The sequence below is a fragment of the Sinohyriopsis cumingii genome, chromosome 3, assembly GCF_028554795.1.
Source record: "Sinohyriopsis cumingii isolate HCF-2022 chromosome 3, ASM2855479v2, whole genome shotgun sequence".
In the NCBI taxonomy this organism is placed as follows: domain Eukaryota; kingdom Metazoa; phylum Mollusca; class Bivalvia; order Unionida; family Unionidae; genus Sinohyriopsis; species Sinohyriopsis cumingii.
Window position 1 is genome coordinate 44,768,372 of NC_142963.1, and position 144,179 is coordinate 44,912,550.

Here is a 144,179-nt window from a genome sequence, read left to right on the forward strand (position 1 = left end):
GTGGTCACTGAGGCTCCCACTCTTGTCTTTGCCACTCCAATTCCGCGTCCCAAGTTTCTATTTGGGGAACCGCATGTCTTAGCGGTGGTTGTAATGGTGGATGTGGTATTTTTTGCTGGGGAGGTGACATCACCATCAATTTCATCTCACAACCTGCTCTCAGGATGAGATGAGGTAGAATTGTACTCTTTTTTCTTTCTTGTCCTTATCCTCCCCCTCTTATTCAATTCTGGCTTTCTCCTGGATTGCCTCCATGGTCAGCGCTTCCAGGAGTCTCTTGACATACTTCAGGTGCATATTGAGTTCCAACAGTTTGGTAATTCTACCAATTTTTTTCGAAGTTAATCAGTGAACGATTGGTAGCCATACTGACGAACTCTAATCTTTATATCCCTGAAGCACGAACGTGAAGGAAAACAGCCCCTTACACAACCACTAACATTATCCACACCACAACCAAAACATGGAATGTGCGGACCAAAATGAAATACTCACGTCCACTTTTCACCTGCAAACGCAATTTATTATCACTCACACATACAATCCTAAAATCAACAAACAAACTATTTTACAAGGCCAGGGAAACGAAGTGTTTATAGGCACACTTCTATTTCTTCACATAAAAATCACACTCACACAAAGACAGAAAAATATATTGGTAATAGAGTAGTATGTATTTTCTAGATTGGTGTTGCAGCCCTGAAAAGGACTATAGTTCTACTTATGGACGGCATTTGGCCATTGATGTACACTACGTTTCCTACCTAAATACAATATATATCCATAATGCTGACAAAACCATGTATATACTTTTTCATCGTTTCTAGAAGAGTCACGACAAAATAAGTCAATAAATGTTCTAAGGGATATCCAAGACTACGTTGATTAAGCAAATACACACATTATTGTCCATACAACATGGAATCGGTGCCTTGTAATTCCCCATTATTGAATTGTGTTCTCTGGGCATTTCTTCTCATATAGTCGATGATGTTGTCTTCCAACGTCGGTAATCCATACGAATCAAAACACTCCACACAGGCATCGTGGGGAAAGTAGACGGCTACCCACTGTGTTCGTGGGAGATGACTGGCGCCCGTGTTAATAAACAAGCTTGATGGTCTTTAGGTTTGTGATGAGGAAGTTCATTTTAAGTACACACGACATCATTTCTGGAAGCGATGTACGAACTGTTTTCAAACTGTAATAAAGTTCCCAGGTATTCATTTTGTTCTGTTTTTTCTTCTTTTTCAGGTAATGATAAGTCATCAATTCAATCCTGACATTTTGCTTACATATCTCTGTCAAGTAATCGTCTCTTCGCTTCGTTTCCGTACTCTGTGCCAAGAGAGATTGGATGCGACGGATCTCCAGAGCAGTTAATGGAGGAGAGGGATGGTCATGCAAGTCTTTATGCCACTGATGCAACACTGCTTCTTCTGAGACGAGACCCCGAGGGTCGTTCAAATACTCGTCCAACCTTTCTTCTTGGCTCATCATCAGACATTGTGTTGAATTTGACTTGGATGGTCGTTCGGATTTCCATAGCAATGTTTCTTGGTCAACACTGTAATTGTTTCTGCCAGGTGTTTACCGAAACAGGAGACAAAATGATGTTCTCTTTCTGGCCATCTGGCCATTACTATCACCTCTCCGTCGTTGTCTTTGGGTTTTCCTCCCATTCCATTTTCAGCGAGTCTTAACGATTAAAAGAGGGATAAGAGTCTTCCATAAGACTGGCATCGTCATCATAATGGGTAGTATGGCAAACATATCTAGTTCTGACTCGGAACATCAGCAATACTCTCGGTTCATCATTTTTCTGTTTAATAATGAAAACGTATAATTCTTTGACGGTCCTTCTTTTCTTGGTCTTTCTAGCTCTGTGTGGGTGAAGTCCTATGGAAGGGTGTCTTCGTCGTCTCTTTCTGCCGTGTCCTTGCTTTGGTGTCAGTCAACCAGGAATGCCTGACTGGGCTTCGTCCAGGTCATTAATACGAGTTTCTCGTTGGCCCAAAAGTGTCATACTAGTTTGAAGCAAGTCATTTTTGCCTGCTCGCAAGAATATTTCTTTGGGGTTTTGTTTGTCGATAAAGACATTTTAGAGAAAGTCTTAGACTTGCGTCAGAGCGGAATCTTTCAAGGCATGCAATGTTCGTGTCAGAATTGGTTTAAAAACAGGATCTTCATAACGAAAAGCCGATTTCAACTTACCTCCTAAACCATGTCGTCCCTGTCGAGCGACTCCTCAGTACAAAGAATACATGACTTACAAGTCGTTAGATATATAAAAGAAAATAGAGTTTCACTGTGACTTTCCCTCTGGAGAATGTAATATTTTTTACTCTGATCTCCTTTCATACCAATATTGACAGTATCGGAATACAACTCATAGACGGGCAAATTGTGAGGATGCACGAATTCGCGGTGAACATAATAGTTGTTTACACCTTTCTCGTCATTTTTCGTCGCAGAATTCACTTTGAAAGGAATGACTCACAGTAACGGTGTGGATATGTGTCCCACCACGTTGCACTTCATCACATCTGAGTACAACAATCAATTTCAATCCTTGGTTCAGTTCTACAATGGATCGAAAAATCTTGGCAAGATTTAAGTTGTTGTAATAGGTGGTATGAGTGGACTCTTGATCATTTTGAGTTCTCCAACCAAAATGTAAAATTATGCAGTACAAAATGTAATGCATAACGTTTTCGTCATCCGAAAATATCAGTAGGCGATTAGCCACTTTATGGTACTCGATGGTGACACTTCGTTTTTTGTCCAAGGGTTTGCCAAACAGTGTACTGAATTTTGAATCAAGATGTTGCACACTAAAAGAACAGCCTGCAGGAAATTTCAACATATAAATGTACCGTGGAGTATCGGGGGACATTGGTCGTTTCATAAAGCCATCTGCAGTTTCGTTTTAATTCAAGTATTTTTGCACCTGGTCATTTTGAACTTCGACCTCAAAAGTGTTGTGATTTTCATTGGTGTTTTTGCTTTCGTGAATCATTTCGCACAAATCTTTTTTGCAATGAGCTTCGAGATCCGATTGGATGGTATGTTGTAATTTGGACTTGAAACAGCACAAATTATTGTGGGGAAAAACCCTCCAGGGAATTGTCACTGGGTGAAGTTAAGTAAAACTAGATCTTCATACGTGCAGAGTTCTGCTGTCCGATGGGTCACTCGAGGTCAGAGGAGTGTCCAAAAGATGGTTATTATTGGTTTGGTAGTGAATGTCGGAAGGGTGACTGACGTTGAACACAAGCTTCCCGTTGTTACCGATTGAGTATTTCAGGGAATGATTGGGAATGATTGAGAAGACGGTAACCGATGCTACTGCTCAGTAAAATGATGTGTATAATCGTTCGTCTCCTTGTTGCAAATTTGCAACGGCATCACCGATGACACAATACACCACAAAGATTTATCAGACAAAGACGATGTGCATTTTAGGCACACGTTCTCCACACCACACCCACAAGGGTTGTTTTTGTAGATCCTGAAGAGAAGAAATCGGAGAAGGAGTGGTGACACGTTGTTGTCCCCCTTTGCTGGTTCTTTGATCAAGAATGTTTTCGATATTATACATCTCGTCTTAGTTTTTGGTTACGCGTTGTAACTAGGGCAAGTAAACAAAAATCATTTAACACTTCCCCGTCCATGTCTTCTAATGTATAGACAGCAGGATGACGGCCACGCACTCCTCGAGTGACAAGAAACACTTCGATGGTCCATTTGGGTATGTAACCTTCATCGAAAGTACGTTTGATTTTACCAATGCCCACCCTTTATCCCATGGTAAACAATCCACCTTTTTGGGGATATCCACAGTCGGGAACGTAATAAACAGGCGCTCAAAGATCATCAATTCGTTTTCGGGAGTCACTTCTTCTGGGACAGATCCGCAGATCCGATGATCCTATGGTAAGATTGGTGGTACGCTTTCACCATATGAGGTAAGACGTATATGTATTTGAGAGTGTACTGATGCGTAACATATTTCCGCATGAGTTATTTCAAGATACAGTGGAAACGTTCCACGATAATGGCTTCGATTTCGAGATTCTCGGTGGTGAAAAATCAATGTCTCGTTCCTTAAATTCTTGTTTGGAAAGCTTGGTTTAGAAATTCCGTGCCTTCATCGGTTTATCATGGTAGAGGGTGACAACCACTTTGTTTCAACACCAGTTTTAAGGCTCGCACTAACTCAGTGCTTGATTTGAAAATCAAAGGAACAACCGAGTCAAATTTGGAAAATACGTTGATGATATAAAACAAATATTTGAACCACGATTGGTGGTAGACAAATGAGAGACAGCGGATAAATCGGTTTGCCGTTGATGATAGGTTCCCTCTAATCGGGTGCGATTTTTTAAAGATGTACGTGGTTTATTATTGTAACCATCTTTGCACTTGTGGCAAACAGACGCTTTCCAGTTATGTTTTTGCAGCATAATACAATATATTAAACACCTCCGTATCCCGCAGTATGGGCTGGATCATGGCAAATGCTGACTAAAAAATGCTAAATCAGGACTCTCTCTCTCTCTCTCTTCAATTAGTAACCCACTCTTCACTGATGCTACTCTGGAAAGGGTGAGGTGGTGGTTTGGAAACAACTTTACGTATCTGACGTGCCAGGGGAGTAGAAGCCGAGGGTAGTGGTGGTGATGGTGGTAATGTAATGGCTTTTGTCTTGTTTTCTTTTTTCACTTCTGGTTTACTGTCTTTCTTTTTCACTTATGTCGAAGGAGTGGATATTATATTTTAACCCAAGCTTTTGGTTCCTCTCGTTGGGATGTAGGGGAAGGGGTCAACAAGGACACTGCAATCTTAATAGGAAAAGGATCCGCTGACTGTGTTTGAAAGACTTCTTGTACCTCTTCTTACTCAGGTATCCATAAGACTGCGTCGGTCTTGGTAACTGGGGTGGGGTGGGGTGGGGTGGGGGGTTATTTAGTTTTCATCAAGGTCTTAAAATCGATCTATCTGCTTCGTCTAAAGTTGTCTGGTAAAAAGAGTTGAAGTCGATGAAACACTTGACCATACCGTTGCGATTGTTCAGTTTCTGACAAATCGCTAAGATCCATCAACGTTTGCAATTCGTGTTGTGACTAGGACATCTCGGTCAGATGAGGACTTCGAGGTAAATGTGGAGTGCGTTATTCTTGCCAATGATGGAATTCCTTCCATCGTTTGAAAGGCACTGAAGTCAGTTTTCGTCCTTCCATCAGATTCCAACGTCCTGAGATCTTTTGAGCCCAGATGCCCTCTTTATCTTCTTGATTTGTTTTTTGATCTTTGACCTATACCTTGTGAAGCATCTCCAGTAATGAGTCCTGTAATCAATGTTCCCAATATTCCTTTCACCAAGGCTGCTAACACAGGTGCAAACATCTAACGCGTTCTACCAACATCCTTTTCTTTTGATGGATGTGAATGTTTTTATTATTATTATTATTTTTTTTTTTTTGGGGGGGGGGGGACTGGCGAAGGAAGTGTCGATGCATGTCTAAGCATTCTTTCTGATGTTGCGACAAAGGTATCGTTCCTTTCAATCATTCAGGCAACATTTGTACACGGCACCCACAACATCTTTAGAGGCGGTTTGAATGCGTTGATTGCGCATGTGTAGAGGGGCCCTGGACAGAATCGACAACACGTCTCAATGCTTGGTTAAACGAATAGAAAGTCATTTCCTTTTCTTTCCTGTAGAAGAGGGATGACTTTTGGGGGTGATATCTTTGTTTGTTCCGGAGCACACAGAAACGTACACTGACGATAGTGGTCGTGTGCACTTCTGTTAGTAGACATAATTGCTTGTTCCGGAGAACACACTAAAAAAAAAAAACACTGACGTCGATGACTTGGCTCACGTCCGTTTATCTTATTTTTTAAGTAGTATTTTTAGAGTAGTTGGTCGGGTGTGTAACCAGTCTGTTTGAACACCTCTTTGTCTATCGCATCATCGCATAAAGAGAAAATCCTCCCTTTTGTATGCTCCTCGTTTTCTTGTGGCAAAATAAAACAAAACTCAGAAAGGGGAAGTAATGCACTTTAATTGTCTTATCCTTTTGCCACGACCATGGCCTACGTCTGGACCTGCTCCTGTCGATAATTGGTTAGAAATCATTAGTGTTGGTATCTCAGACGTAGTGACAGTGTTGACGGGATAGGAATGTTTGGCCCGGTAAGGTCGTTTCCTCTTAAGTCGAAATAAAGAGATCGGATACATTTATTTAGACTCTTAAACTTTGTCAGAATGTCTAAGAGTACCGTTACCGTTTGACTTTCACTGTCCTTGTTCTCTCCTTGTTTCTTCGCTGCTTCTTCTACATCCAGTCGTTTTCTTATTGCCTAATCTTCTCTCTGTTGCCGTTGAATTAGAAAGGCTTCTTCTGCTTATATCTGCTATTTTCAAAAATGTCTTAAAGTCTTCTTTCTGCCTGTGTTTAAAATCCTTGACGTACGGTAAGGAAGGAGAAAGCGTCGAAGGTGAGGGTACCGGAACAAATTCTCGTGAAGATAGAACATCGGCTAAATCCCAATTAAAGTCGTTCTCTTTTGAACGTATGGCTGTGACTATTATGTAGGGAATGGGCTGTCGGATTGGAAAACTGACTTCACACTTTGGCTGAATTTTACAACTCGTGTTAGGATTGGTGACAGAACTCAAGCCGTTTCGATCCGCTCTTCCGCTATAAATAACCACAGTTCACCTCATTCCATTTACCTGTTCTCGTCACAAGATTCGGACTAACGTATAATCGTCCACCCTCCTGTCGTCGATGCCATTCAACCCGGACTATCCCATGTATGTCAAATCATCAGAGGCTATCACAAATATCACCGATATGGTCATTTGGAAACGAGGAATATAGGTGGAGAGGCAAGGCTGTCTGAAGCGAGTCTTAATCTACGGTTCAGCGGTCAGACGAAGTTTGAGGAAGAGAAGAAGATCCGTGCGATGCACTCTATGTTAACTGAATGGCGTTAAGAAAACAAAACAAATTTCCTTTTCATGGCCACTCAAGTGTCTCCAAAATACCTCTTGCCTCAATTTTGTTTAGTTGATTTTGTGTGTGATAAATTTATGTCCATACATATATGTATGTGTACGTCTTTGTCTGTGTCTCTAACCCTGTCTCTAACCACACCTATATGTCTATTTTGATATGTATATGTCCCTATTTGTCGCTAGAGTACAGCGTATTCAGGTCAGTCCCCTGCCACATTGTTCCGCCCATTGAGGCAAGCCCCTTGCAACATTGTTACCATTGCTTCCCCAGTGTCCAATACTGTAACGTCACCCGTTTTCAATTCATACTGTTCCTCGACAGTCCCTATCCCTTGTCGCTATACCTCCCTATGTTAAATTCCCCTTGTCTCGAAACAGTCCCGCTCCTGTTAAAATACATTTTGTCTCTGTAGTGCCAGGACCATTGTTCCATTGTCCCTATCATTATGGTGCCCCAATCGTCCCAGGGTATATTTTATCCCTCAATCATCTGAGGGGGTCTTGTAATTTTACTTAATAATCAGCTTGTAATGTGCTTTGTATATGTCGCAATGTATAATTTACAATATGCAATGCTCGATGACTAAAACTGGCAATTTACGGGATTCAGTATTTTAGACATAACCACGTTATTATAGCACCGTAATACATGCTACATTTTGGAACCTTTTGTCTCGAATTTTCTACACGGCTAATGGTCAGTAAAATCTAGCGCGGTATTCGAAGTAACGATATTAATTGAATGTCGAAGGTCATAAATTGATTGTTTGGACACGTGCGGATGCAGCAATTCAACGAGAGAGCCAAGAGTTGCCTCGCTTTTATTTTAGAGTGTTAACAATATTTTACTCTACGTCGGCATTTTAGAAGCTTTGCCACCATTGTAGCATCTTCAAGCTATATCTATTTAAGGTAATTTTTGAATCTATAAACCAGCATTATTTCAGAAAACACAGGCATATGCAGTATGGGCTTGATATAATTTATATTTGACAACATCTGCCTGTAAAGATGTTGTCAAATACCAATTAATAATTTAAATAAAGAAATATATTCAAATTATAACTGTAATCAGTTAAAAGACTGATTTCACTAGATAGATGCTCAAATAACAAACAAATAATTCTGATGCAAATAATCTTATTTACATCCAAAATCGACCTATGTTGCAATAACATTTTTTGAAACAAACTCATTCATCTTGATGTAAAAATAACCGAACTTAAACAAAATTTGTTTCTAGAAGCATCTAAGGTCAGATTTAAAGTTGCGTTTAGAATTCAAACCCAAGTAAACATGTGTTAAAAATGACATTAATCAGTTACGCTCAAACTCGTACCCTCAATACGCTAATGGAAATTATTGACAAAAGTCTGCTTGTACAACATTGTGGTACTGACATTGTGCCCAGAGGAAGAAAAAAATAATAATAGATGGAAAGAGATAAAGAAAACAATAGATGAGAACATGTTTACAATATTGTTATGATTGAAATAATTTGTTGGTTATTTTGCATGCACTTGGGGAGTTGTGTTGACTTTAAGATTGAAACATAAACCTGATTAAGAGCTAAAACTGTACATTAAATAATATGCATGCATTATAAGCATACATGCGTATAAATACTCATATGCGTACATATACACGCATATATTAGAGTGGCAGAGTGGTATGAAGCGCTCTCCGTTACGGATCACTGCCATCTCACCTCTGTCTGCGTGGGTTCGAGTCTCGGATTCAGCCAATGTGGGTATGTGAGAAAGCTTGCCAGTAGCTTCTCGTGGGTCGGTGGTTCTTTCCGGGGTTTTCCCGGGTTCTTCCTTCACCATTAATACTGGCGGCCATGTATAGCCTGTCGTGTGCTGAAAAATGGCGTTAAGCCCTACAACAACAACAAAAACAACATATATTAGAAGTTAACTGTAGAAGATTAAGGCATTACTCTGGAAAGAAATTATACCGTGAAGTTAAATTGCGCTATTTGAGCTAACAAATGTAAAGTGATTCATACGTTCAGTCAGAAAGAGTAATGCTACAAACTCATTTCTATAAAGAAATGAACTTAAACAATAGTGTTAAAAGTTAAATATTAAAACATTGCTAAGGTAAATATGTTTAATAGTAAAATGAATATATAAATAAAAACGGACTACATTAAAAACATGCTTCATGTGTATGAAGCGGAAAACTGCAATGGTCCTATTGTTATTATGAGGCGCAGCTGCATTGGAGTTATTGTTGTTATCTTTATCAAATAATTTTACTTATATTTTACACATCCAATATTTGGTTATTGACAACTACAAATCGAAGTTTTCTTACCATTTAAGAAATCGTCACAATCATGTTACTCAAATATTTATCATCATTAACATACGTAAGTCGAATGTGCGCTATTCATGCCGAAGCTCCAATGGAACTAACATACCGTTACCTAGAGTGAATTGTATCCCTTCATATTACTGTTACCTAGACTGAATTGTATCCTTTCATGCTACTGGTACCTAGACTGAATTTCATCCTTTCATATCAATGTTATCTAGACTGAATTGTATCCTTTCATATTACTGTTACCTAGACTGAATTGTATCCTTTCATAATACTGTTACCTAGACTTAATTGTATCCTTTCATATTACTGTTACCTAGACTGAATTGTAACCTTTTATATTACTGATACCTAGACTGAATTGTATCCTTTTTATATTACTGGTATCTAGACTAAAATATATCCTTTCATATGACTGTTACCTTGATTGAATTGTATCCTTTTATATTACTGTTACCTAGACTGAATTGTATCTTTTCATGTTACGTATCTTTGTCTTACAATTATTTTGGTATTATTTCAAGCTGCAAATAACATTCATATAAATCTCATAATAAGGTTGAACAGGAAGAAATTAGCTGAATTCAACAAAAGAGCATGCCTACTTTCCTATAATAAAGCCCGACAAGACATAACAAAGCAAAATATGAGTTAGTCAAATGTGAAAAACTGACAATATTGATACAGTTTTATACCAGTAAAACACATTCATTGTTATAAAAAATAATAGGGAGAATAAGAAAACCGAAACGCAAATACTAATAGTCACTCAAAATTATTAAACCAAACGACATGAAAACAAGTTTATATTAAAGACAGCTCCGTATTTCCTCACAATATTTCTTTGTAATTACCCTAACTAATCTTATATATCCCAGGTTGGTATACCATGTTAAGCATATTAACATTCAGAGATACGTGTTATATACATGTTTATGTTAAGTACAGTAAGTACAGTAAGTTCTGAGATAAACTGAGTATGATAGACCGATTAACATCTGATAGCATTAATTTATATATTTAAGTCTCTCTCTCTCTCTCTCTCTCTCTCTCTCTCTCTCTGGGCAAATAGCTCAGATATCATGCTTCACAGTGTACACTCACACAATTAGCTAGTACAATTGTTGTGTATAACTGTAGTGACAGCCATAGAAATCACTAAATTTTATGTTGAACATGATTTATATGTACCTGTATTGCTAGCATTAGGATTTATTTCATTTTCATATTACACATGATTGTATACACATGTAGCGTCATTCGAAATTATCACTTCTTCATGATAAACATGTTTTGTATGTGCTTGTAACGACAGCACAACATTTTCATGTTAAACATGAATTAAATATATATGTGGTGACAGCATTAGATGTTGTTACATTTTCATAGTAAACGCGCTAGTATATACTTGTGGCAATAACATTAAAAGTTATTACATTTTCGAGTAAAGTATGATTTCTACGTACTTGTAGAAAAATAATTAAAATTTATTAAATTTACATGTTAAGTTTGATTTGCATACACTGCATTTACAACATTAAAAGTTATACAGTTCTTGTGTCAAACATGATTTGTATATATCTTTCAGTGGTAGCGTTAGAAGTTAATACATTTTTATGTTAAACATATTTGTATAACGTAGAGTGACGTCATATTTAGAGATTATTATATTTTCATGCTTAACGTGATTTAAAGGAACATAAGATCACTGCTTAGTGATTGGGGTGTGTGGGTGAAAGACATGCTACCCAATATCCAGGTGTATTTAATAAAATACATAATATATATAAACGAACTGAACTAATAGTTTTCTGATTAAAACTTTTTAAAAATAAATACCAGGCTGATTATAAAAAGCTACAAAATCTGCTTAAATTCATTCCGTTCAGCAAATATCGAGTCGTTTCCATTCACTCTGTTCTCAAATCTTACAATACAAATGATGCATGGTAGACACTTTGTAAGCAATAAAGTAGTACAGTGCTCAACAGATTTATGTAATCGCGGCGTTGAGTACCGAGATTTATCGCAAAAATATTTAATCGTATCCAGACTTGTATTACATGATTCCCTCTTTATTTCAAAACAATTCACAAATATATTTCAATAATTTTGGGCAGAATGGCAAAGTTATAAAGTCTTAACTATACAGCGTTGAACATAGTGTTTAAAAAATATAATGAAAGTTATATTTGTACATTCATTAATCTAGTTTTAAACATTACTTGTTTTGCAGAAGATGACCTCGTTTCAAAATCTAGTTCTTTTAATGATTTTGAGTGATGTTTCCATTCTTATATCGGCTGAGTCTTTTATATTATACAATCCATCCGACTGCTTGCTGCGCGTACATCTGTGAGTTAAACTAGACGAAACCTAGCAACAGTAGCATGGGCAATGTTGCTCTCCTTTTAAGGTATGGGATGTCAATTCACAATCAATGTATATATTGTGCGATTTTATAAGAATAAAGATTATGTAAACAATCTTCGTGTAACACGAGAACATATGATAGATTATAATCCCCCGGTCTCTTACTATGTCATCGTGTTCCGGCAAATATTTGCATTTAGTGAAACATTGCACGAATCGTATGATATTGTCCTGTTTTCGCTGCTGAACACCTTTCCTTTATGTAAGACGGTTACAGTATGTCATGCTATATACTATAATTGATAGCTGTATACTGTTCAGTCATGATGTGTTCTTGATCAAATCTGAAATAATAATAATAATAATAATAATAATAATAATAATAATAATGATAATAATTTAAGATGGAATATTAATTTAATTGGTATCATGGTCTGAGTTACACATTTTGGAATATTGTATTATGGTATAAAACAACGCTGCAGTTATACGAGGTAGAATATTGCAAATTTTTGTAGCAAGTCTGGAATTACACAACGTGGAATATTGTGTATTATTTGCAGCGGGACCGGAGTTACACAAAGTGAAATATTGTTATTGTTTGCAGCGAAACTGGAATTACACAAAGTGGGATATTGCTAATGTTTGCAACGAGACTGGAATTAAACAAGGTTTACTAGTGTTCTTATTTGTAGCAAGACTGAAGTTACACAAGATAAAATATTGTCATTGTTTCCAGCAAGGCTACAAAATATAATATTGTTTTTTTTTTTGGTTTTTTTTGTGGCAAGACTAGAGGTACACAAGATGAAAAATTTGTATTGCATGTAACAAGACTGGAGTTGTACAATTGAAGTATGGTATATATATATATATATGGTATAGAAAACGTTTTATGCATATCAGGGTTTTACACTGAAATTGCATTCACTTAAATTTCGTCAGCAGTCACCGTCGTCATCATATCATCATTTTCTTTTTGATTTAACAACTGTACACAGTCTACACGAATAATAATAATACTGTAATATAAACAATTCTGGATTCCTTTCTTTCCTTGTTTTGGCTGATATTTCAATAACAAAAACATTTATTAAAATGTTTTGTTTAAAGTTGCAGAATGAGTACTACATGTTTAAAACCTTCATATAAATACTAGAAAAATGTCTCATGTAGCAAGGTTTGATATATAAAGATAGGCTGTAGTAAGTTCAAGTGTTATATATTTCAAACCAGATTGTACTAAGTTGAAAGTAGAATGAAGGTTTGACATTTCAAACAAGGCCGTAATTAGTCCCAGGTGTGACAGTTTTGTATTCCAAGACATGTTGTAATTAGTTACAGGTAGCACCAAGGTTTGATATTTCAAAACAACAATCCAGGAAGAGGCTCACAAAGGCATGTGCAGATATATGTTTTGAAAGCTTCTCGTATTAAAATTATCTGTAACGCCTTTCTGTGAAGATTTGTTAGAAGCTTTTATGTGAAGATTACATATATACCTCAAGATGTGGATGAATGTAGTCATAGTCTGTGTCCTGTACTTGCATATAACCTTCATCTAGCCCGTGGTCCTGGTGACGAAAGTCGCCCTGTATATAGTAATTATCATTAATTGATTTCAATGGAGTTGTGAAACTTCATTAATTATTATATAAATGTATTGGAAGAAACAGTAACAACATAAAGAATACATGCATAATTCAGATAGAGAAAAAAAGAAAGATGTGTGTGTGTGTGTGTGTGTGTGTGTGTGTGATTTGGATTTTTAACGTAGCTTTAAACAAATTTCAATCATATCGCTACGATGTCAGCAGTGAGAAAGTTTATAGTGGTGTCTAGCACTGGGTCATCATGCCGCAGACATGTAGCATGATATCCCACCTAGTAACATTATCCTGGCACCAGACCGACCAGTCCTAACACCGACCTCTTAATGCTGAGCGCCAAACGAGGCAGTTGTTAGTACCAATGTTTTTGCAAGTCTTAGGTATGATTCGGCCGGGATCGAACCCACAAACTTCCGTATCCGAGGCGGACGCTCTTACCACTAGGCCACAGGAGACGTTAAGAAACATGAAGATGGATGGATGGATGGATGGATGGATGGATAGATGGATGGATGGATGGATGGATTGATGGATTGATGGCTGAATGGATGGATGGATGGTGGGTGGTGGGTGGGTGGGTGGATAGATAGATAGAGAGATAGAATAGACAGAAAGATAGATAAAACTGACAAATAATAGAGCGGGATGGTGAATAGTTGTGGTTTTTGGTAGACAGAAGAAAATATATATAATTTAACGTAAGAATTGCGTTTGAAATTGTTCTTTTTTAATATGGCATTAGTATGTGTAACACGAAGTTAAATCAATGCCATACATTTGCAAAATACTTTTAATAATTGGCATGGCGTTGCATTTTGCATAAAGGAGACGGATGAAAATACCTCGAGAGAGACGGAAAAACGATCAGTATTTAAGTAGAAAAGTAGATATACACAAACCTGGTCTGACTTGAGATGCCCAAATATATGGAATCGCGAATCATTGTTGGTTTATATGTTTTAAAGCGTGCAATGTTAATAAATAAATAAATAAATAAATAAAAAAATAAAGAAATAAATAATCATTTTTGCTAATTATTTAATTAAAAACTAGACGGCTGCACAATCTTAACAAGCTTTACCCCCATCCCTCCACCGCATTGTGACTTACCCTTCCATCAAAGTATCCTTCTGGATGTCTTATTAAAGCTGGATTAAGGTTGATGACGTATAGTTGTTCATCCATAGCTGGGACATCATTGTCAGACCTTTTGTGCATTTCATCCAGACGCAAACTGCATTTTAGATATAGTGCATTTATACTGAGATTGTCAAAGCGATTGTTATGTAAAAAAGAACAAAAAGCATCAAGATTTTCAAACCTGTGTATTTTAGTTTCTTGCTTATCTTTTATTCTTGACTGTAGTAAAAGCTTTAAAACAGCGCAGAGTGTTATTGTCTGATGAAAAACTAATTCCTCTGTAGAAATGTCACAGTCAGTTTTTGTTATCGTTTTACAAAAATTCAGGAAATTGCCTGGAAAGAAGATCATATATAATCGAGTGTCATTTCACACCAGTAGACAAAGTACTAACTGTTCCCTACATAATTCAAAAAATTAATACTATGTGTAGATATCAAAAGATTTAAAAACACGGCCTAGATATCAGATATGTATTGACCGTATGTATGACTTAAGGGTTTCATTCTAAATTCATGCGACATTTTGACTTGCACCTGTTGTCACACATATCCGTAGGATATCAGCCCCACCTCCAAACCCCAATGAATACAAATTGGAGAAACGTTGCGTAGATTTATAGACCAACCACTCACGACCCTAATTTGAACTATGTCGGAGGAGTTGCATGATATTACACACAAGGGCGAATTTAACGGGTGCGGGTAATGATATAGTTTTTAGTTATTCCCAGTCGTACTTCCAGTCACATATGGCTCGTGATGTTTCTATACAAATAGGAGCTAACCTCCGGGTGTAGCATGATTTATAATGTACTCATGTTTGCTCGTTAGTGCTGCAAGTTCGATGGTGTCGCCATGAAACACTCATTTGTAAGCGGGATCACTATAGCATCAGGAGTAATGCTCGAAATTGATAGAATTTTCTGACAGATCGCAGAAGGTAATCATAGATGGAGGAACATCGGATGCAGCACCGGTTGTTAGTGGAGTACCTCTAGGAAGCGTTTTGGGTCCCATCCTCTTCCCTGTGCACATCAATGACCTACCTTCCAGTACCAAATCCAAATCCAGTCTGTTTGCAGACGAATGTATAATCTACCGGAAAATCAACGCCTCCAAGGATTGTGAGATCCTACAAGAAGCCCTAAACCGACTAGCTATATGGGAAATAACTTGGGGTATATCCTTCCACCCAGAAGAAATATCCGAAAATGTCTAACTAAACTACTTAGAAATGCAAGCTGGCTATTGAGCAGGAAACACATTTTATTGGGATGGAATTCTCTAAAGACCTTTCTTCTAAACGCTGCATTGACAAATTGGTGAAAAGGGGGACAGCAACTTTAGTTTATATAACAGCCACTACCAAATCACCAACGTGGAAACAAGTACAGCAGATTATTTCACGCTTCTGTGACTTGGTTTTAAGTACTGCTCAACCGCGTGGAACCTATATAACAAAATCAGATATATAAGGTCGAGACGGTTCATAGAAAGACCGCTAGATACATCACCAACATATACAGGAATGCTAGAAGCTTCAGTGCCTTGTTGGATCATCTCCAGCAGGATTCACTTGAATCCAGGAGAACTAAGTCCAAGCTAAACATCTTATACAAGACAGTGAACAACCTAGTGAACATACCAGCGGACAAATATTTGACCCTAACGTATAGGTGAACTTGGGAAAAAAGGCACGGTAAAGTTCCTACCGAGGTCAGCAGCAACAAACTGTTTCAAGTGCAGCTCCTTTTCATATGCAGTAAGAACATGGAACAAACTACCGTCATCAATTGCAGAAGCTCTTCTCTTGTTTTCTCACAAGCAGGACATTTCCAAAATTTCATTATAACGTAGAAGTCAGCTAAACGTAAGGACTAGTGATTTTTCAGGGCTGTACTTGTTCGTGTTCATGTACCTCGTCACCTCCACTGTAGCTGGATTGGCCTGAACATGAAGGGACGAAAATGTTGGCTGATACTTTTTCACTTACTCGTATCATTACTGTCATTACTTGTCTATCTGTTTTATCGCTATCTTCATCCTAATATTCTTGGTTCATATTCTAGTTTGACTACGTCAACGTATTTATCGACAGATACTTATGCACCTTTACCAAACTCATTGTTGATCTATGGTGTACTCATCATGTTTGCTGATTAGTGAAACACTGCGTTTTGCACAATCGTCAGTTGTAGAGGTGATTGTGGATGGAGGGTCGTAGAACAATTTGGTGTTTAATTTAACCCGTATGCTACTGTCCATTAAGACGTTGGCTCGGAGGAAGGAAATAGTTTTCTTGCAGGGAGGACCAAAGCTTCGGGACCAACGAGTCTGTAGGAAATTAGGAGGCTCTTAGGATATCCTTCCCCAGACCGGGAGGGACGGGCCAATGTTTTACGGATTTGGTTACAACAAAATACAAATACGCTATATCTATCGACCGGTCTACCGATCACGTCTACCTATTTACCTATCTATCTATCTATCTCTCTCTCTCTCTCTCTCTCTCTCTCTCTCTCTCTCTATATATATATATATATATATATATATATATATATATATGTCAATCTGTTTATCTATCTGCTTGTCTATCTCTAAGATCTATGTTGTTCGTATAACTCCACAATTCGATCTCTCTCTGCTTCCACAGAACGAACACTTTATAGATTATTCATCGAAACAACAGTTATGAATATAACTTGAATGTAGCCATTCACACTAGTGGCATGAGAGCTAGGAACATATTGTCCTCAGTGGTGAAACGTCTGTCTGGTTTATCCTAATAACATCAAACTCTAAACGACAGAGACATAACTACCGCTGTATCAATGTCCAGAACACAGCCTTAAGTTCATTTATGGGGTGCCATTTTGTTGCTCGGAGGCACTTCATGTGTACATTCTCAGAACAATTGACAAGTCAGCGTTATATGCACTTTTTGATGGGGTACTCCTTAAAATATCTTTCCAATACTAAATCGATATTTCGAAGGAATTTCGACCCCAAGTACTGAGCTAACTACAAATTTGGTTTAGTAAAAGATATAATCCTGATCACAACAAGCACTGTGCATTATACAATCTTTCCCACCACTGATTTAAACGTCTTTACTTTTATTTGTTAATAGGTTACTTACACGTGACTGATAGTAAGCCTTTTTTTAAGTCGATTACGCTTCCGGTTGATGACGCACACCGTTGAACTGAAAACTAGAAGAATCCCGCCTACAATTGAACATGCGATGATGAGATAAAGATTCCTCTCCTGTACTGTCACTACTCTTGTCTTTGTCTCACATCGTTGACCAGTATACACTATATTTTCCGAAAAAGCACACCTGAATGTAGAAAGCAAAATATCTTTGAATCTTTATTTTCTGAGTGGTAGTCTAAGGTATGAAGATTGTCCGATACTGGATTTAAAGGAAACTTTGAGTGCTTCGTGAACTGTGTTATTCGGAAAGCACCAGACGGTTTTTGCAGATTCATTCAGTCGACAAAGGTAATGGGATTAACATTATAACTAATTACTACTAATGTTCTGTGAATAATTGTTTGCTTAATAGTAACACATTTGAAACAAATACACAGTAAGTTCACAATAGTCTATTCTGCGTGGTGAATGGGAAATATGGATATATGCACCATCTTTTCTGTCAATAACTGAAACTTATTATTGGCACGTTCAGCTCTACATTTCTGACATTTCTTTACGCACAGGTAGATAGCATAGATGAAACATTCATAGAAGGACAGTATAAAACACTATTAATCTCAGATTCTCGTTGACGTCACACTCCCAAAAGTACGTTAAGTGATCTGTATACGTTTTTTCCAGATCCTTGCCGATTAGTTAAGGTACGTGATTAATTATCTATCGTTAGCTACTGATGTTGAAGCCACTGGAGTTACGGTCAATTATTTCTGTAGATTGATGTATGGGACACTATTGCATGAACTTTGTGGGTAGATTTGTTCTGGGTAAAAGTTAACGAGAACAACAGCCCACCATTCTTTGCTATACTCCAAATGTAAACGTAGCCTTTCTAATTTTGAAGAATCGACCCGGAATCTTCTATATTGAAGTTTTTGAAAACTTTTGCATTCATTTAGAGAAAGCAGTCAACCTTGTTTTAGGGAGGACCTTATTGCTAAAAACGTTTACTGAATCATGCGTTAGTTCAGAATTTGGGCTAGATTTAATATGCATACGAATTCTTTTTCTTCTTCTTCTTCTTCTTCTTCTCCTTCTTCGTATTATTATTATTATTAGGGGCCACGAGTGGCCGAGTGGTCTAAAGCGCTCTCTGTTACGGATCACTGCCATCTCACCTCTGTCTGCGTGGGTTGGAGTCTAGGATTCGACCAATGTGGGTATGTGAGAAAGCTTGCCAGTAGTTTCTCCTGGGTCGGTGGTTCTTCCCGGGGTTTTCCCGGGTTCTTCCTCCACCATTATTACTGGCCGCCATACATAGCCTATCGTGTGCTGAAAAATGGCGTTAAACCTCACAATAACTACAACATTATTATTATTATTATTATTATTATCAGTAGTAGCATCATAATTGCAATTACCATTCCAAGATTGTGTAAAAAATTAATAAGTTATTCTTGACAAGGAATAGTAGTATCTTTTCTACATGATATGTATACACAGCGATAGTATCTTTTCTACATGATATGTGTACACAGCGACACAAGCACACATAAATAAAATTAAATTAAAAAATTCTAATGCGCTAAATTTCAAATGTATACTATATGAGAAGCGTGTGACTGTTGGTTTCATTTGATTTCATCCAGCAACATCCATCTGATATATGCAGTGTTAAGGTCGTTTAAAAAATGTGTATAACTATGTTTCCAGTGATCAAAGAAGAGTAATGTTGCTGCATTATTAGTAACGAAAGCTTTTACTTTGGTTTTATCAGGCAATTCTAACTAACAGAGACTAATATACATACATTTATTTCCATGCAACAAGCTGCTTATCAAGTATTTTCGGATGCTATATACTCTTGTACCTGCATTGGACATCATGACTGTGATGTCCAACATAGCATTCCCCATTGTTCTTACACACAGAGGAGTTACAGCGATCTATACACAAAATAACTGAAGTAGACGCAATTGATGGCTTGCAGTAGTATCCAAACGGACACAAATTTGCTGAGGCGAGGGAACATTTGTCTTTTGTCCTCAGAGTTTCTGAAAGTTGAACGAAAGCATTGAATGCTGTACAATAGACATTCATCTGAATACCAGTATTCGAAAATAATGATTTTTGCATACAGACAGTCTAAGTATAATATGCAACATTTTGTGAGATCCTGATATAAACACAGCAGCGTTTTCACTTTGTAGCATGGCATATTATGTGACTCTGCTCTAAATATAGCTAAATATTCACTATGTCGCATGACAAGATCTAAATATAGTTAAATATTCACTACGACGCATGATATGATCTAAATATAGTTAAATATTCACTATGTAGCATGATAGGATCTAAATATAGTTAAATATTCACTATGTCGCATGACAGGGTCTAAATATAGTTAAATATTCACTATGTAGCTTGATAGGATCTAAATATAGTTAAATATTCACTATGTAGCTTGATAGGATCTAAATATAGTTAAATATTCACTATGTAACATGATAGGGTCTAAATATAGTTAAATATTCACTATGTCGCATGACAGGGTCTAAATATAGTTAAATATTCACTATGTAGCATGACATGGTCTAAATATAGTTAAATATTCACTATGTAGCATGATAGGATCTAAATATAGTTAAATATTCACTATGTAGCATGATAGGGTCTAAATATAGTTAAATATTCACTATGTCGCATGACAGGGTCTAAATATAGTTAAATATTCACTATGTAGCTTGATAGGATCTAAATATAGTTAAATATTCACTATGTAGCATGACAGTCTAAATATAGTTAAATATTCACTATGTAGAATGACAGGGTCTAAATATAGTTAAATATTCACCATGTAGCATGATAGGGTCTAAATATAGTTACATTTGTTATATACCGTGGTAAGTATATTATTCATATATGTTTCAGTTTTAACATACCCCTGGCTAGAAATAATATTTCAAATGTCAAAGGCAGAAGGATCGAGGATAGCGTATCTGAATTGGCTCAATATGACTTTGTATTATCTTGATCTTTTGCATCCCAGTGAGTCGGTCAGATGACTTAACGTATAATTTAGTAATTATTAAGTAAACAAAAGTCGACCACAATAAACTATAAATATTGGTTTTATGAACATCAAATGTTAATGATACTATTAGCTAGTAACAAATAACAATGAAAAATGATGTTTTTAGTGAGTTCCATCTAAATTTCGAATAAAGCACAGATTTAAAAAGGAAAGATTGTCTCTGTCATTTGATCTAGTCTCACACTTTGCTTTGTTTTTGTTTTTGTGTTTTTTGTTCTGTGTTTTTGTGTATTGTCATAGCGCTTCTATTTCACGTAAGTTTTGAGAATTTATTAAATTTTACCCAGCCTTTTATGCATGGACACATCGATAATGTATTAACATTTACCCAGTCTTCTTGTCATGGACTCAAGTGTATATGCTGTGTTCACAGGCACACCGGCGATACTGGTTAAATTGTAGACAATTTTAGATTTTATTTCCTCTGTAACCGTGGCAACATCAACAGTACCGAACACATTTACTGAATAATCCACTATGACTGACCCACGTCTACAAATATAAGATAATGCAGAAAAATTCAAATAATTTTTCAATTAATTTGATTGGTACACTTTGATGAATTTGACGTTTGAATTCAGTAGATAGTAATAGCTAAATTAGGTATGACGAGGTGTGTATATTTCACTAATGCATCATATACATGTATCTATAGCCTCGGTTGTATTAGTAATAACTATAATAGGTATGACGACGTATGCATATTAAACTAATGCATCAGATACATGTATCATAGCCTCGGTTGTATTAGTAATAACTATAATAGGTATGACGACGTATGTATATTTAACTAATGCATCAAATACATCCATCATAACCTCGGTTGTATTATATTTCAGTCACAAGGTTTTGAATGTGTCCTTCATATATTTTGATAGTTATAAGTCTGATATAGTTATACACATATAAACTCAATATAATAACTCAAGTTATTAACCTTCGAAACGTAGCTAACGAGAGAGAGAGAGAGAGAGAGAGAGAGAGAGAGAGAGAGGATATAATTGTGATAAAGAGATAAGTAGAAAGGGAAAATATAGATACATTAATAACTGTTAAGTGAAGACATTAGCAAAATAAGACATAATTTTAATGATTTTGTTCCTTTCAAAATATCTGATCATGTCCTATCTAAAGAAGATCTGTTTATCTTCCAAAAGAAAGAGCACTTAAACACTCCTGCAAAACGTACGCACTGTAATTTATCTTTCTTTTTTCGTAGCATAAAAGTGGTTTCAACTGAATCTCGTGAAGAGCCATAAAACACTTAAACAAGAGCTGCAACACTACAATAAAACATTATGTCCTCGTAATACTGAAACTAAAAAGTACTTACCTTAATCGTACAATGTCGATTGATTTAAAACCTTTTAGGCTTTTGAAGACTTCAGTTAGCTGAAAATAAAATTTTAAATTATTTAGTATGTCCTTACCTTAACATTTATGACGCCTATCAAAGTATTACTTTCCAACCAGATCATGTTCATATCATTTGAACCTCTCACTAAATGAGATATTGCCTTTATCAAAATTAAAATTGCACTTATGTAGAATTTTGTTTTTGTAGTTTAGGTATCAGTAAAAAAAACTTTTTTGTTAGTTTAGTACAAAATGAAGACATTAAAAAATATGGTATAGATTACATAGTCGCAAAGGCTATAACTTCTAAAACATTCCTGAAAAACGGGGTTATAATTCCACCGCAGGACTTGTTCTTACTTGTTCACCATGAAAACTCATCCAACTATGGTCTGTGTGGAGATAAACATATAGTGATCTGTCTCTTAGATTGTGTGTGTATATATATATATATATATATATATATATATATATATATATAATATTTTTATTTTTCCATCTTCATGTTTGTTTTGCTCAAAATTACAGACGGCCATATGTGCACAGAGCTTGAGCTTGATGTCTGAATGGACAAAATATACAAGTAATTAAAATGTTTGGTCCCATTGTGGGTATACAGGAATTGATATAATTGAACATAAAGTAAAACCAAATTGAAACGATTGCATGTGTAACGACCTTTTACCCAAGAAACTAGAAATCATAAATAATTGGGTTTAATTTTTGTCCTGATTTTAAATGACAATAGTTAAGGTAAAAGAAATGTTGTACATGTTATAATTACCTGAGATCTTCTTCAGTTCATGGAAACTATCCGTTGCTTAGTATACATGAAAACTCTCCGTATTTTTATATACAAGAAAACAATCCACATTTTAGTAGCCTTTAATACTAGCGTTATTTTAGTACACATAAAACTATCTGTACACATAAACATATCAGTATTTAGTCTCCATGAATACTATCAATATTTTAGTGTATATCAAGACTATCGGCATTTCAGTATCCATAAATCTGTTAGTAGTTAGTATCAGAGAAAACTATCAGTATCACTCTCCATGAAAACAGTCGGTATTTTAATAACCATGCATTTTAAACCAATTTGCAGTATATTTTTATTATTGCTATTTTTCATAATTTTTCATGAATGAATAAGGATAAACTCATATATAAGCTCAACATTTGCAAATAACCTAGACAACCGCGTGGCACCGCCAGATATTCTTTTCTTGCAGATCTTATGGCCGATGAAAACGATGATGGTCAAAATGACTACTTTAAATCAGAGAAGACATGCTCAGTATGATGTGGTAGTACGAGGCATTGCGACCATTGCTCATAGTAAAAAATACATAGGTTGCTAAATCAAATTACAATCTTCATTTCGGCCGCTCCCGTGGCCTACTGGTTAGAGCGTCAGGCTCGGATGCTGGAGGTTGCGCATTTGAACCCCTACCGAGCCATACCAAAGACTGATAACAATGGCACTAACAGATGCCTCATCATAAAAAGGTTGGTGTTAGCGATTGGTCGCCCTGGTGTTAGTATAATGTGACTGGGTCAGACATGATGCTACATGTCTACGGCATTATGTCCCAGAGCAAGACTTCACTACAAACTGCCACACTGAAGCCATCATAGCGATATGAGTTAAAGAAAGGGAACCGATATCGCCACCGCCATCAAAACTTTCTCGGTAACTCAACGTAACGCTCTCAATTAAATTATTGCAATTTGTGATCTTTTACAGAAGTAAACATACATAAGGTTCATTTATTAATATTTATGTTGGGTGCGATCCTAAATATTCATTCATGTAAAGATGAGAAATTATATCATCGAAGCGAAAACAACTGATCCACTCATTAATTGTCAGTTTAAATTCAGTGACCTTTACTTTTCTTTATAGATTGATATGTATCACCAGGTTTATAAACAGAATATATGCTTAATATTTCTGCTAATTCGAACATTTACTCAGTTATATATGTTGTATGAATTGACTTGTGGAGGAAAGCATTTCGCCTTGTGAGAAGGTCTTAGAATATTAAAAAGTGTGCGATTTAGAAACAAAAGTCTAAATTAATTTGTATTGAAATGATTTTAGCTATTTTGAGTTTATATTTGTTCACATGACTTGTTCAAGATCTCGGAAAAAAGAAGGGAAAGTTAGTCAAGATTGTGCTGATGTGTCAATAAAGCATATAAAACAAACAAACTCTTACATTCCGTTTTTTCAGTCATATCTGCTTCAAAGTGTGTGGCTTTGTTAAGTCAGGAATTTCCTCCCTACTTAAAAGTATTCTTATTTAATAATAATAATAATAATAATAATAATAAAGGATAATATATGACTTTCTACGCATTTCGATCTTTCAAAAACAAAATCAGTTCAATTTTTAGTTAGATCCCTTGCTTGACATTTAACCCTTATATTTAGTAACAGCAGCTGAAACATCTTGTCCAAGCGAAATCCGAAGAATTATTTGTAAAGACTGTCATATGCATTCTTCGGCAAAACAGGTGAATGTTGGTGTGCAGGAAGGTCAGTGCATTTACATTGTTTTAATTTCTAATGGTAGAGGTTACTCTTGGGTTTGTAAATTTTAATCTGAAGTCATTGTAGCGAGTGGGTGGTGCCTTGTTGTTATTATTATTAGGATGTACCTAGTTGATATAGATAAAACTTCACATAAAATGACACGGAAACAGGGAACCAAATATAGTCCGCAGAAGGTATCGATGTGATAAAAATTCCAGATCAGTATCACGTAACCGTTTACATCCAATAAAATTGTAGACAACGCTGTCAGAAAAAACTGGACTTATATTTATTATTATTATTATTATTATTATTATTATTATTATAGCAAAACTGACCATATTATCTGATCATCATAAAGATCATAGTATAAATGACCATTACAAAACCTACTTTTGTAAACATGGTAAAACGGAACATTGTAAAACTGATTGTTGTAGAAGTGATCGGTGTAAAGTTATCTTTACGAATCAGGCCATTGTTGTAAAACTTGTCGTTGTGGAAGTGTTTGCTGTAAACATTGAAGAAGCGATCGTTGTAAACTTATCTTTGTGAAACTGACCATTTTAACGCTGTTCTTTGTAGAAGTGCTCCATTGCAAAACTGATCGCTGCTGTTGTGATTATTGTGAAACTAACCACTGGAAAACTGATTATTGGAAAACTTAACAGTGTACAACTGATTATTCTAAAGTGAGAATTTTAAAACCTATCATTGTAAAGCTTATCATTTTAAACCTGAACATGTAGAAATGATCAATGTAAAACTTATCATTGTAAACCTAATTATTGTAGAAGTGACCATTTTAAAACTGACCATTATCAAACTGATCCTTGTAAAGCTGATCATTGTACAAATTGTAAATTGTATCATTGCTAGCTTACTTTTGTACAATTTACCATTTTAAACTAATTATTGTACAAGTGATCATTGTGAAACTGAACCATGACAAACTGACCATTGCAAAGTTCATCCTTGTAGAAGTGATTACTGTAAAGCTGACCATTATGAAAATGATATATGTAAAACTGATCATAATAAAACTTAAAGCTGTAATCTGTCTATTATACAATTTACAGTTTAAACTGATTATTATACAAGTGATCATTGTAAAACTGAACAGGTCAAAATGACAATTGTATATCTGGTCATTGAAGACGTGATCACTGAAAAGCTGATCATTGTAAACTGACTATTGCAAAACGAATCATTGTAAAACTACTTACTATAACACTGATCATTGCAAAACTGAATATTTTAAACTTGCAATTTTAAACCTGATCATTGTAGAAGTGATCATGCTAAAACTGACCAAGATTAAACTAATTATTACAATCCCGGCTTTTCCTGCATAATATTTGTCTAAATTGTCAATTGTGTTAGACATTATTGAAAGCTCAAATGCACCAATACACACAGCAGTATGAATATGATAGAAACCTCGTACCACATTTTATCGATACCCTTGTTTGTTTCCTTTAAAAAGCGAAATTTTCTTTTTCAATGTAGATACAAATAAAGGAGGGGTGGGGGAAATGTATATGGTCATGGTCAGTCTAATAATTACTGATTCCTGTGGTCAGTATATATCGCTGAAATGAAGCAACTAAATTTGACGAAACAGATTCTCGGTTGATTTAGCTCCTAAACCTTCAGTGTCTGATTAAGGTCTATGGTACATGTATATTACATGATTATATTTGAATATGGACGAACTCATGATTAATACTGCATAAATACCAATATAAGGTCATTTTATAAATCTGTGTTGTAGTTAACTATATGCAGTTTTATAGTGCAGTTGTACTTTCAGAATACATTCTCACATGATGTACCAATTTAATTTATGACGTCAGTAACATTTACACCGAGCGGTCCAGTTGTTCTCGCCGGATTCTCGAAAACAAGCAAGGCACTGATGATCATTCTTTTTGTATTTGTTACTATAGTTTCCAGTATTTGAAATATGGCTATGATAAAAACGTAAAAGCCTTACAAAATGACGATTACGATCATGACGACGAAAATGATGATAACGATGGTGATGATGGCTTTTACATCATAGTTGAACAGAAGCTGAAAAGACTATTTGAGATATGTTCAATCATGCTAATCTGGTAATTTACTGTTGTTTGACGATGTTTACTCTCGTGTAGTGCCGTGAAATCCTTTTTTTTGTTTGCGTGTTGTGTGTTTCATTTATTGTTGCGTCACGGAAATGTTTTTTGAAAGGCACTTCAGTTTGTGATTATCATGAATGATATTTGCTTTGAAAACAGTTCCTCTACTCAAAGAAATTGAAGTTGCACCTGCAATTATTTCTCATGCTAGTCGGAAACTAATAAAGAAATGGTATCGATTTTAAATGTATGCTACCAACTTAGAACATATATTGCCTCCATCTTTAGGATCAACTCGGATAACATGAATTATGTCTTGATTGGTAATGTAATGTAATGCTACTTCAAAATCTTTCCTTACAAAAACAAACCGAAATGTGATGTTATTTAGGGTAGGTTGAAGACCCACAATAGTCCTGGAATCTGAATCTAAATCCATCCAAATTTTTAATGGTAGGGAAGAGGTAAATAACGTACGTTTCAAATTTATATAAACGTACTCAGTACATGCATGTTGTGTATATTTGATTTAATTTATATTTGATTTAATTATAATTGTTTGTAAATTTAACTTTTTTTTTGGTATCTTTATATGTCAAAGTAATGTAAGTTTGTTTACTAGGAATTTGATATTTTCCAGAAAATTAGTTTCAGTTGACTGTTATTCGTAGACACAGAACTTTGTATCTTTTGCTGACCTAGTTCCTGGCATTGATTGAGAATCAAGTAACATTAATTTGTTTAAAATTCATTTTTAATGTGTGAATGATAATATTGAAATCGATGTTGTACAGGAATACGTGATCTTAGACATGTGAGTACCTTCTAAACTTCTGGAATATGATCACGTGACGCTCATTCTGGTATCTATTTTGCGCATTATTTTTCTGTATAACCTTTATCGATAGAGAAATAATCTCAGTTGCGCTTTTACCTTGGACACTAGAAAAGTGTTTGTGTGTGACCAGTTTGGACCTACATTGTAATTTTTCTTTAAATTGTTGGGATTCAAAAAGATTAATTCTTTTTCCTCGATATTCTGAGTGCTCATGTAGAATCATTGAACAAATACATTTCTTTAAATTGTATTCGAAAATTCAAGCATCGGAATATCGTTTGTAAATTAGCAAAGAACTGAAGACACATATGTACTATAAAGGCTATAGTATGCGCCATCGCATTTAATTTTGGATTCGAACTTGAATTCATAAGAAAATTTCATTGCTAGGTCTTCATAAAATGTATTTTAGGATTATTCTTGGATTATGTTTGGATTTGATTCTTAAAACCCTGAGTTCTTATTTTTTCATTTTTTACATTGTTTTTCCACGGAAATAAATTATTTGTTAAATGTTTCAAAGCTTGTTGTTTTCACTCTTTCTTTTCTTACTGTTTATTTGACCACAACAGGTAACGTAAGATGCCTACATCACAAGAGTTTTGAACATGTTATTTTTTTCGAGATAATTCATTCTGTAATCTGCTTAATATACCTACATGTGTAAAATTGACAATTACTTTGCTTACAATACTAAATGTAATTATATATATATATATATATATATATATCAGTACGTCTCTTATTCTAGTAATTATTATTCGACTTCCTTAGAAATTATATATTGCCTTTCGCTCTCACATCAATTTACATTTTATTCACTATTTCTCTCTCTCTCTTTCTCCCTCTCTCATTTGCTCACAAACACGCAAAATATACAACAAAATAAATAATACTATCCCCCAAGAATATATCTAGTCAAGAAAGTACAGAAGCACACGAAAGAGTCGAAAAATTGTAATTCTCATTTAGAGTTCCTTATTCTCGAAGAAACTTGGCCTGCATAAAGAATTTAACAGTTTCATCATTCCAAACTTTTTAAAAATAACTATTATTATAATAAAGTTTATAATGTTTGAATATTATTTCAAATTTTGTGTTGTTCTGCAACTATGGGTCTAGGTCTTGAAACTCTGGCAGTGAGATAGTACTGCATTACATTACACAACGTTTTCTTTTTAAATGACTTTATCTCTGAGTTGACCACTCATATCCCAACAATCATTTTGAAGATCATACATTGTTTCATAAATTAGCCCCCAAGAAGAGCCGGATGGAAGATGAGCATTAAATAAATCTGAGCGAAGCTATTTAGCACTTAGACGTCCTATTCCTTTATTTTCCATTTGGATTAAATATACACCGGTCCTTTGAATTATTTTCAGGTTAGATTAAATACACGCTGGTGCTTTGAATTATTTTCCTTTTGGATTAAATGCACACTGGTCCCTTGAATTCAGTTTGGCATATTTTTGATAGCTCAACTAAAGCTGGTCTACATCTAAATATATTGAACTAACACTTACAGAAACAATGAACTTTGTGGCCAAGCTCTGGAACTCAGGCGAAGTTTTGTCCGCATACGTTTCGTTGTATCCTATTTCTACCTTCAGATCAAACTCCAACTGTAGCTCATATTCACCTATATATATATATATATATATATATATATATATATATATATATATATATATATATATATATATATATATATATATATATATATATATATAGTACGAAACTAGTATTTAACTAGTCTGATCACTTTTATACCATAGTAGTCTTTTTCAAAGGCAAATACAAAACATAGACAAAAGAAACAAATAAAACAGGAAAAACGGTTATGTTTGCGAAACTTTACATGGCTGTTTCTGTAGGAATTAAACCTTTTAACATTTTTTTGTTTCATTTAGTTTGTTTCAATTTGTTGCTGATACAACACTTACTGCAATTGCTCACAACCCAAACTGGAGTTCCCAAACCAGGAATGAAAAGGAATCTTACTGGATACGCCACCTTAGAACATTGAAACCAAGAGGTTTAAACCAAGAAGACTAGAAAAAGACAACCATGCACAAGCGAAATAATCTTTTGCAGCAGACATATTTTCTTTTAAATAATTCTCTAAATTTGGTTAATAGGCTATGACTATATTGACAATGAAATACCCGGGATATAATTTGCGCTTACATAAATTTACATACAATAACAGATGTCGTCATGGCTCATTGATTTCTAGGTAAATACAAATAATTTCCAGTATCAGCAACAAGTTGAAACAAGCTAGTTGCAACATAATACGTTAAAAGGTTTAATTCGTGTAGAAACAGCAATGTAAAGTTTCGCAAACATAACACTTTTTCTGTTTTATTTGTTTGCCTAATCTATGTTTTGTATTTGCCTTTGAAAAATACTCATTAAAGAGTCGAAAGCGCTCATGCTGGTTAAATACTAGTTTCGTACTATTCGTTGCCAGCTTATTGCATTTAATCAATCACTGTTACACGTGATCCATTGTTGGAACCAGTGCACTTGAATGGGTTGTATTCGCCATATGATTTGTATTCTTTATTCCTGTTATTTATTAACACGTTTGAATAAGTGTTTTACTTCATTCAATACAAATCTTTATAAAGCTTCCTTTAACAAAAATCATTCTTTGTAGATAAAAAATGTAATAATTGTGAAAATTTATAAGTTTCTTTTTAACTATTGTTATATTATATGTTTGTACTCTCCATTGTATAGGCGTTGCAGGGGGTAATGTGACATCGCTTGCTAAATAAATCAACAACTTCAAAATGGGTAACATGCCATAGAAATAAATATTCGTTAATGTTGAAAAGTTTTTGAGATTTGCATATATATTACTAATGAAAAGGTTGAAAAAGCAAATATTATTTTCAAAACAGTATCAATGTTTTTTCTTCTATTTTTATGTTGCTGTGCTTTCTTTTGTTTTAGATTGTTTAGGCGAAATAAACTTATGTTAATGATTTCCTAATAAACTAATAACGGTATTTCCTACATTTCTTGCATATCGTTATAATTCATTAATCGAAGTTTCCCATCTTTATCCTTATTGATTGAGCTGTCTATAATCAAATCATGAAATCACTTCATTATTGATCTTCTAATCGATCAATAATTTATCTATTTCTTTGTTCCAATCGATCTCTTATCCACCCATCCATTATAATCCCATCGTTTTTTCATTGATCCATTCATTATGTAATCAGTTCATCTCTTATATTCCTATCGAGCTATATAGCTTATTCAATTCTTTATAAAGGGTACGAAGATAATAATGATATGAAGATTGATGATGGTACATTTTATGAAATTCAAAAGAAATTTAATGATTAAAGAGAGTTTCGAACTACTAATTATTGAAAAGTATGATTTTATCGTCGTAACAACTGCAACATGGTAGTTAGAATCAATTTCCATGCTACAAATATAAACAATCAAAGATATGACAGTTGCCACTTACCAGGATCCGGCACGTACGAAGGAGGTAGTTTAGTAGTAGGAACCATCGAGGTGGATGCTGTTGAACTAGTTGAACTACTGCTTGTAGCAATTGTTGTACTTGCTGGATTCGTTGTATTTGGTGCTGTTGCATCTATATATATATATATATATATATATATATATATATATATATATATATATATATATATATATATATATATATATATATATATATAAATTCATGCTTGAAATTTGATCAGAGTCAATACCGGAATAGTGTCATTTTGGGTATATTTTGGTCCTTACCAGGAACCCAAATCGAAAGTAGTTTGATATTTTTGTAGTAATTTTTAGCAATTGATATTTGTTTTTTATGTAATGAGTTCCCTTCATTTAGCAAAATAGGCTTATGTTCTTTTACTATCCTTTTCCTCAAAATGTTAACAAAAAATATTATATTCAAAATTCAAAAATATTGCATCCTTGACAGAAGTCATCATTTGTAAGTATTTAGTATCCTTCAGATATAGTCAAGACAACGGAGGTGCTACAGCATCCTTCAGCATACATTGACAATATGCCTTCCTTTGAAGTGTGCCTGTCTCATGGAGATGCGTGCATATTCCGTTTTATTTTGTTTCTCTAAACACTAATTTCTTCTGCTTTAAGACTTCATCATATTATATTTTAATAATATAAGCAGACTCAGTGTGTAAATAGAATGTTTTTATATATTGTACGGTCTACAATATCCCATATAAAAATAGTCTGATCGTTTTAATAGTGATGCACACATTTGGTCCGTGTAAGGAGTTCCGTTCATTGAAGGAAATAGTTTTAGCTTCTTTTCCTATGTTTTTGCACAAAATGTTACCAAACGATATTGCATTTAAAATTCAAATGTAATGCAACATTGACATTAATCGTCATTTTTATATGTATAGTGTCTGTCACATACAGTTCTCACAACATAATTACTAGAGCATCTTACTACATACACTGAAAATGTGGCTTATTTTTATGTTTTATAGTCTCATCGTGATGCGTGTAAATTCCGTTATAGTTTCATTTTACTAGTAGAACATTATTCTGCTTTAAGATTATATCAGATGTTGTTTTATCAATTATTTAACTATATTCACGTACCACCAAAAGTGGTCTCGTAGGCTTATGGTCGCATATTCAAATGGAATTGGACCAGCCTCTCTCGACACATTTCCCTTTCGTATGTGCTCAGTGTATTAATGCTGATGAATGTTTGAAACCTATTTTGTTCTGATTAAATATTCCTTTATACAGGAGTTAAGTCAATTAAGAAAGCAAACATTTAGGACCCTAATCGTAATTAATAATATTAGAAAGTTTAATGAAAACACACTGGTAAAACAAATGTGTATCGAGATATTCCACCCGTACATTTTGATAATCAAGCTATTCCTGTAACGTTTGTAAGCTAACGTATTGCAGAAACGAAGAACGCAGGATGAAGTCTGAATAGATGTAATCGCACTGTATTCTTCTAACTACTAATACTCTTTTGTTTCATATCGATGGTTAGTGATTACGGAAAGCAAATATTACCGTGAAAACGTATCCGCAGAAAGTGATGTCTTCAAAAATTTATTAACATTAATGGTATCAAATTTACAATGAATTCTTCTTTCCACTTTTTATTTAAGATAGTTGCTTATTGCAATAAACAATGTTGAAAAATGACGGAACCATTTGCAACACAATTCTTTCAAATCGGTTAAAACAGGACAAAGATGGTGGAAAGAAATTTGAAATAGAAATCGTATTTCTAGGTTGAAATAACACTCTCAACAGCCATCGCTTAGCACTGCAGATGTATGCTGAAATATGACAGAGATAAAGGTCGGCCTGCAACTAGATGAAATTCTCTCTCTTGTTGCAATCACATTAGTCGTTACCAACAAACTGATGCTCTGATCTCATGATCACATCTGTCTTGAGGATCACATCTGCTTATGATAATAGGGTATGTTGTATCAAAATATTCATAACATTCATGCTAAGCTGTTGATAATTTCATTTTTAATGACTATCACATTTACACAGCATAACGTGTTGAGATACATGCATTCTTTATAAGCATGATATCTTTAACCAAAAGCCTTATATTCTGCCCCGGAATATATATGGATACACAAATTTTAGTTTACCTATATGTTTGCAGCATTATTTAATATAGACATATTTATACTTTTCTATTAATAAATTATACAAAGGTGTGTAAATGTATAACGTCGGAGAGATAAGATTTCAATATACAATCGTGCAATTTCTTTGAAGAAAATCGGTACATTCGTTATGTGATACACAGAATCGTGCATCTTTGTTAATTTTGTAAGAAGTATATGGGCTTATTTTAATCTTTTCCACTAAGGTCTGCTCAACAAAGGCCTTGTTCAACTCATTTGAACATAGAGCTATTTCCGCATGTGGCCATGGCAGATTCACAAGCCTGCTATTCCCGACCGTAAGCCAGAATAATTAGGCAGATATATATTAACTCAATTGGCAGAACGTTGGATTCACCCTGCAAGGGTTAAGGGTTAGGCACTAAGCTTACATGATATCGTCAGTTTGATATAGTCAAGACGATGATTCAAATGCACTTAATATTAACCAACAACTCCCAAAAGACCCAACACAAAACAAATAACCAAATATAAGGGTTAGGGTTAGAGTTATATAAAGTTTTCTCCAACAACCATTGCGTATACAAAGTTTGATCAAGCTCAAACATTTTCAACAAAGTCAACCTATTGAACAAATTGTTGCATCTTTTCTATATCGTTTGTATCCTCCATGGACCCAGCGTAGAAGCTAAACTATACATATCTCGCAGATGGTCACCGGATATGCAACATATGTTTCAAACACCTTTCGGGTGGCCTAAATGTTACGCCACTCTAGCAAAATTGTCATCACATATAAAACCTAGGTAACACGCGTGATTGATTTTGTCCCATCAGCTTATTAGTGGCAATGGTTATGACTAGACGGACGAACAAACAGAGGACATGTATTTCAATATCCCCACACTAATGGAGAATATAAACACTGGTGTAAAATTTCTAAATATCTTTAAAGTCAATTTGATTATCACGAACGACTTTGACTTTCCCATGATTTTTCACGATCTATGAAACCTGATTTTAAACTTATTCACGACGAAAAATGTTGACATCGGGATACAACATTACATATTAATAATGAAAACTCAGATGTAAAGCCTATTTTTAATCTCTGCAAAAACGATAAACTTCGCATTAGCTAATTTGTTTAGATTTTCCTTTTGAATAATAGACCGACCTGCTGGTGGGCTATTTGTATACTTGTAAAGCAGCGTACATACCATACTTAAAATAGAGGGTACATACCACATATGTAAAAAAGGAGTACACATTATATTTGTAATACAGGCTATATACAACATTTGTAATAATGGGTAAATCAGATATTTGCAACATAAGATATTTGTAAGATAAGGTATATAAGCTATTTCTAATACAGGGTACAAAATATACTTATAATAAAGGGTACGTAAGATCTTCGTAATATGATCTGCATAATATATTTTAATAGAGGTAAATAAGTTATTTCTTATCATACCTTAGACTTCATTTAACAACTGTTTCCTCATTTAATTCTGGAAGATATCATTTAAAATATCTTTTGGCATCTGACATCTCTTTTGTCTTGTTACCAGTTTCACTCAAAGATGTATACTCTCGCAACAAAAACCGTAAACTTAACTAATCATAGGACATTGTTTGTGACTGTTACAATTAGGAAGAATGAAAAAATAACCACAAGCATAAAAGGGTAAACCCGTATAGCATTGCGGAAGAAATACTCTATAAATAAGCTTGAATGATTTCCGCAAAACATTATCTGTACATGTACAGCTAGCTTAATACATCGTAAACGAATCATAGAAAAAGCTTGCATGGCAAATGGATCAGTATAAAGCAGACCTATAATCATCTCGAACTTTGCAATGTAAAATATAGAATACGTGTTCTCAGTATCCCTACGTTCGTATCATACGAATTGCCATGGATTAATAACACGTTCCAAGTGAAACAAAAAGATAGAAGACCCTTAGAAACCATGACATTCATGGGAAAGTGGGTCCAGTCATCGAAGCTCTGAATGACTGGGTGAAATCAGTCCTACTTGTAGTTTGTAATACAGTGGCTTCCATCAAATTAAACAAACAGGACTAGCCGATTTAGGTGGATTTCGTTGTTGAAAAATAGTTATGAGCTTAAAAGTACTATTCGTAATGTTTAATTTTTTTTGGGGGGGGGCTGCACTTTTAATTTTGTATTCTTCTTCCTCTAAGGCGTCAGCGCACACATCAACAATTCGCAAAGTATTGGAATATCATGTCCTACTTAATGGGACTTCACAGCCTGGCTATGTGCTTAATTCAAACTTCAGTTAGCTTACAAAATGTTTGCGGAGTCTACATCATCATCTCATTACTCAGCTCCAACGTAGACAGTGTGTCTCAAAAGCCCATGTATAATGCAGTTATCATGTCGTAGTTTGCAAACAATCAACATGCAAACATCTGAGTCGAGGTTTTACTCAACGCTTATATATTTAAAAAAAAATGCACCAGGTCTTATTCCTGTATCCGATAAATAACTATTCGATCGTTTTGAAATCTGAAAAGAAATGTAGATTAAGCGAAAATAGTACAAAAATCAAATTTACCCTTTATAAGCCCTCAGTTCATAAAGCTACACTTGCAGTTTGCTATGATATGCATAGTATATTTCACTCCCAACTCAAAGAAATGAATTGATAATGTTTTCAAAAATCGTTTCTGGATAAAAGGCAAATAACTTTCTTGTATAAGATATATTTGTGACGCACTTTGTTGCCTACAGGCTAATTGTCATCCAATGTGTAATGTATCTCTTAGCTTCTTTGTGGTCTACATTCTCCAGGAACACAATATATTACCAGCAAATTGCATACCTACTTATATTAAAAAAAATATATATCCACTAAATGGCCAATTTATTGAAGGTTATTTACTAGCTGTGTCCGATCACCTAAAGGACATGGGAACTGACGATCATTTCCTCTTCTTTCCATCGTTATCGAAAAGATGTAAAATGAGAATTTGTTTACTCTGTTCCTAATATGTTTTACCGTTGTTTGATTTGTTTACTCCAACTTTATTAAATACATTTAATCACATGAGGATTATATATATATATATATATATATATATATATATATATATATATATATATATATATATATATATATATATATATATACTTGTGTGTGTGTGTGAGATCCATATTTATGAGAATGACAGAAGAGATAAAGAATAAAATCCTTACGTACCTGTGCCTCGGACAGAAAAAAAGATGAATTTATAAATAGAAGGTCTAGCATCAAACGTGAGATCAATACTAAACATGTGAGCATTTCTGTCCCTCTGAATTTGATTCCATGTAAAAGTCAATATAGCTTCTGATGGGTTGCATGTAACATTGTAACCAGCAGGTTTAATTCCAGATATTTCTTGGTTGGTGCAGTTATTCTCTATATAGAATCCATGTATGTGGGTATACCGATTTATATACTCGCTCGACCAGATGTAATTCCAAACTCTGGTAACATTAATTTTGACAGCGATCACTAATGTCTCGTTCTCCTTGACTCTTGCAATTGGAAAAGGACAGATTTCTGCATCGTAATTTTTAAAACCTGAAACAAAGAGAAATATATACATGATAATTTTTTCTCCTAAGGTCATAACAGATACATTTTATCGTATGGTGCCATAAACTTGATAGTCTAATGAGCGGCGAGGCGAAGAGTTAAAATATATAGTGTTAGGTACCACATCATAAAATACATCTGATACTAAGGCAGGAAATCAAAGTGTATTTCTATTAAATACCACACTTGTTCCAGAATCGAAATTTACAAGATTAAGCTCGCTCTTCAGCAAAACGCTATCTCCCCACCCTTTTTCGTAAATTCACCGCTATTATAGTCTGACCATATAGATATACATGATTTAAGAAAGTGGTAGGATTTAGTTTGCCTAACTGTCGCAGTAAATGACATTTTTTCCATTTATAAACTATTTGACCCTATTTTTGTCCCAAATTTATCATGAAATGAACTAAAATCATCCACGTGAAAGTGGGACAAGTACAGCTTAAAGATTCCCTATGTTATTTGGCCATTTGAATGCCGAAAATGTTTGGAATGACATAAATCCCAGAAGGGCATTTTGCTAATTTGTAATACCTATGCCAATCAACGCACTGTATTACTGCATTTATCTGATGTTTACTATTACCACCTCGATCATATCCGCACCGAACAAGGAAAAGCTTTCTACGCTTGTTACCATTATTACAGTTCTAAACCCTTTAACTTCCGGCAAAAATGTTAAAATATTGGTTTCCGATATGGACATTTTACGCCGTTCCTGTGGAAAATTTCGATATTTATTTATGGAGCACGGAGGAATTAACCTTTTGACGGAAGCTACAATGACCAACGAGTGCTCTTTAGTGTACCACAGCACATTAATACCCCAAAACACAGATTATCAGTCATTGTTAATCTACCAAATTTCTGCGTTGGTTACAGTATTTGTTCGTAAAGGAAGACAATGGGATTCAGCATGCCAGAAAAGGGGGCAAAAAGAAAATTGAAAATCTATCGGTGGATGTTTGGGAATTAGAAAACACCTATATCGACCACGAATTTCATGCATGCTTATGTCAAAGATGACCTACCTGAGACACTCAACGATGCATGTAAAGTCAATTCTCGGAGTAAACGATGACCGAATTGTGCGAGAAAATCTACAGCGACGCCTGAAGTTAGAACGACAAGGAAACTGAGCGGTGGAAATGTGTGATCCCGAGTTTTGGTGCATTATCGAATGTTACTTCATGGAGGACGGGGAAACTCTGAGCACGTGCGGCAGTTTGACTGGAGGATGAAATAATGACGCAAGCTTACTGTGCGCCGTGGGCAAATCTCAAGCATAAGAAATCACATACATTGATGTGTGTTCGTTGTATTCTTGGGTATGCAGATATGGCCGATTTCATACAAGACGTATCCAAATGTCCACAGAACACATCGGCGTGGAATACATTCGTCATTATGAAGGCTTGATCGAATGAAAAGTTTACCTCCCAATAACTAGTACATTCACATCGTATCACGCCACTGCGGCTATCCTTCAGGGTTGCAGACTACAGAAGACCAAGAACAATTAAAAAATTTGTACTGTTCCATCGAATTCATCACTATAGGCCACTTTTAAAAGAAAGAAGGACAACACTCTTTTGCCAGAGTTATGCTCAATTGCTTGTAGAGTAAAGTAGCACAACGACCGAATTTACCCAATACGGAGTGCATGGCAGATCCATACTCCTGTTTTGACCTGGTAGACTACAAAGGAAAATTAACAAAACACGTGAATATCTATTATATAAATTGAATTACGAAGAAGAGCCAGTGATTTTACTTCCTGACGAGTTTGGAAATGTCATTATTGCAGACTAGCTGACAACCATTGCTCGTTTAAAATTGTGCAAAGGCTTTTCACCTTTACTATATCGAGCCCTGTTATATGACATGGACATTTTATTCCACATTCATAGTCATAATATCCCTGAGCAAGACATCAAGGTGGATTATTTTACTAGCGGCAATCCTAAAATTTGACGGATACCAATACTGAGACAGAAGGAAAGAAATGCGTACCAAAATGCAATTTCAAAGGATTGACACTGAATTATTATAAGTGGTGAACTAAGACATGCAGAGAGAAACTCTGCAATCAAGAGAGAATCAACATATTCACGTGACCACCCATTGGAGCCTCACACAATTGTACGGTTACAAAAGCACCAAATTGTTGTAACAACTATATCAAATCGTGTGCAAGAAACGAATGAGGTTTCCAGAACACAATACTTTACCGTACGGACGCGTTGAGCTCTAGTCTAAAAGAAGGAAGACTTCCAAGATCGACACTTCACTGTGATTTCAAAAGCAGGTATAAAAAGATGAATCATTTCACACAGACACAAAATGAGTTAAGGGTTCAAGTTGAGTGACACGCTTGAGTACGATGATGTGTCTTGCGATGCCATCTATGCAGCACTGATCGGGCGATTATCTACTGTTACCACTATAGAAATTGATGATGTGAGTGTACGTTGCCATTCCATTTAGAACCGCCCACCTTGCTTCTTTACTATTGAAAGAGATGCCACACGACTATTGACTGGTTTGCATAGTCAGCGTCATACTTTGTGTGCACCACCTAACCGATCTTATCCATGCCTGTGAAAATTACACCTGATCGAAATGAACCAGTCAAAGAATACACGTTGCCTGGGGCTTTGCCTGGCTATTGTGACTTTGAAATTTATTCCAAACGTTCACATTGAAGCAGCCTAAATATCTAACTAGACCTATACTCAAACAGTTGGCCTGAGCCGGATTCGTCAATTTGGGAGAAGGGGATAAAATCAAGTGTTTCAGTTTATGTGTTTCAATCACGAATGAGAGCAGAATGACTCGGCTTATCTATCTGGAGCACTATAAATGGTCTCATCGCTGGCACTCTCTTCCTTTGATTGTACCCGACAACTAATTTCATTCTGATAGACACTCTGCAATGAAACGTTCGTGCTTTGCCTTTGGAGGTAAGATAACGCATTTATAAATGGTTTCTAAAGATAAGTCAAACGCAAAGAACAATTGAAAATTTTACAACATATATGTTTCAAACACTTATACCTAATTGTTATACGAGATTTAGTTCTTTTGAAAATATTCAAAATGATCAGACATTGATCGTGTACCACAGGAGCAGAATACTTTCGACCAAAATACTTCTACTTACAGGGTCAAAGAGGGAGAGATAATTCCATAGGACACACAAAACTGGAAGGATTAGAAAAACAAACGCTTGAAAGATGTAGTGTCGCTTTAAGAAGAGACTTCTTAATGACCTGTGGAGAGTGCTTTAGTGACTGATCTGGTTTACTTCAAATTGCCATTCAAGACCAGTGCTAAATGTACACCTATCAGAGCCAAACCAAAGACATATATAAGATCGTGCCACAACCTTTATCAGTTATGTTGCAACAGATTCAGTGGAAAGAAATCAGTAACTGTATTCAGACCTTAGAATATCACCATATCCTTATTTAATATTTGTTGACATTGAAGTTGGGGACGTCATAGTGACTAAGTTTCTCGGATTTCGTTTATATCAAATTCATCGTCGACTACTTGCGAAAAGTATTTGTTAAGACACCATGGCCACTTCCGATGGCCTAGTGGTTCAAGCTTCTGTCAGAATTGGAAAAGAAAGCAAGAAAAGCGTGACTCCTTTACCGCCATGACCTTCTGTTCTCAGCCCTGTGGCTCGTCTAGGCATACCAAACAGTCTCCACACCACACAAAACCACGTGCATCATCGGTCAACACTGTGTGGCAGTTTGAAGAGTGTTTATGGATAACATTTTATCGGGCATTTACAACAATCCTGCCAATTTTAAAAATTGTATCGTGCTGCCCAACCCAAACGTAAAAGTGTACATATACCCCAGGTGCGGCATTACACAAACTCTTTCGTCGAAACGTTTTCAGATGTCAAACCAAGTTGTGTGTATCGATCATCAATGACAACTTAATTGAAACTATGCCTCTCAGTTGGCAACGAACACTCGTTGTTACAAATATTTGTTTCGACATCTTTTCCAAATTTCCTTGGGTCATTCCTTTAGCTTCTAAAACACGCACCGATTTAGTACGAGCGTTGAAATTGGTGTTGAAACAAAGCGATCGTCATCCTCTCCGAAGGTAAACAGATAAAGGAACCGACGTCTTGAACGACAAGAAAAGAGACATCCCCTATTGCCCCCAAGAATTTTGGAATGTTAACGACGTGCGATTAGATGCGCATTAGAATAACGAACGTTATTTACCTAACAAGACAACGGAATCACTTCGTGTCACTGGACGAATGCGTAGCCGCTATCCTCGAGTTTATAAATTAGAAGACACAAATGGTGAAGTGTCGAAATGAATTTTTCTCATGCCCGAGCTGGACGAATGACCAAAAATAGGAAGACGTGTACTATATCGAAACTACCCTCGATAGAAGAAGATATAAAGTAGGCAAATGCCTAATATAAGAATTGAAAGTAGCATGGAAAGGATATCCACGTAGTTTTGATTCTTGAATTGCCGCTTTGCAAATCAGCGTGTATAAAAAGAAGTAACCATGTGGGTAAGGTGAGGAAAACGTGTGCCTAAAACGCAAATCGTCTTCCTCTGTCAAATCTTTGTTTTGTGTTGTGTCAATGGAACAGCCATTGTCAGCTTGAGTTCGTACCAAGGAAACAAACAGTCGTGGACCATTTGACAAAGCAGTTGCAATGGCTTCATTCTTCTCAATCCTTCCTTGAACTATTCATCGAGTGGTAAGAATGGAAGCTTTGCGACCAAGGTCAGTCATCACCAGAACAAACACCAACAATCCTCTTTTGAAACGTTTGGAAACTCTATCTCCTTTGGAAAGCATAGCCATAGAATTATGAATAACCAGTTTTACTTTACTTTCCCCAGAGACGGTAGCGTGGATGTGTTTATCAACAACAACGTATGTAGTTTCATGGCCATATTACCTTAAGCACTTCAGTTAGCTCAAGAAGGCAATTAAAAAGTCGCTTTGGAAGAAATCATTTATTCCTCGCAAGTCTAGATTGTCCGTGAAAATCAATGACATTTTCTGTCGAAATCATCACCAAATGTGCAAGAACTCTTAAATGCAAACGACCCTCTGTTTATACGAATCCAAATGACTATCGCCAGCCAAACCTCAACGGAGCATCTATAACAAGAAATTTCCTACAGGCTTTTATTTTAGTGCTCAACTTCGTGTGGAAACGATTGCCACTATTTTCAAAGATCAGTTGGCTAAGCCATGGTTAAAACTTAACAATGCTTACTTATCGAGTTGTCTATCACTGGCTCTCCCAGTATATTTAATATTGTGGGTGGACACGCCAAAATATCCCCAAACGTCGAAATATATCAACCACAACAAGCTACTTTACAACTGTGGCATTCCTTTCAAAGTAGCATCTATTATTTCTGATTACGAGGAAGGCGGACATACGTGTCAGGTTCCTTGAATCTGTACATCCTCACTATCTGCCAGTGTCAACATTGGTATAAAAGTAGATCTTTGACAAAATATTCCATTCTCGAAATGAAAAGTCACGGTGAAACTACATTGCCGAAACGCCTGTCCATTGACTTGTAACTCATGTATCCTGTGTTCCAAGGAATCGCTCGACACAAGGACATGTTATAAGATATATTCTCAATTCCACTTTTCGTGCGGTGGCTCTATATTTAAACTGATATGACTTGAGGATTGCGCGCTTTAAAATATGTCGCTTTTTTGACGCAGATTTTCTCCAAAATATCATAATTGAAAATAAAACAAAAGATTCCTTCGTGAGAGCAGGCAAAATGTGTTGTTTCAAACTGGACAAAACATTTTGGCTTGCCGATAAACCCTAGTAAATGCCATGCACGTTGCTGGATAAAGCGTATATTCCTCTTACAGGGCACAGCAATGTTAATGCAGAAAGAGAAGTCGACAAGCCTTCAGAACCCTTAAGTATGTTCAGAGAAAGAATAATAAAAGGGGAACATCTAAACCAACAAAATGTTGTTACAAAGAAAATGATGTACCGATATTCTTGCGAATATTCCATGTCAAACGTTGATCTGTTTGCTATGCCACCTACCTCCAAAAAGGTAGAATTTTATCCCGTCTAGTTAAAAGAAAGACCCAAGATTACAACGATTTGAATAGCTGGTACGTTTACGTGAATGTGTAAATTCCTATAATAGACAGCACCCCTTCAGGTGCCAATAATTGAGTAGGTACCGTCAACAATTTTATGTATTTGTTAGTCAGCTAAGTGGATTTGTATTTGAATAACAAACTGGTCAGTAGCAGCATGGATACGTACATTTACCGAGCGTACCTTGAAATCGTCGTGACCTACGGAAAAGAAGCCAAGAAGGCACATCTTGATGCTCATTGAAAGAGGATGATATTCATCACAAATTTGGATTTCAAGCCCATCAGAACAGAATCTAGCTAGGGTTAGTTCATAATTGATCGATTATTTCATTTGGACGTGTGGTTGCAAGACAAGATTTTTTTGAAGGAAGTGGATGTATACCGTTTTCCATTTGATTACTATTGCTAACGAGTACAAAACCTTCATCGAAGAAGCCCGACTTTCATGTTGTTCAAAACAAAAGCCACTTTTATGTCCGGTTTATTTTGGTTGGTTTTAAGTGGGGTTTCTATTGAATTTTGGTTATGTGTTTTTTTTAAATTAAACCTTAAGAGCCATTACTGGGAATATTTTTAACAGCCGTATCTAACATTAATTATGACTATATATTTCTTCACAACATGGGGACGAATAATACAGAGATCAGTAATTTCTAAGAGATAGTTGAGAGAACTCGTACTATCGACAATATCATTTACGAAGATTGGAACAAGAGATGTCCCAATGCTCATTCTTGTGGCACACCATCATTTCTAATTGTTTTTGGAAATATGTAAGATGTACAATGACCACTCGGTTTCTTGCATAATTTTCAACCCATTTCATCCGGTTACATGAAACACCCTATTGATTCAGTTTAAATGATAAACATATGTGCCTGACCGGATCAGAATTAAGTGATGGATGGCATAAAACAACACAGTAATGATGAGGCTGTTCCAGTGACTAACATATACTAACATACAGTTCAATAAGCACATTGATCGGAAAGGAATCCTCATAAAAACTTGTAAAATGAGACTGTTTTTCTTGACTGTAATTATGTACGTTGAAAATAAAAATCAAATTTTTACAATATACGCAACACAGCTACTTAGATAAACTGGTTAATGATTGGAGGCTTCGTATGAATTACCTTTGTTCGGACTTTGGAGAAAATACAAAAGTTTCCATTCATCTGGATTAAAAAGAACTTTTAGTATTTCTCCTGTCATTTCACTGACTCGTTTAAATATTATGTGACTTAAGCCATCATGCCCCTTGACGGAAATGGATTTAATAACATATATCATTATTTTTCAGAGACTGTAATTTCGTTCATGATATCAAGGCTTCTTTTTGGAAAAGAAAGGAAGAAACAATACAATAATCAGCTGTTGAAACTGAAGCAAAATTTTCAGTTCCTTTAAAGATTATCTTTCACCAAAAGTTAAAGATCAATAGTTAGTTTTTTGAGAGATTTTGTCCTTGATTGAAACGTGTCATAGTGTGTCCTAATATTAGAGAGAAAAAACTAGAAGTAGTTTACTACAACTAGAAACTTTAATACCGACAGGAAAAATGTTCTGTGAATGTAGAATAATCAATATTTTAAAAGAAATCAACGCAATCCCTGACATTCTCATTCTCACTACCTTATTATAGCTGTTTACACACACACACACACACAGATGCACATATGCAGGCACAGACCACACACACAGATACAGACACAGAACACACACACACACATATACACATACACATACATACATACATACATACATACATAGTTAATAATGAACATAGTGTAGAATATGTCAAATCAAAGTCAACAATGACTTTACGAATCAATCTCACATATCATTACCACTCTCCAACCAGTCCACCCCTAATCATGGTGCCTCGGAAAGTTAAAGCCAATACAGTCCCGTATTTGGTCTTTTGTTCAAGTTTTGTAGTAATTACACAGCTATGGAATATAATGCCAATATGCTTAAAATCTGCCATTAAACGTCAGTAATGCAGATGTCCGCTTCGTATCAATACGATACTCGTGGGCCAGTTATCATGACTTTGAAACATAATTATTTTATGTTGTAGGGGCAGAGAGGTTTTTGTTGTTATTCTCTGTTTTAACTGCACATTAACACAAAGCTATGGTATTAAACTTATATTTCAAGCTGTGCATGGATTATTTCACATTTTCTTTTGTATATGCTGTTAAGCAAAACATGTTTGTCTGGAAACCTCGACTGCTTCTACACTTTATTTCAGCAAGTGCCAAATCCGCATAAAGAGCGGGCGTCTTTGAAGATTCATCAGTGATGTGAATACATAGTCTTTCTTAATATTACTACACTCAGCCCCGTTGTGTTTCTCTGTCTCACACACAAACACACAAGCACACGCACATACACGCACACACATGCATAGTCTAAGAAATCATCCTCAACCGTTTTCTTTACGACTCTGCTGTTGGTTTGAGAGCGGATTTGTTGGACTATCACACACATACGCACAAGGAAGCAGTCATACACATTATTTAAAAACATTAGTATCGGTGAAATTGTATTCCTTAGTCTTTTTAAATTCATCACATTTTAGTAAATATGAGCAAAACAAATTTCCCCCTAGAATACAAAGGGAAAAATAAAAAGGAACATACAGTATTGAAAACTAAATCCCATATACTCCTAAAAGTCATAAAAGATGTCCAACGGTATAGTGTTCCTCATGAATTCCATTGGTTTTCCAAATTAATTGCAATATTGACAATGCTGATGTATCAATATTATTGAATGTGCTGATATACCAATAGTCTTCACGTGTTACAATGACATAATCTAGAATGTCTTTCAACGAATTTATAATAATCCCAAAATATTGTTTACTTCATTATGTTAAGAACACCTTTAAGTTCCAATAAATAATTTAAACAAAATTATGTTTGAAAAAAACTAAAATTGATTTCACAAAGACTGATATTATATTATGAAGGAATAAGTTTGGTTACCAGAACCTTATATGCAGACTGTCACCTGATTTACAACACAACTGAATGCCCTGGACTCTAGTCAGTTCTAATAAAACTTTCCATCAAATTCTAAGCAAGATTAGGTCTGTGTACTTATATTTTAACAAGGAATCTGACTAAAGACAGTTAGTTAATATAATTTCCAAGAGGAAAACCAACGTCATGAACTCAAATGCAAGTAAACATATGATTTCCAAATGATCATTATCTTAAAGTATAATCGTGGACAAAGGTTAACTATGCAATATATTGTTTACATACGATTCTTACAATCTACAATCATCAACAAAAATTAAACACACACTATATGCATCACATGACACAAGGTATATGAACAAAAGAAATGTACAAATACATATGTACTATCGCTGTTCGGATGCAACTTGTAATAACATTAGAGGCGTATAAATACTTATTATATTCTTCATAAGCAAACCCATTATTTTAACCTGCCGCTACAGGTCAACATGCAGCGCTATTGATAGTAGTAAAGTAACATTAATCTTCTTAAAACGGTAAACACGTGAACGCGTTCATCGAAATACCTATGACTGCGGCTAAATAAAAATGGCGACAGTAATCTCGAACGCTGACCACATGATAAACATGATGGCCTCCAGAAAATGACAATGACTCTAACTCTTTTTATCTGACCTCAATGCTGGTCTGTCCGTACATCTAGCTCTCATCCAAAGAACACTATTTATCATCCAAAATAATGTTAGGTAATCTGAATACATCAACCTGAGAGAGAGAGAGAGAGAGAGAGAGAGAGAGTGTGTGTGTGTGTGTGTTTGTGCCTGCCGGTCAGAATGAACTCTCATACATTGTATTAGTCAGAATCATCGTTTTCACGTACACATTACACTTTTATAGACCACAATTCCCTGTCAACAATCATGACGCACACTGTACTTTCAAATTTACCCTCCACCATGACAGCAACATTTAGAATGTCAATAAAGGAATTTGTGTGGTTCATCTGTTCATAATGGTGTATTTCATTTCCATTAAAGTATTGCATAATTGTTACTAATATCGTTATTTCGTTGCTTCGTTGTTTCGTTGTCTACAGGACATTTCATCCTCTTTAACAACTGCATTGTTATTTTTTATACGAATCAAAGACATCCCGTTTTTATTCTTTATTTCGCTTCTTTCAATGTAATGTTAATGTTGGTTTTTATTTGTTTAATTAGTGCTTGAACTTCTTCATTGATTCTATCTGTACGCTGGCACGATCGCTATTTATAGAGCGAAACTAGTTTTATTTTTTCATACGTTCAATATGATGTCTATGGAGAAACGAATTAGTGGCGTGAACCATATCAGTCTATTTAATAATTCTCCCTGTTTTCGTACCAGTAACAGCTTTTTAATATTTAATATGTAGCTATTAATTCATTGATCAAACACGTGCATTTTTAACTTGGTGGTGCAAGCAAAATAAAGTGTAAATTAAATGCTTTTTATAGTCCAGCCCCTCAAAACAAAAAAACAGGATAACCAACAACAAGAACTTCACAATGAGTTCGTCTTTGAAGGTACTTTATAATAAGATATACTTTATTATCATTTGGACAAAATGCCAGCGTTGAGAAACAACTATAGAGAATAAATATTAAAATTAATTTGATCTGATTGCCTTCTGGCGTACACAATAATAAACTAATTTTCTCATCTGAACCAATTGTTAAATCATACTTTTATCTTTCAAAGCATTTTAAAGAAAAATTTATATATCTGTAGGCAAATATAAGTTCCACATGGTTATTAAAAATAAAAATATTTTTAAAAAAACGTGAGTTCTGGACAAAACATACTTACACGAAGTTTCGGTACGATTCTCTGAAACATAATTATTACATAAAGTTATCAATTGAAAAACATTTAATTGGAATTAGAAAACCTCATAAATATGTTCTTGCTCGTTGATGGAAATGTATCGATCTATCTATATGTATGTATTTCTATCTCTCTATCTGCATGTAAAGATGAAGAGTAGTCGCCAACGTAATTTACAAGCAAAGAAGTAATAATTTGCTTCGAGCACGAAATAAATATTTCTCCTTCCAGAAATTTACTTTAGAATAGCGTAATCATAAAAATAAATTTATATACAAATATATTGGTTTTTGAAATTAAGGTTCAAACTAGTTGTTGTGATAAAACGATGAAGAATATTTGGTACGATGATGCATGAAAGACTCAGTAAGTTCAAAATGAAATAAATTAAATTGAAAAAATAGAGGTAGTACTCTTTCTTCGTCTCCCGCTCTTGTCGTATTTCTTTCTACATATGTATGTAGGTATGCATCTTTAATGTATAAAGAAACCTTTACGAATAGTTACCTCTTACATTTAGCATAGTCCAGTTGCTGTACATGTACGTGTTATCGGAGAGCAGTAATTCACATTCCCAGACTTCTCCATTTCTCTCTCTATGGGCATTTATTATTGTCATCTGAAATTTACCGATGGATTCGTTGCACGTGAAGGTTTTATTCTGGCTTGACATTCCATAAGAGGGAATACAACTCGCATTGAGGCGAATGGATTCTGCGTTATATGAATACCACAGTATTTCTAGGGGGACTAAAGTACCGTTGTACTCGCATGTCAATGTCAGATTTGAATTTTCTTCAAAAACAGCCAATGGTGAAGGACTTATCTGCAGTGGATATCCGCATGCATCTGTAACATTCAACTATAATATATATAACCACAATGCTCGTCTATTCTAGTGTCATTTAAAGAATCATAAAATTCGATACTTTTATGCTGTTATTAAACCTTCCAAAAATTAACTAGATCTGCTGCAATCCTGTACAGATTAGCTTTGAATTCAAGCAATATTATATGCAAGATTATTTTAGAAGAGTTACATTGGAGTGTTATTTTAAACATTATACTCGTCAGAAACAGTTGTTTATCACTACTTTCTAGTTTTTAACAATTAATTCATCGGGTACACCCTACGTTTCCTGTCTCTCTCGCTAACGCTTGCAAGACTATTTAAAGTTTCGATTAAATCAAAACAATTATTATACAGGAATTGTTATATATCCAATTCTGCTTTGGAAGGGTTACTTTAAGTTTAGTACTTATGTATCTGTTCAACTCTAACTGTTATGTACTTTTGGAGATATTTTATACTTACGTCATATGTAATGAATTTTTGGACATTGTAATTCATATGCGCAAATTATATATAAGTGCGTGTGCGTGCATGTGTCTATGTGTGTATGTATGTATGTATGGTTATGTATATTTAACATGCTTTATTTGTTGGTTTTTTATTTCGTTATATGCTATGAAAATGTAACATTGGAGAGTGGGCAGGCGTGACATGTAGCGACTCACTGAGAAAGACGGGAAATCGAGAGGAATGGAGGAAGCTGGATGTTTCGTCTTGTGCGGTGCCCCAACGGTCTATCAGACTACGGGACTGATGATGATGATGATGATGATGATTATGAATGAAACATTGTATGCTGGACTTAATTTTGTCCAAAACCAAGATCACTTTCTACATGACAGTAATTACTGCTTTTTTATTATTCTTAAACAACTAACACATATTTAAACCTTTTCTATGTATATGGGTTTAATATTATGATCATAATTAATAGAAGTAAACATGTGTATTTGGGCCCGGGTCTAGGTTACTGGAATTCCTTTACAATTTAGTTGGCGTACATGATATATTCCAGGTTCTATATTATAATTTTAGTAACAGTCCATCTAAATATAACTAACATTTTATCTTGTAAACATTCAGAACCTTACATATTGAAATTTTCCATTCGTTAACATATTTTTATGAGAAAATGCTAACTGTGACCTGATGTCAAGTAGGGACTATAATCTTGTTACTGGAAAAATTATTAATTCGTGCTATAAGGTCTTAAGGCAAATCAGTTGTATTATGTCGCGTCCAGTATTTCATTTGGGCAGGAATTTGTTTATTCAAATAATTAAATTCCTGTTATTCTTCTCTCGAAATACAAAGTGCTATACAAATTTGAAAATTTTGGAAATAAAGACTTGAATTGGTACTGAAATTCTAAATAAGGATATATTCTTTTTTTAAATATTTTTTAAATATGTTTTTTCATTTCATGGCGTTTTTCTTTGTTGTTGTAATAATATCGTTATATATGTTTTTTATGTTGTAGGTTTTGTCTAATGTAAAGCGTTTAGAGCTTCCAAAGATTAGGCGCTATACAAAGTCATTATTATTATTATCATTATTATTATTATTATTAGCAGTAGTATTATGATCCAACAAAATATTGTTGGCACATTACCGCAGGCATATCAACACCTTCTCCTAATAGTGTGTGTGTGTGTGTGTGTGTGTGTGTGTGTGTGTGTGTGTGTGTGTTACCTAATCTGATAAGTTATAAAGTTATCAGATATTTAGTGTTAAAGTCTGATTTTTGTATTAAATATCCCACTATTCATACTGTTTGGATATCAACGGCATATTTAACGGCACAATCTATTTGTGAGAGTAAACTCGCTGTTACTGGATAGAAATAAGAAGATACTTTTAAAATCAGCATAAATTGTATTAAAGGTGAACAGTTTATGTTATTTCATTGTTTCGAAGAATTAACAGTATTCTTTTCCACATTTGTATATGCATTGAATCCACATTTGTATATGCATTGAATCCACATTTGTATATGCATTGAATCCACATTTGTATATGCATTGAATCCGTACTGTCCCTATTGTCCTGCTAGTCGGAACACCCTTGATGTCATTTACCACAAATTCGTGTGACTCTTTATCAGACTCAAACACATTATACAACAAATATTTGGATCATCTACATTATCCGCTGCAACAGTTTTTAAAGAAATTATATTTTCAATGATTCTGTTTGGAATTCTTATATAGAGTTCGAGATACTTTTTCACCCGTATTCTCCACCTATAGAGTACATAGACTTGTTTCGAATTATTGTTGTACATTCCGTCATATATTTAACCAAGTTTTTATCTTTGCAGTTATATATTTATTTTTCGATCATATTTTCGTGTTACACAATTTTGAAATTACCTACTCCAAACAAACGAACACAAATGTTTGTCCCAAAATTGTACCTATTACAGAAACGTGTTGTACATATTTGTTTCTCTGATGGATATGTCTATAAAATATGATATTCTACGTAAGATGTCTCTTAAAACAATATGACAGTCTATGTAAGATGTGTCTATACAATATGATTATGTGCATGATGTGTCCATACAATATTTCAGTAATTGTATGATGTATCTATACAATACGATACCGTATGTAAAATATGTCTATATAATATGGCATTATGTGCATGATGTGTCCATACAATTTGTCAGTAATTGCAGGATGTGTCTATATACACTATGACAGTAACAGCATATGGAAGAAAATCACCAAAATCACAATAAACTACCCGCTTCTTATATTGGCGTGTTATTATTGAAGCTTTTGCCTTGTCTCACCATATTATAATTTATACATTTAATGTTTGCTGTAAAGAAAACAAAATGAAATAATCAGTATATGTAATTTACTTATTTTTCACAATGAATAATTTTAAGGACGTGTATATAATTTGATAAAGATAACAATAAAGGTATATAAGACTGCGGTGAGGCAGTTTTCGAGAGTAAAATTGGCAAACGTCTTTCCAAAAAGTCTAATGATAAAGCAAATTTCAAAATGAAAACCTTTGCAGTAAACTTTTTTGTTCTTAAAACCGTACTACGATGTTGTATTTCTGCTACAATGTGGATATATATATATATATATATATATATATATATATATATATATATAGAGAGAGAGAGAGACAGAGAGAGAGAGAGAGACAGAGAGAGAGAGAGAGAGAGAGAGAGAGACAGAGAGACAGAGAGAGACAGAGACAGAGAGAGATATCACTTCAAATGAAAATTAATTAAAATTATCCTAGGCGTTCTTTTGTATATATAAGGTTTAGGTATAGGCATATATGACTTAATACTGAAAGACTTTAAGTAAAATAAAGTAGTCGTAGTATTCTAGTAGGGATCAACGGTACGTCAGCACAATACTGCTTGTACTATGTTGATTAAAAGCAAATCTCTAAAATGCAAAAAATTGTAGCAAGCAAATATACACGTAGATAAAGTCGTAGATAAACAAACATAAACATTAAATATTACAAGATAATTTTTAAATGGTGAAGAATCTTACAATTCTGTAAAGATACATCCAACATCAGATTGTGGTTGGGAAAAATATACTTACATGATACAGTCAAGACAAGGATTATCCACATCTTGTTTTTCTAATTTGTTTCAAAGAACATACCATATCTTCTGATGGCTTTAACCCACAAATTTGTCAATATCACATATATTCGAGAAGCATTATTCGAAACATGGAATAAACTTATGCTAACAAGTAAACCAGTTTATTGCAAAACTATGATCGGTACTAGGAGTTTGCTCCAGCTTGACTGATAGTATTTACAATGTTCAAGTTTTTTTCAGTCGTATTTCAAAGTAGAATTATTATCCTCTTATAATTTATACTGTGTTGTTAATAAAATGAGGGCTAGTTTTACTGCTAATATAGTTTTTCCAAGTTTTATCAGTTGTATTTCAAAACATGTGTCAGGGTTTTTACCCACTTGTACCGTATAAGATGGTAATAAACATGACGGACTGTTTTATGCCACTAAATGTCATAATGATATGTCAACAGTTCCTATGTCACAGAGAAAATCCTATGCAGTCTTTTGTTTGTAGTGTCAACATACATTGTTTAAATGAAAACAAAATGAAGTATAAGCCTTATATCGTACATATATCTTTAGCAACTTTATATTATTTTTGTCGTCGAATGTGTATTCCTTGTCTGGGTTTTATATTTACAGCAGTTCCATCAACACTATGTAGAAGGTCAAAACACCAAGCTCCCTAAATTCCTTTTCGAGCTCGGTTTCTAAGTTAGGTGTACTAGCATTTAAAATTCACAACCTTCTGATTCAAACCTGTGTTGTTGAAACTGTGACGCAATAATCCTTTACAACTCTAGTTTATATCTTTATAAATGCTATTAATTCATTGCGGGTTGTGTTTGGCCGCAATTTTCTTTGTATGAACAAGATTATATGAATTATTTATGAGCCTTGTGTCCAGCGCATCTTGGTATTCAATTTTGGATATTTACTCTCAGTGAAGCAACTCATTCAATCGTACACGATTGTAAGCATTTTTCTATTTAGGTAATTAGCCAGTTATTTCTGATTTAAAATTGTAAGTGTTCTTAAGCTCGGCAATTACCTTGCCATATAAGCAATGACCCATCTATCTCATGGAAAATATGTAGTTCTCTTGAGCTCGGCAATAACCTTGCCAAACTGTTCACAGTCAACCACAATATCCACAGTTCACTTTCAGCATGGCTTTGTTTTGTACCCGTGTATGATCAGTGCCGCATAAACAGCACGGTACACATCTATGCGCATTTTATAGCAATTATTCGAGCTCCTTATTTTCAGCAAAGCGCATTTGTTTTCAGGAGCTTAAAATTGTACAACCCGTCGTTAAGTAGCATATCTAATTCCTGTAAAATAGTGACAGAGCATTTATTTAATTGGAGTAATGCATGCACTATCGGCCGGCCTTAAGGAGGGTGACTCGCTCAATATGGGGGGAGGCATTTCTTTCCGATAAGGATTTATCATCACTCTTTGTGGTTTAGACGTACGTCACTCCCACCCCTCACAAGTCTGACAGTCGTTCCGAAGGTGTCCCTGACATACGTCCCTCCCACCCCTCACAAGTCTGACAGTCGTTCCGAAGGGGTCCCTGACTGTCTACCCACCTAGCCTCAATTGTTGTGGAACCAGACACAGTACCCACCACGGCTCGTCGGGGTTGGTTCGAACGTCCCAGCCAGACCGCTCCGGTGGCCTAGTGGTTAGAGCGTCCGCGGTGGATTCGGAAGTTCATACCAAAGACGTACAAAAATGGTACTAACATCTGCATCGCTTGGCGCTCAGCATTAAGAGGTTAGTGTTAGGACTGTTCGGTCCGGTGTCAGGATAATGTGACTGGGTGGGACATCATGCCACATGTCTGCAACATGATGCCCCAGTACTAGGCATCACTATAAACTGCCTCACTGCAGACATCATAACGATATGACTGAACAATAGTTAAAACTACGCTAAAAATCCAAATCACACACACATACACACACACACGAACCGACCAGCCAGCCACTACTTGAGAGACAGACCTGCAGACAGAGAGGCAAAACAAATAAAGTTCATCGAATTCCACTTGATTTACATTCCTACACATTTCAGTAAGAGTTGTGTCCTCAGTTAATAAGTATAGTGAACATTTCGAATATCCATTTAGCAATGACCAGGTTTAGCCAAAGCGACAACTCGATTACGATTGCTTTAAACGTTGCTTTAAACGGCAAAACCAAAAACTTATCGCTGAAGTCCGAAATCCCCTCAGATTCTAAACTTATCCGCACATTTAAGGTTACAACGTTTATATTTTTATAAACATTCAATTTACAACTCGGTTTACAACAAAGTTATGTTGCAATGACTGCTTTATATGTCAAGTCGACAGCACTTCTTTGTACCGTGGACTTACAAGCTTGAGAGGAGGCGAACCCTTGAACAATTTAGATTGCTTACAAACGTTTGAGTTACTGTGTGATAAATGATGCACAAAAGAGAGTGGTTATTAGTCTACTGGTGTGTGTGGGTGTGTGTATGTGTGTGAGTGTGTATGTGTGTGTGGGTTAAATGTGCAAAATCGTTATGCAATATGTTCGAAAATAAAAAACGTTCACCTATTAGATGTCATCAAATGGCTTTGTGAAGTCATAAGATCATGGAACCATCAGGGGTCTTCAGAATCTCTGATTGAAATATCCCTATGATTTTACAAATAGGGTGAGTATTTGGAACAATTTAGGGTTTGATTACCTTACTTAGTCAGGCTGAACATGCTATGCGCAATCGTTTATGTCCTGGTATTAAAACGTTGATAAATGTATACGTGCATGTATAAAATTAATACTTGCTACTTTAGTTCACATACATACATGCATACATACGAATATATATATATATATATATATATATATATATATATATATATATATATATATATATATATATATATATATATATATATATATATATATATATATATTCATATGCATCCTAACAGCTATTTGATAAAAGAAACTATAAAGTATCAAACACAAAATGCAATTGTTATCAAGATCATGTGAACGATGTGCATCTAGAAGAGAAGTAAGAGAATACATTTTTGGCGCATAGGCAAATATGGATAGGTGATGCATTATTCTACACACTGAGAATGCAAAATGAGCTAGAAAATTGAAATTCAGAAGCTGGCTTCATGTGATATCGTTAAACATACATTTTTGAATACGTAATAGGGTTATTGTATACACTGGATATCATGATGGTACCCTGTCAAACGTTGTCCTGAATAATTGGACATATAATTAGCATTGATCAATATAAAATAGCATTGAATCATTGGAGATAGGATTAGCATTGGTCACCATCAACTTACCCTATATGTATGACTAGCATTGATCAACATAAACGTAAGCTGAAAACTTTGTTAAAGGAGTAACACAAATCAATATCAACGTACCCAGAGTAATTAGTTATGGGACAACCATTGATTACTATCACTTCGCCCTGAATAATAGGTCATGAATAACAACTGTTACGTGTTTAGGCTCGAATAAACAGTAACACAAGAAAGAGTGAAAGCAACAAGCTTTGAAAAATTTAACAAATAATTTTTTTCACTGGAAAAATACTGTAAAAATGAAAAATTCAGAATTTACGATTTCAAGAATCAAATCCAAAAATAATCCGAGAATAATCCATGAATACAATTTTAGAAGTCCTAATAATGAAATGTTCTACTGAATTTAAGTTCGATTCCCCACGAAGAATCCATTATGGAAGGCGATGACGTATGCTGTATCCTATGCTGTATCCTGTATTGTGTTGTGGTCTACAGTTCCATGTAGAAAGATAAGCAACACTCCGTGTTAGAAATTCGAATACAATTTTTACGAAATGTCTTTGTTCAAGAATTCTGTGTGAGCTCTCAAAAATATTTCCAGAAAAACGAATTAATACTTTTGATTCAAAATAATTTGAATAAACATTAAACTGTAATTCCCAAAATGACACAACAAAATAAATACCTTTACGTCTCAGTGTTTAGGTGCCCAACTGAGATTACTTCTCTAAAACGATGGTTTAAAACTTGAATTTTACTCAAAACAGATGCCCAGATAAGGGTCATGTAATCATGTTTACATAACAAATTACGTAGCCCCAGCATGTCCTTCATGAGAACCAATCATTTTACTCAGAGAATAAAATTTGTTTACTAAAAAACTATTTACAAGTTGAGGGTCACGTATCCAACACAGCCTCGATTTCAACCTTATTATTCCCACAATAAAAACAAAGTAAAAATAAATTGTTCATGTGGCTGTTACTAATTTTGAATTAAGGTCGGGAACCAGATCAGGATTAAATTTACAAAAATGAACGGTTAAGGTCAAACTATTTTCTAGAAGCGGTATGAGATCCTAGTAAACAGAACTAAATTATTTTGGCATATAGTGAAATTTAAAAAAATAAAAAGATTTTAAAACTTACAAACAATTAAATCAGATATAAATTAAATGAAACACAACTTGCTCTAAATACTTGACTATCCGGTTTGTATTGATCAATACAAACTTGCACTGAATTCTTGCTTACGGACTTCGAATTCTTCAATAGCAGCTAACCCAGAAGACAAGCGTTTAAGATTATTATGGTTATTAGCATTGATGAATAATGACTAATTGGTTAAATGGTCAGCATTCGTCACCATGAACCCTAGGTTACCTTTGAATACTTCGGTTTAGGATTAGCATTAAGGAATAAGAATCTACCGTGGACACTTAGTTATAGATTACCTTTGAATACTTCCGTATAGGACTAGCATTCAGGAATAAGAATTTACCGTGAACACTTGGCTATAGATTACCTTTGGATACTTCCGTATAGGATAAGCATTTAGAAATATTAACCCACCATGAACCCATAACCTCTGGCATCCGAGACTGACGCTCTGACCACTTTGGCCACCGGAGCGGTCCATCAATATCAGACTACCATGTATATTTAGGTAAGGCTTAGCAATGATCAACACCAACCTGCCTGGAGTACTTGCTTGTAGGTTGGCGTTCTTAAGTGCAAACTTACCCTTAGTATATGCGTATCGTTTTGCATTCATCCTGATCATCTTACCCTGAATACTTGGTTATATGATTATTTTCATCAATATCAACCAGGCCTGAAACTTGTTTATATAATTAGCATGCAGCAATGTCAACCTGCCTGAACACAGGCTTATGGGATTAGCATTGATCAATATCAACGTACCGTGTATATGTAGATAAAGGAATATCATTGATCGATATCAATGTACTGTATATATGGAGAAAAAAGGAATAGCTTGATCGATATCAACGTACCGTGTTTATGTAGATAAAAGAATATCATTGATCGATATTAACGTATTGTGTATATGTAGATAAAGGAATATTATTGATCGATATCAACGTACTGTGTATATGTAGATAAAGGAATATCATTGATCGATATCAACGTACTGTGTATATGTAGATAAAGGAATAGCTTGATCGATATCAACGTACCGTGTATATCTAGATAAAGGAATATCATTGATCGATATCAACGTACTGTATATATGTAGATAAAGGAATAGCTTGATCGATATCAACGTACCGTGTATATGTAGATAAAGGAATATCACTGATCGATATCAACGTACTGTATATATGTAGATAAAGGAATAGCTTGATCGATATCAACGTACCGTGTATATGTAGATAAAGGCATATCATTGATCGATATTAACGTACTGTGTGAATGTAGATAAAGGAATATCATTGATCATTGATCGATATTAATGTACTGTGTACATGTAGATAAAGGACCAGGATTGATTGATATCAATTCACCTTGAATACATGGTCATAGGATTAAAATTTATCAAAATCAAGTAAACCTGAAGACTAAAATATTGGATTAGCACTGTTACGACACTAAAGTATGCTCTTTAAATATGTCTCAAAATGGAATTGGAACAAACAATTTAAGTAAAATTCAACAAATAATTTATTTCCGTATTAAACAAGTTTAATTTCAAGACATTTACAGTATTGTGAATGTTCATCATGAACTCCAACAGTCGTGAATATGCTGATGTACCATTAGACTGGTATTGTGTACGGCAATGATAAAATCCAGTACGTCTTTGAAAATGAGTCCTCAATAATGCCAAATTAGAGTTTCAGTCCAAAAAGTCAACGAACACTTTGTAATTACAATGAAAACGTTAAATTAATGGTTCCTCTCAAATTGTACCTGAACACAACTAAAATGATTCCAAATATTGATATTTATATGGGAACGAATAGTTGTTTACCCAAAATCATTTATATTCATCCCCGTCTGACCCATAGCGTTATAGCATTTTCTGAAAAACGAATAGAAAATTCCATCAAATTGTTATCAACTTCGCTTCAACAACATACCAAACTCGTGAGCAAAGTTATGCCTTTAACTCAATTTTAATAAATATCTTAGAAAGCTCGATAAAAGTTAAATATACATAACAACTAACTAATATCAACTTACGCTGATTGATTGGTCACATGATTAACATTAATCTATACGAACTGAACCTCCATACTTGCTTCTGGGATTAGTAATAGTCAATATCAACTTACCCTGAATACTTTTCGCAAGATTAGCAGTCGTCCAAATCTACTCGCCATGAATAATTGGTTGTAGGATTAGCAATCACCAATATAAACTTACCATGAATGTTTTGTTATAGGTTCAGCGATTGCTAAAATCAACATACCGTGAATTCTTGAATATATCATTAGCACTGATGAATACGAACCTATCCTATGTAATTGGGTGTAGGGTTCGCATTAGCGAATATCGAGTAACACACTGAGTAATTTGTGACAGGATTAACATGGTATATGATTAGCATAGATTAATTAAACTTACTCTGAATACTAGGTTATAGGTTATGCATTCATCAATATAATCTGGCCCTGAATGTCTGGATATAGGATTAGCATGGGTCTAAGGTTAGCTTTGATCGATAACAACCTTATATGAACACATAGTGACCGCCTTGGCATGCATCAATACCAGCTTTCCCTTAATACATTGCTATAGACTTTGAATTGATCAAAACCAAATCCCTTTGAAAACTTGGTCATAGACATTGCATTTATCATGACATCTTACCTGAATATTCGTTGGTAGGATTAGATTTCCTGAAGATGAACATATCCTCAATATTTCATAATAGGATTAGTCATTGTAAATATTAATCTATTCTAAATACTTGGTTATATGATTAGAATGATCTTATGATTAACATTGATCAATATTAACTAGCACTGAACAATTGGTTAAAGGATTAGCATTCATCACTACCAACTTCCACTGCAAAATTTATTTGCATTAATAAATACCAACTTATCCTAAATACTTGATTATCGGTTTAACATTCTCCAATATCACCTTACCCTGTATAATTGGTTACAAGATAAATAATACTGATTATCAACTTACCCTGAATACGTTTTATGGATTAGCATTGTAATATAATAAGTACAGTATTGATTAATACAAGCTGACCCTGAATACATGATGATAGGCCTTGCATTCCTCAAAAGCAAAATGGCCTGCTCATCTGGTCAGAGGATTAGCATTCACTAATGCTAATTTCCCTGAATATTTTTTTGATTAATTATAAAATTACCTTGAATTCTTAGTTATAGGTATAACACTGATAAATATCTTCTTGCCTTAAATAATATTGTATAGCATCACTGACTATGAATGTCAATCTACCCTAAACTCCTGGCTAAAGGTGCAGCATTGATTAATATCACCTTACAGTGAATCTTGATATCAACATTTCCTCTAATAATATTCCTCTCAAATTATATCTGAACACAACTTTAAACTCTGATTATAGATTCTTAAAGACTGATATTGAACAGAACTGAATAATCGCTTACCAGATCACATATATATTATAATTGCACTTGACCTAAGGCGCAGTCGAATTTCTTAGGAAAAGACACCGGTCTTGAACTCAAATTCAATTAAACGTCTTCATTGCATCTTTGAACTATGATACAAGTCAGGTAGGTATGACCCTCAATCCCAGGCAAATCTTGAGAAGTCATCTTAAACGCTGAGTTGTTCAGTGATTAGTTGTACAGAATTCAGCACAGGTGATAGATAGATAGATAGATATATACAATTCTGCTTGGGATACCTGATGATGGTGTAATGTCTATATGAATCAACGTAAATTATGATTTGTTTGTCCTTACATTGATTTGTTCATGTCCTGTTAGGTGGTATCTTCTGCATTAATACTCAGATTTACGTTTACAATGCGCTTAGGATAGACCTTGTGATGCGCGAGTATCACAAACAAAATTTTAAAACATGGACCGATATTCCAGGACTTACTATTTACTAGATTGTTTTTCTAAGTCAGATATCATATTATCTATTGCCGCAAACCCTTCATATAGCAGTCGTCTTGCGGTTAATGTATTACACATAAACTTCGTCACTGTGACCTTCCTTGTTGAATAAATTTGAATGGTTATTGTAACCACCATTAATCTTTAAATTTACAATCGGAGCTAAGATCGTGACTAAGTTTTAAGCTACCCCATCTTCTCTCCCGCCCAATAATGTTTATCTGTGATCTGTTATCCTTGTTATTTCAAATGGTACTCACTTACTCACTTACTCCAACAACATTTCATAAATCGACGCCAAATTTGCAATGAGCTGTATCTGGGAATTAAACTACATTGCATCCTAAAAACTTATGTAACTGTTCCATGCTTTCTATTGTTCATTGACCGTTTCTTAAACTTGGGAATCTGATTGTTTTTCAATACCTCTTCATTTACTGTCACCAATTTCATGCCGAGATTTAATCCATGGATGAAACTTTTGGTATGCAACACAAATGAGTGTGAATCTTAGTTAGGAACATTTACATTAAGATTATGTCTCCTGTCACCCAAGGTGGGCATTGTGAGACCCTGATCCCTTTAATACTGTCACCGAAGCTGGGTGTTGTGAGATCCTGATCACTTTAATAATGTCTTCATCATTATTGATAATATTATTCTGAAAAAGTTTTCATGCACATTTTTAAAAATGTCATCACTCTCTAAATCAGCATCCTCATTAATGGTGTACTTGTATGTCATATTTCGCTGTTTAATATGTCGGACAATACAATGCATTCATTTGGCTCCCTAGGTCCCACAATACACTGCACGTGACAGTATACTCATTAATGTAGTATGCACACAATGATGACTAACATCTTTGTTGTATTTCACTCGATTCTAAATAAATACAACTATGTAAACATACACACATCCTCATATACAGTCATATATATATATATATATATATATATATATATATATATATATATATGACTGGGAATATTAGGATTAACCATTTATAGAATACTTATTTGTTTATATTACTGTAAACGTTCTGCAGGTAATAAATTGTATTATCTAATATGAGTTCTGATTGAATATTCAACAATCTTCAATATTATATAGAGGTATGATATATTGAAACTGAAACATATTACATTTTACATAATAAAAAATCTTAATAAAAATAATATATATATATATATATATATATATATATATATATATATATATATATATATATATATATATATATATATATATATATATATATATATATATGCATACGCATCAAATATGTATATACATATTCTACATATTCGCATAACCTACACACACACTCATACACATGCACACAACATATATACATAGGCATGATAGTAAAATTTCTATATATCCCCAAGGTGCCATCCTATTATTAAATTCCCTTCATTCCAGAATGTCATTCAGTGTCAATCCAGCATTAAACTCACCCTAATCCAGGCAGGTCATGTTTTCAAAGAGGTCCATATAGTGTGAACATGTGTTTCTTGGTAATTCAGAACGACTGAGTTATAAAATATTCCTAATTTGACAACTATTGTTGTGAATGCTCATTTGTTTTGTTTTTGTTTTCATTTGTACAAACTGAAATATCATTAGTATACATCTTTTTTCCCTTCGAGGAATAATTGGTGTTTTAATTTACTTGTAATGGGTATGTAAAAATTTGAATATTTGGATTTTATGCATTATATTTTGATTTAACAATATATTTGATATCAAAAAACAATATTTGATATATTTAAGATCATACTAAATTTATTGCCGATATGTAAAATCAATGTTTTTTATAAAGACATATTTGGAGAAATATGATAAAGAAGGTGGTCAAGGAATTTGCTTCGGATGAACAAGAATAGCGTTCTCATTTGAAGACCACGGTCACGGTCGTTGTGCGACCTGCGTGTTAGGGAAGTAACACTATACAAACATTAAAGATTACATCTCCTTCTTCCACAATGCGCCAATTTCACCTCAGGTATCAGATTTACCGACTTAGATGTACATTTACCTCTGTTTTATTTATAATGACGTATGCAACAAAATACCCATTACTGACTGACATTACAGATTCAAAATTGCAGTTCTGTTTCAGCGTACTTCAAACGACTGCACCAGACTTGTGAACATGACGATCTTTACTGTATTTGGTAAAAAATATATCCTGGTATCCTCAGGATTGACCCACTCAAACATTTAATATGACCTTCTCAGACGAACACGCCATTTTCTGATGATACATCATTTAATTTGAAACATTAGCTATATTAGAAAATAATGCATATAAAAAATTGACATATTTCCTGCAATTCATGTTCTCAACCTGACATCCCTTTATTTATCAGATGGAAAATCTTAATATTTCGATTTAAATAAGCACAAAGGTAGATAATGCTGATTTATTTATGAAATTTATCATACAAGTATGTGTTTCGAATAAATGTGCACGAATTACAATAACAAAGAACCTCCTCTGAACAATAGTAACAGATCAAACAATCTTCCATACGTCTGCACATTATTCCAAATAGTTTTGCTGTTGCAGTCATCAGCTGTGAGTCACATTTCTTGATGTTAAGTAGCAAACTGGATGCCTATTATGGCAGTAAGTTGGTTTGCCCCATCATAATAGTAAAGAATTTTATTTGGTGAGGCCTCACTGACTAAAAACGGTAGAACTTGTGGAATGGAGTTTTCTACATGGTATGTATCTTTGTTTCATTTCACAAGTGACAAATAGGATTTGCGGCAAATTTTAGTTTTGTGACTGTTGATCAGTGTCCAGTGCTCGTGGTAGTCCTTCTAACTCCTACTTTCCTTTCTAAACCTAACCTTAGCCCTTTACCCTAAAGTCTAAATCCTAATATTAACCCTAAACCCTAATCCTAGAGATGGATACACAAACGTCTCAGAGGAATTTTACAAACATTTCGGTCAAAAACTGGTATCGGCTTACCTCTAAAAAACTAGACTTTGAGCGATATTTTAGTTAGATATTAGAAAAGTAAAGAAAGGGAATACAATATCCCTAGACCAGTGCATCAAATCTCTACCATATTTTCAAAACATAACCCTAACCATAAACGCCTAAACTCTGAACTGAAATTGCCAAGTCCGAAAATAGCTCTTTTTTCATATCTTGGTAACGCTTGGGAATTTTTCGTGCAGTTTACTTTGCTAGATCGGCATTAGCAGCCCTATGAATACGAAAATCGATCGAGCCAATTTCAGTAACAGTTGATTTTTATTACAATCTTAGCCTTAAATTTAAAACTCCGAAAATCACTTCTTTCTCGATATCTCGGTAGCACATGAAAGGTATTTAATGCGGTTTGCTTTGCTAGACCAGCCTTAACAAGCCCTATCCAGCAATACCAAATGGATTTCACTCCTCATCTGCCATCTGTGGAGTGAAATGTGTTGGGGTTTTTTACTATAGCGAGCTACCGAATAGCCAAATTTTCAAATCCAATACATCGACAGAATTAGATCGACAACCCCAATAGAGACACTGGTTTATGAATTTGCGAGTGGAGGATCCGATTGTCATGTGTGATAACTGCAAGATGTGAATGAACAAGACAAATCCAACGATATCTCGATCCTGAAAATCGATTGAATCGTTTAGGAGAAAAGTGGATTTTGGAAAATTCAGTAATCATTGGTACATAAGTAATAAGTCACAAAACGAATCACAGCACAGACCTGAAATGCAATAAAAAAAACTTTTTAAAATAAATGAAGCTGACAACATAAGAAGGTTCAAAATTTATGAGTAGAACGTTCAATTGCGAACGGTACATTAAAATCTTTTGTAACAATGTTCACTTAGCGAATTAAATTCCTTAAATATTTTCTTAATATTTTTATATATCTCGTGAACAGGGAAGAAAAAAGGTAGCAGAATCATATTCACAATTCCTTGCGAATCCTTATAGTTTAACTCGTCGGACATAGCCCAAATGTACAGCGTTTCTATTTTCATGTTGACACTTTGTATCTCCAATGAATATTGATTATCCTTTAATAACCATAGAGAGGAGGGATAGTGAAAGGGTCAAAAGTTCAATTAGTGGAGGTTGAGTAGTATTGACAGAATTTTTACAAGGAAAAACATATCAGTTTGCAATACCTCTGTCAGTTGTTAAAGCTCTCCCATGACACAAAGCAGTTAATTTAGTGATTCATTTGTAAATTTAACATAGATTCCTTTATCATTATATGTAACCCACACTCACTGTAATACATAATAGGTCTTCATTGCACATAAACATGAATAATTTACATTTTCTATTTTTATTCAATTTGTTGAAAACTTTAAAGTGATATAAATCTTTGGTTACAATGTACTCAAAATCGTATACTGTTTTACTAGAGAGGTCGAGCAATTTCCACAACAAGACAAGAAGTTAAAATTTTTTCAATGGTTGAAGCCAAGTTAAGTGGTTCTTTACTATCTAGATGGGTGCTTTGTTGTAGAATCTGTAATCAATCGCGTTTCCACGTGTATTTTTGAGAATTAGTGGCGGTAAATGGGTTATAGGCCCATCGGTAAAGTGTGTAAACCCATAGGACTGCTTTGATCCAGGACGAAGACAAGGAATCACTGAGCTCATCTAACTCATGCATGCATACAGTCTTGCTTAGATTGCATTAGTATAAATGGGGTAAAGTGGAACAAGTGGTATCCCCTCGTGACCAGAGGGGTCTACGCTATTTCTGTGTCCAGAGGGGATATTGCCAACCTAAAATATCCTCAAGAAAGAGTAACCGCAGAGGTATGTGGCATGAGGTATTAAGTTGCAGAGCCAGGATTTGTCCGAACCGTGAGAACTATGCAAGGCTGGTCAGCTTCGTCACCAAAAGGGACGCTGGTATAATCGATTACCTTAGAATAAACATGACAGTGCGTCTCAAGGATCTGAGATATTCAACTATTGGATTTCCTTGGACCTCGGCCGAATTAACCAACTAATTGGGTTGATGTTCTTATTTCAGAAATAGTGCGAGGAGAAGGCTTGAAAAAGGTATGCTGTTAGTAGCAATTATTAGATTAATGGTAATTTAATTTCATACAGCTTATAGAAGGAAAATATTGTTCGCTTGGTTTATAACAACTTGCATATTGTGAATTCATGATATATAGGACTAAACTCAATGTAAAATATACAATATAAACCTCAGCAGTATCCCCCTTTTATTTGTAATTGTCTTGCTGATTCACACCACGTTTCCAGTGATAAAAATCATGCGAAAACCTTCAATGAAATTGCTCCCTCTACCCCACCATAACAGTATAAGTTACAATTTCGATTCTTCAGTGAAACATTGTTTCTATTTATTAATTTCAGCCAACTGTCATCCATGTACGAACCGGAGAGGGGAGTTTTAAACTGCAGAATGTTACGATGCAGTCTTGGCTAGTGAGGAAATAGTGTACATCCATGAACATACATTTCCAGATGTTTTGCGCGTTAAAAACCAATTTGTCATAAACCTGCTTTAGCTGATTGTAATTTGATACAAATGGATACATTTAGAATTTATATTCAATATTAGAACTTTTCAAATTGATTACTTGCTGGACTTTACAGTTAGAATAATTAGCGGAATGAGTATGCATTGATTTAATTCCAAACTTCATTATTAGATACTTCCTAGCGGCTCTGTGGACCACCATGATATAGGATACAACCCCACTGGATCGGTTTGACCAAGCAGACGACTCTTAATCAATGAAATCAACTGACTAGTCCATGCTTACAACCTTATATAGTGTGCATTAGGTAGCCTACAAGTTCACGCGACGCGAAAAGCAATCGAGGAGGCTGCTGTTTTGGCGGATTGGGTTATCAACTGCAAAGGCTATATCTGATCCTCTCCGACAAGTGGAGCATAGGCAGACTGGTCACCATTTACACGAACGAAAAGCTGACATGCCACATTTTCCTTAGTTTAGGCATGTCATTTCGTCTTCTATGATACACGTTATTAAACTATTTGGTTGTCGCAAGCTATAGACAAGATTATCCCACTATTTGCGTTTGTGTTTCTATTTCAGAACCAATGATAGTAACATGTCTATACTTAGTCTGATGCAGATACATATATAACTTCGTATAATTATTACTCAAGGGTCCCCCTAGATACTGTCATAAAGAAAACTTCTATATTTCTCTTCGTAAACACAGTTATCTTATACGCATGAATTAGTTTTTAACTGTAGTATCATAAACTATAGATTTGGGGAACAAATTGTACCGTGACATCATATCTCAATATTTCAGCCAACATATGATTTAATTAATGTAACAAACATTGTAGTTTTATCACTCGTATTAACATTATCGTGTATCCAAAAAGTCAAGCGATTCAAATCAGAACGAGTAATAATAGTGCGACTCGTCTCTATAAAAAGTATGAACTGAAACAATGTTGTTGAAAATAAAATATTTCACATTGATAATGTAAAATCTGTTTAATATTATAAGGAATATATAAATAAAACTGGAATACATTAATTAAAAGGCATTTTATATATGCAGCAGCAAACCGCAATGGTCCCATTGTTATCAGGAGGTGCAACTGCATTGGATTTTTTTGTTATCTTTATCAAATAATTTTTCTTACATTTTACTTATCCTCTACAATGTTATTGGAATCTACAAATCGAAAATTGGTTTTATTTAGCAAATTGTCACGATCATACAATTTAAATATTTACTACCATTGGCATACATGAAGTTGAATGTGCGTTATATTCATACCGTAGCTCCACTGAAAGTTAATGTTAACATGCATCCTATCATGATACTATTACGTACGCTAAATTGCAACCTATCATAATATTGTTACGTAGACTGAAGTGTACCCTTTCATATTACAGTTAGCTAGACTTAATTGTGGCATTTTATAATAATGTTACCTAGACTGAATTGTGTCCCTTCATATTGATGTTACCTAGACTGAATTGAATCCCATCATATTGATGTTACCTAGACTGAATTGCATGATTTCATAATAATGGTACGTAGACAAGTTACGTAGACTGAATTGTATCCTTTCATATTAATGTTAGCTAAACCGAATTGTATCCTTTCCTAATACTTATACCTAGACTGAATTGTATCCTTACATAATACTGTTATCTAGACTGAATTGTATGCTTTCACAACAACGTTATCTAGACGGAACTGTATCCTTTAATAAAAATGTTGTGCTTGTCTTACAATTATTTTGGAACAGCTTGAGGATTTCATTCACGTACATCTAATAATAAGGTAGATCGGCATTAAATTATCTGAATACACAATGAAGCTTGAATACTATATTGTAATGAACCTCTCCAAAACATAACGAGGCTGAAATATGATTTAGACGAATGTGAATGAACCAAACACGTACATTATATATAAGTTCAATGTTATAAGTATTAAATGCTGGAATAGAAAAAACGCAAATACTAAAACCTACTCAAAATTACAAAAACAATCGCATGAAAAAACAATATTAAATGGCAGCCTGCGGTATGCGTTTTCAGCACATGGAAATATTCTTTAAATATAACAGTTTAGAGCGATAGCTTTGAAGAAACATAAGTTTATATTTGATTTTGTTTGTAATTCAAAAAATGTTTCTTTCGATACTATGAGTATCATTACTGAAACTAGATTGGCAAAAGCTTGTTGAGAGAGAGAGAGAGAGAGAGAGAGATATGCTTTACTAACCTGGTATATTATATGTAGCATATTAAAATTCAAACTTTTGTGAGACATATGTGTATTTTCATATTTATGCTGAGTACATTAAAGTTCTGAGATATATTGAGCAAGGTAGACAAATTATCATCTGATAGCTTTAATTTTACATAAAAAGTGTAAGAATATTTTAATTGCATCTCCCTCTCTCTCCCTCCCTCTCTCCCCCTCTCCCTCTCTCTTTATATATATATATATATATATATATATATATATATATATATATATATATATATATATATATATATATATATATATATATATATATATATATATATATATATATATAAATCATATGGCAATTGACAGTCCTTTTAAGTGCACTGGATCCAGTAAGGGAACACGTATGTCAGGGATTGATTAAGATAAATGTAATAAACTGACTACGAACATATATCTTATTGAATGACAAAGAAGCTGTACAGAAGCCCAGTCGCAGAACACTTCTCCTCCACTGGCCACAATTTCAGTGATATAACACTTATAGCAATTGCACACAACCCCAAATGGAGTTCAGAAACCAGGAAAGAAAAGTAATCTTTTTAGATAGGCCGCCTTAGAACATTGAAACCATGTGGTTTAAACCAAGACGACTAGAAAAAGACAGTCATTCACAAATACAATTATCGTTTAGCAGCCTACATGTTTTCTTTTCAAACATTCACTAAATTTGCTTACTAGTCACATAATAGCCTATAATTGCAACTATAACAATGAAATATCTGGGATATAATTTGCGCGTATATAAATTAACATAAAATAACAGATGTTGCTAGGGCTCGTCGATTTCTAGGACAATATAAAATATCTTCCAGCATACGCAACAAGTTAGAGTCATGTAAAGTTTTGCAAAGACAATGGTTTTTCTGTTGTATTTGTTTGTCTTGTCTATGTTTAGTATTTGCCTTTGAAAAAGACTCATTAAGAGTCGAAAGCGCTTAGGCTAGTTCGATACTAGTTTTCTCTGAGCGTAGCATATATATATATATATATATATATATATATATATATATATATATATATATATATATATATATATACACTTTGAAGTCTGAAATAAAAGAATTCTTACCTTACCTTATACGATTAGGGTTATTCTCTCTCTCCCTCTCCTTAGAAATTGTTACATTTTTATATTGAACATAATTGATATATACTTGTAGTGACAGTATTAGATGTTATTATATTTTCACATTAAACCTGCTTGCATAAACATGTGGCAACAACATTAGAAGTTATTACATTTCCATCTAAATATGATTTGCATAAACTCGTGGCAACAACATTAGAAGTTATTACATTTCCATCTAAATATGATTTGCATAAACTCGTGGCAACAACATTAGAAGTTATTACATTTCCATCTAAATATGATTTGTATAAACTCGTGGCAACAACATTAGAAGTTATTACATTTCCATCTAAATATGATTTGTATAAACTCGTGGCAACAACATTAGAAGTTATTACATTTCCATCTAAATATGATTTGTATAAACTCGTGGCAACAACATTAGAAGTTATTACATTTCCATCTAAATATGATTTGCATAAACTCGTGGCAACAACATTAGAAGTTGTTACATTTTCATCTAAATATGATTTGCATAAACTCGTGGCAACAACATTAGAAGTTATTACATTTTCATCTAAATATGATTTGTATAAACTTGTAGCGACATCATTAGAAGATATTATATTTACATGTTAACAACGATTTGAATATATGCAGTGACAACATGAAAAATTATAACATTTTTATGTCAAACATGAAATTATGTACCTCTAGTGACAAAATAAGAAGTTAATACATTTTCATGTTAAACATATTTTATAATTGTATGCTATAACACTTTTAGATGTTATTATATTTTCATGTTTAACGTGATTTTAAGGAACCTAAACAATACCAAAAATCAAAATACATAGTACATATAAAGCAAAGGAACTAACAAGTTTCTGATTAAAAGTTTTCTACAAAAATAAAAAGCTGTTAATAAAAAGCTACAATTCATTTTATTCAACAAGTTTCGCGTCATTTTCCTTCGCCTGATTCACAAGTATTTCAACAAAAATGATGACACAGTGCACATCCGATTTATGTAATCGTTGTGGCTACTACTGAGATTTATCGCCACGAGAGTCAATCGCATCCAGACTTACCATACCATATTCGCCTTATGTCGCGCGAAAATTTAAAAACCCTTTCGCTCAAATATTCAATAATTTCTGGAAAATAGAAAATATTATAAACTTAACGATACTGCATTGAATATAGTGCTTACCATAAACAATGGGTATATTTGTGCATTCATTAATGTACGCACATATTAAAGAAAGAAGAAAAAAGTATGTGTTTTGCAGAAGACGATATCGTGTCATAATCGTATTTTAATGATTTAGAGTGATGATTCAATGCTATATCTGCTACGTCTTTTTGCTTACACAATTAAACCGATTCATCGACGCGCGTTCATCTGTGAGCTAAACTTTAAGAAGACAGAGCAACAGTAGCACAAGCTATTTTGCTATTTTTAAAGTATGGAATATCAAGATATAATTAATGTATATGTTGAGCAATTTTAGAAGAATAAAGATTATATACACAATCTTCCTGCAACATGAAGACACAGAAAAGATTATGATCCCTCAGTTTCTTACTCTCTCATTGTGTTCGGGCAAACATTTGCACATAGCATAACATTGCAAAATTCGTATGACATTGTCCTCTTTTGCTGATAAAATCGTTTATACACATTTCTTTTACATCAGACAGTTACAGTTTATTACGGTATAATTGCTAGCTGTATACTGTTCAATAACGATGTGCTCTTGATCCAGTCTGAAATAATAATAATAATAATAATAATAATAATGATGATGATAAAAATAATAATAATAATATAATAATAATAATAATACTGCAAGATGGAATAATATTTTGGTTTGTATCATGGTTTGAGTTACAGTTTGTGGGAATTTATTATGGTATGTAACAAGACTGCAGTTACAAAAGGTGGAATTTTGCTATTGTTTACAAGACTGGAGTTGCACAAGGTGGACTATTGTTCTTGTTTGTAGCAAGATTGGAGTTACACAAGGTGAAATATTGTTATTGTTTCTAGTAAGACTGGAGTTACACAAGGTAGAATATTGTCATTGTTTGCAGCGAGACTGGAGTCATACAACGTTTAATATTGCTATTGTTTGTAGCAAGACTAGAGTTACGAAAGGTGAAATGTTGTTAATCGTTTGTAGCAAGACTTTAGTTACACAAGGTGCAATATTGTCATTGTTTGTTGCAAGAATAAAGTTACACAAGAATAAATATTAGTATCTCATGTAACAAGACTGGAATTGTACAATTGGAGTATGGTATAGCAAACGCCTTATGCACATCAGGGTTTTACTCTACTCTAAGACTGTAAACTTAAATTTCGTCAGCAGTCATCGTCGTCATCATCATGATCATTATCGTTTTTGTTTAACAACTGTATAACGCAATCAGCACGTGTAATTATACTGTAATGCAAACAATTTTAAATTCCTTTCTTTCCTTATGTAAGCTGATGATTGAATAATAAAAACATTTATTAAAATATCTTGTTTAAAGATTCAGAGTGAGTGCTGCATTTTCATAACCTTCATATAAATAATAGATAGAGGTTTTTACATCAAATTCGGACGTTTAGAAATTTCCAAGGAACATGAAGGTTTACCATTTCAAACCAGGTCGTAATAAGCTGAAGGTTTGACATATCAGACCAGGCTGTAATAAATTCCAGGTAGCATTAGGTTTACTATTCCAAGACATGTCATAATAAGTTTCGGGCGGCATCTGATCTTTCAAGACAGTTTGTAATAAGTTCCAGGTAGCACCTAGGTTTGATATTTCAAAACAACAATCCAGGAAAAGGCTCACAAATGCATGTGCAAAAATATTTTTGAAAGCTACTCGTATCAAGATTACTTGTGACGCCTTTCTGTGCAGATTTTTTAGAAGCTTGTATGCGAAGATTACAAATATACCTCAAGATGCGGACTAATGTAATCGTAGTCTGCGTCACTGTTGCGCCTACCACTGTCCTGTACTTGCATATAACCGCCATCTAGCCCCTGGTCTTGGTGACGAAAGGCGCCCTGTATATCGTAATTATAATTAATTGATTTCAATGAAGCTGTAGGAATCTTCATTAATTATTACATGAATTCATTGGAACAAACATTAACAACATAAAACATAGATGTATAAGTCAGATATACAGAATACGTAACATGAAGACTGATAGACGGATGGGCGGGCAGGCGCACGGACGGACAGATAAATAGATATGAACAGATAAGAAGACTGGCTGAAAATAATAGAGTGGGATCGTGACTAGGTATGGTTTCTGGTAGACTAAATAATACACATATAGCAAATTAAATTAAGAATAGTTGTTTACATTGTACTTTGTAATATGGCATTATCATGTGAAGCAAGAAGTTAAACTGATGTCATACATTCTGAAAAGAATTGACAAAATATCATGGCATTTCATTTGGGTGCACCTGTCTGTATCATAATGAAGGAGACAGAGAAATATAATTAGAGACAGACGAGCAGGTAGAAAATTAGATAAACACAATCCTGTTCTGCCTTGAGATACACCAACTATTTGGAGCCGTGCATCTTAACCAGTTCAAGAAAGCTTTAAAAGAGTGCATAGTGTTCCCAAATAAATAAATAAATAATCTTCACTTTTGCTATCTATTAAATTAAAAACTAATGCCTTTAGTACTTAAAATACTACACTGAGCGAATATTATTCGGCCTCTAACCCCATCCCTCCACTGCGTCGTGACTTACCCTTCCATCACTGTATCCTTCTGGATATCTTCTTAAAGCTGGATTAAGGCTGATGACGTATCTTTCATCCATGGCTGGGACACCATTGTCAGACATTTTGTGCATTTCATCCAGATGCAAACTGCATTTCAGATATAGTGCATTTATACTGAGATTGTCAAAGCGATTATTATGTTAAAAAAAGAACAGCAAGCATCACAATGTTTAAAACAAATGACAATCGGTATATTTTTGTTTCTTTCTAATCTTTTATTTCTAGTTGTATCGATTTTTTATTGTCTGATGATGACTAGTTCCTCGGTAGACATTTCACAATCAGTTTTTGTTATCTTTTTACTGCAATTGAGGAAATTACTTGGAGATAAGAGAATATATGATCGACGAACACCAACAAACCAGTGGAATAAATAGAAACTATTCCCAATATAAAACGATTAATTAATGACAGACGTAGAACTCAAAATATTCAAAAGCACAGTCAATGGATGATATATTACCCGTGGGTATGACTTACGGGTTGCATTTTAAATTCATGAGATATTTTGACTTGAGTCTGTTATGACATATATCCCTATGATATCAGCCCCAAATACAAACTCCAGGTAGTAAATCAAATTTGGAAAACCGTTGTGTACATTTATAGACCAACCACTCACCTCAATCACAGTACAAAGTTTCAAGTCCCTATTTTGAACAATGTCGGAGGAGTTTCACGACATTACACGCAAGGGCGAATTTGACGGGTGTGGGTTACGGCTTTTTATTAGCTATACCCAGCTGTACCTCAAGTCACATATGACCCGTAATGTTCCTATACACGCAGGAGCTAACCTCCTGTTGTAGCTGGATTCCTAATATACTCTTGTTTGCTCAATAGTGATACAATTTCGATTGTGGCCCCAATAAACACTCCTTTATAAGTTGGACCACGACGGCATCAGGAGGTAATGCTCTAAAATTGATCAGAGATTTTCTGACAGATCGCAGATGGTGTTCGTAAATGGAGGAACATCAGCACCGGTTGTTGACGCAGTATCTCAAGGACGCGCTTTGGGTCCCATCGTCTTCCATGTGTTCATCAAAAACCTATCTTCCAGCGAAAAATCCAGCACAAGGCTGTTTACACACGACTGTATAGTCTACCAGGAAATCAACGACTGCAAGGATTGTAATCCACTACATACACCACAAACTGATACAGAAATACTAGAAAGTGTAAGTGCCATGTTGGATCATCTCCAGTGGGAATCACTTTAATCCAGACGATCTAAGGTCAAGTTAACCATCTTATACAAGATAATGAACAACCTAGTGTACATAACAGATGACAAATATTTGACCCTAGCGTATAGTCAAACTGGGGCAAAACACAAGAGGAGTTCCAACTGAAATCAGCAGCAACAATCTGTTTCAAGTTCAGCTCCTTTCAACGCGCAATAGGGACTTAACAGCAAATTACAATCAACAATTGCAGAAGTTCTTGTCTTGTTATCTCACAAGCAGGACATTTCCAACATCTCATTATATTGTAGCAGTCAGCTAAAACACGACCTAGCTATTTTTCAGGGCTTTGCTTGTTGATGTTCATCTCGTCGCAGCCACGGCAGTTGGTTAAGTCTGAGCATGAAGGGACGAAAACGTAGACTGACACTGTTTCGCTTACTTACACCTTTATTATTATTACTCTTCGATATATGTTGTATCGCTACCATTTTCAATTATGCATGAATACACACCAACCGTTACTTAATAGTCGAGTTTGAATGTGCCAACGTATATATATATATATATATATATATATATATATATATATATATATATATATATATATATATATATATATATACTTTCTTATGCACTCTTCATCAAATATATTGTTGTAACTTAACGTCTGGCGTACCCATTATGTTTGCTCATTAGTGGAGCACTGGTTTTAGCATCCTCCATCTAACAACAAAATGTAGCTTTGTGACTGGTGTACTAGCTATGTTTGCTTTTAAGTGACTACTATCTTATGTACCCTCCATCTAACCCCAGGTTGTAGCGTGATGCATGGTATGCTCTTTTGATCATTAGTGACACACGAAGTTTTAGGTATAATAATTACACAAGTAGTCTGCATATGTCTAAAAACAACGTTTCCTGTGACGTATCGGGTGAACACCATATTGTATGATGGCGTAAATTGCATAACCTGTTATTTAACGAAGTCAGTCGGTAGCGAATAGTTTATATAACAAATAATACAATTTATCTTAAATAATTCATATATATTCTTAAACGTTCATGTTTTCAGTCGTTTTCTTTCTATCTGCATGCAGATTTATCTTTATTCTAAAAGCAATAAGATTTATTTAGTGATTGAGTAAAGTTATTTTTGTAGAGATTAAGTACAGATAAATTTATGGAATAAAAATCTAATTGCATCATATAACAATGATTCTACCCTTTGACTTGAAATGTGATAGAAGCGGTGAGTGGATGGATGGCAGGATCAAGTTGTCATGGAAGTATGTATACTATATAATTATGCATCATATTTGAGGGAAAATTTACTCGGGTTTCATTTATCACGTATAGCGTTAGCCAACTGCGGTTTATTTTCTTCTTTAGCTACATCATTTTACTGAGTTACGTTCAAGGGCACACTCGTCAGCTGTAGATATGATTTTGGATGGAGAGTCGTAGAACTATGTGGGGTTTAATGTAACCAGTATGCTGCTGGCCATTAGGACGTTGGCTTGAAGGACGGTTTTCTCGCAGTGAGGACCAAAGCTTCGGGACCAACGAGTCTGCAGAGAATTGGAAGGCTCTTGAGGGATCCTTCAGCAGACTGGGAGAGGCGACCAATGTTTTAGGGGTTTTGTAACAAACGAATGCAAATACATCGATCGATCTACCGATCACGTCTATGTATCTGTCTCAAGGATCTCTATCTTTCGGATTTCTCCACAGATTTCTCTCTCTCTCTCTCTCTCCTTCCACAGAACCTAAAATGTATAGATTATTCATGGAAAAAACAGCTTTGAATATACCTTGAATGTAGCCATTCAAGTTAGTTGCATGCTAGCTAGAACAATAGTCTTAGCGATGAGACGTCTGTCTGGTTTTATCCTAATAACATCAAAATCTAAACAACAGAGACCGCAATACCACCGAATCAGTTCCAGAACTCAGACCAAAGTTCACAGAACAATTGACAAGAGAGCGTTATATACACATTATGAACGGATATAGTTCTTTCTAATAATAAATCGATCTTTCAAAGGAATTACGATCCGGTGTACTCATGTAACTATACCCTTAGTTTAGTATTCAAAGCATCATTATAAAAGATTGGCCAAGTATAGCCCTGATCTCAATCCACATCAATAAGACATGGATGAGATATATTAAAGAAATAGGACAAGATAATATTGAAACAGTATGACCCATGATTTCATACATAATCATACATAATTGCTTTGACTGTACGAAGCGTATCAACTTGTGTGTTGAGTTCTAAAGGGGACTAAGTAAATATTGACTTATTACTCTTATGTCACACGAGGTACTAAAGTGACAAATAATAGTATCAGTAGGTTCCAGGTATAAAGTAAGTTAACGATCCATGTACTGGAGTCTCAGATACTGACTGAATCATTAGCCCGGACTGATGACAGAGTTGGCGTAAAAACATTTTGCTGAAAATGAAGTAGCTCCATAAGGTGAACTTTGGCAAACAAAAATAAGCAGGATTTCACTTTTTTAATAGTGCTGTTTGTTTTACTTGGGAATAAGGGTCATAAATTGTCAGTGTATGTTCCGATCCTAAAGCAACTTGTTTTCTTAGAACAGACACATAACTCATTTCCTTTGCATGATAAAGCAAATACAAGTCTTGAAACTGCAGTTCAAATGAAAATAAAACAATGCAAAGTCACACTTGCTACAACCACAAACCCGCCAGGCCGTTGAACCTCTGGATCTTCTCTGGCACATTTCATGAAGCTTCTGCACCTTCTGCTTACTAATTAGCATATGCATAAAGGTTTATTTGCTCTCCATCCATCCCCAGAGACTGCATCTAAACCTTAAATCGCTGCACACGTTCACACAGCATAGTCAATTATACCACAAGGGTACAGTTTACGTCGTGAAAAGCGTTTGACGGATTTTGCGACAATTATGAAAATCACTAAATTACTACGCATTTTATATACCAAGCCAGGAGGCATGAGTAAAAATACTAGAACCCTTTCGTTTCCTCATCATTGAATCTCCCCATTTAAATACCGCTTAAATAAGAAAGGAGGCATGGGTAAAAATGATAGAACCCTTTCGCTTCCTCATCATTGAATCTCCCTAATTAAATACCGTCATTTGAAGGCTCGTCTTTTGAACACTCAAATTATAATTTTGTAGGAAATATTGATATTTTGCATCGTTTCCTATTTCAGTTGAAAAATAATACTTTGCTTTGTATTTGTGTATTCATTTGCGTTACTAGTTGTATAGTAAGATGGCGCATATTACCGTTATCTGTGTGGAAGTCACGATACAATGTATTCTTTGGATTTGTTGCGTTTAATACCTGAGAGTAAACATTATATTTCTCCCATGAAATGCTTAAATTATACACAAGCACTGTGCATTATGCAATCGTTCCCACTGAATTAAACGTTTTTATTTGTATTTGTTAATATGTTACTTACACGTGACTAACGGTAAGTCTTTTTTTAAGTCGATTACGTTTCCGGTTGATGACGCACACCGTTGAGATGAAAACTAGAAGAATCACGCCGACAATTGAACATGCGATGATGAGATAAAGATTCCTCTCCTGTTCTGTCACTACTTTTGTCTTTGTCTCACATCGTTCACCAGAATACGCAACATTTTCCGAAATAGCACACCTGAATGTATAAAGCAAAAGATCTTTAAATGTTTCCTCTGAGAAGAAATGTAAGGTGTGAAGATTATCTGATACTGGATTTAAATGAAACTTTGCGTGCTTCTTGAATTTTGTTATTCTTAGAATACAGACATTCGGTAAGCATCACACTTTTGTTTGCAGTTGCATTCAGTCGACAAAGGTTATGAGAGATGAGATTAACATCATAACTTAATAACTAACTACGACTATTGTGCAGTGAATCATTGTTTGCTTAATAGTAACTCTTTTGAAACAAATACTCAGAAAGTTCACAATAGTCTCTTATGCGTGGTGAATGGGAAAATGGATATAAACACCATCTTTTCTGTCAGCGTTGTTATCAATGACTTAAGCGTTTTAATTGTGCGTTTAGCTCTTCCTTTCTGACATTTCTCTAAGTACAGCTAGATAGCATGGATGAAATATTCAAAGAATGTCAGTATAAAACACTGTTAGCCTCACTGTTAGTCTCAGAATCTCGTAAACGCAACTCTCCCTAAGGTACGTTAAGTGACTTGTATACGTCTTTTCAGATCCTTGCATTTTGGTTAGGGTACGTAATAACTATTTTTCCTCAGCTATTGATGTTGAAGCTACTGGAGTTACGGTCGGTTATTTATGTAGATTGATCCATGGGACACTATTGCACGAACTTTGTAGGCAGATATGTTCTGGGTGAACGTTAACGAGAACAACAACCCACCATTATTTGCTATATTCTAAATTTAAATCTAGTCTTTTTTTATTTTAAAAACTTAACCGTGCATCTTCTTTATTGAAGTTTCTAAAATCTTTCGCATTCCTTTGTAGAAAACAATTAAACTTGTTTTAGGGAAGACTTAATATACAAAGAAATTTCTCTTCTACTTCTTCTTCTTCTTCTTATTATTATTATCATTAATTTTATTATTATTATTATTATTATTATTAGCAGTAGTAGCATCCTAAATGCAATCTATCATTCCGAGATTGTGTAAAATAATACATATTTTACTCTTGATCAAGAATATAAGTATCTTTTCTACAAGATATGTGTACACACACACAGGCACAAACACGCATAAATGAAATGAAAATTTCCAATGTGTTAAATTTCAAATGTATACTTTGTGAGAATTGAGACTGTTTGTTTCATTTGATTGCACCAAGCAATATTCATCAGATGTATACAGGGTTAATATCGTTAAAAAATGTATGTAACGACGTTCCAATGACTCGTAAAGAGATATTTTGCTGCATTATTTGTAACGAACGTTTTTACTTTGGTTTTGTCAGACATTTCTAACCAGTAGAGACTTCTATACATACATTAATTTCCATGCAACAAGCTGATTATCAAGTATTGTTGGATGCTATATACTCTTGTACCTGCATTGGACATCATGACTGTGATGTCCAACATAGCATTCCCCATTGTTCTGACACACTGAGGAGTTACAGCGATCTATACACAAAATAACTGAAGTAGACGCAATTGATGGCTTGCAGTAGTATCCAAACGGACACAAATTTGCTGAGGCGAGGGAACATTTGTCTCTTGTCCTCAGAGTATCTGAAAGTTGAACGAAAGCACTGAATGCTGTACAATAGACATTCATCTGAATACTAGGATTCGAAACAAATGATTTTTGCATATAGACCATCGAAATATAATATGCAACATCTTGTGAGATCCTGATATAAATACAGCAGCGTTTTCACTTTGCAGCATCGCATATTATGTGACTCTGATCTAAACATAGCTAAATATTCACTATGTCGCATGATATGATCTAAATAGAGTTAAATATTCACTATGTCGCATGATAATGTCTAAATATGGTTAAATATTCACTATGTAGGATGATAGAATCTAAATATAGTTAAATATTCACAATGTATCATGATAGGGTCTAAATGTAGTTAAATATCCACTATGTAGCATACTATCTTGACTGACCGAAATGTAAATGTTTAAGAGAATCATGTTTTCTCCAAGTTTGACGTGGTATAAACTGTCCGATGCCGACTCACGCAACAAACAATGACCAACAGTTATGGAGACTGTGTGAGTCGGCAACAAACATTTTATAACACGAAAAAATGAAATAAAACAGCATTAACTCTTATTAGTAGAACTCTTTTTAATGGTATTAATTATGTTATTTCTATTTTGCTTTTTTAAAGATATTTGCTAGAAGAATTAGAGCTTTTTTAAACGTACTAATACTTGTTGAGGGCTTCTGCTATGAACCTATGTATAAAACAGGGAATTTATTTTCCAATAAAGCAAAGACTACGTCAACATTAAATAAGTGACTCGAGCATTATAAGATCTGAAGTTTCAAAGGAATGGTCTTAATATTTTATCTAAAGTGTCAAGTGTGTTTTTGTTAGTAGAAATGCAGTATTCAAATAAAATGATGTGTTGGATTTGATTGACATACAAATGACTTTTGGATTTAATGCTTTCATGAGCTCTTTGTCACTTGGCTGATTCATTACTGACCTTTCGCGTGAGTAACCAATTTTCGTTTCTTCAAATATATTTTCATGTTCACGAACAGGTTACGCTACCTACTTACAACTGAAATTAAGAGTATCTGTAAATGGTTATAGTAAAGTCCGTCCAATATTCAAACACTGCATGAAATCGTCTCGACAGATACGATGAGGGAGGAGTGGGGTCTATCTCCCATCCCCGCATCGTAACTATCATGGTCGGCGTCTTACGTTGTACGACTATAGGTCGAATTTTTATAGTGTTAGTGACTGCAGCACCGTCCTTCCAATCCCTATATCAATAGCACCTATAGTTTAAATTCATTTGTAACGAGCAGCACTGAACTTGTTGTAGCCCCAACATTCTTCTTGGTAGACTTCTCATGCTTTGTTTTAAATCTAGAAGAAGGGTTTTTTATTTTGAGAATAAAAGCTAAGACCTGTTATTTTATTTTGTCAAAATCAATTTATTCAATGTCCAAAAATTAAATATAAGCCCAAAATTGTTTATTTCGTTTTAATGACACAGTGTATATGCATTCTGTTTTAATGTTTACATTAGTCAGTTTCACCACTGAAAGCAATTAAAATTATATGCAAATATTCGTTATGTAGCATGATATCTTGTGTGACCCTGATCTAAATACAGTTACATTTACACTGTGTGACATTTGCTATATGCCGTGGTAAGTATATTATACATTATATGTTACAATTGTAGCATACAACCGGCTAAGAGTAATATTTCAAACGGCAAAGACATGAGGTTCGATGACAGGATGTCTGATTTTGTTCAACATGTCCTCATGTTGTTCAATATGTCTTGATTTTGTTCAATATGTTCAATATATCTTTCTATCACCTTGAACTTGTGCATCCCAGTGAGTCTGTCAGATGACTCAATAGTTATCAATAAGTAATAAAGCTTGAATATACTATAAGACAAATCCCAGTTTATAGATGCACTAGAGGTCAAACTTACTATGAATCAGTCCCAGATTATATATGTATTAGGGGTCAAACGTGCTACGAGCCAAACCCCAGATAATGCACTTAATACCGGAACAGTTTGATTTGAGACAAATTACAGATTATATATGTATTAGGGGTCAAACGTGCTATGAAATAAACACCAGATTCTGCACGGATTACAGGAATTTATGAAAATTTAGCCAGTCTTTTATGCATAGACTCGTTGATAAGTTATTAACATTTACCCAATCTTCTTGTCATGGACTCATTTGTATATGCTGTGTTAACAAGCACGCCGGCGATGCTGGTTAAATTTCTGACTATTTTTGATCCGATTTCCTCTGTAACCATTTGAACATCAACCGTACCGAACACGTTTACTGAGTAATCCACTATGACTGACCCACGTCTACAAATGCAAGATAATACAAGATAATGAAGAAAGATAATGCAGACAAAATTCAAATGTTTTCTCAATTAATTTCATTTATACGCTATGTACACTTGATGGTGAGGTTGACGTTTGAATGCAATACACAGTAATAAAGAAAATATGTATGTTGAGGTATTTATATTTAACTAATTCATCAGATATGTGTATCTCATTCTCTGTTGTATTATATTTCAATCACATGGTTTTGGATGTAGCTATCATATATTTGGATCATAAAAAGCCTAATATAGAAATACACAAATTAAACTCACAATGTTATAAACATTTTTGCAAATTAATCAGAACGCAAGTTATTATCTTCGAACGAAACTTTAAGGCAACGAGGGATAGAGAGAGAAATTGAAGAGAAAATATGTATATATTAACTATAATTGTTAAATAAAGACTTGAGCAAAAATGAAATACTTTTAATGAATTTTTAATTTTCTTTTTTAAAATATCTTTATTGGGTCTCTCCTATCGAAAGGAGATCTGTTTATTCTTCCAAACGAAAGAGCATTTTAAAACCCTTGACAAACCTACGTGCTATAATTTTATCTTTCTTTTTTCATACCGTAATAGTAATTTCCACTGAATCTCGTGCAGAGCCATAAAACACTTAAGGAAGAGCTTGTACACTACAATAAAATATTATGACCATGTAATATAGATGTTCATAAAAATACAAAGTATTTACCTGAATAGTAAAATGTCGATTGATTTGAAACCTTTTAGGCTTTTGAAGACTTCAGTTAGCTGAAAATAAAATTTTAAATTATTTAGCACGTCCTAACCTTAACATTTATGAAGTCTAAGAATTTATTACTTTCCAACCAGATCATGTTCATATAAGTTGAAATGAGGTATTGCCTTTATCAAAATTAAAATTGCACTTATGTAGAATTTTCTATGTAGATTTTTTAATCAATAAAAATGTAGGTTTTTTTTCTTCTAAGTTTAATACATAATGACGACATTAAAGAATGTGGTATAGAATACATAGTCACAAGAGGCTATAACTTTTAAAATAGTCCTGAAAAAGCGCAGGACTTGTTCTTATTTGTTTACATTGAAAATCATCCAACTATATATATATATATATATATATATATATATATATATATATATATATATATATATATAAAATTACAGATTGTTGAATATACCCATGGCTTGAGCTTGATGTATGAATGTACAGAATATAAAAGTAATTAAAACTTTTGGTCACATTGTGGGTATACAGGAGAAGACATAACTGAACAAAAAGTTTAAACGAAACGGTAACGACTGCATGTCTACCTTTACCTAAAAAGTAGAAATCATAAATAATTGGGTTTAATTTTTGTCCTGGTTTTAAATGAAAATAGTTAGGGTAAAAGGCATGTTGTACATGTTCTTATTAACTGATATCTGGTTCAGTTCATGAAAACTATCCGTATTTTAGTATACATGAAAACTATCCGTATTTTAGTACACTTCAAGACTAGAGTTATTTTAGTACACAACACTATCTGTACATGTAAAAAAATAGCATTTTAGTCTCCATGAATACTATTAGTATTTCAGTGTACATCAAGACTATCGGCATTTTAAAATCCATAAATCCATTAGTAGTTAGCATCAGAGAAAACTATCAGTATTTAGTATCCATGAAAACCGTCGGTATTTTAATAACCATGCATTTAAAACCAAGTCGAAATATTTTTTATTATTGCTATTTTTCATTATTTTTCAAGAATAAATATGGATAAACTCAATATTTGCAAGTAACCTAGACAACCATGTGGCACCGCCAGTCATTTTTTCTTGCAGACATTATAACCTCTGAAAACGCTGAAGTCACATGTATTCGAGAAATGACTGCACTTTAAATTAGAGATGAAATGTTCAATACGAGGGGGTTGTACCAGGATTTACGGCCATTACTCATGTTAAAAAGGACAGCTGTTAAATCGAATTCTAATCTCCATTTCGACCGCTCCGTCGGCCAATAGTTTAGACCGTCAGTCTCGGATGCGGTAGCTTACGGATTCGAACCCCGGCCGAGCCATACCAAAGACATATAACAATGGTACTAACAGCTGCGACTAGTCGTCCCAGTGTTGGTATAATGTGATTGGGTGTGGCATCATACTACATGTCTGCGGCATGATGCCCCAATGCTAGACATCTCTATAAACTGCCACACTGCAGCCATCTTAGCGATATGACTGAAAATTTGTTAAAGCTACGTTGAAAATCCAAATCACACATACAGATACACAGTCTCCATATCAATTTCTCAGACAAGGAAATGGAATAACAAATATCCATAGAACTCCTGCTTGAAATGTAGAGACACAAGAAAAAAATTTGTACGGAAACTATAACATACATTCGGAAATTGAGAGCAAAATACTACTTAGATACATGTATACACTTCATCAAATAGGAGATAGAGCTGCTGTTGTCTACGCCATCAAAACTTTGTCGGTAATTCAAAGTTACAATCTCAATTAAGTTATCGCCATTTGTGAATTTTTACAGAAGTAAACATACTTAAGGTTCATTTTTTGCGATTATTTATGACAGGTGCTATCCAAAATATTTGTTCCTGTAAAGATGACAAATTAAACTTCGAAGCATAACATTATGTTTTTCTTTATATTTAAACAATGTATTGCATAAAAAAACATTAATGTTGAGTAAGAGAAATTAATATGACCATAAAGTTATTGAACAATTTATCCACTCATTAATTGTCAATTTAAATTCAATCACCTTTACTTATCTTTATAGATTGATATGTATCACCAAGTTTACAAACAGAACCATTATCACTGTATATTTCCTTGATAATATTTTATAAGAATAATTTTTCTGTATATTTAAACATTTTGTGATTGATTGAGATTATAACAGATGCACCATTCTGTGTGTTGTATGAGCTGACTTATCAAGGAAAACATTTCGACTTGTGAAAAGGCCTCAGAATATTGAAATGTGTGCTATTTAGAAGAAATCTAAATTACCCTGTATTGAAATGATTTTAGCTATTTTGAGTTTATCTTTGTTCATATGCCTTGTTCAAGATCTCGTAATCTAGAAGAGAGAATTTGGTCAGGATTATGCTGATGTGTCACTAAAGCATATAAAATAAAAACAAACTATAACATTCAGATTTTTCAGTCATGTCTATTTCAATGTGTGTGGCTTTATTAACTCAGGAATTTCCTCTCTACTTTAAATTGTTTTTATTTAATAATAATAATAATAATAATAATAAAGGTTACTATAGGACTTTCTACGGATTTCTATCTTTCAAAAGCAAAATCGTGTCCATTTTTAGTGAGATTCCTTGCTTGACATATGACCCTGATCTTTAATAACAGTTGGTGGAACATAGTGTCCACGTAACAATCGACAATCTCTGAAGATTTAATTGTAAAGGCTGCCGCATGCATTCTTAGCAAAAGGGGAGGCTGTTGGAGTGCAGGTAGGTCTGTGTATTTACATTGTTTTAACTTCTAATGGTATGTTTTAATCTGGGGTTTGTAAATTTTGATCGGGAGTCACAGGAGTGGGTGGGTGGGGCTTGTTATTATTAGGGTGTAACTAGTTAATATAGATAAAACTTTGCATACAAAGACTTGAAAACAGGGAACTAAAAGTAGTCCGCAGAAGTTACTGATATGTAAAGATTCCAGATCAGTATCACGTGACCATTTACATCCAATCAAATTGTAGAAGACGCTGTTATAAAAATTGGAATTATTATTATTGTTATTATTATTATTATTATTATAGCAAAACTGAACATATTTTCTGATCATCACAATACAGAGCATAGTATAACTGACCATTACTAAATTTACTTTTGTAAACATGGTAAAACGGACCATTGTAAAACTGATTGTTGTAGAAGTGATCGGTGTAAAGTTATCTTTGCGAATCTGGCCATTGTTGTAAAAGTTGTCGTTGTGGAAGTGTTTATTGTAAACATTGTAGAAGTGACCGTTGGTAGAAGGGTTCGTTGCAAATTTATACTTGTGAAACGTACCATGTTAAAACTGGTTATTTAAAACTGACAATTGTAAACATGGTAAAACTGACCGATGTCAAAACTGATCGTTGTAAAATTCATGCTTGTAAAATGGATTATTGTGCAACTAATCATTTTAAAACTGATAATTGTAAACGTGATCATTGGAAAATTGACCATTGGAAAATTTCTCCTTGTAGAAATGATCCTTATAAAAACTAATGATTGTAAACAAGATCCATCCTTGTAAACTGATTAATGTTAACCGAATAATCTTAACCTCTTTGGCAAAGTGATCACTGTAAAATCGACCTTTTGTTAAACTGACTCTTATAAAACACATTATTGAACGAATGATCATTAGCAAATTGATCATTGTAAAACTGACCATTGCAAAACTGACTTTGGTAAGCATGGTAAACCGTCCATTGCAAAACTGGTTGCTGTTTGTGTGATCATCGTAAAACTAACCATTGGAAAACTGATCATTGGAAAATTTAGTGTAAAACGGATCATTCTAAACTGATAATTTTAAAACTTATCATTGTAAAGCTGATCATTATAAACCTGAACATGTAGAAATGATCAATGTAAAACTCGTCATTGTAGACCTAATCATTGTAGATATGATCATTTTAAAACTGACCATTATCAAACTGATCTTTGTAAAGCTGATCATTGTAAAAAGTTTAAAATTTATAATTGTCAACTGACTTTTGTACAATTTACCATTTTAAACGGATCATTGTACAAGTGATCATTATAAAACTGAACCAAGTCAAACTGACCATTCCAAAGCTGGTCATTGTAGAAGTGATTCCTGTAAAGCTGACCATTATAAACGGACCATTGTGAAAGTAATCATTGTAAAAATGATCATTGTAAAACTGACCATAATGAAACTTATCTTTGTAAAACTGACCATATCATTGTAAAGGGACTATTGTAAAATTTGCCATTTTAAACTAACTAGTTTTCAAGTGATCATTGTAAAACTGAACCAAGTCAAACTGGCCATTGCAAAGCTGGTCATTGTAGAAGTGATTACTGTAGTGCTGACAATTATAAACGGACCATTGTAAAATTAATCATTGTAAAAGCGATCATTGTAAAACTGACCATTTTGAAACTGATCATTGTAAAACTGACCATATCATTGTAAACTGACTATTGTTCAATTTACCATTTTAAACTGATTATTGTGATCATTGTAAAACTGAACCATGTCCAACTGACCATTGTAAATCTGATCATTGTAGAAGTGATTACTGTGAAGCTCATCATTGTAAACTGACAATTGTAAAACGAATCATTGTAACACTAATTACTATTCTACTCATCATTGCAAAACTAAACATTTTAAACTGGTTATTTTAAACTTCATCATTATAAAAGTAATCAAAATAAAACTGACCAAGGTCAATCTAATCATTGAAATCCCTGCTTCTCCTGCTTAATATTTGTCCGAACTGTCAATTGTGTTAGACATTACTGTAAGCTCAAGGACACCAATACACACAGCAGTATGAATATGATGGAAACTTCGACTTTTATCACCTTCTTTCGATACTCGTGGTTATTTCCCTTAAAAAGCGAAATTTTATTCTCAAATGTAAATTTAAAAAAATAATGGGGTGGTGGTAGCAAAATCTATATTGGTCAGTCTAATAATTACTGATTCATGTGCACAGTAGATATCACTGAAATGAAGCAAATAAATTTGAGGCAAGAGATTCTCGGGTGACTTAACTCCTGAACCTTCAGTTTCTGATTAAGGTATATTTTACTTGTATATTACATTATTATATTTTGATATTGACGCACTTATGACTGATACTATATAATATACCAATATAATGTTACTTTATTAATCTGGTTTGATGTTAACAATGTGCAATTTTATAGTGCATTTGTACTTTCAGAATACATTATCACATGTTGTACCAATTTAAGGTTGTGCGAAGCATACTCCAGCCTCTAATGTCAATTGCTCTCGATATTCGAATCAGCACGGAACATTTTACACAGACTGGGTCTGCTATTGTCAGCAGCTTCTCAGGAAAACAAGCAGAGCACTGGTTATTATTCTTTTGCATTTCGTATATTTGTAATAACGTTCTGATAAAGATGTTAAAACCTTATAAATTTGATGATGACCATCAAGAAGACGAAAATGATTAAGATGACCTGTCCATCCTAGCTGAACAGAAGTTTTAAGTACCACCTAAGATATTATCGACAATGCTAATATGGCAATTGTTTTGTTGTTTAACTGTTTTTACTTGTGTGAAGTACAGTAAAATCGTTTATTTTTAGTGGGTTTCAGTTTTTGTTGTTTCAGGGAAATGTTGTTTGAAAGGTACTTAAATTTAGGATTATGATTAATGATATTAGTTTTGAAAACATTTGCACTACTCGAAAACAATCAAAAGTGCCCTTGCCATTATTGCTCGTAGCAGTCGTAAACTAATACAAAATATAGTATGGATTTTAATTGCATGCCATCAGTGTAATACATATATTGCCTCAAAGACATTAAGACCAACCCGGAAACCTGCATTCTGTCTTCAATGGTAATGTAATCAATATTATTCCTAAACCGTTCCATACAAAAAGAACGCGAAATGTGATGTTATTTAGGATAGCTTGAATACCTACATAATAGTCATGGAATCTCAGTCTATCTCCGTTCACATTTTTATAGGTAGCGGAGTGGTTAACACCGTATTTTTGAAATGTATAGTTCACCTTAAAACACCCCTCGTACATGCGTACATTGGAATAATTTAGAATATGTATTTTCGAGATAATTCATAATGTAATCTGTTTGGTTTACCTATAACAGTAACATATACAAGTACTTTCTTTACAATAATGAATGTGATATATATATATATATATATATATATATATATATATATATATATATATATATATATATATATATATATATTAATGAATACAACTTGTTCCCTTAGTCAAGAAATTGCAGAATCACACAAGATTTAAAGTCGAAATATTTTAACTCTTACTTAGAATTCCTTAGTATCGGGTAAACTTGGCATGCATACAAACTTTTAACAATTGAATCATTCCAAACTTATTTTGATTCTAACCCCTTTTAGATTAAAGTTCGTAATGTTTGAACCTGAGTTAAAATATGTCCTGGTTTTTTTCTTGTGATTATGGCTTAGTGATATTGTTGCATTACATTGCAAAATTTCGGCTTTTTACATGACTTTATCTTTTTGCTTTTTAACGCTCATATCCCAGCAACAATTACGAAGACCATGAATTGCTTTCATAAAGTAGAAAAGAAAGATGAAAGACGAGCAATAAATAGATCTGAGTCTCTTAGACATCATGTTCCTTCTGGTCCATTGAATTCAGTTTCGCACATTTTTTGTTATTTCAACTAAAATTGATATACATCTAAAACACTTACAGAAACACTGAACTTTGTGGCCAAGCTCTGGTACTCAGGCGAAGTTTTGTCCGCATATGTTTCGTTGTATTCCATTTCTACTTTCAGATCAAACTCCAGCTGTAGCTCATATTCACCTATATATATATATATATATATATATATATATATATATATATATATATATATATATATATATATATATATATATATATATATATATATATATATATATATATATATATATATATATATATATATATGTATGTATGTATGTATGTATGTATGTATGTATATATATATATATATATATATATATATATATATATATATATATATATGTATGTATGTATGTATGTATGTATGTATATATATATATATATATATATATATATATATATATATATATATATATATATATATATGCCTCCACATAACAAATATTAAGTTAACAACTATATAGATCAATTCTGTATTTTTTCTTAGCGTATTATAAGTTCTTGATAATGTTGCAATAAATAAATAACCTTATAAGGTACAAAGAAATAGATCAATAAATGATCATATACTTACCGCTCTGGTGGCCTAAAGTTAGGGGAATCCGCCTCGAAAGCAGTTGGTTGTGGGTTAGAACCCCGGTCGAGTTATACCAAAATGGCACTAGCAGTTGCCATGCTTGGCACTTAGCATTAAGAGGTTAGAGTTAGGGCTTGTCTGCCTTGTGTCAGCATAATGTGACAGGGTGGGACTCGTTGCTACCATGATAGACATCACTACAAACTGCCACACTACAGACATCGTAATGATACGACTAAAACTTTAAACCTACGTTAAAAAGCCAAAGAACGCAATTCACTTAACGCTGCCACGTGACTGGTCAGTTAGATGTATTTTTGAAGGGTAGATGCAAAGGAAAACACGGATAGATATTTAGAGATAATTATATGTTACTGCATTTGTATGGGAAAATATGAAAGAGGTTTCGGATGGATTACTGCACGAACTTGGGAGTGCATTATATCCATCCAACAAAACGATTCTTTTTCTCCCATACAAATGCAGTAACCTTTTTTAATATATGCTCATTTTCTTATTCTACCTATTGCTTAATTATATAAACAAAAATACACTACAAGAAACAAAGTAACTGAACCTATGCCGTATTCCGAACTAAATACACAAGTGCAGATTCATCAGTAGACAACAACACTGTTAATGAGCACATAACTCCGCCCAGATAAATTTTAAATAAGTATCGAGCTCGATATCACTTTCGAAAGAAAATGGCGTTTTGTTCTACATAAAATTGAAATATATATATATATATATATATATATATATATATATATATATATATATATATATATATATATATATATATATATATATATATATATATATATATATATATATAGAGAGAGAGAGAGAGAGAGAGAGAGAGAGAGAGAGAGAGAGATATCACATTCATTATTATAAAGAAAGTACGCAAGGGAGTTTCGTGTTGACATCTGCAAGTGTGCTTACATTTTGTCATTGAATGTTTGGAATCAAAATGTGGGAAACAGACGAAGTCTTTCAGTTGTAATTATCAATAATACGCTATGGATTATAATGTTTATTTCATTTTGAGTGCAGTAAGGAAGGTGTAATTGCACTTGGAATATTACGGTACAATATCGAAATGGGTTATCAACCTTCAGAACCCATGAAATGGCTCATGTAATTCGGATTTTCAGAACCAAAAAAGTAAAATTTGGAGAAAATTAAGGATGTAAAACTATAAGTAGAGTCTTGCCATTCTTATTACTAGCTAAAGAAGACAGGTTTATGCCTTGTCACTTGCCTGTTATTTGTAAGGACCCAACAATTGTATGACCTATCTGGCGTCTATCGCTAGCCTAAATCCGAAATATTGTTTCAAAACAGTTAACGCGGAATATTCAAAGCTACTGGTATGTGGCAGTACACGAAACAGCTATTTTAATTCATTCAGAAACAAATTTAATAAACCACACCGTAAGGCGTCTACTACATGAGTGTCCATGATTTGTTTACAAACTAGTCACTAATACACTATTGAACACACGTGACGTGCACGTGAGTGCAATATGAATGTTTGCAATTTCGTAAAATATTACACTACTCTAACACTGTGGAGTTAACGGAAACAAGAATGAGCATATAATAAGTCCTGTTATTTGTCAAGATGTTTAAATAAGTGTCGTACTTCATGCAATGCAAACTTGAAAATGGGTAACAGGCACTAAAAAGAAATCGTCATTAATGTTCAAAATTCATTGAGAATATATTACCTAATACTCATGAAAAGGTTGAAAAAGTAAGACCATTCTCTAAACAGTATCAATGTTTTTTCTTACAATTTTTGTTGCTTTGCTTTCGTTTGCTTTTGTTTTTATAAGCGAACTACACTTCTTAATGATTTCCTAATAGACTTATAATGATATTTGTTATATTTCTTGCAGATCGTTTTAATTCATCAATCGATGTTGGCCATGTTTCTTCTTTTTTTTTTGATTGCTAGAGATTCGTCATCAAATCAATTCATTATTGATGTTCTTATCGATCAATAATTCATCCATTCCTGTGTTCCAATCTTTTTATCGTCCACCCATCCCTTACAATCTCATCGGTCTTTCATCCGTCCATTCCTCATGTCATCAGTTCATCCCTTATATTCATATCGAGCTATCCATATTCATATCGAGCTATCCATTTCTTAATACATGAAAATAAAAGAATGGTACGATTGATGAAAATGAAAAGAAGATTCATTATTAAAGTCATCATCATCATCATCATCATCATCATCATCATCATCATCTTTATTTCCTTCATGGAAGATTACATGATATAAGAATAAATCATCTGAATACAATCAATAAATATTTTAAAAAAATTAAAAAAAATTCTATATTAGAATACAAATTCTTGCACAATATCAATCAACAAAGTGTTCGTCAACTCATAAGTTGCAAGTTTCAGTACCTTATTTACAGAAGATAGCTGCACACTGCATGACAAAGTATGCTGCATACATGACGAATAGCTTGGAGTTTTCTTTGTCGATTATTCCTGATGGTAACCTTTTACCTAAAAGATACTGTAGTTGCAGCTCATCTTCTGCATTAAATAACGTAATGTGCAGGCTCAGGGGAAATTTATCAGTAAGGAAATCCCAGAAAGAATTTCGAAAGTTCGACATATAAGGACAACTAACACAACAATGAAGTATCAAGTCTGTATAAACATTCCCACATCTAATACACACATCAAGCTGTGTTTGTGGAACAGCAGCCCATAGTTTAGCTACATATGTAAATACCTTAGTGTGTTGTCTGGTTTTAGCCGACTGCCACACTGAGGCAGGTCGTAAGTATTCGTGTATCGAAGAGAATCTATCAAAATCTGCTTGATTAGACATGCGAACTCTCCAGAGGCTATTTTCAAGACCAACAATTTTTGACCTTACAATTTCTTTCCAATTATGTTTATCTGGAATTTCAGAATGATGTAAATAATCAGTTAGATACCCGAGCAAGTCAAACTTCTTTGAGGTATAATATAAATTTGAATTAACCCGCAACTTGATGTGCATCCGCTCAAAATGAAGTGAAATAACGCAACGTTAAACACACGTTTAGTATATACATTGTTAGGCATCAAACACAATCTGTGTAAAAACATCAATTTTCTTCTATCAATTTCGGACTGCGCTGATGTCCATCCTAGCATTCCCAGGGCAATGTCTGATCTTGTATGTATTGGAAAACCTTGTAAATGTTTGGCAAAATACCTCAGAGTTTTATCCAATAAAGCGAGGTCACTTTTTGAAATGTTACACCATAATTCACTTCCATAAAACATTGAAGGGAAAATTAACTTTTTAATTTCATTTGCAGCAACCAAAGGATTTAAACCATTCGGTTTAATGCCAATACCAAACAGACCGTGAAAAGACTTTTTCCCTTTCTTGCATGCATCGAGTATTGCGTCATGCGACGTCAGCTTTGAGTTAATCCGGTGACCCAGGTGTGTTGCCGAATCGGTAACCGGCAAACATGACGGGCCAAGATACCATTTCATATTGATATAATTCTTGTATTGGGGTCCGAAAATGATAACGTATTACTTTGTGACACTAAGCTCGAATCGCCACTTATTACTGTAGTCGTATGCTATATCTAACAGCTTTTGTAGATTGCTAGGATATATAGCCAAAAGTGAAATATCATCAGCTAGGGTTGGATTTCCCACAGCTAAGGATCCAATCTTTGCTCCAAATGCACTATTTTCTAACTGTAGCAGCAAGTCATTTATAAATATTGTGTACATCAAGGTTGACAAAACACCCCCTTGTCTCACTCCTTGGCCAATTGAGAACCAATCTGAAAATTGCCCATTTACAAGAACTTTACTCTGTAAATTTGTATACATGTTAAAAAAATATCAAAAGGGATTTACCCGTAATTACCAACGTGAATAATTTAAAAAGCAGTCCTTCGTGCCACACGGTATCAAATGCCATTTTTGTATCAAGAAAAGCAGCAAAAACCCGTGAACCCATGTTTACATTATATTGTACTGATTGCAACAGCACAAAACTAGCTGTTGTGCAGCCTAAAACTTTTTGGTAACCATGTTGTTGTGAACTGGGTATACTAGAATTAGTATCTTTGAGCCAAGTTACCAAACGTTCATGAATAATTTTCTCAAAGGTTTTGTAGATAACAGGCAGTAAAGTAACAGGCCTGTAACTTTCGAGGGAGTTCTTTGATTTTCTGTTACCTTTGTACAGTGGTATTACTAACCCTTTTTTTGCAATCTACAGGTATGTAACATTGATCAATCATCTGAGTAAATAAAATTGTCATTACACTCGATGAGGTAATGTTCATTGCAAATTTGATCATGGCCCGATGCTTTTGATTTCTTTAGACCTTTAATGATTTCTCTTACTTCGTTTAAACTGATACTGGTCTGTAAGGCCTCGATATGGCTTACTTCGTCCTGTAGACCCCGATTTAATTCTCTCTCTATAAATTCATAAAAGTTTCCGTCAAAACTATGGTTTAAATTCGGCGTGTGAATGTCCTCATAGTATCTGGCAAAGCCATTTGCGATGGAATCATCATCACGGACACAAACTCCATCAGTTGATAGTTCCTGGCAAAAATTTATATTGTTCCCTCTCTTAATGTTGATCATTTTCCAAAAGTGTCTTACATCGCATTCATGTGCTTTTTCAATTTCTTCATACACCTCCCCCATATATTTTTCCACAGCCAGTTTTTGAACGTTTCTAAAGTCTCTCTTCTTATCTTTATATTCTCTGTAAGAATTAAATTGACTACCCCTCGGTCTTCCCTCATTTATCCAAGTATACCTAGCTTGTCTTTGAAGTTTATGTGCTTCTTTGAGTTCATTTGACCAGTATGGTTTGGCGTGATAATTGAATTTAGACTTTGGAAGCGCGATGTCGCTTGACTGCTGTATTGCATTAACAATGTGCCGGTAAAAGCTATCAACATTGTCCGAAATAGTATCTATATCTAAAGTTTTCAGGCGAAGGTCCAGCTCAGATTGATAGTTTTTCAAGATATCAGCGTTTAATTTATTCCAGGCTATGTTGTTTCTCTTCATAGACGTCTGAAGTCTCTCCCACAGGTCACTGTACGAAGGAAAGTAAGGATAAGGAGGTGGTCAGATATCACGTGCTCTTCGTGATCTGAAACAATGTGCACACTTCGTAATCTACCTATGCATTGATCCGACAGTACAAAATGATCAATCATCGTTCTTTCTGGGGTGAACGTATAACGGGAACCAGTGCATATTATTAAATGTCCAGCACTCACTAGATTATTATATCGCAAGAACTCATGAAATACTCTATCTTTGTAATCTCTGAAAGTGTCTGGTTCAGCTACTGCATTGAAATCACCAGTAAAATACACGTCCCCCAGCTGTGAGTACTGATCATAGAGATTTTGAATCAACTCAATTTGCGCTTTGTAACAATCTATGCCATATAATAGGGTCGGCATATATACACAAAAAATATATACATTTTGCATATCGGGAAATTTGGATTCTATGCCAACAACTCTGTCACTTTTAACTTCATCTATAACGTTAGCATATCTCATGAGAGAAGTTTTGCAGAAGATTGCAACTCCTCCTTTACCACATTTTATTAACGTGCTATTAGAGGAAATATCCTCTGCCTTAGCAGTGCATTTATAATCAGAACGAATAGTATCGCAAAATGGAAGTATGTGCTGTAATAGTTTATGTTCAGTTACGCAAGCTACGTCAACATTATATTTATCCAGCATTGCACTAAAGCTAAGAGCAGAGGACATAATTCCTCTAACATTCCAGGTCAGTATATTAAGATTCATATTAACTTGCAATATAGGCATATTAATACTTATACATCGTGAAAGCAGGACTAAAATGACAAAGATGACAAAACACATTAACTTACGACAGAACATAATGGCAAATTTATGAACAATTAACTGTCACCCTAGTCACGGAATATCGCATCCTGCACCTTCATTTGCCTCCTGATCGCGATTTCTAAACGTGTCTCGCCAAGATTGATTCCCATACCACCTTCTTACATAAACACCTTTTGGCCATGTTACATCATTTTCAACAGTGTTGCAGTCTGAATTATATACAGTCAGCTTGGCCGATAGACAATTACGTCTACTGTGGATAAACTTTATGGATAAAGGATCTATATCGTATTCTTTCAAGAATTTACCGAGACCTTCAGCAGTAGATTTGACGCCAATGCCACCCACATAAACGCGCCTTGTTCTACGTCTAACTACACCTTCAAATACAACATTCTTATTATTGTCATCAACATCCTCATGTCCAACAATACTCTCTGAACCTTTTTCTAAACCTGATTTACCAAATGATCTAGGTCTTTCTACCTGACCACCCAATAACGGTAGGTATCTTGCTAGGAGGGGTTTTCAAGTCAATACCTTTCACATTACTGTTGCTAGTAATCGGATGCCTAACATTCTCTATCCTGGTCGAAGTTGAAGTTTCCTGTTCAGAAAGCCGTTCGGTGTGGGTTAACAGTTTATTTTGATTCCGAATGGGTGTGCGTACAACATTTGTCACATCGATTTATTGTCCACCCATCCTTTACAATCTCATCGATCTTTCATCCGTCCATTCTTCATGTCATCAGTTCATCCCTTATATTCATATCGAGCTATCCATATTCATATCGAGCTATCCATTTCTTAATACATGAAAATAAAAGAATGGTACGATTGATGAAAATGAAAATAAGATTCATTATTAAAGTCAAATTCAAACGATTATTTATAATAAAGTATGATATTGTGTATGCAACAACTGAAGCATGATAGTTAAAATCAATTTCCTTGCTACAAACATGAAAGTTAAGGATATGACATTTGTCACTTACCAGGATCTGGCGCGTAAGAAGGAGGTGGCTTAGTGGTAGAGACCATCGATGTAGATGCTGTTGAACTACTGCTTGGAGAAATTGTTGTCCTTCTTTGATTTGTTGTATTTGGACCTGTATATAATAATAAATAACTTTTTCTTAGTTTGCAGAGATACTAGTATTTTTTTTTTTGGACGCATTAGTTCATCTAGATAATGTATAAATAAAAAGATAGCTATATAAATTAAAATTAAATGAATGAATTAATAAATACAAACGTAATATAATCGTGGAATAATCGAGAACTGCTTAATGATGCCATGTGACTGCTATTTGCATTGGTAAGTGGAGAGTAGAAGCAAACGAAACAATGGTTAGATGTTAAATATACTTCTTCTTATTTGTCAAGATGTTTGAGTAAGTGTCATATTTCATGCAATACAAATGTTTCTAAATATTTGCTTTAAAATATCAAGGGAATATAAGTAAAATCTTTTGTTAACTGTGAAATTTGCGTGGATTCCTTTTAATTGTTGTTATATTTTCTGTTTGTGCTCTTCATATGCCAGCACGATAAAGAAGTAAATAAAAAACTAGAAAATGGGTAACAGGTATTAGAAAGAAAACTTCACTGATATTTAAAACTCGTTGTGCTTCTAGAAGCTGGTTTTGTATATATTTACAATCTGTTTATCGTACAGTGCGTATTGATAGCCTACCAAGTGCACATCAAAAAGGATGAAATGTAAAAATCGTTTTCAAAACAGCGTCAATGTTGTTTGGGTGGTGGGGATGGGGTGTTGCTTTGTTTTCTTTTGGTTGTGTTTTGGTCAGTAAAGTAGCTTATGTTGATCATTTCTTAATAGATTTATAATGGTATTTGCTAATTTTCGAACATGTCCATTCGATCCTTCAATCGATGTTTACCATCCTTCTTCTATCTATTGATTAATCTATTTATCATCATCATATCCATTTATTACGGATGTTCTTATCGATCTACCATCCATCTACTCCATATTTTTAAATTTCCATCGGTCTGTCATCTATTAATTCTTGATGATTTTCGTCGATCGATCATCCATCCATTCCATATATTTATATTTCCATCGGTCTGTCATCTATTAATTCTTGATGATTTTCCTCGATCAATCATCCATCCATTCCAGATATTTATATTTCCATCGGTCTATCATCTATTACTTCCTGATGTTTCTATCAATCTAACATCCATCAATTTCTTATGCAACTCTCTATGATCCGTAAATTCCTTCTGTTCATACAGGTCTGTTACCCATCCATTCCTAATGCTCCAAATGATCTATCACCCTTCCATTACATTTATTCCTATCGAGCTATCACCCATGCAGTCCTTAATACACAACAAATAGATAAGAATGATGATTGCTGATGGTTATGAAATTCAAAAGAAGATTCATTATTAAAGACAAATTAGAAATATTATTTATTATTAACAATAATAAAAGATTATTTTGTATATGTGACATCTGCATCATAGTAGTTACAATAAATTTCCTTGCTTCAAACTGAAAAGTAAAAGATTAAAGTTGCCTCTTCCCGGAATCTGGCAGGAAAGTAGGAGGCGGTTTAGTGGTGGTAACCATCCGGGGTGAATGCTGTTGAACTACTGCCTGGAGAGATTGTTAAGATTGTCTTGCTGGCTGGATACGTTGCATTCGGCGCTATCGCTGTTATATATATAACGATTTAGGCTCTCGTAAGGACATTTATGGGAAGTGTGATTGGGTCTACAACTTCCCGCCAAATTTGCCGTGTAACGCGCTGTCAAGGGCCAATATATTTAAAGTTTTTAATCACGTGTTCTGCCTAGCCAATTGCAATGTTTCGGCACTGGTTGTGCGTGGAGGGGTTCTCTCTGATAGGGACTTTGGTATCATTGGAGTTTTCTTTTATGGTATAAATTATTCTCCGTTGTTATGTATTAACGGTGTTAGACCTTCCGCGTTTCCCGGAATTTTGACCCAGATTAATCATCCTGAAAGTTGAGTATTAACTTATATTAACTTGTTTCCATTGCAACAAATTCTGCTAACCTTTCTTTTGTTATACATTACATCACACTCATACTGGGTCATTCCATCTGTAACAGATTGCTGCGTCATTTGAAATCAGAAATAGGCGATCGATTGCGATTGTAATATTCGGTGCTATTCTAGAATTTATATCGGCGGGGTTGGGGGCAGAACAGTGGCACAATTATCAGGCTCAATCTCTCTGTCGTACACAAAATTAAACCAGAGAACCATACAGCTATATGTAGATATACTTCCCATCGTCTGTTACATAAATTCATTTCATCAACATATGTGCGTAAGAGTGCTTTGTCCGTCTCTTGTCCTTGTTACTGTTAACATGCTTTCGAACAGGATTTGCAAACGATTCCATCTTTGTTTTCTTAGAACTGGTTCCGTACCACTTGCTTGTGCTTTCCAGCAGGTTCTGTACCACTGGACTGTGTGTTAGCCAGCTGGTTACGTACCACTGGCTTTATGTTAGCCTTCTGTTTCCCATTTGGTTCCGTACCACTGGAATGTATGATTACCAGTTGATTACGTATCACTAGCCTGTTTGTTTACCAGCTGGTTCCGCACCACTGGGTTTTATGGTTACCAGTTGATTCCATATCAGTGGCCTGTGTGTTTACCAGTTGGTTCCTTACGTTTTACGTTTGCTACGAGTTTCATGATTGGCGTACTTGGGTCTCGCACCTCACTGCTTGACACTTGATTAGTCATTTTTGCTTTCTGCTTCCACCACTTCGCTCAATGTTAATGGGCTATGTGTTGCACAGCTCGGTTAGGCCCACTAACCTGTGATTGTTCTGCACCTCAAAACAATGACCCATAATTTCCATAATGATCAACTTTTGTTCCTTTTTTCATTTTCTTTCTTACTACTACCAAGTTTGTGTCTGATCTCACTACAGTGAACAGTGATGTTCATAAAATTACAATAAGGATTATACATTTGCAACGTCGGCAACGTAGTAATACAATGAATTGTATGTCATTAACTTTTTGTCGCATTCCTTACAGAATGCCCCTCTACCAAGAAAGCTGCGGCGGCGTAGCAGATGACAGTAAAGAGAGCTAGACCATGAAGGTCCAAAATACAGGAGGCGGTGAAGAAGCTTAGAAAGAAGACACCATTGTCAACACCAACGGCCGTCAACCCTCAAACTTGAACATCCAGCGAAGGGGCTTGGATGGACCGCCATCTTCTTAACGGTATAACCCAAGAGGTCTCTGACAGACTCACCACCCAAGTGACACAGGAGATCGATAACATATTTGATCAGCTGGTAGTTATGCTCAAGCCGTCCACGGAAAATAGTCCACAAACTGGGTTTCAACTTGGACCCTACAACACACCAGCTGCATCCATACTCTCCCATGCCATTGTGGAAACCAAAGCTTCACTTACAGGTACAGCTGTGGATACAGGTAATGTTTTCCAAATCGTTTGTGTTTCCGGGGGGTTTTCACAAACACAATTTGTAAGCTTGTCGGTCACACCATCCAGTCTAATCCCTGATAAAGTTAAGGCAAACATATGAGCGGGCTCGTACATTGATTTTCTACCCTTCTGAATAACTGGCAGGATGCGGGATTCAATGTTCAGTTAGATACGCGCACTACTGGTCCTGAACATAGCATTGTGCCAAAAATTAGGAACGTCCAACTCACAATAGGACAGTGGATTCTCGCTTGGGACAGGTTCACTAGTATCCTGTGAAAAATATCCCCTGTTTAGTACCTCTCTTCCCCACCACATTGAAACTGTCTATAAACTTGAGGAGAGAGGCACTGATTGGAGGTACTATGATGAAAACTTTAGACAGTTGGTTGCAAAGGGGGAAGCTAAATGGAGTACCACGCATTTAGAACTCTACATGAAGGCTGTGCTAGAGTCGGGTCATAAGAATTACACAAAAAACAATCCCTCACAAATTACAAACATAAAATATCCGAATAGAATTTGTTTTAGTTGCCACAAAAGCGGTCGCTGTTTATATGGATGTTCATGTAATGTTCAGCACAAGTGCTTCAATTGTTTAGGGGGACACTCACTCATTCGCTCTCCCAAACCAATTTCTCACCCGTTTAAGGTAGTTCCACAATAGAACCAGCAACCGCAGCGACCTAACAAGCAGCCTTTTCGTTTCCAACGATCCATACAACCTCAAACCACTAACCCGAACAAAAAGAAACCTGTCGGCAAAAAATGCTTATCCTTTGCCAACCCCGGTCAGAATTGATCGCTTGCAATATTGGCTCCACGATTTCGATCCTGCCAGAAAGGAATACCTGCTTTTAGGTTTCAAAAGGTTGTGGGGTTTAAGAGGACATTGCAGACACATGTATGTAAAAATCTGAAATCAGCTCAAACTAATGCCCACATTACTGAAGAAATTATACATAAAGAATTGTCAGCTGGTCGCTAGGGCCTTTTCGTACAAAACCATTTCCCAATTTACAAAATTCGCCCCTGCGTCTAGTCGAAAATAAATTTCTCGGGTCTTCCAGACTAATTTATAACCTTTCCTTCCCACCGGGCGATTCGTTTAACGATGGAATTCAAACTCAACACTCAACAGTACATTAGGAAGGCATTGATAATGCCATCACATGTATAAAACAGCTGCGTAGGTTTTTGGTGGCAAAACAGACATATTAAATGCTTTCCGCATTCTTCCTATCTCTCGCATGCAACAAAGTTGTTTTGGCTTTTGGTGGCGGAACATGTAATATTTTGACAAATGCTTACCAATGAGTTGTAGTTCCAGTTGCCAGATATTTGAGACCTTTAGTAATTCTCTTTAAACTTATCAATAACAACATGACATAGTTTTGACGATTATTTTTATGCTAGATGTAACACGTGTCCAATGCCAGCATAAGATCGATCGCGTCCTGCCTGTATGTGCCAACATCGGCGTTCCTATGGCTGTGGGTAAAACCTTTGATTAAAAACTTTAAATATATTGGCCCTTGACAGCGCGTTACATGACAAATCTGGCGGGAAATTGTAGACCCAATCACACCTCCGATAAATCTCCTTACGCGAGCGTAAATCGTTATTCCTATCGAGCTATCATCCATGCACTCCTTAATACACAACAAATAGATAAGAATGATGATTGCTGATGGTTATGAAATTCAAAAGAGGATTCATTATTAAAGACAAATTAGAAATATTATTTATTATAAACAATAATAAAAGATGATTTTTGTCATACCGGAATCTGGCAGGAAAGTAGGAGGCGGTTTAGTAGTGGTAACCATCGAGGTTAAAGCTGTTGAACTACTGTCTGGAGAGATTGTTGAGATTGACGTGCTGACTGGATTCGTTGCATTTGGCGCTGTTGCGTCTATATATATATATATATATATATATATATATATATATATATATATATATATATATATATATATATATATATATATATATATATATATATATTACATTATTTTGAAAATTAAATAACCGTATAACATGTCTTTTACGGCTGCTCTGATAGTGTCTATCTGTACTTTATTTTTCTTCAGATCCTAATTTCTGATAACATTTGTATATAATATTTAGGGTTGTATATACTATAGAATGCAAATTTAATCATAGTCATTACCGGAATAATGTAACCTTGGGGTTTATTTTAAGGTCTAGAAAGAGAACCATTAAACGTAGTTTGATGGTCTTTATAGCAACGGACACATTTAAATTGTGCAAGGAGTTCCGTTCATTTAACAAAATAGGCTTCGATTCCTTAACTATCCTTTGAGCAAAATGTTAACGAAAAATATTAAAGGTATGGGATCCTTGACAGCATTTGTCATTTGTAAGTAGTTTGAGTCCCGTCACATACAGTTCAGACAAAGGGAATTGCTGCAGCATATTCCTACATGCAATGAAATTATTCCTTCTTCTAATATTTCCCTGTCTGATCGAGATGCGCTCATATTTCATTATATTTTCTTTTTGCTAGCACTAAAGTCTTCTACTTTAACACATACATTTGTTTTATCAATAAGCAGTCTCAGTATGACAATAGATTGTTGGTTGTTATATATATATTGTATTGTCTACAATATCCCAAATGAAAACGTTGAATAGTTTTAATAGCGATGCACACGTTTTATCTGCGTAAGGAGTTCCGTTCATTGAACGAAATAGGTTTAGGTTCTTTTTCCATATTTTGCATAAAATGTCACCAACGATTAGTGATTTAAAATTGAAATGTAATGAGTCATCGACATCGGTCGCACACAGTTCTGACAACGTAATTGCAACCTTGTCCCAATACATACACTGAAAATATGCCTTCTGTTGATGTTTTACTGTCTGATCGTGATCCACGCATATTCCTTTATATTTCTTGTTACGAACATTGAATACTTCTGCTTCACGACTAAATCATATTAAGTTGTATCAGTCATCTCACTATATTCGCGTACCATCAAGAGATTCTCGTAGGTTTGTGGTCGCACATTCACATGTAATGGGATCCGTCTCTCTGAATACATTTCCTTTCCATCTGTGCTCAGTGTGTTAATGGTGATGAACGTTTGAGACTTGTTCTTGTCATGATCAAATATTCCGCCATACTTGGGTTAGGCCAGTTATGAAAGCAAACATTTAGGACCTTATCCTGGAGTTAAGTCAAGCATATAGGACCCTAATGACATTTAAAATATTGTGACATAAACATGTAAACGCAAAACACACTAGTTAAACAAATGTGCATTTAGATATTTCACTAATACATTTTGATAATTCCTTATTCCTCTAAGTTTTGTATGTTAACGTATTGCAGAAATAAGGAATGGAGGAAGAAGTCTGAATGGATTTAATAGCACTGTATTCTTGAAACTACTAATTCTCTTTTGTTTCTTATCGATAGCTGATGATTACGGAATGAAAATATTGCCGATGGAAACGTATCAGCAAAAGTGATGCCTTTACAAATTTTATTAATATAAATGATACTTAATTCACAATCATTTATTTTCTTCCACTTTTCTTTTATGATAATTGCTTATTGCAATATTGACCTCTCCGGTGGCCTAGCAGTTAGAGCGGATGCCAGAGGTCATTGGTTCGATCGCCGGCCGAGTCAAGACTTATAAAAATGGTACTAACAGCTCCCTCGCGTGGGAGCTCAGCATTAAAAGGTTAGTGTTAGGACTGGTCGGCCTTGTGTCAGAATAATGTGACTGGGTGGGACATCATGCTACATGTCTGCGACATGATGCCTCAATGCTAGGCATCACCATAAACTACAACACTGTAGACATGAAAAATTGTTAAAGCTACGTTAAAATTCCAAATCACACACACACAGACACTTATTGCAATAAACAATATCGAAAAATGAAACAGACCTATGCAACACAATTCTTTCAATTCTGTTAAAAATAGAACGATGGTGGCGGAAAGAAAATCGGAAAGGGAAATCGTTTTTCAAGATAGAAAGAACAATATCAATAGCTAAGGTTTTGCTCTGTAGATTTATGCCAAAATATGATAAAGATAAAGTTCGGCCTGCAATCTAGATCGAATCGTCTCTCTTGTTACAATCACATTAGTCGTTACCAACAAACAGATGCTCTGATCGTATGATCACATCTGTCTTGAGGACCACATCTGATTGTGATAATATGTTGTACCAAACTGTTCTAGGCTGTTGATAATTTCATTTTGACACAGCATAACTTGTTGGGATACTTGTATTCTTTATAAGAATGATATATTTAGTCAACATCCTTATGTTCTGTCCCTAGCATCGATATGGGTACACAAAGTTTACATATTACCTATATTATGACCACATTTGCAATCTTGTTATTTAATATGCTCATATTTATACTTTTCTATTGAGAAATTGTATAGAGGTGTGTAAAGGTATAACGTCCGAGAGATTAGATTTCAATAGATAATTCTGCGATTTCGTTGAAGGATCAGCTTTTTTCCTTATTTAATTCTTGAACACATTATTTAAATTATCTTCCGGTATCTGACCTCTCCTTGGTCTTAATACTATTTTCACTCAAAAATGACATAATCCCGAGACAAAACCGTAAACACACCTAATGATATGACATTATTTATGGCCATGACAATTAGGAAGAATGAAGACTTAAACACGGGCATAACAGGGTCAACCCTTCAAGTAATTCGGATGAATCAGCATGTATATTAGCTTGAATGCTTTCCACTATACATTAGCTGTACATGTACAGCTCGATCAATAGGACGTTAACAAATCGTCGAACAAGATTGCATGGCACAGGAATCAGTACAAAGCACACCCATTATTAACTCGACGTTTGAAAAGTAGAATAGAGAGTACGTGTTCTCAGTATCTTCTTGTTTGTATCATACAAGCTGCCATGGATTTACATGTTCCAACTAAATTAAAAAGATACAAGACGCTCACAAACCATGTAATTCATGGCAAAGCGGGTCTAGTCAAACGAAATGTACGGACTTAGTTTTCAAGGATCGTTTTCCTGGATACGGGCAAATGAGTTTCTTGTACAGGATATGCTTGTGAAGCACTTTAGTGTTACCTACAAGCAGGATGTCATTTTAATTGAAATGTATCTCTTTGCTTCTTTGCCGCCTGCATTCTCCAAGAACACAATATGTAACCAACCATTGCATAACTACTTCTATAAAAAATGGTCATAGTATTGACCATATATATTAGCTGTGTCCGCGACTCATAAGGAGATGAGAAACTGATGATCTTTTCCTCTTCTTTCCATCCTATATAAAAAAGATGTAAATTGGTTACTTTTTGTTTTCCCGCTTCTTTTATCATTGTTAAATTTGTTTAATCCAATTTTATGAAACGTTTAATCATTTAAACACAAATCATATGGCAAAGTGCACTGGATCTAGCAAGGGATCACGTTTGTCAGGGATTGATTAAGATAAATGTAATAAACTGACTACGAACAGTGCAAGAAGAGCTAGATACTAGGTTAGCTACATACTAGTTTTGTACTGTTCGTATATATATATATATATATATATATATATATATATATATATATATATATATATATTACATTATTTTGAAAATTAAATGTGTGTGTGTGTGTGTGTGTGTGTGTGTTATCGGGAGGTGATCCAAAGATATGAAAATGACAGATCAGATAAAGAATGAAGTCCTTTGAGTAAAGAGTACCTGTGCTTAGGACTGAAATAAAGATGCCTCGATAAATATTAGGTCTAGCATCAAACCCTAGATAAATATGAAAGAAGTGACCATTGCTGTCCCTCTGAACTCGATCCCATGTAAAAGTCATTATTGCCTCTGATGGGTTACATGTAAAGTTGTAACCAGCGGGTCTTATTCCAAAACTTCCTAGTATGGTGCAGTTCTTGTCTACATGGGATCCATGTATGTGAGTATACCAATTTTTATACTCCTCCCACCAGATATATCTCCAAACGCTGGAAACATTCACTTTGACAGCGATCACTAATGTTTCGTTTTCTCTGACTCTTGCTAATGGATAAGGACAGATTTCTGCATCATGATTTTCAAAGCCTGTAAAAAAGAGAAATATATAGAGGATATTTTCTTTTCCTACTTTAATACCGGATATATTTCATCGTGTGGTTCCCCAAAAGCTTGATATTTTAACGAGTGGTGAAGCCATGAGTTAAACTATAGAGCTTTTCTTACCACGTGATGAAATATATCCGGTATTAACGTAGAAAATGAAAGTTTCTGTTTATTGAATACTAAAATTGCTAGAGAAACGAAGTTTAAGCTAACACTTCAGCAAAATACCCTCTTCCCACCCCCGTCTCGTAAATTCACCGCTTTCATAACCTGATCATATATAAGTAAGAGACTTAAAAAAGCGGTAGGATTTGGTTTACCTAATCTGTCGCAGCAAATTACATTTTAGCCATTTTGTAAACTATTTTACCCTATCTGGAAACAATGAAAGTCCGATTCAGCAATGCGTCGCATTGGGTTTGCCGTTGTTATCACTGAAGTAACAGGAAATAACTTAGAGAGACGAGAAGATTAATTTCCATGTCTGAAATGTAAGGAGGTTTCTAATTATTTGTTCAAGATCACAAAGTACTAGATTTCTGTCTATGCAGGTACAAATTTTGCAGACACTCACTTTAAACTGTGGTATGATATGATGGAAAATCTTATTTTTTCACATTTGAAAACAAGGATATATATATATATATATATGTGTGGCTAGTGTATTGCTATAAGAATATTAGTTCAGCTCTCAAGCAGACAAGATGGAAGCGTGAAAAAGGTCTTACCCTTCTGGTCAGAGATTTGAGGAACGTCATACGAAAGCATTTATTTTAGAAAAGACGGTGGACTACTCTTCATCTCGTGATAAAAGTCCATATACTTGCTATATCTGTTAGGAGAAAGGACATTGGGTTCCAGAATACCCACAGCGTCAGTACAAAGAAAAGACAGGAGAAATGAAAGACAAAGTTCAAGATACTTGTTATCATTGTCATGGTCTTGATTGTGTCTAAAGAAAACACAGAACAACAAAAGAAGCAAAAGAAGAAAGAGAAGTGGGCCTCCGAAAATGAAGAATAATTAATAACCGTCAAGAAATGCAAGAAAAGTTGACGAAAAGAAAGTGAAAACGAGAAAGTACTTGTGACGATGAAGAAATTCAAAAGGAGAGGCAGGGAGTAAAAGAATATAAAAGGATTTTTGTGATGTGTTTTGAAATTTTGATTGTGATTTAAAATAGAAAAATGTACCCCAAATAATGCATGTCTGTCTTTGGTGGTTTTTTATAGATAAACACACACACACACACACATACAATTTAATCATGGGGAAAAGGAATTTAAGTTTAACTTGATTTGGAATCTTTGAGTAGTATCTATTTTCTAGAGAGTGTGCGTAGCCCTTGAGAGGAGGTTTGAGTGTTTAATTTTGACAAACTCGTGGACATAAGATGACGAGCTTTAACTGTGTCAAGCCCTTACCACGAAAACATCCTACTTCTCCCGCCACAGCATATGTTTTGGTAGTCACTGTTGTTACTGGCATCTCAGTGGTAGTGACCGCAGATGTAGTGATGGCTGGGCTGGTTTGTAGTGCTTGGCCAGCCTCGTTCTCTTGAATCGAATAAAGGAAGTCTGATACATTTCTCCCAGATACTTTAACTCTACCAAAAGGTATTGTATCACACACAACGTTTGGCTTTCATTGTGATTCTTCTGTCCTGCTCCTGCCCACTTTCTCTTCTCTTCTTGCTCTTCTCGTTTACTTCTTTCTTCTTCTTGCTGTTTTTGAATCACAACGGCTTTATTTTTGTGCTTTTTCTGCCGTTATAAAACAACCTCTCCATTTCTTGTACAGTATTTGTTTCCATTGAATTTGGAACGTCATGTCGTGTGAGTTAGTGACTCCGTTTCTCGGATTTCGTTTACAGGCAGATTGATTGTGGACTATTTACGAACATTATTTGCAAAGACACCATGGCTACGTCACCTTTGAATGTGCACGAGAGATGCATTCTGTTAGGAGAGTTGCGTTTTCTGGTCAGTATTTCTCTACCTCGGTATGAAGGATAAATTTGAGACGCTTTTCCAACTTTTCATACATACAAAGAAGTGTGTGCAGCTTGTTAGTTCCATTAACATTGATAGATGTTCGTGTCTGAAAACGTTTGGATTCGATTCCTGGTCGCAAGAAGAGCCTGACTATGCCAAAGATTAGTGAAATTGATTTACAAAGTGTACTCAAAACGAAAAGTGATCATGGCAGTCAAGAACATGTTAATAATAAACAAAATGGTAGAATAAGAACCCGACACAGAGTAAAACCATGTCCAGGACATTACCGTCATCCACATCGACACGAATGAGAGGCAATTCTTTAACAAAATCTTAGAGACTTTTGATGGTGTAAAAACTAAAAGAATATCCGACCGTCTATAGAAATCCCAGGACACACTTTTATCAAAAATATTTTACATTGTCTTCTTTGTATTCCGCTTTGGTCATTTTGATTTGCATTGGATTTGTATTGGATCGATGTACTTATCCACTTGCCTCTTATTTGTTGGGTTTTTTTTCGATCAATGGAAGCCAATTTGCCTCTCTGTTGGTAACGTACAATCGCGGTTACAAATATTTGTTTTGTGTCATCGGCGCCCTTTCTAAATTAGCTTGTATTATTCCCTTGACAAAGCCATCGTCACCTTCTCCGATGGCTAACAGGCAAAGGCACTTACTTCTTGAAAGAAGAAGAAAAGAGGCATCCCCTAATGCCCCCATGAAACGCAGAATCTTTACGACGGAAGAATGGGCGCGCAATGGTAAAACGAAATGCACCTTCCACAAAGATTATTTACCTAACTGGACCAACAAATTGTTTCTTGTCACTGGAATAAAGTGGCCGCCATCCTCCCGTCTATAAATTGGAGTACATGAATGGTTAATTGTTAAAAAGAACTTTTATCTTGACCGAGCTAGAACGATTGACCGGAAAAGAAGACAACGTGTACGATATCGAAATCATTCTCGATAGAAAAACATGTAAAGTAGGCAAACGCAAAATCGAAGAAGTGAAAGTGACTTGGAAAGGAAATCCACCTAGTTTTGATTCTTGTCACTGCCTCTCTGCAAGGCATCGACTATAAAAGGAAGTAACCATCATACTGTACAAACGCAACGACAGCTCCTTCTCAGATTTCCTCTCTTCGAAGATCTACAAAAGTTTCATGTGGACAACGTGTGCATAAAGAGAGCAAATCGTTCTTTTCTGTCCAAATTGTGAGATGTGTTGTGTCATCGAAGCAGACATTGCTAATCTGATATTGCAAAAAGGAGACAAAGAATTGTGAACAATTTTACACAGCAGTAAGATCAGTTACCTTCTTCCCAATCATTCCTTGAAATATTCATCGAGTGGAAGCAACTGGAGCCAATCACCACCAGGGCATCAACATTCCTCTTTTGGAACTTTTCGAAACTCATTCTCCTTTGATATCAAGTGTCTCCTCGGAAAGCCAGACCACTGAATTATGAACAATCAGTTTTATTTAATTTTAACAATAAACAACAGATCCATAGAGGTGTTTCCCAACAAAGCGTGAGAAAGCATTCATCCCACGCAAGTTCTGATTGTCAGTGGAAAGCAAATAACGTGTACTGTTGACATCTTCAATGAACAAGTGCAAGAACTCTTGAATACAAACGATCCTCTGTCATAGGAATCAAAAGAAGAGCATCAGCCAATCCTCAGTTCATCATCTATGACATGAAACTTCCTACAGGTTATTAATTTAGTGCTCAACATCTGGTCAAAACGAATGAAACTATTTTCAAAGCTCAGTTTGACAAAGCCATGGGCAAAACTAATCTAGATGTGTGCCACTTCGCGAATCTAAACAGAAAGACTCTGTTTACCTGGAGCATTCCATATAGTCTGCACACTGTCACAACCTTCCTCAAGTGGGACCGAAGAAGTAATTTAATCTTCATGGACACTCTGCAAGGGAACATTCGTGGTTTGTCTTTGAAGGTAAGTGAAAGCATTTATGAAAAGTTTCTCAAGATGCAAGATGCTCGACAAAGAAGCTAGATTGCCTCAAACCTCGACTTAATTAAAAAACTGCTTACGGGAGCGTGACTCGAATTCCATCCTGTACCATCAATTAAATATCCCAAAATGTTGCGATTAACCCGCCGCGCTTGCACGAATGTGCGAAAGCGACATTAGTCTGGTCGGCTGGTCTGCTTAGCATCTTCAATACGCAAACAATGAGTAAGATGGATATTAGTATAGAGCTTCAGGTGCATATTTTGTATGCTAGTCGCCTCCTGGACAAACTTGCCATGGAAGACTTAAAGGAAGAAGCAGAAAAAGAACCAAAAAGAAGAGGACGGAAACTGAAAAGGACCTCGATTAATTATGCGGCCAAGCAGCAATTTGAAGCCTGTGATGAGGGCACCACTATGTGGATAACCACCACCATTGCAAATGGCTGATTTACGTCAGACACAGGACTGGACTCTGGAGCTACTACAACAAAATCAGCGGTAGTAGCGGTAGTAGCAGCAAAAACCATACCCAGAGCTACCACATCCACGGCGTTGACTACCAACAAGAACAACATTAAAAGTCACTGAAACAGAGGATTGAGGCCCTGAAGTGAGTCAAGCCCCCACAGCGTTTGCCATCTCCGCCAATCGTTGGGGTGGGGAAAGCGAGCCAACAGTGTGTTGTGCTCTGCCTGGGAGGCGCGTTCATTAACAAGGTGCACTGAAGAAATAAAAAGGTCATTTTTAGAGCCAACTAGAGACTAATCATTTTGAAAAACATGTTTGTGCCTGCATGCATTTTTTTGTGTATATCTTTATATTTCACCACGAAAAATCCCTTCTACTTCTCCAAGGTGTGTTTATATGTAGGATTTAGTGCGTTGTCTTTAAAGATTTACTCTATTGCTTGTGTGTTCTTTTATGTGATCCTTTAGGTTTGCTTTATTTATGTGTTTGTCTTTGTATTTTCCTAAACAAAATGCTTTTCTCTTATCAAGCTGTATGTGATAGCATGTGGATTGCAGGCTAGGTGTATGTATGTATGTGTAGTGTATGTGTGTGTGTATGACCTTATCTTGTCCAATGTGTGTTTTTCTGGAATATATTGTGCTTGTATGTCATAAAATTGAGAGATTCTTTTAGTTCCGCCCGATAATATTTCATTTGGATGTTTTAGCCTTGGCGCGTTCATCAGTTTTACCACATTAATACTAGGGCCATAGCTTCCTCAGTAAAATTAGGTGATATAAGATGGTTAAACCCCAGCTATCAGGCCCAGCCACACAACGTGGTACTGATTGATATAAACAATAACTAAAGATACGCAGATTAAAGGTGCATTAGATACGGAGCACGATCCAATGCCAAGTAGTATCATCTAACGCCAATAAGCACACATTCTAATCTTTAAAATTACGCACAAGGCGAAAACTTAAGAACACAACATTCCTGGAGGAAGTGACCCATCCTGTCAACGCAGCCTGTGCCAATACTTGCCCTCCAGCGCCTCGACCAGATCTGAAAATGACGAAAGCATGGAACGATTCCCACTCGTCGGGAACTCTAATATCCCCGTGCTTGCACGGAACCGGGGTGTCGTTGGATAGTGGCTCCGTTCCAATTCGACCATCAATTATCTAGTACGCTATGTGTGCACTAACGTGTACAGCATTCGTGCGCGTATCACCTGACAAAGACTTAAAGGTACGTGATTTTATCTCCTTTTTATTATTTTTCTTCATGGATGCAAATTGTACAGAATATCTTTAGTTAGATTTTGCTTATGTGATCTGAGTCTATTAAAACTAAAATTGCATAGGATCTACAAATAGATGTTTTCGTATGTGTTGACAATAATTAATAATAATTAGAATAATAAGTCCTAATGGCGTCTTTGGATTAATTTCTCATTAGCTGATGGTTTTAGTACATTTATATAAGAATTCAGTAACTTCTCTTTGGTTGGGCTGGGTCACATGAATAAGCAAATTAAAAAGAGAATGAGTAGTAAGATCCCTCACGTGGGGTATATTGTGAAATTTAGTCGAAATAGAAGGTGTATACCAGGAAAGAACTGAGCAATCAGATTGATTCTGATTTTGGAGTTTCTTGTGTTGCTCTTGTAAGTCTATAAATGTGTTTTATGTCATGCTGAATTTAATCAGGAGGAAAAACGGTTGTTTGGACTCTAGTGGAAATTGAAAGTGTTCATTGTTTGCACCATAATATCATTATGGAACTGTTGTGATTTATTAGAAAGAGTCCTGAACGACGCCATCTTGACAAAGTCACGATTCTTGGCGAACCAGTATATATCCGGTTTTGATAATCATACAGATCTTTTTATTCATTTAGGACTTTAATACAACTTTATCAGGATTATTCTGGATTCACATCATAATACTGTAGGTTCCACTTACATTTCCATTTCTAAATTTGATAATTTCATTCTTTGTAAGGTTTTGCACAATTTGTTGGTTTTGCTTCTTTCTGTTACTTAGTTTGTGACCATATAGTCGTAAGACATCATTCGCTATGCTATTAAAATTATTTTGTATCAGTTATATATTTGCATACATGTTGTAAAATTCTATATTTTATTTATATCGCACTTTTCTTCAAAACAATAAATCAAAGCTAACATCCGGACATGACACTAAGAGTAATTTTATCATCAGCATGGTTCGTTGCTGAATATACTTCGTACGTTACATGAAAAAATGCAGGGTGGATTCTAGCTCACCGCAATAATAGTTAGGGCGTCAACAAGTTGGAAAGATCAGATTTGAAAGAGCTTACGCTATATCCCATTCTAGCATGTCTACTATCTAGGGCTCGATAATTACAGGTGTGGATTTTACTGTATTGAGTATTTTGGACATAAATACGTTTTCAAAGCACGGCAAGACATACTTCGATGGTCATCCTGTTTTTGGTAGTTCAACACGTCACTGGATCAGAATGTAGCCTGCAGTAGAAAGTACCATTATTATTTGAATGTTGGATGTTATTAGTTGTTAGTTTTGACACAAGAAGAGAGGGTCATTCAGTGAGATAGTCCGACACTGACTTCTTAATGCTGAGCGCCAAGCGAGACAGCTGCTAGCACCATTTGTCTACGTCTTTGGCATGACTCGGCTAGTGCTCGAACCCGCGACCTTCCGCATCCGAGGAGGACGTTCCAACCACTTAAGCCACCGTAAAGGCCAAATCCGTCTGATATTTGTTAAAATTACAAATCCAAAATGACGATGAGTTACGATCAGTCTTTTTAAAACAAGTCCTGCAAAATTTATTTTTCTTGTTTGTTTTTTTTTTATTTTTGTTTTGTCTGTTTGGTTTATTTTATTTGTTGTTTTTGTGGAAGTGGGGTTGTTTTGTTTTGTTTATGTGTTTGTTTCTGGATTAAACCTTACGAATCATTGCTTCGAATTTATGCAGCTTTGCTAGACAATTATTTATGACTGGACATATTTCTTCACTATACGGGGACGAATAAAGTAGAGATGAGTCATGTCCAAAGAGATGGTTGGGAGAACTCGTGCTATCAACAGTATCATTTACTTAGATTAGAAACAATAGATGCCGAAGTACGGATTCTTGTGTCACACCTTTATTTATAAAAAAATGGGGGGGGGGGATAATTATCATGCAAAATGATCGCTTGTTTTCTGTTACTTTCATTATTCTCGAACCATTTCACCAGATTATCTGAAACATCGTCGTTTGTTCAGTTTTAATAATAAGCCTCTGTGCTAGCATATTTTGATAGAGAGCATGATACATTACAATAATGATGAGATTGTTTTAGTGACTAACATATACTATGATACAGTTCAATTAGTAGAATGATCGTGAAGGAATCCTCATAGAAACGTACACAATTTAGACTATTTTTAACAAATGTTTAACAAATTCATCTTTCAACAATTTTCGCATCACAGCTGCATGTAGAGATTGATTTGCGATTGTAGACTTCGTGTAAAAAAAAAATGTCTTAGGACTGGGAAGATTATACGAAAATTTTTATTTATCTTAATTAAAATGAATTCTTAATAATTCCCCTGTCATTTCACTTACGATTTTGCATTTTGTGACTTGCACCATCAGGCCCAGTGGCTTTATTGACAAAAATGGATTAAATAATATGTATCATTTCGTTTTCAGAGACAGTAATTTCGTTCAGGATATCAAAGCTTTTTTTACAAAATAGAAAAGGAAACATTATAATAATCAGCTGCTGAAATCGAAGTACAATTTTCATTCAATACGTTTGCCGCTTGTTTATGATACATTCAAAATGAAATATTATTTCTTCCAGCTTTCAGTGGTGGGATATAATTTAAGGATTTGTCTCTTTGAAACGTTATTTATTTTAATTTTTTTTTTAAAAAAGTAAGATCTTCATTTTTAGGATCTGAAATATATTAATCAATAATATATGTATATATTGCTCCTTAGCATACATTTTAATGGTGTTTACTTTATTCCTGACAATCGATTGGCCTCCTATGATTTGTTATAAATATGCCAGCACTGGCCATTATCATTATCACTATTTTTACCTGGGAATCAAATCACGGTTTTTCTGTCGGACGAATTGTTATATTTGAAGAATGAAAGCACAATGTTGAGAATTCTAATAATGTGGTAGTAAATATACCAGTGGCAGCATCAATATGTATTTGGGGTTAGCAATAGATCTGACCAATTAGTTCGTGATATTAGAGCGTTGAATTTCTTTAAATCGGATTTGCTCTGAATCCAGATACGGCATTTATAGGCCACTTGGAATGTCTCTGATTGCTATATCAGGAATATCACAGTTATGAACTTCACTATCATATTAAATTTTAAACGTCAATGTGAAGTATAGGTATATGACTGTTCTGTGGCCTTAAACAAAACAACAGAAAAACGCAAAACAAACAAGTGACGTACAATGCAACAAATAATTTGTTTCCCAAGAGTTGAAAGTGAAAATTTAACGGAACACATTATTGTAAACTAAATCACAGTCTTTAAAGTTATTCCACAAGTCCAAATGTATCGATTCTTCCCAATGAATTCCAGGTTTGTTTGTAATGAATTCCAATCTTGAATGTGCTGCTGTGCCACTAGTCTTAAATGTGCGGATCTCCTAATAATCTTAATGCATAACAGTAATATAATCTATTAATGTTGTTGAAGGAATTCACAATAATCCTAAAGCAATCATTTAGTCCAAAATATCACTGAGCACTTTGCAATTCCAATGAATAATTTAAATACATAAATCATCTCACATTATAACTGAATACAACAAACAAGGTCCATTCCAATAGACAGATAGGACATTATCAATAAATAATTCGGATGTAAATAACCTTATATATATCCCCTGTTAACTTATGTCGCTAAAACATTTTGTGATAAAACAAACTCATCTTTATGGAAAATTACTCCAAACTGTAAAACAAAAAATCATTTATATAATCTTCTACAGTCAAAAGCATGGCTGTGTTTAGTACTCAAACGAAAGTAAACATGTTTGAAAAAATGACATTCTTCAGGTAGGCCCAAACTCCTACTCCCAATTATGGATAAAGATCATTCAGAATAAACAAATGAAACGTGTATATATATATATATATATATATATATATATATATATATATATATATATATATATATATATATATATATATATACATACATACATACATACATACATACAATACCTCCCGTCATAACGAAAAAGAAAGATTTCTGCAAAAATATCTTTCCTTTGCATATTAGTCAAATATACATATGATATTATAATTATAATAATTAAAATTACATGAATGGCAGTCTCATGGATTACATATAAATATTGATAAAGCAATATAACCTTGAATACACCTGAAAATGCATCTGCAATCATATTATCTTTTTCCTTGTTTTCCCAGATGTCAGTGTTGTATGCCTGCAACGCCAAACCTAATCTTAACAATTTCTGCTTTTGTGCTTAGTTACAAATCTTTGCACACAAACTAAGTAACATAAAAAGCGAAACCATCAAATTTTTTAAAACTTAACAAACAATTTATTTGTCGAAGTTATAAACGAAAATATGAGAGGAATTTACAGTATTATGAAGTGAAAGTCCTAAATGAAGGAAACGTTCCTTATAAATTTCAAAACCGGAAATGTACTGGTCAAAACGAAGTCTAGAATTCCCTCAAATAATTTATAACAGTACCAGAATATTATAATCCAAATAATGAGCACTTTCTATTTCTACTAATCAGTCCAAACAAATGTTTTTCCTCTCGAATGATATATACGTTCAACACAAAACACGTCTGCAGACTTACAACAGGAACACAAGAAATGAGAATTACAATAAAATTGGAATGAAACCGCTTACTCAGTTTTCTCCTTATAAGCATTGTCTATTGCGACTATATTTCTCAATAGACCCCCAGTAACAGAATCCACTACTCATTTTGCGTCAAACTTGCCTATTCATGTGACCTAGTCTAACCAATGGGAAGTTACTGAACTCTTCCAAAAGTGTCGAAACCTCATAGGCCAACGAGACATTGAGCCAAATGCGCTATTTGATATTATTATTATTATTATTATTATTATTATTATTATTATTATTATTGTTTTTGTTGTATTTGTCACGTTCTGGTGGCTTAAATGGTTAGATCGTCCTTCTGGGATGCAGGAGCTCGCGGGTTCGAACAAAGGCCAAGTCTTTCCAAAGACTTCCAAAAATGGTACTCGCAGCTGTCTCTCTTGGCGTTCAGCATTAACATGTTAATGCTAGGACTACGCGGCCTCGTGTCAGCAGAGTGTGACTGGGTGGGATATGATGCTACATGTCTGCGGCAGGATGCCCCAGTGGTAGGCATCACTATAAACTGTCACACCACAGACATTGTAGTGATATGATTGAAAAATTGTTAATGCTAAGTTAAAAATCAAATCACACACACATACACACATTATTATTATTTATTGTCAACACATACTTAAGCATCTATTTATAGATTCTATGTAAGACTAAATTATTAAGATACTCAGGTCACATATGCAACATTTAACTAAAGATATTAAGTATAAGTTACAGTCATGATTAAAAATGGTAAAAATAAGATAAAATTATATACCAGGAGTAAGTAAAAATACAGATATACATAACATTTTTCATTTCGCTAACTAAAGTAAGGGATGTGGGGTCACTAAATTTAATAATCGGAGAAGTAGCTGAACTAATATACACTTCAATCTGTTGCAAAGAAAATTAAAGTCAAATATTCCTTTTCTTTTGTGGAATAATTTATATGGTGTCTAATTATTTTTTAAATAGCACACTGGATGCTCAACACGTTATTGTCCTTTTGAGTCAATAACCCACAAACCCCAATAACACCTGCATCAACAGACATTTAAAAAGATTTGCTGAAATTTTGAGTTGAAAGAACTGGTGCACCTTGAAGTATGGCCTTTAATTTATCGAAAGCCTCCTGACATTTGACAGGGCAATGAATCTTGTATTTCTTATTCAAAAGTTTGATTACAGGTTCAGCAATTGTAGAAAAATGTGAGCAAAGTTTCCGATAATATCCATCCGTCCCACAAATCATATCAGCTGCCTGTTACTGATAGGCACTGGGAATTCAGAGATAGCCGTGATCTTAATTTCTACAGGTTCAACTAGACCGTATCCGTCTTCAGCAGTAAAGAAACGTTTACGTTTGCACTCAACTTGAAGATTAACAAGGAAGGTAACACCTACATTAATTTTAAGTTTCGTCTGAATCCTATTTTGTTAAATCAAGACCCCGTACAATGAAAATTAACAAAATATAGATGACATAGATTACAGCTTGGCTGCGTATGGTGGTCCAAAGTAGACAAAGTAGACAAATAAAAGTGTCATATTAACACTTTAGGCAAATTAGACTTGCAGAAGATAGCACTCTGCACAATACAGCTTGGCAAGCGAATCTTGTGAACTGGATAAACATCCTAGAGCTTTCGGGCTTTAGCATCAACCATTCCATGTCTCGTTTGGGGGGAGTGACCATTTAGTATTTGGGGAGGGAGACCAATGTATATTCTTTAAATCTCGCAAAATTGGCATAACTGTTTAGTGGAGACATTAGCCTACTTAATCTTGACTAGCCCTCCCTAAGTCATAATGTACATCTGTATCTTTCTACAGAGATTGTATTGAAACTTCTATGACTTTAACCCAGAACAAATAATTATAATGCCAACTAAAAGTTAAAATATCCTTGATCTGCTCTTTGCAACTAATCAGCCACTAATCAACAAGAGCACAACAATCCCGATAATAGGTGACTGTGATGTTATCATATGCGTCGACGATAACGTCAATGCCAAAACAGTAAATCAGCTCCCACCCAAATACAGATATATAATACATCTAATTGGATCCAGCTAAAACAAATCATGACAGACTATTAACACGAGCTGCTGTCCGATAATGCTGAAACACGTTGTAAAACTTTACAATATTGCAAACAAGGGAATACATTTGTGTATCTCATATATAACCAGCAGGTACCAACAATGATCGCCACTAAATCACCTGCAAGCTATATAGGCTGTCATAGAAAATGAAAGCTAAAATTTGGATGATGAAAGATTTGGACATATGTATAAAACTAAAAACGACATTATAAAACATTAATGGCAAAGTTCCTATAGAAATAGGGGTCGAACATTGAACGAAATCATTTTCCAGACAAAATTATCATAGACAAAACCCACAGGAGTACGCCAATAACATCCGGTCCCCAAGTTTATGTTCTGTGACATATACTATTTCTTGCTCATATTAATTTAAATGCCCGAACACGTAGAAACAAGTGTACGTTTTATTGGCATATTGCATATGACGCCTCCGTGTATGTGACAACAACTAAAAAATAAAAATAGTTTTCAATAATCTGGCAGAACTAGCATATTCGGAGAAAACATGCGGTGTGGAAATCAACCATTCCGAATGTCAGGGTTTATATATTAACAGATCTCAGAAACCTATTATGATATCGTACTTTCTTTGCGGCATTAAATTGAAAATTATGAGAAAAAACTGTGTGTATTCACCTGAAACTATTCAATCGCGTGCTGCCTGATGGGTTCAACAAGATTATGGTCGCACATTCAATGCTTCATATCTCCAGCAATAACTAAATTGGAGGCGACTTGAGCAACGAAAAAGTATACTGCTTGTGTAGCAAATTGTAGTCCACCCATGACGTTTGAATACGTATATATAAATATGGTCTTAACAGTAGGCTATTGCTTCGATTGATCACTGGATCATTGACGAATTTACACTATTAATCATTATTGACATGAGTAGATAACGTGAAAAAAATAAAACTTGTATTCTAAATGAATTAAACTTGGCACATAATTTCCATCCCATCCATTTTGTGGCGATGTCACTGCACGTATGAATGATGGCAAAATGTACAATGGAAGAGTGCGATAGAGGATACAAACAATCATGTGGTTGGTATATTAAGTTAAGTACAATAATAACTTAGATCAACTGTAATTAAATTTAAATGTTTTGAATTACCACTTGCTGGTTCGTCATTTAACTTCGTCTATATTTCGCCTTGTTTTAATATAATCGCCGGTGACTGAATGACTGCGCGTTCAGTGTTCAAGACGCTAACCATACAGTGTTTTTATTACTCTGCTTTCTTCATTTAAAACAACTTTCATGTTTAAATCATAAGTGTCTTTTGTTTCATTAAACGATAAGAATGAAAATATGAACTCAAAAATGAAACGAACTGCTTAAACAGATATTTATAATCCAACGGTATGGAATGTTTAATACCCAAAATGACATTGTTCAACTTTATATTCATTCCAAAATCTTGTATTCAAGACTAATCTTTGGTTTCAGTGCTTCCTAAGTAATCAAAAATATTGCAGGCTGAAAGATGACAACGGACAATTAATTGTAAGCATCTTGAATGTTATTGAACGTCCTGCATAAATCTTCATAGAAATTTAAGAAAAGTTTGTTAACCGTCTTCAATAAATGACAACAAAAGTACTGATTTTTTAATGCAATTGTGTGTGCTCGGTGTATTGTTTGTTGGTGGGTTATATTATTTTAAATCTCAAATGAGACTATATAGAATCTAACAGAAGCGTGTTGCTTCTACGACTTTATTACAACATGTGCCAAATCCGCATACGGAGTGGGAATCCCAGAGTATGCATATCAAGGTATACAGTACATGAATATTCATAGATGTGAACGCATAGTCTATGTCAATATTAGTACATGTCCCTTTTTTTGAGAAAGTGATAAATTATCTTATCATCTCGATTTATCCTGAAAATATTATTTGAAGTCAACATAATAACAGTATGATCGAATATGTTATATTATGATTATCAATCAATCCAACAACTGTCATTGGTTTGTATTTCCTTCAAAAAAGGGTTAAAAAATACTGTGAATGATGATCCAGACTATGCTATGCACATCTTAAGAAACTAATTGTTCACAAATGTTAATGGTCTTGTATGCACATTCATAAATTTAATGCAGTTCTTAAATGTCTTATTATTCAATCACCGTTATATTTACACCATCACTTGCTTATTCGTTGATCGTCAGGATAGCGTATGCAAGCTTTGATCTCTCCTCCGGATTTTACTAAACTGAACTCTGATACTCTCATTTACACGAATGGGTTTTAATTATTTTTTATGACTTATAGAAAAATTACATGGTTTTTAAATGCTGCATTTTTGTTGCATTATATATGGGTCTGCGTTCATGGGTTTGAAAAGTGTGTCCGTTACAAGCAACACAGAGCTGGTCCTCATACGCAATAACACCTGATTTGGGGAGAAACAGAAATCAAGGGAAGAATTCCTATATTAAAGAATAGCAAGAAAAGGGACTTGCTTGCTGTTCTTTGCTTTACGAAACAGTCTTTTAACAAAAGAAACGTCTTTTCTGCTATAACATTTGATATAGGATCTAATGGGTTTGATGTCGTGTGCTCGAATCCCCATTTGTTCACAAAATTAGTGAATTATATGGATGAGTAACTTGTACCATTATCACTTATGCAAATGTGCATATGCCATTAAAAGACATGTGCACTTCCAATTTTCGAATAACTGTGAAACTAAGAGTTCCTGGAAAAAGTTCATGTCAAAGAAAAGACTATATTGGTCAACAGTCAAAATGTTATTTTTACCAAAAAAGTGAAAATGTCAGTACCAATTTTCTGATATGGCCTTTGTAAAAATTGATGTGGGATTAAGGGTTCCTTAGCGTTAGAGTCCCTGTGTGTAAAACATATTAAACAATGCAGCACGTGTTCTGTATTTTCTTTAGACATTCTCGACCAAACGATAGGATCTTTTGCACGCTCTGATGTCTTATTTACACCGAGGTGTCCTATGTGAACTGTTCGTAACATTTCATGTTTGAGTGAACTCGGCACAGTTAACTTTTAGCCTGTACAAATTAAGTCATCTATATAGAGTTCTTCTGTATGATTAGCTGGATTACAATCAGTGCAAAACTTCGGCCATCTCTGAACTATAGTCTGTATCAAAGTTTGCATTTTTTTATCGTTTCTAATAGCATTTGGTAACAATTTCAGTTACAAACAATTGTTGTTTTATGATATTTACATGTAAGCCAAGACCTTCAGTCAAATTAAGTTATGTGTCTGGTAAAGACTGTCTTAAATATTCGTTTGTAGGCAAATCTGTGCGGCTAGGCTTGACATTGTGCACTTCAATGTCATTTTAGCAGCTGTAACATCGATGTCTGAAAGCGTGGAGGCGTTGCAGAAAGTGACTTTGTATTATGGACTCTATGGGTCTATGGTCTGAATATGCCAGTATGCGTCTAGGTAACACTACTTGGCTAAAACGTTTGCAGCCAAAAGGTATATCCAAAAGTTCTTTTTCATTTTGGGCGTAAAGTATTTCTGTTTTGTCAAACTCTCAGATGCAAAGCTATAAGTCGGCCATGTTCCATTCTACAGGCACCATGGCGTTACTTGTCTGCGTCGAGCTCTGATCTCAATGGTTTGCATGGATAGCAGTACGTAAGCACCTGAGTTTACCTAATATCTGTCACCTTTTGGAATGCCTTTGCATGTGGTTCTTCCCAGAAAAAGATAAAGTATTTTTTCCAGCGCAATCGTAAATGGCTTGTGACCTCAGCTAAACGTAGCGCGAATTTAGTTAGATAGTCCCAGCCCTAACAGTTTTTCTAATTTGGCGCGATTATAAGGAACCTCTAGTTTAATAGTGATCTCGACCGTGCTTGTGTCGGATTTCAGGCCCGAAGCGCTAATGATATCACTGAAAAATGGTACTTCGATTAGGCCTATTATACATTTGTCATGGTTGAAATGCTCATCGTTAGAATGTGCACGTACGTTCAAGCACTTTGGTCAAAATATCATCATGGTCGTGTCGAGAGCGTCCACATACTGACAACCCGTCCAATATGTCACCAATTTTCATTTACAGACTGTTCTGCGAGCATTTAATACTAAATGGCAACTTTAGATGGCGGTCTGAATGGAATACCGAAGGTCTTGATGAATAACGACTCGTCATTCAATTTGATGCTCCAGTGTCCGTCTGTACAGTCATATGTACTGAAATATTGTGCATTAGTTTTGCTGTAACGTCATCAGTTGCAACAAATGGTAATGTGGCAAAAGAATTACATCAAAATGCTTAAGTTTAACTGCTTTGGGTTTTTGCGTGAGCACAAAGGAGTTTACCCTTTCTGTTGATTATGTAACCCGTTTTATAATATTGAACTCTTCATCAGCAAAATCTCATATTTAAGCTTCATTTTAAAGCTTCTGGAACCCTTCGTGGAGGGTTTATGACTGGTATTTGCGTTTTGATTAAGTGTAACTTGCACTCACCTGGGACCGATCCGGTGGCCTAAGTAGTTAGAATATCCGCCTCAGATGCGCGAGGTTGCGGGTTTGAACCCTGGCCGAGCCATACCAAAGACTTATAAAAGTGGTACTAACAGCTGCCTCACTTGGCGCTCAGCATTAAGAGGTTATTCTACGGCACAACGCCCCAGGGCTAAGTCCATTTCCCGGGCACTGAGTTTTATGTTTGCCACAATTCCCACATGATTTGGATCACGAGATCAGTTACTTTAGTATCAACTTCCGTCTTAATGCCGGATAACGATGTTGACTTTATCTGCTGCTGCCAATATTCGATATTTTGCACTATTAGAATCGCCTTGTCCAATATCAACATGTCCCCTTCATTAAAAGTATTTTCCCCAGCTCTCTGAATATTCGTTCCGATAACAATATAGCCGGCGTCGCTGAAATTGTAGTCGCTGACTTGCTCACAAGGGCGCGTGACGTACGAGTCAATTGATTCCACGCCTTGAACCTCGTTGTATAAACGTATCGGATTCATTTTAGGCTGAACATGAGCTTTACGCCTGTTAAAATGTCATCAATTTCTTAGAATCTTCGTCGGAAATTCCAGTCCATTTCTTAGAGACATCGCTTCCCATTACACCTACCCACAGCAAAAGATACATTTTCTCTGGCTCTTGCTTATTCTTCGTAGGTCTACTGAATATCAAGTCCAGGTGCAGTTGGAATTTTCCCATTGCTCGGGTAGATTTGAAGCTTTCCAGTCCATGACGGACAGTGCGATACCACTTAAATACATGTTCGCAATCATAATATTATATTATAAATGTAGTTTCCAATTATTAAAATGATAAACTTTGACACCATATATTGTTTCTTGTTGAGTTATCTTATTTTGAATCTCAAATGATAATAGATATAATCTAACACAGCGTGTAGCTTCTGCGACTTTATTACATCAAGAGCGAAATCCGCATACAGAGCGGGAACCGTTGAGCATGCGAATCAAGGTATACAGTACATGAATATTCATAGAAAATGTGAATACATTGTCTATTTCAATATTACTACAACTCAACCCCTTTGTGGTTATCTCTCACACACAAATACACAAGCACACGCACATACTAGCGCATCCACTAGCCCTTTATGGCGATTCTGCTGTTGGTTTGGGAGCTGGTTTGCTGGACCATCCGTACGAGGAAGCAATCATACAGATTAGTTAAAAATGCTAATAATTGGTGAAATTGTATTCCATGGTGGTTTTAATTTCATCACATTTTAGACGTACGAAACATCGATACTGCATTTGACCATATACATGTTATCGTAACACCACAGACGTATAATTATATATTTGTCTCTGATGACTGTTACGACTGTTATGGCCTTAAGCTAAGTAACGGAAAAAGTCAAACCAAGTTTATTAAAATTGAACAAATAATGTATTACCATAGAATACAATATGAAAATTTAAAAGGAAGTTACAGTGTTGTAAGTTAAATCCCAAATACTCATACAAGTTCTATTAGATGGCCACAAGTATAGTGTTCCTAATACATTCCAGTAGTTTTACAAATGAATTTCAATATTGAAAGTGCTGATGTACCAATAGTCTTGAATGTGCTGATATACCAATAGTCTCGATGTGTAACAATGATATAATCCAGACATTCTTTACATAAATTCATAATAAGCCCAAAATAGTGTTTTAGTCCTGGATGTTAATGAGCACATTGTTGTTCCAACGAATAATTTAAATGAAAAAATCCTCTCAAATTGTCTTTGAACACAGCTAAACGTGATTTCACAATGACTTTTGTTAAAATAGCAATAAATAATTTTGATTATCAGAACCTTATAACCTGACTTATTGCACACAAAAAATGCCCTGGACTATCAGAAGTTCCAGTAGAAATTTCCATAAAATTCGCAAACAAGGTTAGGTCTGTTTACTTAAATAAGTTAGATCATGTAATTTCCAAGTGGAAAACCATGGTCTTGAACTCAAATCAAAGTAAATGTTGTTAATAAATGATCATTATCTTAAAGTATAATCTACAATAATGGACAAAAACAAGCTAGGCAATGTATTGTTTACAAATGATCCTTACAATCTACAATCACGGTCAAAAGTTAAACACAAAATATATGTATACATCACATGACACACAAGGTATAACAACAAAAGAGCTGTATAAATATATATTTATTCTCTCTGATCAGATACATATTGTAATAACATTATAGACATATAAATACTTATTACATACTTCATAGACAGACATATTATTTTAACGTGCCGATACAGGTCAATATCCAGCGGTGTTGATAGTAGTTAAATAAAAATATTCCCCCATTTCTTAATATGGAAACACGTGCCCGCGTTCAACAAAATGCCTCTGACTACGGCAAGAAAAGAATGGTGACAGAAACGTCGAACACTGACCACATCATAAACATGATGGACACAGAAGCAAACAATGATTCTAACTCTTTCTACCAGATATCAGTACTGGTCAATCAGTATATCTAGCCCTCATCCAAAGAAAAACATATATCATTCAAAATATTTTTAGGCATTCTGAATACATCCATAAACTTAAACTGCATGGAGAAAAAGTAAATATGATTTATAACAATATTGAAAATGGGAGGCCAGTAAGATATAGTTGATGCTGTTAGCACGAGACACACAGACGGAGTGAGAGAGACTCTAATACGTTGTATTGGTCAGAAGCATCTTTTCCGGGTAAACATTGCACATTGCACTTTAATAGACTTTAAAATGAATATGTATCCTTTTTTAAGGTATTATCCAGGACAAATAGACCACAATGTCCTGGTAAAATCATGACGCACACTGCATCGCACTTTTTATACGGTTCAATGACATCTCGTTTTTTGTCTTTAAGAGGCTTCCTTATATGTAATAATACGGTTGTTTTTTATTTAATTAGTCTTTGAACTTCTACATTGATTCTGTTTGAACGCCGAAACGATCTTGATTTGATTCGAGCAGGCCAAAATTATCCTATTCCGGTCTGGTGCGAGACTGTTAATAACATTTGCTTTCTTGCTTTAGTGAAATTTGTCTATACAAAGCCATTGTTTACAACGGTTGTCGTAACTTCAGTCAAGATTTACATGTGCTGTGTAGAGGGTAATCTACATCAAGTATAGTTTTAATTTCTTAAAATGTTATGATGGTGTCTACTGAAAAACGGATATTTGTAGTGGTCTGAACCAAATCAGTCTATTTACTAATTATTGTTGCTTCCGTATGAATAACAGCTTTTGAATATTTAGCCTGCAGTAGCTCCAGATCCATTGGTCAGATACGTGCATAATTTTATCTTTGGTTTGCAAACCACAGATGAAGATATATAATTTACAAAACGGTACCCGGGTCTACATTTATCGGGCATCAATTCAGAAAGTTGTTTTATTTGGTTATTATTCCTCGGAGGCGCAATTGGTACAAGCCTTGGACATCCCAAAGCTTGGCCATGTTGCAACTAATGACGAACACAACAATAAACTTATTTTCCCATACTAAACTATAAAAGGCCCATTCACAGTACTAATTTTTGAAACATACTTTTATCTTTCAAAGAATTAGAATGGAAAATTTAAATACCTGCAGGCACATTCAGGTTCAAAAAGGTGAGTAGAAAGCAAAGGTATTTAAATTTATGAAAACAAAAGAACAAAATAAGTGAGTTCATGACAAATATACTTACATGAAGTTTCAGTAAGATTCCCTGAAATATAAACAGCACATAAAGTTATTCTTTGGGAAAACAAATAGTTAGATTTATAAAACCTCATAAATATATTCGTGTTTTGAGGCAGGTGCATGTTTCTATCTATATGTAGAAAACCTCATAAATACGTTCTTGCTTTTTTATGCAGATGTATGTATGTATGTATGTATGTATGTATGTATGCATGCATGCATGCATGTATGCATGTATGTATGTATGTATGTATGTGTGTGTGTGTGTGTGTGTGTGTGTATGTATGTATGTATCTCTCTATCCATCTCTCTATATATCCATATATCTATTTATCTATCTATGTGTTTGTCTGTCTGTCTGTCTATCGATCTGCATATACAGAAGAAGAGTGGTCACCAACGTAATGTAACAAGTTTAAAAGTAATAATTTTCTTCAAGCACGAGAGAAATATTTTATTTCTCCTTCTGAAAATTAACATTATAATAGTATAATGATGAAAATAAATTTTTATATAAATATAATAGTTGTAGAAAATGAGGTTCAAACTAGTTGTTGTAACAAGAAACAACGAAGAATATTTGTCATTCTGACACAGGAGAGACCAAATAAGTTCCAAATGAAAAAAGAGCAAATTGAGTAGAAAATAGTTGTAGTACTCTTTCTTCATCTCCCACCCTTGTCATATTTCCTTCTACATATGTATGTAGGTATGCATCTTGAATTTTAAAGAAAGGTTACGAATACTTACTTCTTATATTTAGCATAGTCCAATTACTGTACATGTACGTGCTATTGGATAGACGTAATTCACATCTCCATATTTGTCCATCTCTGTCTCTGTGGGCATTTATTATTGTCATCTGAAATTTACCGATGGATTCGTTGCAAGTGAAGGTTTTATTCTGGCTTGGCGTTCCATATAAAGGAATACAACTCATGTTGAGGTCAGTGTATTCTGAGTAATCAAAATAATATAAATACCACGTTATTTCGAGGGGGACTAAAGTACCGTTGTAATCGCATGTCAATATCAGATTTGAATTTTCGTCAACAACAGCAAGTGGAGCAGGACTTATCTGCAGTTGATCTCCGCATGCATCTGTAACATTCAAACAGGATATGTGTAACGACATTGTTAGTCTATTCTAGTGCCATTTTCCTTTTAAATTTTACAATTCCGTAATTTTATATTGTTGATTAAACAGTCCAAAAAATAACTAGGTCTGCTGTAAACTGCGACGATTAGCTTTGTATTCAAACAATATTCTATGCAAGATTAGTTTAGAAAAGTAACATTGGAGTGTTATTTTAAACATTATACTCTTCGGAAACAGTTTGTTTTAATTACTTTCTAGACTTCAACAATTGACCTATCGCCAGTTATCAATCATTCTGCTCGATTGACCAATCAGCGAGCGCTATTATACACACCTCCAGACACTGTTTACGTCCGCCATTTTCCTCCGACAAGCTGCTTCTGTCGGTATCGACTCGGCTATTGTATATATCTACTAATTTCACAACGGTTCGGAGAAGTCACCCCACTTTGCCTGGAGAAGTCGCCCCAAGGATCATATATAGTAATTCTGACATATAGCCACATGGTTAAGGCTTTATTTATTGTTGTTTTTCTTCAACTTAATAACTTATTAAATTTATAAAATTTGCAATTTTTCAACTTTCCATTTGATCAACTCCGCTTCTGTACTTAACGAAAAATAAGTTATCTGTCCCTTTTGCTCTGCTCTTAAAATCATTAGATGCATTTTAATAATATTTGTAGAGATGGTGTTATCAATATTTGTTATTACATTTACATCCAAAAATGAAACATGCGTACTAGATGCAGTGTAAGTAAATTTAATCGTTGGGTGAAAATGATTTAGGCGATCAATAATTTTTTTCAGTTCTTCAGTTGAATGCTTCCAGATCATAAATATGTCATCTAAAAATCGTAATTCGTATTATTAAATTGAAAATAATTATTTTCCAAGATAAGTTTTTATTATTTTACAAATATCTTTGCTAGATAGTGTGTTATTATTATGATCGTTATCAACAAAATATTTGCACGCTTCAATACCATCTGCATGCGGAATGTTGGTATATAGTGATGTTATATCTAATGATACCAGGATTGAAATTATCAGATAGATGTGGAATAGACTTCGACTTTTTAATGAAAGTAGTTTTATCTTTAATGTATGAAGGAAGTGATTTCATTAAAGGTTGTAAAACACTATCAATAAATTTGGATAGGTTTTCAGTATATGAATTACAACCTGATATAATGGGTCGTCCTGGAAATTTTAAAGGTAAATTATGGTCAGGATTTTTAGGAGTTTTGGGTAATATGTAGAATTGAGGTGTATGTATGTTAAGAGGGAAAGTATCAAATTCCTCACTTACGGAATTATTACTTTTGGCGATCTCATTAACGCATGTTGAAATTTTATATTTAATTTCTAATTGACGTTCAACTTCTTTAACATCATCATCTTGATTTACAATAATAATAGTGTTTGACTTATCATCCTTTTTAATCACTATACTGTCTTCATTCATTAGATTATATACAGACTTAATTTCGTCCTTATAAATATTACTATGATATTGCTTTAATTTAGTTAATATCTCTTTTGCGATCGTGTATACATACATACATACATATATATATATATATATATATATATATATATATATATATATATATATATATATATATATATATATATATATATATGAATCACGTAAAAGATGACTTAATTGTGTTATTAAAAGGTTATTTGGGTGGCAAGTTTTGGGATGACTTCTCCAACCAATTGGGGCGACTTCTCCAACCACTCTGGGTCGACTTCTCCAAATATGTGGGGGCGAGTTCTCCGCATACCGACGTAACTTGAGAAGTGCAAAAGATGGATAAATGCTCTCGCTTTCTGTCTCTGTCTCAATGTTGTTTCATATGGCAAATATTGCTCACCAATATCGTCTGGTATATCTTTCGATGTTATCATGCACGCCATTTTCACGGAATGTTTGTCGGAGGTTAAGACGTTGTCAAGTCACGTGTTCGGTAGGCGGAGCGATCTACCTTCTGGCGTAAGGTTAATTAACGTCTCGGGCAGGTACTGCTCTGTCTCTATCTCTCTCGATAACGCATGCAAGACCATTTACTGTTTTGATTAAATCAAAACAATTATCAGAGAGGATTAGTTATATATTCAGTTCTTATTTCAAAGGGTTACTTTAATATTTAGAATTATGTGCCTGTTAAACTCAATATGTTACGTACTTTTGGAAATATCATCTACTTATTTAATATATAACTAATATTTGGATATAGTAATTCATACGTACAAGATATATGTATGTATGTATGTTTGTATGTATGTATGGATTTTTGGCCTCCTCTTGTAAGTCACAAAGCTATGACATTTATTATTAAAATCTGATTATTGAATTTCACACTAATAAACCTGCTTGGATATCAACGGTATATTTAACGATGAAGCTAGTTCTGAAACTTGTTGTTGTTGTTGTTGTAGGGTTTAACGCCATTTTTCAGCACACGATAGGCTATACATGGCGGCCAGTATTAATGGTGGAGGAAGAACCCGGGAAAACCCCGGAGAAACCACCGACCCACGAGAAGCTACCGGCAAGCTTTCTCACATACCCACATTAGCCGAATCCGAGACTCGAACCCACGCAGACAGAGGCGAGATGGCAGTGATCCGTAACGGAAAGCGCTTTAGACCACTCGGCCACTCCGGGCCCCCAGTTCTGAAACTAAACCTGATGTTCCTATATAGAAGTAAAAATGTACTTTTAAAATCAGCATACATTTTCTTAAAGATGAACAATTTGAGTTTTTTTCATAGTTTCGAAGAGGTTTCGGTATTCTTTTCAACATCATCTATATTTTAAATTGTGTTCCAATTGCCTTTGGAATCTGACCCCACCCCCCTTGATGTTTTTACGACATAGTTTTGTGACTCCCTATCAGACTCAAGAACATTTGGCAATAAATTATATGTATCATCTACATTTTACACTGCAATACTTTTTGGAAAAAAAATAATTTTTCAATGATTCTTTTTGAAATTCGTGTGTAGGGTTCGAGCTAAGTTTTCCCTCGTATTCGCCATTTATAGAGGACATGGATTTGTTTCGAATTATAGTTGTACATTCTGACATATATTTAACCAAGTTCTTATATGTTCAATTATATGTTTAAGTGCCTTTCTACAATATGACAGTGACTACATATTGCAGAAAATCACCAAAACCATAGGAAACTAGCCCGTTCTTTATTTGCGTTTTAGTATTGAATTTTTTCTGTTGTCTCACCATATTATATTTTACCCAAATATTTTTGTTGTGAAGGAAACAAGAAATAATAACCAGCATATACAATGATTAATTATAATTCACAATGAATAATTGCAAAGGATTTTAACTATTTTGATAAAGCTAACAAGAAATGTATGTTCAGACTACATATGACTCAATTGTAAGCGTTTGAAAGACATTGGGAATATAAAGTAGTCGTTGTAGGGATCAACGGTACGTCAGCGCAATACTGGCTGTACTGTGCTGATTAAAAGCAAAGCTCCAAAATACAAAGAATCGTAACAAAGAAATGTGTAGGAAAATAAAGTCGTAGATAAACAACAAGCATAAATATTAAATATTACAAAATAATGGTTAAAAGGTGAAGAATCTTACAATTCTGTAAAAGGTACATAAAACAACAGATAATGGTTGGGGAAAATATACTTACATGACACAGTAAAGACAAAGATTATCCACATCATGTTTTTCTGCTTTGTGTTTAGGAACATACCATGTCTTCTGGCGGCTTTAACCCATAAATGTGTAAACATTAGATGTATTAACGAAGCGTTACTCGAAACATGGATCAATCTTGGCTTCAATACGTTTCATTCTATTTTAATGCAAGATTTTTATCGGTACCAGGGATTGGCTCCATCAAGACAGATAATATATACTTTTGTTCAAATATTATTTGCAGTCGTAAAGTATGTGGCAGTTAGATTTATTATCCTCTTATACTTGGTCCAGTGTGGTTAATAAAATGAGGGTTGGTTTTACTTGCTATATATATATTGTTTTCAAGTTTGATCAATCATATTTCAAAGTATATGGTAGGGTATTTTCCTCTTGCACTGTGTAATAGATGGTTATAAACATGGCGGCGTAGCCTTGTCAGTGCCTTAATTCTGTACTATGAATTGTATGGTCGATAACAAGACAAGGTAAACTTGGTGTCATACAGATATGCAAACAATTCTAATGTCACCTTGAGAATCCTAAGCAATGTTTTATTTTAATGTCAGCGAAACAAATGAAATATAAACCTGATACCATGCCTTTGACTTTAACAATTATTAAATCAGATTGGTGGTCAAATGCGTTTGGCTCGTCTAGTACATGTTTTTTTCAGCAGTGCCATTAACACTAGGTCGAACTTCAACACAACAAGCTCCCTATATTTCCTTAACGATTTGTAATAGCATCTAGAGATACAGCAGCGTCTGATTGAAACCTGTACATTTTGGGAACGGTGATGTGATAATCTTTTACAATAACCGTTATGACAACTAGCTTTATAACTTTTTAAAGCATGGTAATTTTTTGCGGTTTTTTTTTTTTTTTTTTTTGGATCACTTTTCTTTGTACGAAATAGCTTATAAGACCTCATCAGTCCTATGTCCAGCTCATCATCGTATTCAATTCAGGATATTTTCCCTTGGTGAAGCAACTCATTCAAACGTGTAAATGTAGACATTTTTGTATTTAGCTAATTATCCAGCTATTTCTGATTTAAAATTGTAAGTGTTCTTAAGCTCGGCAATGACATTGCCATGTAAACAATGATCCAGATAAAGGCAAATATGTAGTAGTCTTCAACTCGTCAATAAAATTTCCAACCTGTCCACCACCAGCTCGAACACCCACAATGCACTTGCAGCATGGCTTTATCAGGCACCCTTACATGCTCTCTGTCGCATGAATACCATGGCACATATTTATAAGCATTTTATACATACATGCGCATACATACATACATACATACATACATACATACATACATGAGATTGACTACTTACAGAGCCAAGCATATCTTACTATACTGCCAAGCCCTAAACGACGAACGTAATACTATGTTGAAAAAAAATAATAGATGAAATAGACACTCTAGACTCGCACTGGCTTTTATGTCAGGACAATGACTCATTACTTCATATGCTTTTGGGCAAGAGAGTGGACATCTTTGATTCTATAGATCATCAATCGTGGCAGGCATTCATGTGTGTGGTGGTTGAAGGAATGGGTATAATGTACAGAAGAACAAATGAACTTGAAAACGATATATGATACTATGCTTGTTCAGTAAATTAGGGAAATGGACCCGTTTCATTTCTATCTTATAAATTATTGACAGGTGTTCTAAGCGAGAGAGAACATGGTAATCCATTTAAATCGTTCCAGTCGAATGTAAATAATTCCAATTCCTTTATTTTCTTATCTTAATCTATGTTGCATATATATCTCGTTTGCAATGGGTTCTCTAACTCATGTGTTTAGATATTGCGTTTTCTTAACTTTCGTATATATATATATATATATATATATATATATATATATATATATATATATATATATATATATATTACATGTTTAGTGTACAGTGGGTCCATTAATGTCAAGTTATGTTCCCATCCTTTTTGTACTAACGAAAAATTAATTGAATGAAATCACTTCTGAAGAGGGAATAATAACGAAAGTCAGTCAGTCAGACATACATACATACATACATACATACATACATACATTACATTACATACATACATACATACATACATGCATGCATGCATTACATATATGCATGCATTCATAAATACATACATGCATTCATTCATACATACATACATACATATAAGCTGATATAAAAGCATGAAGCTCATTTCCAAGGATTTGCTTTTGTCTTCTTTTCTATTTATTCGCAATGAATCCTTCCTTTTATAACGCTTTATCATTTTGTCTGATACTTCACTGGATTAAAGATAATTGTATACTTGTTGCTTAGATGTGGAATGAACTGGAAATTCACTGGTGTTTAATGCATTTTATGTCTTACAATTATTGTATCGTACATAATCAATCAAGAAAGATAAATCGATCAATATTTCGATTTAAGATTTAAAACTGCTACCATATCTTGCCTTTTTTATTATTGCCGTCAAATGCACAAGGATAATTAATGTTGGCAACGTGAAAGCTGTTTGTATAACTGACAATTAAGATTATTTGTGGCAAACAATGAGCTCATATTTCACGGAAAAGTCAATGCCTGTGAGATAACAAACGAATCTCACTGGAAATTCACGATTAGCTGTGCCTGTTCCAATCCTTTGACTTTTGAATCAGCCGAAAATCAAAGCTAGGCTTGTCGGAACGACATCCTAATACCTACTGCGCAGCAACAATATTGATGGCACGACTTTGGCGCTTGTGCGTAAAATATGAAATAGTGTTCAGAGGGCTCATAAACCATGTGATTTATCTACTATATCATGAATACGGAAGCAAATATACAGGTTGTTTATATGGCTCAATTTACAGCTTCCTTAATACTGAGTAGGCTTCTCGCGCACAGGTGAGCAAACATCCAACCGATGCCAGTCATTTCATCACGTGTGCGGCTAATGCATTTGCCCCCCCCCCCCAATGTATTTTAAAAATGTATCACGCTAATGCTAATGCAATGTAATAGTTCAAACACATTCTGCGTTGTATATTATATTGTGTATTCTTACAATTACCGTGACAGTTGTTTGCGTTAGTAACCAAATGTTTCTAGCATTGTAGAAAGATTAAAAAGTGACAAAACGATCGAAACATGACCAAAAGAACCTAACGTGACTAAACATCACTGTCAGAACTGTAGGAGATAAGTATGATACATGGATTCTTTTCATTTAAAGCCTAAATGCCGCTGTAATGAAATAAATCGACCCCCATACACTAGTGAAACCCACGTCGAAATTTTATTTAGAAAAATGACACTACACGTTTCCCCCACCCAATTCGTGCTATACAAAATTGATTTATTCATTAAAATCTATAATAATATTGCCTCTCGCAGATATTTCGAAATTTCATATATGAAAACGACCCCTCTCCAGGTTGTAATTCGTGCTATAGAAGATTGACTTTATCATAAAAGCCTATAATACTATGACCCCTCACAGAGAGAAAACAAAAGACCTTTGTAAAATCTGGCCGATTTGGTGTTCGAGTTGTAATGTCTGAAATTTGAATACGATATGGCAGCGTCTGTGCAGGGGTGGCGGTGGTAGGGTCGTTGTTTGTCTTGATGTCGTTTGCATGACTGGCACCTCTGTTTGTACTTCTGAGGTCTGGAAAAACCTGGCTTAATTTAAGTGAACGTGATTCAGAGAAATCACGTCAGAACTAATTCTTAAAGTTGATATCGAAATGTATTACAACTACTGGGCTCCAGAATCAATATCTCCACAACCAATGAAGATAATTAAACTAAACGTAAAGAGCTAGCAGTGTGGAGTGGAATGTGAGGTCCAATGATAGAGTTTCTGACTCCAGATCGAGAAATTATGGGTTCGATCATCACCGCGGCAATGTTTTTTATCCTTTAGCAAGATAATTCATGCACATTGCTTAATATTGGTTCTACCCAGGAAGCCAGCGAGATTAAAAATTGAAATCGTAAGAACTTGTTTTGCAATTTATGTTCAATAAATATGTTTAAACTAAGTATTTCAAACGACGTGCTTTAACCAATAATAACAACACATGAAAATAATAAGCAATTTTTTTTCCCAGCTACCGTCATATTTATGGGAGTTTTTTTTGGATACGCTTGGCAAAATGTGCAGAGTCGATTATTCCTCGGATGTACGAGGGTACTTTTCATCATACAGATCAAACTCTTAAAAGTCATCACCTACTGGGTAGATAGGCATATATGGTGATCAGATCAGCATCCTGTTGGTTCCAATTTTGTAACATATTATTGTGTAACGTTATCCACTCGGTCACCACCTCTCTGTTATTTTCATTCGCAATCAATAAATATAATACAACGGGTTGCATTATTTGATGGCTCGTGTCATCTGTCTCTTTGTCCGTATTTCTCAAATTCGTTTCCGGGCTCTTATTATTACATTCGAAAATCAATTGGTACAAATTTTATATATATAGAGACGAGGTGTCGGACGCAACTTCCTGTGTCCAGTGTTACTGTCACAATGTGGGTCAAAGGTCAAACCGTATACTTGCGTTAACTCTTTAACCGACTGGTGTATTTCAATAATAATTAGTACAAATGTTACTGATGTGATGCAGATATTAGGACAAAACTTTTAAGTAAAAGTATTAGGATTTAAATTTTCTCTAAATTGTATTAAAAGTAATTTTTCATTAAATTATATTGAAAGTAATTTTACGCTAAAATATATTGAGATTAATTTTATCTATTTGTGTAATACAAATGTCTGCTATTTTATAAAGATCGCGCTTGAGGAACAGGTGCAGAAAATCATAAAATACATTTCGCTCGTATCTAAATGTCAGCAATTGTCATCATAAAATACATTTCGCTTGTATCTAAATGTCAGCAGTTTAGATTTGGGGGGAAGCTGCTGAACACATAAATTATTAAATCAATAATGGATGAGTTACGCAAATGATTCACGCGATTTCCCTGAGAAAGGTCAAGAGTTTAGTTCTGACTGGACTAAGCGAAAGCAAAAACTGTATAAATAGAGATCAGACGTACGCAGAATTAGTTCGTTCCTCGAGTCAGTAAAGCTCTGTCGTTTCCTTACAAGTAAGAATCATCTGTGTTCGCAAAATTCTTTTAAAAATGGGCACATTTTAATATTTGAGATTTTAACGGAAACGTTCATATTTTTCCGGGCCCCCGAGTAGCCGAGTGGTTGAAAGAGCTCTCCGTTACTGATCACTGTCATATCACCTCTGTCTGCGCTGGTTCGAGTCTCGGATTCAACCAATGTGGGTATGTGAGAATGCTTGCCATTAGCTGCTCGTGGATCGGTGGTTCTTTCTGGGGTTTTCCCGGGTTCTTCCTCCACAATTAATACTGACCGCCATGTATAGCCTATCGTGTGCTGAAAAATAGCGTTAAAAACCCTACAATAACAATAACAATCAAATTTTTCCATTTTATGTGAGTTCTTTCTATTTTATAGTATAATATAATGGAATGTTTAATTGCTTTTGTGGTATGTATTATTGTAAAAGATGATTTTGCTACCAACTTCATGTTTAGATTTAATTTGGAAATAAAAGATTCTTTAAGTAATAAGCTCAGAACAGCTCTATATTTTCCTTACAGCGATTCCGATCCTGAACTCCTTCTACTCTCTCTCTCTTTCTCTCTTTCTCTCTCTTGTCATAGCAAAAGATGAGAAGAAGGTTATGATACTAACTTTATCATAACACAGACGGACATATACTCTCGTACAAGGTTTTGCTCTTGTTTCTCATTATTTCATCTAAGCAGCTGCTGAACTGGTGAGGTGAGTTGCTCAGAATGGTCTGTTGTCCATGGCTGTAAATTGTAGCAATTTCTCCATATCATTAGTTATATTTTCTCTACGTGAATAGTGTCTAGGTTATAAATATTAAGAGCGTAAAATTATATAGGATCTATAAATAGATGCTTACGGATATGTTACTAATATTATTCATCATGACGACTTTGGGTTAATTTCTCATTGGCTGATGCGGTTTGAACGATTCTCGAAGGTTTAAGCAATTTCCTATTGGGTAGGCTAGATTACATAAATATGAAATTTTGAAATAAATTGAATAGTATGATGTGTCACGTGTTGGTATGATGTGAAAAATGGACATAATAGAAAGTGTACGCTAGAAGAGAACTGTGCAGATTTGTTTCAATTTTGGAGTCATTCTTTATTCATCTGTTCCTGTTTTAAGTCCGCATGCGTGTTTTATCTTGTGCTTAGCTATTATTCGAGAGAAGAAAAAAAAACATTTTTAAACATTAATATTATACTGGAACTATTGTGAATTGTTCAGAAGCGTTCTGGACAACAACATTTTGACAACGTTACGATTCTTGACAGACCAGTACATTTCCGGTTTCGAAATATATATGGGTCATTTAATTCTTTTGGACTTTTATATAATTTTGTCATGATTATTTTTTATTCGCTTCGTAGTATTGTTCAATCATAATATTAATAGTTAAATTATTTGTTAACTTTTACATAACTTGTTGGTTGTGCTACTTTCAGTTACTTAGTTTGTGACCATAGAGTCGTAACAGAATTTTGGCGATCGTCCAGGCCACGAATTTCAGAATCTTTCAGAGAAATATAAATTCTTTTAGCAAAATTTAAATTCATTTTCTTTCGCAATATTCTTAGTCGCTTGGTTTTATTTACATAATGATACCAACAAGATTTCACAATTTCATTTTAGGTGGAAATGGTGAGAGTCCTTAAAAAAGTGAATGTCTTTAACTTGCCAGATAATATTCTTATGTTACGTGTTTTGGCTCGAATAAACAGCAGCACAAGAAAGAGTGAAAACAACAAGCTATGAAAAATTTAACAAATAATTTATTTACCTGGAAAAGTACTGCAAAGTGAAGAACAAAAAATACGAACTTAACGATTTTAACAATCAAATCCAAAATTAATCCAAGAATAATCCACGAATAAAATTATTTAAGTCCTAATAATGAAATGTTCTAATGATTTCAAGTACGAGTCCCAACTAAGAATCCAAGATGAAAGGCGATGACGTATGCTGTATCAAGTAAAGTGTGGTTGTCTACAGTTCTTGTAAAACATAATAAATAATCCTCCGGTTTTGGAAATCCATATAAATTTTTTAAGAAAAGTCTTTGTTCAAGAATTCTGTATGAGCACACGTATATTTCCAGGTAAAAAGAATTAATACTTTTGAATCGAAATAATCTGAAGAAAAATTAACATATAACTCTAAAACTTGCTTCAACAGAAGGAAACGACAGCGAACGTTTGTAAATTCTCTCTAAACATCACTTATTAACACTAACTAATGCGCAATTTCGGAAATGCCTCAATTACGAAATAGAGGATTACGTGATCAGGTTTACATATATATAAAATCACGTAGTCCCAGTATGACCTTGATAAAAAACCAATCATTTTCCTCTAAGAATAAACTTTTTTTTAAAAAGTTGTATACTTCACTAAAACCTATGTACAAACCTGGGGTCACGTATTGAGGCTAAAATACCATCATAAATTACACACACTGTACATGAAATAATACATTGCTATACACGGGAAAGTGCGTCTGCTATTTAAATTTCTTTTCCCTTGATGAGCCTTATGTCAGTATTATATTTCTGTAACAACAACCTCCACCTTAGTAGTCTTTGATTTTTATTTTTCATCTTGCCGATGAAAGTATGAGGGTTGTGATCGCCAAACACAATAATCGAAGAAGGAATGAACTAAGGTAAACTTCAAAATGTTGAATGCCAATATCAAAGCAAAACATTCCTTCTCGATTGTTGACTAATTTATTTGATGCTTATTTAATTTCTTAGAAAAAAAGCATACTGGATGATCAATATCATTTTCACCTTCTTGAATCAAAACTGCTCCAACCCCAACATCACTTGCATCAACAGCCAGTTTAAATGATTGGCTGAAATTTGGAGCTGTAAGAACTGGTGCGCTTTTAGTATGGCTTTTAACTTGTCAAAAGCCTCCTGACATTTTTCAATCCAAAGGAACTTGTTTTTCTTACTCAATACAACTGTCAGGGGTTCAGCAATTATTGAAAAATTGGAAGAAAAATTTCGATAGTATCCTGCCATGCCTAAAAATCGCATCAGTTGTTTTTTATTGACAGGCACGGGAAAATCAGAGATAGCCTTGACCATAGCATCTATTACTTTAACTTGTCCATCTCCCACGATATGTCCTAGAAAAGTTACACTAGCATGGCAAAACTCACTTTTAGATACATTAATTGTCAAACATGCATATGTGAGTCTGTCAAAGAATTTCCGAATTGTTGCTAGATGTTCTTTCCAGGTGTCGTTATAGATGATGACATCATCAATGTAAGCATCACAATTGTCTAGACCAGAGGCAATCATATTCATGAAACGTTGAAATAACTTGGCAACCCTTTCATCCCAATCGGCATTACTTTATATTGATAAAGTCCAGCTGGAGTCACGAATGCCGAAATTTCATTTGCTCTTTCCGATAATGGAATTCAGAAGGTCAAATTTGGTGACATACTTGGCATTCCCGATCTTATCAATACAGTCATCGATTCTTGGTAATCGGAATGAATCTGTTTTTGTCACACTATTCACCTTCATTTAATCAGTACACATACGGAAAGTTTTATCAGGTTTAGGAACAAGTGTGCATGGTGAACTGCAGTCACATTTATTGAGCACTATAAAATCATTCTCCAGCAAATATTGAATTACTTTTTCCAAGTATTCCTGATCGATAGGGTTCATCCTGTACGGGAGTTTCACAGCTTTGGAATTTACAATTTCAACGTCATGGAAAATTGTGTTTGTTCTTGTAGGTACATCTGGAAATAAGTGCTCATATTCAAATAATAACTGTATAAGTTCATTGCTTTCTTGCTCTTGCAAATGTGAAGTTTCTAGTCCAGATCTTTCATAATTTCTGAACTCCAAAGATTTGTCACTCCAGTATCAGTATAATCAGATGATATTCCTTCACTTAAATTTTCACTGAGTGGGAAAGGTACAACTAAATTAATTGTATGTTTAACCTGGCTATCTTTTCAATATACTCTTTTAGCATATTTATGTGACCAAGTTAGCTTGTACTCCTCCCAGGAGTACCTATGATGTAATTTAAATCATTTATTTTCCTGTCAACTTTGTAGGGACCATAATACTTGGCCTGAAGAGGATTTTGTGACATGGGCAAGAGAGCCAGAACTCTATCACCAGGCTTAAGGCTCCTTTCCTTCGAGTTTATATCATATCTTGACTTCATTTTGGATCGAGTATAGTACAGATTTGCTCTTGCGACCTCAAAATCCTTTGACAACTTAAACTTAAAGCTGGAAACATAATCAAGAAGACTATTTTCAGAATCTTCATCAGGAACAAGTTTCAATAACCTCAATGGTCCAGGTACAATGTGTCCAAAAACCAGTTCAAAGGAACTGAAACCTAAATATTCTTGGACTGATTCCCAAACAGCAAACAATAGTAAGTGAAAACCTTCATCCCAATCTTACCCGTATCAAAGCAGTGTAATCGAATAATATTTTTCAAAGTCTGATATAATCTTTCTAATGTCCCTTGGCTCACGGGGTGATAGTCAGAAGATTTGAATTGCTGGATGCCCACTTCATACATAGCTTGCTTAAAAATTCCAGAAATACAATTTGAGCCTTCATCAGACTGGACAGATTTTGGAAGGCCTAATTGAGTAAAACAACGTTCTCAAAGCTTTTACTATTGTTTTCGGTCATATATTTCTCAAGGGAATTGTCTTTAGAAAACTTGTTGACAGACACATAATGGTCAACAGGTATTGGTTACCTGACGTGGTCTTAGGTAAGGGACCAACACATTCAACCATAATTTTACTAAATGTTTCGTCAAAGGCAGGAATAGGTTGTAGATGATCATTATGTATCTTCTGATTGGGTTTTCCTACCATTTGACGGGTATGACAAGATCTACAGTATTTACGAGCATCACTTTTGATTTTTAGCCAATATAAGTGAGTAAAGATTTTGTGATAAGTTTTATCAATCCCTTCATGACCAGCCAATGGAGTTTCATGGGCCAGACTAAGTATTTACTGACTGTAAGATTTTTGAACTACAATTTGATAGTTCCCTGACCACTCATTACCATAAGGTACCTCGGGAGGACTCAATTTTCTCATACAAATTCCATTTTTAATGAAATAACAGACAGGAACTTCAGTAGCTTCAGTTCCACTAATGGCTCTGTGAAACAAAAGAGAGATCTCAAGATCTTTTTTCCTGTGCAACGATAAGTGATTCTCGTTTATCAGCCTGATTAAAATAAAGAGAATGAGTCGTTAAAAGAGGATTACTGTGAACAATACCTTCTGATTGATCCAAACAAGTGGTGAACCTTCCTGATTGATCCAAACAAGGAGTGAAGTGACCTCATCAAACGCCTGACCAATACATCTGTCAGCTAAAGGAATAATTTCCTTATCTACATCTTTCGCAAGAGCTTTCGTTGCTATAGCTCTGGTAACCGCACAAGCTGGAACTAAATCAGGAAATTCTTTTTCAATTGGATAGACTTTCTGATCCAAGCAAGCCTTGTCAGTTACAAGTTGATTAAACACAACCTTGTCTCCAGCTATGACGTTGCCTAGTAATGAATATACGCCCTCAACGGGTAAAAAATACACTGTGCCGACTGTCACGGGTCCTGAGACTACATCTGATGACAAGTTTACACAATGGAGAGGAACATTAACAAGGCCCTACTCTACTCCCTGAATAAGGCCCTACTCTACTCCCTGAATAAGAACACTCTCATTAGAAAAAGTCTCAGAAAAAGGCAAAATACCTGACAGTAAAAGACACTGAAAAGCTACTATGTCCCTTAAAATTTTAATAGGGATATGATTGGCCGAATTACCCGAGTGATATAGAACCCTTCGATATGAATGGCTCATAATTTTCCAAACTAAACACATACTGGGGTTTATTAGACCCAACACATGTATTGCTTTCAATACATGACCGTGACATTAACCTCTTAGAGAAAAAAAGCATTTGGAATAGGTCTGTCTTGACTCGGATGCCTATTATTCAATTTGTAGCAATCAGAAATAGCGGGTCTTCTTTCTTTCGATATGTACACGTAATAAAAGACAATGATCTTGAATCAAGTTTATCAGAATCTTGATTTTTAGAAGTTGTGACAGTTTCAGTTTTAGGAGGGCTTGTATTAGATTGAAATACTTTTCTGCCAAATGAATGTTAAGCAGAAGTCTTATTTACAAAAGGAACTTTATGAGTTAAAGAATACTCATCAGCAGCTCGAGCAGCATTTTCCAAGGTTTCACTCTGATGTTCGTCAAGATAAGATTTAATGTCACTATGGACACAGTTAAACAGAGTGAGAAAGTACTTCATAATGTAATGCTCAGCCCCCATCCTGAGTTTATGTATCCTTGCATTACTATATGCCTAATACCGAGCAGTTTTAGTTAGTGATAAGAGATATTGTATCATCATGTTCTTCGTTTATTTTTATATATAGATACTATGTAGCGTGCAGTCCATCTCTTGTTTAGTAATATTGTACATTATCCTGGTGAGGCTGCATTCTAGCATATTCATGAGCAACAGAGGAGGCGAACAGACCAATGGTCGAAAAACGTCCAAATGTCGAAAATAAGCCTTCCTACAAATGATCGGAAAAAAAGAAAAGCGTCGACAGTTTTAAAAAGCGTCGACACTTTACTGAGAGAGTCTCTATGGAATTTTACTCCATTGTCGTTGGTAATTTTTTCTAGTTTATTATGCACGTTGTTTACGCAATTACATCTTAATTGAGGTCCCGCCTCTTCTGCTGCTATATTAATTAAATCATTATGTTATAATAAAATGGTACATCCAGAATCTTATACTGCAAGAATAGCACGAGAACGATTAGAAGCAATCAAAAAATTTCTTACTGTTAGAGATTCATTTAGATAAAACCTACAAGCGCAGCAACAATCACAAATTGAGTACGAAGAAGAC

General features: G+C 34.6%; 2 protein-coding genes across 3 annotated transcripts; both read right to left on the bottom strand.

Annotated features, from left to right (window-relative positions):
* Positions 1–9,127: 9,127 nt before the first annotated feature.
* Positions 9,128–52,449, bottom strand: LOC149802775 (uncharacterized). Of its 2 annotated transcripts, XM_089951311.1 has the most exons (13): positions 52,295–52,449; positions 48,365–48,706; positions 47,840–47,860; positions 36,461–36,826; positions 31,083–31,214; positions 29,116–29,231; positions 22,067–22,125; positions 21,062–21,225; positions 19,510–19,693; positions 17,623–17,823; positions 14,452–14,575; positions 13,234–13,323; positions 9,128–12,075 (listed from the first exon to the last, which is right to left on the bottom strand). In XM_089951311.1, the coding sequence occupies exons 1-13, from the start codon at positions 52,323–52,325 to the stop codon at positions 12,070–12,072; spliced, it is 1,836 nt and encodes a 611-aa protein (XP_089807437.1). In that variant the 5' UTR covers positions 52,326–52,449; the 3' UTR covers positions 9,128–12,069. The 2 variants fall into 2 exon arrangements, with proteins under 2 accessions (XP_089807437.1, XP_089807438.1); XM_089951312.1 differs by lacking the exon at positions 17,623–17,823.
* Positions 52,450–64,477: 12,028 nt separating this feature from the next.
* LOC149802776 (interphotoreceptor matrix proteoglycan 2-like) lies at positions 64,478–97,161 on the bottom strand. The gene is made up of 9 exons (XM_089952206.1): positions 97,054–97,161; positions 89,595–89,710; positions 82,826–82,884; positions 81,941–82,104; positions 79,611–79,794; positions 78,022–78,222; positions 73,328–73,448; positions 72,508–72,618; positions 64,478–71,320 (listed from the first exon to the last, which is right to left on the bottom strand). Exons 1-9 carry the CDS (start codon positions 97,097–97,099, stop codon positions 71,294–71,296), a joined length of 1,029 nt encoding a protein of 342 aa, XP_089808332.1. The 5' UTR covers positions 97,100–97,161; the 3' UTR covers positions 64,478–71,293.
* Between the last annotated feature and the right edge of the window lie 47,018 nt (positions 97,162–144,179).

Coding starts and splice junctions, on each gene's coding strand:
- LOC149802775 (XM_089951311.1), bottom strand. CDS start 52,325: ATGTGGATAATCCTTGTCTTGACTGTATCAT. Junction 47,861..48,364: donor GACTATGCTAAATGTAAGAG/GTAACTATTCGT, acceptor ATTATGTTTCAG/AGAATCGTACCGAAACTTCG. Junction 36,827..47,839: donor GAATCGTACCGAAACTTCGT/GTAAGTATGTTT, acceptor TCTTTGTTTCAG/GTTTTAAAAATTACGATGCA.
- LOC149802776 (XM_089952206.1), bottom strand. CDS start 97,099: ATGGTCTCTACCACTAAGCCACCTCCTTCTTACGCGCCAGATCCTG. Junction 82,885..89,594: donor CCACAAAGTTCAGTGTTTCT/GTAAGTGTTTTA, acceptor TTTTATTTTCAG/CTAACTGAAGTCTTCAAAAG. Junction 82,105..82,825: donor ATCGACATTTTACTATTCAG/GTAAATACTTTG, acceptor TTGCATTTGTAG/ACGTGGGTCAGTCATAGTGG.